The following is a 121,896-nucleotide window of genomic DNA, read 5'->3' on the forward strand; positions in this document are numbered from 1 at the left end:
CATTTCCAAAGTTGCCGCTTCAGTGACACAAATTATGTCCGATGCAGATCCCAATTTTGACTTGTACAGTACTAAGCGTGTGGTGATATTTTTCAGGAGAAGATTTAACTTGTCTTTGAATGTGTTTGTGACTGTTGTCAACGGTGGGGCTGGATACGCTCACCTTTTCGCGAACACCTGGTATCATCACTATTCCAAAGTGATTCATAAACACATACCCCTGATATAGTCGGAATCGCACAATCGACTCTGCTTTCAGCAGAGATTTCTTATGAATATGGAAAAGGGTTTTGCTGTTTTTATTTATATACTATCAACGTTTCTATACTTAGTCTATTGACCTTTTTCATATTTTCATATACTTAAAGATTGACTTACAAACGTATACCATATTATTGACCTATATGTACATGTACCAACGTATACTAAACTACTGACTTGACAACATACATAGAAATTAATAGTCAACAGTGTTTTGGTATCGTAAATATCATATATTAGGAATAAAATGGTAATATTAAAGCCCGAGGCGAGCATTATATATATTATATTTCCTGATCTATAATCTTCACAATACGGAAACACACCAGGGTCACTCGACAATGCGCTTTCCACATTCAAAGATATATCTGCTGAAAGCAGAAGGTTAAGGTATATTTGCATTTGCTAGAGTAACTTTAGAAACCGCATATGATGCAATGATAGAGGTTTACACTTCCCCATTTATTATATCATGCCAAATGATTTGGAGATCATGATAATAATTAAGAATTGCATATCGGGTTGGTGGTATTGTCTCGATAACACCATCAAATATATGGTAGAACATAATATTGCTCTACTAACGTTATCCGCTTGAAGTATGATGTTAATAGCTCCTGTTTTATTGTGCTGTTGATGGTTACTCTTAAATTATGTTGTTGATAGATAATCTTATACATGTACTATGCTGTTGATTCTTCCTCCCAAACCTTGCTGTCGATTCTTCCTCTTATCATCTAAAATTTGCTCCCACGGGGGATATCGTTTGGCTGAGTTCAAGCGATATCTACATATCAAAAGATGATTGTTACTCTCAGACTATGTTGCTGATAGTTCCTCTGATGATAATCCTTTTTATACAATGTTGTTGATAGTTCCTCTTATACTGTACTGCTCATTTTATGCAAATGGTATGATCTTGATAGCTCCGTTTAAACTATGCTGTTGACCCACGAAGGTCCTGGATAGAAGTGGTCTTCAGCAACCCATGCTTTTTGTGTGAAACAACCAACGTGATCGGGTAGTCAGACTCGCTGACTTGGTTGATACATGTTGGATGATGGTTGATGAATTGTGTGGATCGATGCTCATGATGTAAATCACTGGATTGTCTAGTCCAGAACGCCGTCAGTTAGCTGGAATTTTGCCGAGTACAAAAAAAACTATGTTGTTGATTGTACCTATCATACTTTGCTGTTGTTGATCTCAGATTACACAAATAGTATGTTGTTCACAGCTCCTCTTATGCATCGTATGCATTTTGCAAGAGGCGACTATCGAGCTTTGGTGGTAAGGCTCGCTCAGGATGTCAATCACTGGATTTTATGGTCATAAATCGCAGTCATATATTTGGAATGTTTGTTAAACAACAAACAAACAAACAACTATGCTGTTTACTGTTCCTCCCACAGTGATGTTGATAGTTCCTCTTATAATATGCTATTGATAGCTCCTCTAATATTATGTCGTCGATATCTCCTGTTATACAATGCAGTTGATATCTCCTCTTATAATAAAAAATTATGCTATTGATAGCTCCTCTGACAATATGCTGTCGATAGCTCCTCTTATACAATGCTGTTGAAAGGTCCTCTTATAACATGCTGTTGATAGCTCCTCTTACAATATGCTGTTGATAGCTCCTCTTACACAATAATGTTGAATAACTCCTCTTCAACAATGCTGTTGATAGCTCCTCTCATAATATGCTGTTGATAGCTCCTCTTATACTATGCTGTTGATAGCTCCTCTCATAATATACTGTTGATAGCTCCTCTTATAATATGCCGTTGATAGCTCCTTTTTATACAATGCTGTTGATAGTTCCTCTAACACAATGCTGTTGATAGCTCCTCTTATACAATGCTGTTGATAGCTCCTCTTATAATACGTTGTTGATAGCTCCTCTTATACAATGCTGTTGATAGCTCCTCTTATACAATGCTGTTGATAGCTCCTCTTATAATATGCCGTTGATAGCTCCTTTTATACAATGATGTTTGACAACTCCTCTTATAATACGCTGTTGATAGCTCCTCTTATACAATGATGTTTTATAACTCATCTTATAATGTGCCGTTGATAACTCCTCTTATATAATGCTGTTGATAGTTCCTCTTATACAATGCTGTTGATAGCTCCTCCTATACAATGCTGTTGATTGCTCCTCTTATAATATGCTGTTGATAGCTCCTCTTATACAATGCTGTTGGTTGCTCCTCTTACAATATGCTGTTGATAGCTCCTCTTACAATATTCTGCTGATAGCTCCTCTTATACAATGATGTTGATAGCTCCTCTTATGATAATTATGCTGTTGATAGCTCCTCTTATACAATGATGTTTGATAACTCCTTTTATGATATGCCATTGATAGCTTTTCTTATATAATGCTGTTGATAGTTCCTCTTATAATATGCTGATGATTGTTCATCTTACACAATGATGTCAATTTATCCTATGTTTGTTGTTATTTATCTTATATTCTTTGATTCTGTTGATAGTTCATCTGATACAAGGCTGTTGATAGCTCCTCTTTTACTATGATGTTCACAGTAAATACTGTGTTCTGGTTATTGTTTATCTTTTAATATGCTGTTGAAAGCTCCTCTCATACAGTGTTTATTGTTTTTCGTCTTAATATAATTTCCGGATGATTTGTCTTCTATATAGACTAATAGTATATATAGTGTTTGGTGTCACACTTGCAATATGCTGGTGATAGGTCGTCTTAAGTGCGCACTTTTACGGTAATGTTAAGTGCCCCGGACGTGATATGTTGCTATGCTGTTGGGTATATATACATGTACAGACTATGTTTACTTACCAACATGTTCTCTTGACTTGGAATTCAGCACAGATCATGCTGTTTACCAAAATTTTAATGTTTGTTCTTTGTTTGTCTAACGCCGCACTCACCAATGTTCCAACTACATGAGGGATGGTCGGGTAGCCTAGTGGTTAAAGCGTTCGCTCGACACGCCGAATACCCGGGTTCGATTCCCGACATGGGTACAATGTGTGAAGCCCATTTCTGGTGTCCCCGTCGTGATATTGCTGGAATATTCCTAAAAGCGGCGTAAAATCAAACTCACTCACTCACTCCAACTACATGACGACGGTCTGTAAATAGTCTGGGCCAAACATTCCATCATCAAAATCAATCTACGTAGTTCGAATACGATGACATGCAGTCAGTGAGCCTGACCACCCGATACCGTTAGCCTCTTACGACAAGCATGGGTTGCTGAAGATCAATAAATTCTAAACCGGATCTATTTACGGGAGCTTACCAAAGAAGTCATCCAATGCACACCTATTTGAATTTCAAACAAGATTTCCAGCAGTCAGTAGATTGTTTTATAGCATGATTTTAATAGTGATCGCATTGATCTGTCAGACCTAATGTACACATTGCACTCTCATTATTTCTTTTTTTCTGCGTTTACGTGACCTTGGTTTTATATCGTTATTAACTTCAGTCCTTTTTAAATCAGAACTGTCGAGCTGACTTTTACAGTTACGTTATCATTTTCGCTTGGATTCACTGATTAGGTTCTCTGGGGCCAATTTTCGTCATCAGCAACATCAAAAACGTCACAGCTCTGAGGCATTCCTTGCAATTAAGGATTTTATAGAAGGGCAGTGCTTGGCATACAGAGCGCCAGTGTAAAGGGCGCTTAGTGTATGATTGATATCTATTGTCTGGACGTGGCAGTAGACACATGTGTAGCATATTCATATTTCCCGAAAAGTCACCATCGCCAGTGCTTACCCGAATAGTAACTATCTAACTTGATAAAAGATTCATACGAAATGATTTTATCAATTGTCTTGATATTATACTACTACGCGAGTCATGCGTATTTCTACAGTTGTAATCATCCATATATAGTTATATTTATATATATGTAGGGTTGTAGAAGTATGAGTGAGTGAGTAGGGTACGTTTTATGCCGCTTTCAGCGATTGTCTAGTAATATCACGGAAAGGGACACTAGAGTGAGTTGGATGTAACGCTGCTTTTAACATTATTCCAGTTATATCATGGCGTGAGAGCTTAATGTAGGAGGAAAGCCCGAAGTAATGCAGGTCACAGAAGTTTATCACTTCGGTGAAACCCACGAGCACGGGTATGGTGCTGACAAACCAAGAAATATAATCGGGGCGAACTGGGATTCGAACCCACAATCATAGGATTCTGGCGTGCCCAAGGGACGCAACTCTGCACAGCGAATCGCTTCGCCTTAGACAACTGTCAGTAATATAGTGTACGTCGGAAGGTCAATAGACGCATGTGGATTGTGGATTGTGTGAAAAACGTTAGAGTTCATTCGTATTGTATACGATGGTAAATTAATAGTCAGTAGTAAGAACAATAGTATGGTATACGATGGTAGGTCAATAGTATGGTATACGTTGGTAGGTCAATAGTATAGTATACGATGGTAGGTCAATAGTGTAGTATACGATGGTAGGTCAATAGTATAGTATACGTTGGTAGTTTAATAGTATAGTATACGTTGCCCATGTCACAACGTGATCTCCTTCACAACAGGCCAGGCGTCCACTTCTGCGTACCACACAACGTGCTCTCATCTTCGTAAGACACCATGTGCCTTCACATAGACCCATCTCGTATCACTGAAGTAGTACTACGTCAACGGGTACATTGAAGGTCCATTATTGAAATGCCTCCTATCAATATTACAATTGTGTATTTTTTTTTTAAAATGCGACATAAACCCTTTTCATTATCATCAGAAATCTCAGCTAAAAGTCAAATGTTCACACGTGAATATATACATGTATGGTACAAGTCAAAATAGGGAATTGCATCGGACATCATTTAGTAACCAATACCTCAAATTTGGAAATGGCCCCTACATGTCTACCATAAGTGCTTTTCAAAGCTTTACCGAGGCTTTCAATGCCGTAACCCTAATCAAACAACGTACATCTACCATTAAACACTGATATATCATTCAGTATATAATTGATCATAACATTAATTTGAAATTGCGGTTACTTTCCTCGCTTCTTTTTGTGACATATATTTAAGTATGAAGAGCCTTCTGTATCTAAGCATTTTGATGAGCATTTTGTGTCTAATATTCATAAGAGTTTGCTAAATTAGCCAACATAAGAGCTGAATTTAAAAGGAACTATTAATAATACTAATCACAATAATGTTTAATGCGATTGTGAATGTTTCTCTTAATAGCTTGAGGACCCAATCTCTTACATTTCATATTCAACAATACATTATGAATAATAAGTGTTAAATAAAAATTGTTATCATTTAAATACAGCGATGAGTTCATGAGGTGTTCCTGAGATAAAGGATTTGGATTTTTCTTCACCTCATAAATGTTGAAATTACTTCCTGTTAAAAGGAATGAATGAAATAAAAATATTATTTATTGAGAGAAGTTATTTTAAATGTCAATGAATTCAGTCGTAAAATTAGCATCAGCGGATTTAGGGATTTGCCTTAAATCAATGAGGTGTGTGATGGTTTAATTTTCTTTGGCAATTAGATATATAATGTCATGTTGCTTTCATGAGTCCAGTCAAAAACAACGTCACCCACACTATACAACTTTTGAACTTTTTATGAAGAGCAAAACATAAAGTGCCAACTCCTCAAAATTCCGTGAGATCTTTTTGTGTATCAGGTCTGTGTTTTTTTCACTCTAATGAATGCAAATGTTAGAATAATTTACATGTCTGACGTCACGGTTGCAACATTAAAAAAACTATGACGTCAAAGTGTTAACATGATGTTTCATAAACATGTGCAACTGATTTAAGGGAAACATTAGACTGTTATATTGTAATTTCATTGTTCATAGTAGAATGGAGGAATTTACTGAATATGAAACGAGCTTGTCAATATGATGCGCGATGCCATCCTATATTTTCATGGATCGGGTGGTCAGGCCCACTGACGTAGTAAAAAAAATACTTCGTGTGGAGTGTTATCTCCGCAGCGTGAATCATTGTTCAAAATATTAATTGCTTGATATTGTCTGGTCCAGACTCAATTGTTTACAGACCACCAACATGGGGCAGGAAAATTGCTGAGTGCGGCTTTCCTCAACAAACAAACAATCAAAACTTGAATGTTTTTGCGTTTTGCAAACACCTGGTGTCATCACTGATTTGACAGTGATTCATTCACATTTGGTAACCAAATGGAATTTTACAACATTATGCTCTCAACCAATGGAATTATTATTAAGATAATAATGTCCACATATGCGTGGAGGCATAAAATAATCTCAAACCAAAGAAACGGATAGGTCATAACAATATTTAGTCAATTAAATTTCTTGGATGAGTGAGTATGGTCTTACGCCGCTTTTAGCAATATTACAGCAATATCACGGCAGGGGACACCAGAAATGGGCTTTACACATTGTACCCATGTCGGGAATCGAACCCGGGTCTTCAGCGTGACGAGCAAACGCTTTAACCACCAGGCTACCCGACCGGCCCTTTCTTGGATGAAAGGTATTCAAAGTTGAACAGCTACATGAAAATAAAGACTACATATTCTTTTTTACTGATAAAGTGTCATAAAATGGCGTGAAACAGCAGAACAGGTTCGCTACCCCCATGTGCATTCAGCTCGTAGCAGGATACATACTTCAACGTTCACGGCAACACAAACATCTGGTTCACGTCCCATATCTGCGCAGACTGGCCGTAACGGTTTACGAGCTGCCGGACTCCGAGCAAGTAGGACCTACGTACCGGCGTTGTCGTTATTCTACCGCAACGTAATAGACTTCAGCGACATCATCGTTTGCGAAACTTTTGGTTCAGTGGTGAATCCTGATTTCCTTCTTCAAGAAGACTTTGGCGGATCCGTGTGTATCGGCAACGGAATGAGCGTCGGAAGTGTCACGATTCTTGGAGCCCTCTCTTGTTGGCGAACCCAGGCAATGTGTACGTGTACGAGATCTTACGTGCTCACGTTGTCCCGACTCTCCAAGCACCAGAGAGAAAGCTTGTCCCCACACAGCACTAATCTGTGCTGATCTTCTGAGCTCAGAACATAAACGCACTTCCGTGCCCTTCTAGGTCACCGGACTGTGCACAATTGAGCATCTGTGTGATGAGCGGCGCAGACGTTTACGTCAATGTCAACCAGAGTCACAGAATCTGCAGCAATTACGCCAAGCTCGTCAGGACAAATAGGCGGCCATTCCATAAGGTGTCAGCCGCAGGCTTCTTTTGTCCATAGGCAGGTGTCACCCAGGTCAATAATTGATACACACAGTACTACACGCAGTACTACTCACAGTACTGGGCCTAGCGCCTGCCCTGCTTGAGACGTAACCAACACATGCAAGATCTTCACCATTAACGTTCAATGAACTATAATCTTCCAAGCACACATGTTCAACATGTTGCCTCTAATCCTTGTAAAAGTCACAGAATTTATCTCTTATGCGTTTACGTTTGAGGTAAGTATATGATAGATTGAAACGCATATGTCTAGGCATCGTTTGGCATGTATTAGATAATCGTTACGACAGATAGTTTAATTAACATTATGGCGATGTGATCAGGAGGCCTATGACCAATTTCCTTTTACATAGACCATGTGTAAAATTATTATATTTACATGGGACGATTCACGGTACCTCAACCATTGGACACTTGCCTCAGATTTCACATTAATACCTTGCTTTGTTTAATCGGTTCATTACTCTGATATAGACCTTTGTGATGTTAGAAATACCAAAGCTGACGAGGATTAAGAATTAACGGGCTGGTTGACTTTTCAGAACAAACGACGTATGATGTGGTTACAAGCATTTGAGTAAATGCAAATTAGGGAATGAAAAATAGACGAAATCGGCACATATAACAATCCTTAACAAATTGTGTCACAGTTTGAATAGATTTTGAGTACAGTCGTCACAGTTCAATACAATGTAAGCAGGGAGGAAGGCGGCATCTGCATAATAGAAGACATCCATGTCAGAAGTCTGCACCCTGTGCTTAAGTAGATTCAGGATTCTATTAATGTCTGTTTATTTATTTCTTTTGGGGCAATTTTTGAACTCACATCACATACCTGTAGTTGAATTCACTTAACCTCACTTGAGCTTAAACTCAAATAATGTAATCTCTATTTGAATCATTTCTTTCGGAATACAGTTACGATCTTCAACTAAGCCAGTGTTTTAATCCCTTTTAACAACATCACATTGCATGCAGGCAACATCAAAGCACTTTTCACTGTAATGACAAAGGTCGATTACCCGGTAAGACACCGCTTGATGATATCAGATATTATTTCATGTCTACCCAAAATTCAAAAATACGTTCCGCTCTGTGCTATATACATTATTTGAATTTGACAAAGAAAGATTACATTCAGGAAAAGTAAGGAAGTCATTTATCTGATCTATTCTTCGTTAATAAACAGCAAACTGTTATTTATATTTTTATATTTAAATGGTTGTAATTCCGGGATAATACGTTTTGTTAAACAAACAGTATCTGTCGGGAACATATAAAACGTCAAGTTTTGATTTCCAATTATACAGACAGACAGGAACATTAGATTTTCCTTCAAATGATAGACATATTACCAGGCATTTATTATATTATAACATCTCCATTTCAAGTTAATAATAGTAAGTTAAATAAGTCTGGGCATCACTTTAAGACCAGACTTGCATAAATGTTGATATTGTTAACTGCCGGTACCGTCACCAAGGTATATTTTGTAGTTAAAAGATTAGATCATTTAAAGTCACATTTTGTAACAAATATAAGCAAACAAAACAGCATCAAAATAATGTTTGTTTTCACAAATACGCATCTTCCTCAAAGTACTATAGACGTTGTATTACTAGGCCTCATCCTAATCCCGAAGAGAAGGCAATGGCTAACGACAAAGTGACTGTGGCTGTGTACAATTGTGTGCATATTTCGCGCATTACTCTGTTCCTCGCAGCATCAGCCGCAATCAGCTGGCCTTCACCAGCAGCGGTTGAGCTTGGTAGGGACGGAGGACTATAAAAGCTTGGAACTGGTCTCCATCCAGATTAATTTTTCGAGCTCATTACAGAGGGAGCAAATTCTGAGGGATGCCCTTGGTTAAACATGGACTCGCCTCCAACCTAGAACGGTAGAAACGTCTATTACAGAATGGCCCGGCGGTCGATGGGTTTACTTGGCCCACAGTATTGATCTCGCCCAACACTTGTTCAGAATCAATCTCGAATTCCACTGGTATATCCGCCACCTAGCGGCAGCAAGATGAACTACTGGAGAGACGCGGAGCATGCGCGCTTGGGGACACAGTTTTCTCGCAACGTGTGATCTATTTATTTCAAACACATGTTGTAGTGAAATGATAATTGCTCGTACCTCTGCCAAACAATGGCCTTTCTGACGGATTTTTGGGCGATATTTTTCATCGCCTTTCACATTTCTGGGTAAGTACAGCTGATACGTCCCCTCTCATTCATGTAAGGCTCAGTGTTTATGTGTGGCAATACCACAAGGTTTTCGTTGTGATTGCTGTGTATTCTTTATTTCAGAGCGTCCAAAACGGGGGAACGGTTCCAAAATGTCACGGATACAATCAAGGGGCTCCTAGAAGGTTATGACGTTCGTCTTCGACCAAGTTTCGGAGGTAAGGTTTTTCCCTTCTCTCCCATATCCTATATTCTAACCATACTAGCTGTATTTCGGCAGCATCGATCGCTAGAGAGACGGTATTAGGCTCACGGACATTTGATAGCGGCAACCTGTCACTACACTGTTGCGTCTGTACGATTGATAAGTCAGAACATGCAACATTGACACTTGTGTCACAACCAGCCTCCTGTCAAATCATCTAGTACATAATATCAGCACAGTCAAGCTTCTATGAACACCGTTCATTTGTATGTATGTTTACCTTAAGCTAAACGACTGTTACTAACTGTTCTGCATACATTGGTATGTCCTATGTACATATGATTCAATCTGTCAATATTCTGGAATAGTTTGTTTCCTGACTAAAGAAATCATTTAAGTGTAAATGTTTAATATATACGTTCAGTCAGTCAGTTTTGAGGTATACAGAGAGCCGATTAAAAAGAAAATCTGATACTAAATCAAATAATTCAGTTCCATCATAAAATCATGACAGTGAAAACACATTGTCATGTTCCTGAACGAACATTTAGAATGTATATTGTTATATATGAACCTTTAGTGTTTATTCTTTTCTCCAAAATCACCTGGTTTTATTAATAACGAATAGGAGATAAGGCATGCACGATATGCATGTGTCGACATTAGTAAATACAAAGTTATCTTTGTAATGATTGACAATGATAATTGTCATTTACCACAGCATGGGAAAACAGGAACGTGCATTTCTTAAACATTGATTAAACGACATATGAGTGTCTGTCATACCAGAGTCTGTCCAAGATTACAATCAAGACAGTGTCAGTATCGAATCAGTGAAATAACATAACATTGTATTACGTTATCAACGTCTCCTTCATTTAAAATGAGTTCCGCAAACCGACGACTAAGTGTTCCTAAGTGTAAGTTACATTGGAGAATCATTAGCATTACAAAAAGACATTATCAGACCATGGAGACAAGGCATTGAATGGTATCTCCATATATGCTTCTCATTGCTACGCCATAAAATATGACTTTCAAAAATATTCAAATAAACAAATATTTTCTTTTAAATTTCTGAAATGGGTTGTGGTAGCTCGTTCATTTGCATTCGTAATGGGGTTTGGCTCTGTAGCTAATCTATTCACACGCGACGCTGAAATCAAGAGGAATCCACGTTTATTCAATTACAAGGCTATGCTGTTTGAAGCTGTGTGGTATGTCTTGATGGATGGGTATTTGATGCACGTTGATTACCGCTCATTTGAGCAATGTGTTTATACACACTCACAAATAGAGAACTATTCTATAAAGTGACTGCACTAACAAACGGAAACATAGGCAAGAAATTCTAGTACCGCATCATGTTTCTCAACGGTATTGAACAACGCCATCCGTTTCGGAATAACATCTCATTAGCTATTTTTCTGAAGACTTTTTCTGCTTAAGAAACGTACCAATTCAACACGAATATCGTTTCAATCTTGTTTAACTATTTAGATTGACGACGTGGCAATGTGTTTATATAAATATTCTAAAAAGTTCTTCCGTTTTCACGGATATCAAAATTATTTTCAAAATGCACCTTTACAAAAATATGGATATAGAAATAGAAGATAAAGAAATATATCTGAATTCATTTAAGTGGAGATATGAATAAAGTAATATAACATTTCAATCCTTTTCATATTTTATCTTTTATGGCAACTTATTGGATCTATATTTCTCCACTCAGAATGCCATGCTATTGCTTTCTCCGTCACGCTATTATGATTAGCATATCGTCTCATCTGCGTGACTACCATTCGATTTCCAGCATGTAACCTGACATTAATGTTGCCATCCAGCTCTGCAATGCAGTTAGTCTTCAATAAATCCTATGAGAATGACATCGTCTGACTAGCTCAGCTAGTCTCAGTCAGTAAAGACCGATACCTCAAAAGACCCTGTCAACTCCGTCTATCGACATGACTGATCATTCTCCTGAGCTTCTAATACAAGTAACACCAATTGCTCTGAGCTCATCAAAGATCTTTCTCAGTCGCCGACAACTATCTGTGAAATTGACAACTCCGTGTATTGCCCAATTTCAGGAGTAGCATCAGGAATACCTGATATTTACATCATTTCAAATGATTGGCATTATTTATATTGCTTCATATTCTGTCGTTGATAAATCAAAGATGCTGGATGTCACGATGCCCTGTATCAAACGAACATGGTACCGCAGTTAATTGATATGTTGAGTGCATGATAAAGTAGAACTGAGGATGTATATTGACTCGGAGTAAGACTCTGGTAAAGTATTGAACAACTTCAGCTGGAAATCAGTTGAGCCACCATGTTGCATGATGGTCTTCGGAGATTTGATCAATAATGTTGAGATACAAGTGCAATCGTATGTACCATGTACATGCTTACATTTAAAGACACAACGCAAATGAGTGAATCAAGTCTAACGTTTGTTAGATCTGCAAGTATGCAGTTTTAAGAAAGAAAACAGACAATCAGATGAACACACGGTGCCATTTAGAAAGTGATCAGATGTAACAAATGTTCTATTATGGGAACACTTTCTTAGTATAGTACAGATTCTCGTACAACCAGATGTTGTTTGTCATTCTGATACTAACCATCGATGACAGCCATATTTTCAACAAACATGAAAACGTCAAAGACCTGTTAGGGGTCATACTTCAAATAGTCTGTTTGCTTTTACTGAATTTGTGCGGAATCTTTCTAAAAACCTAAAAACCTAAAAATAAACTTGTCAATTTAGATGACGCCAGGTCTTTGAGAAAGTAGCTGCGACATGAGAAATAAGACAAACATTGATATAATGTACCGAGTGAGATAGTGTACATTCAGAAACAACTTTCTTTCACTGAGTGTTGTGATTATTATAAAACACGGCTACCAGTACCTCACTAAATTCATCATCATCAGCAGCATCAGCATCAGCATCATCATCATCATCATCATCATCATGCATGTGCATATTCACAAATCATTTCCATCACTGTATCAAACTCAATGTCTTGATAACTTCATTTGATCACCTGTGCTCAAACATAAGCACTTCAAATATTTACATATTCCCCGCTATGTATTCCATGACACAAGAGACATATCAGAGCGAAATATATTTCTAGCAAAGTAACAAACGTGTGCGAGGTTTTCCTGGCCCAACACTGAAATCAAATTGGTTTCTATTTTTGCTTCCACGGCCCTATACTACAATGTGAATTCCCTGCAAATTATATTATTGATTTTTACAACAGCGAAAATTTCATTAGAACATCGGAGAAATTAGAAACTGGTATTTTTTTCACACTTCTCTGTATTTAAGGAGGAAGTGGTCTCTGCTCTTGACCTTTCGCACCAAAGACGGGGATATCGCCTCAGTGTGACGCATAAACCATTAATTCGTGATTTACTGCTTCGCTACATGACAGCATGGCTTACAGCAAACAGTTTATCTGTTGATAGCAAGACACGATTTTAAGAGACGTTAGCAGACACGTTTTCTGTTGGTTGTGTTACCAAGTAGTAGGATTCAATACGAAATATGTTCCTTAAACAATGGCATTCAGGATACACGCCGACGAGTTATGGGACAGGGTGACTCGCAGTCTGCCATGGTCTGACACTGCCCTGTTAATAAATAAGCTTGTGTCGTGTGCCTTTATGTTTCATGTATTCCCTTCTGAAACCATAGGATATACATTCCCCTCCCACTGACAAAGATAATATCCGACAAGGACATGCATGTATTTCTTTTGACAATGACATGGTCGACCGGAATACACATTTCCTGCAGACTGATGTGAACAGGATTGACAAGATCACTCATTTCCTGACGTGGATGTGGTTCACAGGAACACACATTTCCTTCATACTGACGTGGACACGGTTGACAAGAACACACAATTCCTGCATTTTGATGTGGACAGGGTTGACAGGAACACACATTTCCTGAATACTGACGTGGACAGGGTACACAGGAAAACACATTTCCTTCATATTGACGTGGACAGGGTTGACAAGAACACTCATTTCCTGAATACTGACATGGACAGGGTTCACAGGAACACACAATTCCTGCAATTTGACGTGGACAGGGTTGTTGACAGGAACACACATTTCCTGAATACTGACGTGGACAGGGTTGACAAGAACACTCATTTCATGAATACTTACGTAGACAGGATAACAAGAACACACATTTGCTGAATAATGACTTGGATGTGGTTGACAAGAACACACATTTCCTGAATACTGACATGGACAGAGTTTACAAGAACATCCATTTCCTTCCCACATGCAAGAACAGGACCCATAAGGACACTTCCTTCCTTCATATTACCCGGACATAACTTCATATCACGATTAGGTCCCACAAGGATACACCTCTCTTTTCACTGACAAGGATATGAAAGCAATAAACACATTAACTACTTGATGATAAGGACACACATTCTCTTCCCACTGACAAGAATACGATCTTATCAAGATAAACTTTCACTTCTCACGGACATTGACAAGATCCTATCGGGATTCATTTGAACAAAGCAAACGACAACCAAACTGCAATACTTCAACACAGACGTATGATAATCGTGGTGCAAGTGGGCCCTGATACACATTCCCCTTCCCACCAACAAGGATAATATATCTAACTAGGATACACATTCAACTTCCCACCAACAAGGATAATATATCTTACTAGGATACACATTCAACTTCCCACCAACAAGGATAATATATCTAACTAGGATACACATTCAACTTCCCACCAACAAGGATAATATATCTTACTAGGATACACATTCAACTTCCCACCAACAAGGATAATATATCTTACTAGGATACACATTCAACTTCCCACCAACAAGGATAATATATCTTACTAGGATACACATTCAACTTCCCACCAACAAGGATAATATATCTTACTAGGATACACATTCAACTTCCCACCAACAAGGATAATATATCTTACTAGGATACACATTCAACTTCCCACCAACAAGGATAATATATCTTACTAGGATACACATTCAACTTCCCACCAACGAGGATAATATATCTTACTAGGATACACATTCAACTTCCCACCAACAAGGATAATATATCTTACTAGGATACACATTCAACTTCCCACCAACAAGGATAATATATCTAACTAGGATACACATTCAACTTCCAACCAACAAGGATCATATATCTATCTAGGATACACATTCAACTTCCCACCAACAAGGATAATATATCTTACTAGGATACACATTCAACTTCCCACCAACGAGGATAATATATCTTACTAGGATACACATTCAACTTCCCACCAACAAGGATAATATATCTTACTAGGATACACATTCAACTTCCCACCAACAAGGATAATATATCTAACTAGGATACACATTCAACTTCCAACCAACAAGGATCATATATCTATCTAGGATACACATTCAACTTCCCACCAACAAGGATAATATATCTTACTAGGATACACATTCAACTTCCCACCAACAAGGATAATATATCTAACTAGGATACACATTCAACTTCCCACCAACAAGGATAATATATCTTACTAAGATACACATTCAACTTCCCACCAACAAGGATAATATCTTACTAGGATCTTATCCCCCTTCCCACCAACAAGGGTAATATCTTAATAGGATACACATTCCCCTTCCAACCAACAAGGGTAATATCTTGCTAAGATACACATTCCCCTTCTAACCAACAAGGAAAAGATGTAACCAGGATAAACACCACATTCCCAGCGACAAGGATAATAGCCTTGAAGAATGCACATACACTAGTGAGTCTTCTTCGACCATTAATAAGGGGCGGTGGGGTAGCCTAGTGTTTTAAGCATTCGCTCGTCACGCCAAAGACCCGGGTTCCTTTCCCCACATGGGTACAATGTGTGAAGCCTTTTTCTGGTGTTCCCCGCCGTGATATTACGGGAATATTGCTAAAAGCTGCGAAAAACTTCAATCACTCTACCATTAATAATGGAAGCAAGAATTGGCATTCAATTAATTCACGATTTGTTTGGTTAGATATATATTCTAGATAAGATGATTGTTTCGCTGAACCAGTCCAATATGCCGAATGGCAAAGAATAATATAACCCTTGTGGTGTCTAATTATGTCTGTCAACAACAACACTCAACTTAGCGTATGACCATAATTCCAATCTATATGTGTAATTGTGGAATTAATTCAAATTTCCCACAAACATATTTTCTAGAGCGTGCAAATTCATACAGGGACGGAACAAGGGTTAAATCAAAAGTGTGTTCCATCAGCTGTCACCAGGTTCCGTTATGGAATATATAGGCGCTATTTACTCTGATGTTCGTGCTGATAGTTTGGAATGGATAAACGTAAACGGTAATGAAAAATACGATATGTGAAACACGACACCGTCCATGAGTACAAGTCGATATTAGACACAGCAACGTGGCGATTTTACTGATATCATCTCTATATTGATGACAATGTTGTAGCCTGTCGAGGTGTTTTGTATTACTATTGGCAAGATCATCAAGTGCAACAATCCTTAGAGTGAGTCTGGTTTAACGCCCATTTACACAGTATTTCAGCTGTTATACAACGCTTCAGCTTCATGTGGGAGGAAAGTGATGCAAGACGTTTACCACTTCATTGAAACCCACTAGCACGGATGTGATGCTGACAACCTAGATACATAATCAGGGCGAATGTGGGATTCGAATATTTTTAGAACGACGCATTGCAGCATATAAAATGAATACTTAACTCGAATATATCAATTATTAAACTTAGCTTCATGAAACTGTTGCATTGTATATTTATCAGTTATATGTTAGTTAATACATTATATGCGTCAGTATCAGTGGTCGTTTTAATTAAATTTCGAGAACAATACAATTAGTATATAGTATCAAAAATCGCATTAAATTACAAACATTATTGCATTGGGGATAATCATATTTGCATTTCACAAGATAGTGAGTGTATTGGGTGTAACACCGCTTTCTCTCACTAGGGAAGGAACATGCCGAAATATGTGTATGGTCAAAGCGATAATGACTGAGGGGCAAACCGAATACTTTGTACTCCAAGAAATGAAGAACTCTCACACGTCCGAGGCCACGTCCGAGGCCACGTCCTTCACACATCGCTCTGCCTTCACTGTACTGTGGTGAATGTAGAACAATGTTTACTATACTTAAATGGGTTAATAGGCGTCAGCGACCAGCATCCTACAAAGAGCCTTACAATAAACAGAAGCTTTACCTCTGGATTAGAATGCCAGTGCTATGTTTACAGAACGCAGGCAAGTTATTGTAGGATTCATAATTACTTCTCTACAGTACATCCATGTCCATCTATCATTTTCCCAATGTCTCCAAAGGATACGGACGGACCCACATTTGTATTGATTATGGACTATTTTTTTAGAGGAGCACTCACATGTGAAAACATTATCAAATGAAAAAGTGAATTTTCTCATTTACTTTGCCTACTGGAGAAAATCACATATATTCTGATTTCCTCACGGAATCAGGAAGTGGTCTTATGCCATACCCTCTGAATCTTATGAAGGATGACGCTTAAAATATACGTAACCCTAATTCAAATATATCAAATGGCCCATAAGAAGATTGAGCCATCCTGGAATTTGCCAGATAGCATCGTAAAAATGAATCTTTAATCTTTGGGGGAATATGCTTATAGACCTTTTGGAGGCATTTTATATTCTTTGAGACGACTTAATCCACTATTTAAGTCAGGGAAAATAGCACTGCCATCGCTTCGTGTGGCACACATATCACTGGAAAAGTATCTTAATACTCAAAAGACGAGCTCCCTTTTATTTGCTGCCAAAAATACTCTATATGAAGATCACACCATCAATTCATGTCTACTGAAGTGACAATGACGGGCTTCAAACTATAATTTTCACAAATATCGTGTCCGGTTGACCACTCTTTTCATGGTAGCCATGGATGATTCACGTCGCGGTCATTTACAATGAACAGCAATCAATCACCGTCGAACTCCTCGAAGATATAATGCGCAATGGACAGATGAAAGACTATGATTCATATTCCGTATTACCATTGAGATCCCTCAGAAACAAGATATGGAGAAATCACATCCGTGCCAATGATCAAGTATATATCATATTCCAGGCGTCGAAACTTGCAATAGCTGTGTCGAAGCCGTGTTTTATAGGCTTGTGCAGCCGATGATACATAGATTTAATACATTTAGTAAAGTCTAGATGTATATATACCATAGACTTCAGATATCATATTTTATTGTGTGACGTATTCTAACCTTTTAACAAATGTTTCGATTTTTTCTCTTCTTTGAAAAGGCTTCGTCTTATTTTATTCTCTGAAAAGAAAGTATTTCAGATACTCAACTAAACTGCCAAGCCAAAGAAAGTATGAATCCATGTTTGATGGTGGCTAAAAATGAAACCAACAAGAAATGGTTACTCGATGGTGATGTATTTGATAAAGGTATCAACTGTAAAAGACCCTAAGTTTGCAGTGTTTCAGCCGAGTAACCTTTGTAATGTTTTGGTCAAATCCGATTTTTAAGTCTGTACTTTGTTTTGCCCTGCAGTAAATTAAAAGGTGAAAGACTTGCTCATATCTGAGTCCAATAGAAAGGAAGATGCCAAATCGTCAAAGAACCACGCATTCGAATTGCCAGTATCAACCGCCGTAGACTCATAATGGAATCGACGTTAACAACCCTATACTCACAACTGTGGGGTAAGGTTTACAGTTGGCGTGAAGAAAACCTCTATGGCCGTCGACGTCCAGGAATGTTATTTGAGGATGATACATTTGCGAAGTGTGGCAAGTCTTTAGGTTGAATTGGCAATTATATCCCTGTTACTTTGGTTAAATGTGAATAGCACGCAGATATCCCCCCAGACAGTACTCTTGATCTCTATCGCTTAGACAGAACAAAATCGATGGTTAGGGGTATTCATATTCGTGTATCTGTCACATAAGAATGAGCTGAGCTTCACAAAATGAATGGGATAAATCGAAAAGACTTACAGTCATGAATGATTGTGAATAAAAGGCCAAAGTCTTCAATCACTCTTAGTCAGGCTAGGTGTTTCATACCAACTGGTCATTTCAAAGCCTTTCCATATCTTTTTGTCTCATAAAAATTGTTTGTGGTATCATTTTTCACATTTTGTAAATTGATTGATTTAATACTCTGTTAATAAGGATATGATTACAAATAAGAAAACGAATTCTTACTTTTATGAAGTTATAAGGTTCCAGATAAGTCGAAGATGCTCTAAAATATGTCACTGGATCTCTTATTCTAATATATACTCGCGGGCAAAGGTTGGAAAATGTTATTTGACCAAAACATTACAAACGTTTCAAAATGTTACAAGACTGACAGCAGGCGATGAAACCTGCAAACTTGAGGTCGAACACACAACTATGATACCAAGTACAATTCTATCAAGTACATCGCCATCGAATAACCATTTCTTGTGTGTTTCAGTTTTAGTCACAATCAAACATGGGTGTATACTTTCTTTTGCCCGACAGTTTACTTGTATCAATTCTTACAGACCCCTTATTACCCCGGTACCTACACAGTGCATCCATGGCATGCATTTTACATGTCGATATAATCTCGCCAGGCGGAACGGCATGCAATAGACCTTCGCAAGGAGGTCTTCTGACACAGCCGTTTTTTGCTATTAATTTGGCCACGGTCTCAGGGCTCATCACCTGTCTACTGTATCAAGTATTGATATGTAATTAATCCAATACAGTGATTGGAATAAGGCAATGCCGTGATGATATGTTCCCATGTGGCAAAATGTTTGCGAATATCACATACTTATTTGTTCGTATTACCACGCAACACTATTTCAATTGCATAAAACAAGGTCACAATTGTTTTATATAGAACATGACGAGACGGTCTAATGTTTTTTCATTGTGTGACGGTTTCTCATGGTCGACATTTCTGTTCATTTGCGGCTCCATAAGAAAGAAAGAAATTAATTAAATCAGCTTTTATCGAACAGATTCAACTTTGAAGAAGTCGGTTTTTGCTTTACTGTCGTTATTTTGGAAGACGGTGCAGTGGTACAGACATAATTTGTTTGCCTGTGAGTGTCTGGCACTGAAGGTCATGGGCTCAGGGCTCACCGCTAGCGTATTATACAAGACCCACAAGCGAGAACTACCATGAGATGGGTTGTAGCAATAGATGCCTGGAGCGAGATGGTAGCTGGAATTGTTGATCCCAGCGGGGTTGCAGCTTGATCAAGCCCGAACATTGATTCGCTGACCACTTCGAGATTTCGTACTGCACCCGCTTTGTGAATAACGGTCCCATAGAGGCGGCAGTACATCACATTAACGTTAGGACAACTTAACTGTTCAGTATACTTCACATAAGAAAACAACTTGTTGAAATGCATGCCTACATGGTTTGGGAATTACAAATCAGCTAGAACATTAAGTCATCAAAGTCAATGCCAGCATCAGCAAAAGTATGGCAGCCTAGTTTGTTTGTTGTTTAACACCACACTCAGCAGTATTCCAGCTATAAGACACTTATATAGCAGTGACCCATGTTTGGTAATATGACTATATGGTCTAAAATGACATGAGACACATACGTAGGTAATACTAATGATAACACTACTGTAGGCCTCTGTCATCAGACTGAAGTATATTTTGTTTTTTTAAGACGATAACATTATTACTAATACGAAATGCAGTATGGAAATGTATAGAACTCTGACTTAGAAATATATGCCGCAGACACACTGTACCGAGGCCCTATAATCTGTCCTTGGGCAAAATGTTTGCGTGCCAATGACGTTATCGACAGATAGCGCTTTAATTATTAACTACATCTTGTCTGCTACTCCACCTAATGATGCTATGGTCTGTTTCTGATTTTTAGAGTCATTTTTCTTTGACGGAATATGATACTTTCCGAGAAATACAGAGTACATATCCACAGTCAAAATAATAATTGCATGGAGTATTACAATCTATATATACATTTATCATCCAAAACTTGCCCCCACAGGAGATATCTCTTGGATTAGATCAAGCGATATCTACACTGTAGATATCGCTGCAATGAAATTACGTTACAATGCTTTGTAGACCATTGTGACGTCACAATCAAATGGCATCACTAATGTCTTTGCTACTGAGGCTGTTAGCAGTACTTTTTACACTGAAGCCACTGCTAATTACTGTCTACAGATTTAAAAAGTTGGAGTGAATGATGTTGGATGATAGATAAAATCTCACCCTCGTTGATAAAAGTGGCAAAAATCCTCGGCAAGCCTCGGAATTTTTCCGCTTTTATCAACTCGTGTTGATATATTTGATATCAAAAGACACTCGGGTGAGATTCTCTATGTGTGAGATTATAGGTCGTGGTTGTTATCCGTCGTCGTAAAAGAGACCTGTTTTTCAGGATCGGATATATTGAATTGTCGTGAGATACTGGTGTATGTCGTACAACATCTAGTTTCACATCCGCGGTAGTCACAGCAGTATGAGCGAAGTGCTTGACGCTGAAGTTAATCAGCTTTGTTACACATGCAATGGGATTGTCACTTAATATCTCAGTAAAGCTTTCTTTCAAAACGCTTTTTGGTATACATGTTGAGGTCAATTCTAAATTTGACGCATCAGTGACAAACATGTCCGATGAAACTTCCTATTTTGACTTGTGTCATGTGTTCCCGTGCTGTTTCAGGTAAACGATTGACTTGCCTTTACATGTGTTTGTGACTAGTGCCACCGGTGGGACAGGATTCGCTCACCTTTTCGGGGCCACCTGGTATCATGACTGTCTGAAGGTGATTCATAAGCAATTGCTCATGATATAGTCGGAATCATACAATCGACTCTGCTGTTGGCAGAAATTTCTTATGATTATGGAATGGATTTGACGCTTTAATTTACACATCCCACTGACACAGAAAGAGGCATATAGATATCACAGTCTTTGTTCAGTAGAACGTTAAAAGATGGTACTTTTTGTTACCCTGTCTAGCGCTCGGTATTAAGGGGTTAAAACAAGGACTGGTCAGCTCGGAGTCAGTATTCAGTGTCTGAGTAGGGTATTCATGTTCAACTGCGGCATGGTACCTCAGTGGGCTAGCACTATAAATCGGCATCAGTCCGGACTAATACAAGCAGACACACACACACACACACACACACACACACACACACACGCACGCACGCACACACGCAAGTACGCACGCTATATAAGTGCTATAATCTTGGACGCGACGTTAAACCCCTTTTCACCTCACCTCAACCTATTCAGTAGAAATAAACATCGTCCTACGTCACAGCTGGAGTCTATTATACATTCTGCATGTACAGAAACAGGAAGCCTTACCATCAACAGCTCAGACGGATATATCTACCTCCGTCATACGTTCGGTTCAGCATTCAATGTCATTCCCAAATGCAAATCTACATTCTATTTCTGGCAGCAAGCTATTACACTGTGAGCCTGCATCTTCAAACCTTGTAAAAAGCACCGACTTAATCTATCCCTCTTGGACGCTTGGCTCCGACCGAGACGACCTCATCACTTTCACCCAAAGGTAAACGTAACGCTGAAAGGTTACCTTATACTTGCGACACAATTCATATTTGCTTATGCCGTATCTGAGAGGTTTCATACAATGAGTATGAGTACATGCACATATGATGGTTATGTCCGAATGGGCGAGCCATTAGTGTACATCTGAAGTGGTTCTGAATGAAGGACACAATTAAGGAACTGATGTTAGTTTACCGTTGTGTCGACTAAGTGTGTTAGTGAGGTTTTACAGCGCTTTTAGCAATATTCCAACAATGCCACGGTAGGGGGAGGGGTTGGGATAATGGGCACCCATATTGGGTTTTCGGTGTGACAGGCGAATGCTTAACCAACAAGGATCCACCAGCGCCACCCCTTATTAAACGCGATCAGGGGAGGTCGGGTAGGCTAGTGGTTAACGCGTTCGCTCGTCACGCCGAAGACCCAGGTTTGAATCCCGACATGGGCACAATGTGTGAAGCCCATTTCTGGTGTCCCCCGCCGTGATATTGGTGGCGGTGTAAAACCATACTCGCTCACTCACTCACACTGGGTGTAACCTCATAATGATCTAAGGGTTTGCAAGCATGTACCTCTGCGAGTAACCAGTGTCTACTGCCTGTTTGGCCTATCTGTACAGAAACATGACAGCCGAGTCAGGACTGTAGGAGCCATATGACAGGAAACCCAACATTTATTGTTAAAGGGTTGTAATTCACGGTGTGTCAGTATAATTATGGAGGAAATCCCAACGTGCACTAAGTTGAAAACAAAGATTTCAATACGTAAAAATCAGCGTATCCTGGCACGAATAAGGGCATCAACTCCGCAAAGTAACTTCTGGAGCTTTGGACTTCGGGTGTCATTTCTCTTTTCCTTTTTAAAACCTCATCCCGATGAGAATAATGGTTCTGAATGATAGACTATTCCACATAACGTTAATCTGATAATCGTAACAATTGATGGGATTAGTTCATTTAGGTTCCACTGTATTTCAAGGAAACTAGTATTCTGAAACCAAAGTCGTTTAGATGGCGATGGCATACTGCGAGTAAGACACACGTCTGTAGACAACCTATGGAACTTCTTCCATTAGTTATTGGTCATCTGCATCAGGGGCCATTAAGGATGATAAAGACAAGAAATGATTACAGCACCTCGCCGTCAAATAGCCGTAATGTAAATTCTCCCATTCAGCCTCACACGCAATGTGGCACGTTCATGCAACTGATAACCATATTCAGATGGATAACATTACCCATACTCATACTTACTTGCCGTTATAATTGTGATACTGAGTGTGATCAGTGATATAACAACGTATTGATAACACAAGTGGGTGTCTCCAAATGTACAAGAAGTTGACAAACTTAAATGAAACGTATATCTTATTAATATTCTGTAGTTAAAGTTCAGATCAGTTATATGCACCTGGGTGCCGTTGCACAAAACAAGCTCAACGCTAGGAATGTCATAAGTCTATGTTAAGGTATGGGAGTTTTGATCACCTTAGTGTTATGTTCGTTATGTACAACGGCGCCCTGTAAATAGACGTTAGGAATAACCCTTATTTGTCGTATATTCCCATGTATTCCCACATTTTCATAAATGTCTAACATACCACTCACACCCGATGACACGTTGGCATATGGACATAGGGAACATAATGCTGTTCCAGATGGTGGCAAGGGCTGGCTGTATCCTATGATACGAAGAAGCAGAGGAAGCATTTGAAAGTTAAGTCAAATAACTCTTGTCATGGAATAGTTACAAAACACGTCATCACAAAATTAAGGCTTCTGAATTTCAATAGGTGTATGTCACTTTCTAATCCAAAGCAAATATGTTTCGTGAGAAAAAAATACAGAATGCAATTCTTTAAATGTTATTTCACACATATATACATAGTTAGGGTGCGTGATTATTTTCCAGCTGTATATACAGCTTATTTGAATGTGTCAGCTGGCACGTGTTAGTCATTTGTTCTCGTCAAGGACATAAAACATCTGTTGAAAATTGCCATTATTAACTTATATTGGTGGGCGTTAAAAACGAGCACACGCCCTCCTCTTCTCTGCAAAGTGTTGCATTTCCGTGTGAATACCGATACAGATGGTGCTTGATCTTCAAATATGATATTCATTCCATCGCTGAATAGATATACCCATTGATCCTGCTAAACGCAGTCATTACAAGTCCGACATACAAAGGGCATCACTTTGTCACTGAAGCTCCCAAATCCAATGTCATTAAGAATTAGTTTGGGTCATGGCTACAATAATAGTGTAAGTGTGAGAGGTCCAATTCTGCTGGTGGCAACAGTGAGCGGTTTAAATTACACACCCTCTAACTTGAAAGGATGATTACAGCTCTGGACCACTGTGGTCAAACAATCAATACAAGATCCTAATCTGTTACCCGTACCAGTGACTATGTGAAAACGGTCCCATTCGCACGATGTCACTATTGGTCTGACAACAATTGATTCTGTATCAAGGTCTTGGTACACACTGGTATAACGTGTGCTCGAGCCAAGGCCTCTGCAAGGGTCTTATTTCACATGTGGATGTTGTATTGGTGATTTGTTCTTTGGGGCCATGAACTTGCATGAACCTGGTATTGATGGTGCATTCATCAACATTGACACATGTCTCGGTACATTTAACGGTTGCGCTTGATCAATATATCTTTTGTATCTTCATATAACACACATGTAGGTTCTAATATCGACATTATGTGGTTTATCTAAGCAGATTCCAATTACAAGGAACATTATACAGAGTTGCATTGTACGTCGAGTTTTCCCCGATTGCTGTTCGTGGCACTGTTTTCTATGTTGCAACACGCTGATTTACAAATGAATAGACTTCCCGAGCAGTATTGACATATGTAAATAGTATTTGAAGTGACTGACACTTTTCACCAACTACGGGGACACTTGAGAAGAGGCTTCGCTAATTCAATCTGAACAATTTGGTTACTAAGGACCACCACTGTCCTTTACAGAGACTCCATGTTAAGTGTCCTAACGTGCCAAGAATTCCTATTTTATTGTCAACAAAGGGCACATTCATTGAGTTCTCCTGTCTTGTTCGGCTTTCCAAATAAATCAAAATGTGTTCAACGATTGGGGTTAATAACTGCAGAGAGTATCTTAAGCATTAAGTAGGTGAGTGAATATTGCTGAACGCCAATCTTGCAGCTATTTCTTATATGTCCTGATTTCTTATAGAGATTTCGTAGGATGAATATGGTTCGTAATCACGTCTTCTAGGTGTATATCAATCTTGATATACTTTCCGAAAATTAGCTAGGAGGAATAAATTAAAACATGTTTAAGTAAGATATTTATTTGTATGATTTAAATACAATTTACCCTTTGATCATATCAATGTAAGCACTGTCTCCATATTAAATGCCCTAAAGTAACAGCCTTGTTGTTCTTAACTGATGAGCCCGATCAGTCCCGGTTACTCAGTCTTAATGAAGGGCTTATCCCTTGATGGCTACTCAAAGGCAACCTAAGGGTCAGGAAGATATAGTGCTCCCAAGAACAGACACCAGGAACCAAGCTCTGATTCCTAGACCATCCCTGACTCATTTGCTATCCAGAATCTCGTTAAAGAATATATTCTCATCTTTCAGAAAGCATAGTGTCTTCACACTTGGGATCGGAAAAGCTCCTATTAAGTCATCTAGATCAGAAATGGCAGTACTTGGTAGGGTAGTCATTGATCTAGGGCGGTGCGGTTGTTTACTTCCATAATTACATTGTATAAACGAATCAGACAGCTGTCTGCCTGTTGTAGCAGACATCGGCTAGAGAATTCCTCTTCTGTCAAATCGAGTACAGGCGACTTCTCACTTGAATCACATCTACTAATCACGACATAATTGCACCTTGTTGATGTGACATCATCAAATGGTGGTACAAATAGGGCACTCTTTGAAGAAAGAGAAGAAAGCTTGTGCGTGATTTTTATATTTCGCAAGGGTATCTTAGAGTAGTACGTGAATCTGTGTACAAATTGTGTCATGTTATACAAAGACGCAGTGATGAGTAGGATTAATGAACAACGACAAAGAACCAAGAGTGATTGCACCTCATTCATCAGAGATACGTCCCTCTGTTATCTCTTGTATATCCCAGTCTCCTTTCTGTAACGTGCTGTCTTTCTCTCCATCTGACTTGTTTTTTTCTGCTTGAGATCATAAAGAAATGTTTTGTTTGTTTAGTTCTTAAACACATTTTTAATAAAAGGTTCCTTAAGGAGATGATTACCCTTTTCTATTGTTTCAGAAGTGTTGAATACTGGTAACTATATATTTACATCGTTTTAGTTTCAACAAAATCATTAAATACGTTATCGTGTCACTGATTCTGTGGGGCGGTCGGGTAGCCTAGTGGTTAAATATATATTGCTAAAAGCGGCGTTAAACCGTACTCAATCACTCACTCACTGAATATTCTGGTCCATCACTTGATTGTCTGGTTCGTTTAAAGGCCACCGTGGTGGCATGGCAGGAGTACTGCTGTGCGGCGTCAGGATACAAACAATTATCACCTTATCATTGCCGGATTAACATATCTGCCAGTGCAATACAGACCTACTGCCTTCCTGTAACAAACACTCACTTTGTTTGCACATTGCATGAATTGCGGATGTTACTGGTTGGGCAGGACATGTTTACACATTTAATCGAACACCTGATGTCATCACTCATTGTCAGAGCCATACACATTGTCACCGCTATTTAGCCTTTTACACCCATTGGAATCGGATAATCGAGACTGGTTATTCTCTGGCGATGACGTTTTATATTTACATGTATGTCACACATACATTTTCACATATGTTTATGGAAGAATATTTGTCGTGATAAGACCATCACTGATTTGTTTTTTAAACAGGAATACGTTTTACAAATTACGTAAGCTAGTAAGCTCGCTGGTTTCAGCCTTCGCTCGGCCTACACAAGTCATGGCCTCAATGCCCTTCCACAGAAAAATTGGAATGGTTATTATAATGACGGAAAGTTCAGTTGCTTCACCTTGGATTAATACTTATATTCATCAGCTGACAGCAGAACCATCGTATCCAATCGTTAATGTTCACAAGGGAAACACGTTCTGGAACAGCAGAAAGCTCACGTAAGATACAATTTGGATTACGGGCTAGATTCGAGACAGAAACCATTTCAATGTCACGAGAAATAATTTTCATTGCTCATGATTATTTTTTCATTAAAATAAATGTTTTATCTCGAAGCTGGAAATGTGTCTCTTTATTCACGTCGGATTCTGATAGTCTGAAGCAAAATGTAAATGAATCATACATATTCATTTATCTAGAAATGTCAGCTCCCTCACGATCAGGGTATATTGCTGCAAAGTTGTAATTCTATTATAAGTCAAAAAATATCTTTCATTCCGTAAGTATACTTCGTGCCTTGACAATAACTCTGAAAGCCGGTTCGATAAATTGGTGCACACCATGATAAGGAGAAGGTATTCAAACCAGAATAGACTTAATAAAAGTCCAATAAGGGGATTGTGTCCCTGGCTTTCCCACCTGGGTAGAATCACTCCATTTTCATTTTGCACATAGCTGTTCAACCAGCAGCCTCACTGAAGATGGATGCCCGTCCAAGGTGAAATAATAGTGTATCTCGTACCTCCCTTTATGTGCCAGCGCTGAAAACACAAGGCCTTTCAACGCAGGCGTTTTCACTAAAAACACTATAAAGTCTTTTTATGGAACCCCATTTTCAAGCAATCACGGCAAAAGGACACTTTTAAGAGATATGTTGTGATTGAAAACAGAAGCAATAGGCTCGCATTAGTGCATCTAAATCCGCATGCCAGTAAAATGCAATGCCCTGGTTTCCAAGACCTGCTTGGCAACATTATCTACTGCCGGGAAGGCGCCTCTGTATTGATCCTGTGAGGGTGATATTTTAAATTACAAGGCAAACAAACCCTGCTAAATTAACGATACAATGTAAGGGTTTCAAGCTCATTCAGCTCCTAAACTTCCCCATCACTGAAAGGAAGTTGCGGCCAAGACAAATAAAAGTCAATGTCGTCATAGTAATGGGAAGGTTTTGTTCCCATTTTACAATTGACCGTTTCAATGAACTTTTCCCACCCCGATGTTAATGACGGACAAGCAAAGAGGCTCTTTATTTGATTAAATGTCTGAACTAGCTGCCATCGATGATGATGTAAATACACGTCAGTGGAGACTTGGAAAAGTAAACATATATATACAACCAGGAGCTTGCTTTTAACTTTAGTGGATATGATCATCTTCTTGAAAATTGGCTTTTTTCTCAAGGGAAAGTGGAAACACAAACTGCAGTCACGTGTAGAATTAAAACAAGACGTGATATGGACCCACATGGTTATATATATGGCATACCCAGACAAATATGCAGTTTAAAGTGATATATGCGTGTACTATGTATGCAATAATATCACACGCCAACCTGCTTCATAGCTTGTGCATATCAAAAAATAACAGACACGAATGCAGTTTCTGTAATACAAAGCCTCTCTCCGTATCAATATCAAAGGAATACTATAGATTTATTGTGATAATAAAACCCAATCATATTAATATCACGAAATAAACAACCGCATGTATACTAGTTTTCATTGTCGTTTTTATGTAATGACCATAGCTTTGTGTGTAAATACACGCCTGTGAGCAATATACAAGGTTAATCGCACTGTAAGTCTTTTCCTTACGTTTTCATGTCACTTTCTTGAACTGAAGTAAAACTAGAAAATAGTGTCCCACGGGAGCTCACTGTTTGATCACATAATGTAATAATATCCCGATACTGTTCATCATGTATTTCTTTTGAGCGATGTGGTCTTCACGTGCGTTATGTGAATTTTTTGGTTTTGACTGTTACTTAAGTAAGATAGAGAATACGTCACTCACTAATTCTTTCACTCACTCACTCACTCACTCACTCACTCACTCACTCACACACTCTCCCGATGACGTCACGTGCTAAATATCACAGACGAGCTTAGTGGAGACGACTTTATACATCTTTCACTAACTTCCCTTAGAGACAGTTTTACATTGTACTCTGGACGTGTTGTCATTATGTAAGATTGTTATCAGGGTTTGTAAATAATCGTGAATGGCATTGTGATTGCGAGAAGATATATTTCATCGTATACAGGATCATCCCAAGTTGTTATCAAAACATGTACGTGTCCTGCTTGCATAATGATAATAAAAGCGACAAAACCCATTCCATGACAATAAGAAATCTCTGCTAACAGAGACCATTGTACGATTCCGACTATATCATGAGTATGGGTTTATGAATCACAACCAAATGGTGATGATACCAGGCGTTTGCAAAACGGTGACCGTATCCTTCTCCACCAGTGGCACCCGTCACAAACACATGCAAAGGCAAATCAATTATTCACCTGAAAGGGGAACATTTGTCCAAAAATCTTTTTTGAAGCTTCGCTACGGCCTTAAATGTTCTGACCATGGTCAAACAACTTTGACACTCTTTTAAATGTTCGAAGAAAGAGCATGCTTGATTGTACCTCATTATGGAATATTGCTCGACATAAAGGGAACACTATTGGGTAGTCATCCCCCTTGTCATACAGCCATGTGGATAGTTGTTGGGTTTTTTAAGTGATCACAGCACGACCACTTTTATACCTCTTGTGATATAACGTAGACGTATAGTAGATTTCCTTGTGCAAGTGGACCCTCCCCATGGTTCTAGATAACGTTGTGGCTCCGATGCCAATGTCCCATCCTGACTTATCTACAAAAGACTAATATACCTCTCTCAGACGCCAATCATCAACTGAGAAAAAATCGGAATATTTTATTAAATAAAGACGTTGTCAGATGTCAGCAGTTTTTTCAACTCCAAATAAATTTGAAATAGCGCATCTGTCACTAATGCTCAGCCTATAAAGGTGCGTGTCTTGCGGAAACAAATTGACAGAAAGAAACCAATCTCGTTAACTCCCCTCAGTCTCCCACCCCCATCCATCCCTAAATACCATTACGAGAATAAGACACTCGGTCTCTAGGATGTAGACACCAAAATGTTAAGAGTTCAGAAGTAAAATCCATTCGACACCTACATCTGCAGCACAGTCGTGAACCTACGTTATGTGAGCGGAGTTAGTCGTCGGTCTGGCACCGTTCTGTCCCCAAGAGAACAAGTTGACAGAGACCTGGACTAAAACGGTTGTCTATCATATTGCAAGAAACAGATTCATTTACCTTTAAATGTCTCGCTGTCACATCCGTCTCAAATTGAATGTAAATATACGTATATGTCTAGACGACATTTCAATGATGTCTCTACAGTAGTACCATAGCTTCTGCCACGAAATAAATGAAACAAACGTTAATCCTTTCTAGCAGGTTGGCACTATCAGGAATTGCCCGTTGGCATGGACTGACTAAAGGCTTAGGGGTTCTATAGTAAATGTTCCATGATCCAGACGCATGAACTATGGGCTATCTCATAGAATCAGCCCGCCGCTATGAAACTCTCATGAGGTAGAATTCTTTAATGTACAATATGGTGTTCGGTTATATCGAGGACATGGATATTTTCAAGACACTTCCTTTGGCAAACGAATACTGGCTATCGTTAGCGCTTATATTCAAGATGTAGAATTTAATAGACGCGCCGGTGGAAAAGGTTACACTAAGAATTAAAATGTGAGGAAACAGTCCTGTACTTGTACTGATGGTCGATCTGTCGCTATAGTTCGGATTGATCATCGAATGGCGTGTTTTGAACATTGTCTTAATGTTTTAGGTCGTTGGACGAAAACACAGTTTCCTTGTCGCTGCCATCTAAGCTTGACTGGCTCGACTCGGGAAATTGAACGGGAACTGAGTTTTACAACACCTCTGATTTGGAATTTGAATGAATAATATGCTCTAAGTGCAAAAATGTCGATTTAGATTTGTGTTAACCATCGATTACCTCTTTGATTCCTATAACAACATAAGCGATTTATATTCATTTCATAAACGATTTGATTATTTCATAAGAGAACAGAACGCTTTCTTCATGTTTTGTATCTTTTTTAACGTCAGGCAATTAATGTTTAAGCAAACGTCATTATGGATTCGTGTACAAATGATTAGAAAAGGATATAAAAGACATCACGCCACTGTAGAAGAACCCAGTCCACGGAAACTCGGTGTCATCATTATAATGCTACAATAATACTAGGATTTTTTAAATTTGTCGTTTTTCTTTTTCTTTTTGTCATGGATGTATAGCAGTGATACGATTACGAATATTTCTTCGGCGCTGACTTTAATATTTGTTATTTTAAACAGTATAATATAAATAAACATTACTGTAATCATCAATAAACATCTGCTCTGCGTTCTTTTTTACTAAAAACGTATTTCCTTTACAAATTGCTAAGCAAAATTAAATTGTCATTCAGAGTCTAAATTTGATGAATCTCTATTTCATATACCATATATCTTCATTCAATAGGTTCTGGTTTAATGTTGATTGGAATACTATCGATTCTCACACAGGGATATTACACACTCTCTGACATTTCATCAATTAGCTTCTATAGAACCGTCGTTTTACGTGTTCCAAAACCAAAAATGTCTGAAATTTTAGGAGGGTCTTCGAGAACTGAAGAACCTAAGTGCTGTTCAGAAACCTGAATATCCTCAGAAACCCACAAACATTTTCATTACATTTCCTGACTATGAATGTGCTTAACTATGGTTTGAAAGAACATGTATACGACTTGATGTCTGCTGATGCATTAAAGTCAATCGAAGTTGGTACGTAACGTAACTGGTTGTGTTCTTTTAAAACATGAACAACCTGCTTACAATGCAAAAGTGTATATATATATATACATTGGTTCTTCTAATCATGTACGGGTGGCCCATGTACTAAGTTGCCGCTGTCCGCTGTGCAGAGTTGAGTTACGTTCCTTGGGCACGCCGGAAACCTATGATTGTGGGATCGAATCCCGGTTCGCTATGGTTTGTCAGCACCATACCCGTGCTCGTGGTCTGAGATCACTCCCGGCTTTCCTCCCAAATTAAGCTAGCACGCCGTGATGTAACTGAACCACTGTTAAAATCGACGTTAAACCCAACTCACTCACACACTGCACTGACATTGGCGATGCTGCAGTCTGCATGCATTCTGTGAAATTGTCATCCATGTTATATGTAGGGAAGTCATCGCACAATTGGATAGAAAACAGATGCAAGAGACTCTCAAAATATGCACCAGCATAACAAGCAAAACAATGGACTGGTTTTATACCTACTGCTACATACTATATGATGATTAATACTAACATCTGTCATTTATCTTAGTAACTGGTAGATATATCTCATGATCAAATTAGATTTCGATGTCTATATACATATGTATATGTTTGAAAACGGCTTTATGATGTATGGTGATGCACGAAAACGTATGGCGATGTGCAGCAATGGTTGTCAGTTTATAATAATCTGTGGCAAGGAATACTGACGTATGCCAATGTATAATGCTAAAAGCGGCGTAATACCATACTCACTGAGTTTACTTTATCTTGATAAAACCTCATGTGGAGACTTTCAAAGATCTTAAAGAATATGACATGCGAAGATAGAAAGATTTGTTATGAAAAACATACCAAGTTGATATGACAGATCTGTGACCGGACGCTGGAGCGAATTCTTTCCTTGTGGCAAAAGTGTATAAAAAAGGATTTTCTAAATATTTCTGTCATTGTATTTCCAAGGTTTCCTTCTTAATATGAGCATGTGCGGTGTGCGTCTCATCGATGTTGCCTTTCAATTATAGAGTATGTGTCAGTGGCATTTCTGAACTGTTCTTTTGGAACTACTCTCTGTCGCCCCTAGGTTTGATATGTCACGTCCATATTGTATAACTTGTTTATGTGTGACAGACATACCAATATGAACACATTGCCGTTTAGGGACCGACCATATGATATTATGAAGGGGCCTAGGATTTTGTATTGAGACTAGATATTTTTTCACCTACAGCTGCAAAACCAGGTATTTTGTAATGTAAAACTATGAGCCTTCAATATGTTTTTGAAACAAGAATGTAATTATTTTAGCTATCAATCTTTTTTCTATGGTCTGAAGAATACATTTTTTAAGCAAAAAATGGGACAGTTTATTTTTTCGACAAAATACCAGCCGCCCCATCCCCACATACACCCCGCACACCGATATCAAATGGTCGGTGCCTTACAAATAAACGATAAATCCTGAGTATTTGCATAAATATGCTTAATGTTTCTATATCTTTATTTTATTTCAGAATCACCTCTTATCATAGGAATAGCAGTAATTATAGCCAGTTTTGACAGTATTTCAGAAGTCAACATGGTAAGTCCACATTTTGTGTATTCATTTATTTCAAAGTCTAATGCAACAAAATAGTGTATATGAATATTGAGCCCAGATAGCCCCTGCATTAAAAGTGCCAAACACTTGTGCGGGTGTCTGAGGAGAACGTTATACGTTCAGCGCATTATCTCATAACAGCTACATTTCAATTACTTATCAGTGTATACGTATAGGGGTCGGGTGTTAAGATTCCCTGAGACGCGTCAATCCGTCGCCTCATTTCAACCTTACCAAAGGGCAGATATATTTCCAAGTCCACAAAAGCAAACTCCATTACGTGAAAATAGTATTGATCTCCTCACAGAATCGTAACGTAAAATAACGTTTACAGCACATCTTGAGCCCCAATAACTTCATTATGCCCGCCGACAACGTCGTATAAACGTTGCTAACTAGGTATAAACGTTGCTGCCAGTTTTCACCGATCGTCTCCAACATAGCTGGTAGCTGTGAGGGAGCGGTGTCTGGTGGAGTTATCAATCAACACTAGTTCACTGCTCTATATTGATCAATGGCCAAACTGATGCATTCTTGTCTCCAGTCGGACATCAAGAATTCCAAATTGCCAAGAACATTTTTAATTGCCCGTTGGCCATTTTCTGGATATTGGTCAATATTTTGGCCAAAGGCTAAAGAACTACAGTGACCAGTGGCTTTGGCCGAACATTTCTTTCTTCCGTGTTTGGATTTGCCCAGAGGCATGGTGACCATAGATGCGTAGCATAGGTGGATGTTTGTAGGTTAATGAAGATGTACCATTGATTGTAGAGAACGTGCTATGAATATCGACTTCATATATGACATTTGACACAGCCAGTTTTATCAGAATATCACGAGGTTTCACCAACGTCATGGGCTTAATACCCGAAGTCTATGCCCAGAGTACAACCTACCACTAATGATCAGCCAGAAATAAACTCCAAATGGACACTTGCGGATGAAATCCAACGCTTAATCATCATGCTGGTTGATCTGTTGTCATCAGGTCTACAATTTCGTAAGATTAGCATCGTAAGAAGATAAGTTTAAAGAAAATCCCACTTCACGTAATCAATCATTCTAGACTTAACGCTACCGGTGTAAATTACAGTTGAACCCGCCCACATCTTCAGACAGGTAATCGCCTAATATACTACATACACATTCGAATAACGACAAAGGAAAACATATAACAACGTAGGTAAACACAAGGGAAAAGCATAAATATTGACTTGGTATCATCCGACGACTACTTTTTTACTAACAGTTAATACATATGTTTATGTCAATGCTCTGGTCCTGTCACTATACCGGAACCCAGACAGAGACCTATCAACAAAATTGCGTTATCGACCTTCCTCGTTTTGTGGCCCGTCGAGCACGTCTCAAGACCCACAACTTAACCTTTGTCGCGTGATGGTGTTTTCCACAGCTAACAGCATGTTGGCGACCAATATCGGACCTGCCACGACCCCAAAAAATCTTTTTGGGATCAATGTTCTTCAGCGCTTCTAGCCTTCCTTGGATCCAACGTATATCTGTGGAATCAGACAGTTTATGCTCACTGGGTGTCCCTTCGGACGCCGTTTGACGTTATTCCTCCATACAACTCAGTTGTAATTCATGTTGAAACTGTGCCCAGCAAAGGTTGAAGACGTCGATTAGATTTGAAGAACACATGTAGAATTGTTCTGTTCTTACTTATCCCGTTTCTGTGTATACATGTAAAATTTGATAAACATATTTACATTTCTGCTGACAGCTATCTCTCTTGAGACGTTATTGTAGAGTGTATGGCGACTGTGTGTTACGAGAGTGCTGTGATTTGGTTTTGCCGCGCCGACTGGTAGCTTCCAGTAATGATTACACATTGGGAGTATTCATCATCTTACTGGCATAAACTCAGAAGATTTCTGGCTCGAAGAAGGAATTAGGATACGAACAGATGATGGTGCATGAGACACAATTTGGGTAATTACTTCAACCCGTAACATCTTAGTACAGTAAATTTCGAAATAATGATGACGGTTATGGCCTGAAGGCACTTTGTGTCTGAATGTAATTCTCCTTCTTTGAAAGCGCCTTTGCAATGCCATCTGCGATGTACTGGGTGTACCTAGTGGCTGTATATAGGGATACAAGGCTACACATTCTACAAAATCTTTTAAGCCAAGTAGTGACCAAGTCAATATTGGTCTTCTTTGCAATCAGCAATATTACAGCATCCCTATTTGTGTCGTTTCTTACCTTAAGCTGGAGGTACTAAGGACCCATTCTGTTTCTATTATCAACAGAGTTCTGCCAAATGAGGTTTTACCAACCCTCCAGTCCTATTACGGCACCACGAATTGGCTTTACATAATTGACTTACCAATTTGGGAATCAAAACCAGGGCTTCAGCTTGACGAGTCATCACATTAGCTAATTGGCTACTCCGTCGCCTCAATTCATACACGATCATGTACAATGTGATTATGCATTATTGTCTCAAGACAAATTCGTTTATTTCGAAGCTTTTCGAAATATCTTTGCATACAGACTGATTTGGCATTTAAACGGCTTTACTTTGGCTCTAAATGTGATCATAAATTTAATTACAAAGCGAATACGTTATCTTATGAATAATTCACTTATATGTTAAGTCATAGTATTTACATTATAAAATGAGATTACAAAACTTTTAAATCTGCTTTACATCACCAAAAATAGTTGGTAATATCAGTTCACAATTGGCTTTGGTGATTTCAAAACTACATCCGGTTTTGAAGAAAACCCCAGTAACCCATGCTGGAGATCGGATACGAAGGTCAAACTCGGTGACTTAGTTGACTGAATGTCATCGTACACTGTCGCCCTGGGTCGATGCTCATAAGACTGATCACTGGATTGTCTGGTCATACGCCTGGCTAATATTTATGGGCCGCCGTCTTGTAACTTAAATATAACTGTGTGCGGCGTTTAACAAACAATTACTCCGAAATTAACTCCAGTGACAAAAGAAACCAGTACGTCACATGCGGAAGTTGCTAGTATTCAAATGATAGAAAACCTATAATACCCGGACTACTGCTGAGCGGACACCAGCTACTATTTTGCTATTACTTGTCCTATCTCAGGTTGAGAAAAGATGGCTTGGCGTATTTCGCGACTGTAATTTCAATTATTCCAGACATTTTTAAACAAAAGGAAAAGTCTGGCATTAGTTACATACAGTGAAACCCCGTTTATCCGGAAACCTCATCTTTTGGCCGAGTACTGTGGGGACTTCAACTTTAAATTAAAGGGACTTCACTTTATACCTATGATTCTATGTATCTGCCGACAGCATACCGTGTTGATTAACAATATACAAAAAACTCGTGTATTTCCTACGTTCTACTATTTCTGCAAGGGTAGTCAGAATCATCATAGGTTTTGTAGACAATGTTTGTTCGGGCACTCGTTAATGCAAGGGTAGCCACTGAATGTTAGTTCAGGCACTCATTACTGTAAGGGAGCCACTGAATGTTAGTTCAACCACTCATTACTGTAATGGTAGCCACTGAATGTTAGTTCAGGCACTCATTACTGTAAGGGTAGCCACTGAATGTTAGTTCAACCACTCATTACTGTAAGGGTAGCCACTGAATGTTAGTTCAACCACTCATTACTGTAAGGGAGCCACTGAATGTTAGTTCAGGCACCCATTACTGTAAGGGTAGCCACTGAATGTTAGTTCAACCACTCATTACTGTAAGGGAGCCACTGAATGTTAGTTCAACCACTCATTACTGTAAGGGAGCCACTGAATGTTAGTTCAGGCACTCATTACTGTAAGGGTAGCCACTGAATGTTAGTTCAACCACTCATTACTGTAAGGGTAGCCACTGAATATTAGTTCAGGCACTCATTACTGTAAGGGTAGCCTGTGAATGTTAGTTCAACCACTCATTACTGTAAGGGAGCCACTGAATGTTAGTTCAACCACTCATTACTGCAAGGGTAGTCACTATCATCATGAGCTGTGTATATAATGTTTGTTCAGCCACACATTACTGCCGGGGTAGCCACTACCATCATGAACTATGTAGACAATGTTTATTCAGCCACTAATAACTGCAAGGGTAGCCACTATCATCATGAGATGTGGAGACAATGTTAGTTCAACCACTCATTACTGCCAGGGTTGCCACTATCACCATGAGTTGTGTAGACACTGTTAGTTCAGCCACACATTACCGCAAGGGTAGCCACTATCATCATCAACTGAAGAAACACTGTTAGTTCAGCCACACATTACCGCCAGGGTTGCCACTATCATCATGAGTTGTGTAGATACTGTTTGTTCAACCACTCATTATTGCAAGGGTTGCCACTATCATCATGAGTTGTGTAGACAATGTTTGTTCAGCCACCCATTGACAGGATAACATAATAGTTCCTCACGATAAGGTTGCCATTGTTCAAAGAACTGTGGTTTGTTTTGAAGTATCTGGTGATAATGATTTATTTCAACATCTCGTGGAGCGAGATAAATCGAAAGTGATGTGTATCACAGCTCTCGGTAAAACCATTGAAAGGTCAACATTGATAAACCTCCCTCACACTACAGGGATTTGCAAACAGTGGAGATCTAATGTTCTCATAACCATGCCACGATACAGAATTAATGTCTGTGCAGCCATCTCATATCCGCTGAGATTTCAGAGCAAAATAGGCCCACAGTACCCTACACTTGATGCAAGAGACGTCGGAGTTCGCGTGGTTACAATGCGCGACCTGGTTGATTGTGTCATCATGACCCGACTGAGTGGGTCGTTTGCAAATTCTATTGTGCACAGGACTGTATGCTCCAGACTGTTTTATGTACAAGATTTTATTATATGGCAGTAATACCTGCAACATAAGACAACATCTTCTCTCTCACCATCTTTCATCAAACCATTCTTAGCTTCACTCTCTCACTCAGTAAGAGTACAATACAGTTCTTGCATTCTAAAGACAAATATTCCTTCTTAGTAATAAAATGATGTAAATAAAATATGGCAGTTTTGATAACAATAAGATCATTTCGTTCAGATTACATTATTCGTAACCATTGGTTCAAGTTTTATTTATGTTGGTAAAATGTCTCTATCCTACAGTAAAGGTGTTTGCCCAGTTTATCATCTCTATGCAGGCGCATGTTTAATGCATGTTCGCCTGATTCGTGTTCGCTATTCTCGTTGTCAGTCATGTATTCTCATGGTGACTGATGTGGGCGTATCAAGCATGCATCGTTGATGAAGGCAAAGACTAGGCCACTGACCTTACGCGTAATGCGGAGGTGCCATGACCTCATCCCACAGCATTTACATCCACGTTCTGCAGCCAGAATTACGTGTTTGTTCAGCTAATAGTAGCAATTACCCAACAATAGTCTTGGAATTTGATCCCAAATGGTAGAAAAATATCCACTTTTAGAACATTCTAATTACTATTCCTTTCTTCCTATCAAATTGGCTAAAGGTTTGGCAGCTCTACTGATTTGGTACAAACTGTTGGAGACCTTAAGGACTCAGTGGGCATATGAACACAGGATCAACATTTTCCGCACACATGCAAAGGTTCGTGTCGGGTGAGAAGTAGGTCTTGAGAGACTGTCACCGAGCCCCTCACATCCCATGAAGGGCAATGGCCGTAGATGGGAGAAGTCCCTATTTGATTTCGTTAATTCAAGCCCGGTCTGTAGAGCTGAATCTAATATCAGATATCGCCCAGGACAATTTACAGAATAGGGCAAGACAATTATATTTGTGCAGTAGTGTTGTAATGCACCAGTCGCTTCCCGTCTAGACTTCTGGGTATTATTGAGAGAAAACATGGCACGCATGAGAGTATCCCAATGAAGATGGCGTTGCATATCTAGTGTTGTCTTGTTAGGTCTTTCCGGAAGTCGACCGAAAACGGGCGTCGGTTGTCATGACAGTGGATGCTTATTTTACACCCATTGGCTAGGGTTCTGATGTGAATATCAGTTTCTGGATGGGTGAGACAAGGATCTGTACCATGTGCACAAATCTGACTTAATCTGATTTAGTTATTATTGGCGAATATCAGTTGACTGATATCCTGATGATTGCTTGGACAAAGACATACTATTTCTTCCTCATTATCTCCAACCGGTGAACACACACAGTAAAAATACCGTTGCGAGGTTACCTTAATACTAAAACTGACGTATGCTGCTAATAATGGGTTGAACGGGTTTTGTGCGTGTTTGCTTGTATTTATTCTTTTATAACGAAATCATGTGTCGATATCGGTATGTGTGGCATATATGATCTTCGTTATTATTTAATATGGAACAGGTTGTAAAGTGGTTTGGAGTTGGTTCCTCACAACGATGAACTTCCCCTAAAGGATGCCAGCTAAAAAGCTTCATCAACATTTTATTCCTCTAGTACGTCGGGACCGCCTTCATGTTCTAGTGCTAGAGCGTCCGCCCGGGGTTCGATTCCCGGCCGCCTTCTGCCAAAAGACGTTAAAAGATGGTACTTGTTGCTCGGCATAACGGGGTTAAAACAAGGACTCGTCGGACTAGTATATGTATAAGTGCAATAATCTTTGACGCGACGTTAAACCCCATTTCACCTCTCCTCACCTCACCTCTAGTACGTCGGCATAATCACGTACTCACTCAGCATTTATATATATATATATATATATATATATATATATATATATATATATATATATATATATACACACACACACTCACACATAAACAGGCTTATTTCTAGGTTTATATATAAGCATTTACAAACATGCACCTTCATAAATAATACAAAAGAATATCAGACTTGATTGTGAAATAATTTTCCAATTAGGGTTATTTGTCAATGATGATTCGTAACGAACGATGACAAGGTGATTAAGACGTCAGTCAACTTAACCGGAAGCTTCAGACCATAAAGACATTATAATAGTTCTATTCACAGCAAGCAATCAATACCTTATCAAACATAATCCATTCCACGTGTTCCAGGGTTACGTATAGACCACATTTATCACAAGGATAAGTACAAATTACCGCGGATGACCACTTTTATCCTGAAAATCACGATGACCCAGAGACTTGTGGAGTATCAACCATCCGTGTCTCGCATAGCCGCCTCGAGGGACGAAAGGAATCTGATTGATCCATATATATGTTCTAAGGAAGGGCTGCCTGGAGCTACTAATTATCCCATCCCGTCGGTGGACTACCGAATCGATGGACCCTTGACCACTGGTCAGTGTTCATTTACAAGATATCGAAGACAATCTCGGAGTTAGGATCAGGAGATTTTCTCAAATTATTTTGTTCATCTCTCTGAGACGATGTAACCTTATGTAGTAAATGCGGATATGCTTGCTCCCTAACGCGGTATCGTGAAGGCGAAAATAGTTGCTTAAGCTCCCACAACGGTCATAAATCCCGTCTCCCTTGTTGACAAAAAGAGTTCATTCAGACGTTAGCACATTCCAGTGTTATTGGTAGACCACTAAATCAGGCAACGAGTGTTTAATCTGAGAGGTTTGATGGCAAACCAATCTTGCATTCTTGGGACTCGCATATTCTCAGAAGTGTCTGGAAATTGATTCAAATTGACATGGCAAATTTAAACATGTATGGAATGTAAACTGCTTGTGAAAAGGTTTGAGGTTTCTTAATATTCTTATAGTTTGTTAAAAGATGCATTCGATTATGAGAAAAAACTGTTTGTTGGTAGCAGTTTGAGAACAAGCTTTATTGGAAATGCCCAGAAAACGGATGTCAGGGGCATTTAACCATTCGTCCCAACATAGTCGTTACCGCGTCCACACAAGTGCCGTCCTCAGCTCTATACAACTTTATTACAGTTATCAACCTCAGGCATATAACGCCCAGACACATATATCATATTTATTAATAGTTCACCATCAATCTTGGATAAAAAAATAATAATGCACTGCGGTATACGTACGTTTATCGTTGGCGTCGTACTGTTATCTGTTGCAATCAATTTGGCTCAAGCAGACCATTTTCAAATCAGTCACTGAGTGTAGTTTTAATCCGCTTTTAGCAATGTTCCAGCCATAACGCGGTAGGGTCACCACGAATGTGCTTTACACATTATGTTTTTGTGGGGAATGGAACCTTGTTTTCGGTGTGATGAGCTAAGGCTTTTACCATTGCTCTACCCCATCGCCACAACTTAGAATAACAGGTGAGGTGAAGTGAAATAGTGTTTAACGTCACGTCGTAGGTATTTATACAGGCAGTTATATAGCGATATTCGTGCACGTGTGTATTTGTGGCTGCTTGTTTTAGTCCGGACTAATTTTATAGTGCTAGCTCACTGAGATACCATGCCGCAGTTTAACATGAATACCCCACGCAGACACAGTATACTGACTCCGATCCGACCAGTCCTTGGTTTAGCCCCTTAATACCGAGCGCAAAACAGGGTAACGACATCTCTAAACGTCTTTTAGTATGACGCGGCCGGGGATCGAAAACCGGACCTTGCGCTCTCCGGGCAGACGCTCTACCACTAGACCACGGAAGCGTCTTTAGAATAAAAAATACTATTGATGAACTTAAAGGTATGAATGCGCATAATACGATTTGTTGTGTAATTGACATGGTTATGATGTTACATGTTTTCCAACAGAGAAGCGAGATCGTGGGAGGGGGAGGGTGGTATTAGGGGGAATGCTGGAAAAACATCTTCCGGTTTCACTCCACAAAATCGTTCAAGCGCTGCAAAACTTTTTGCAAGGATATCACAGCACACCTACCGTCCCAGCCCTACCTCCTCGAAATATGAAACGGTCGGCCCGTGCCTTTTGTTTTGTTTTTTATTTTGTTTTACGCCGCACTCAGCAATATTCCAGCTACATAACGGCGTTCTGAAAATAATCTAGTCTGGACCAGACACTCCAGTGTTTGGTATCATGAGCATCGATCCACGCAATTGGGATACGATTACATGCCTAAACGACGTCAGCGAGCCTGACCACCCGATCCCGGCCCGTAAGTGGTAGATTTGATTGATGTAAGGTGTGGAGATTATCATTGCCAACTGTAATATGACTGTCACCCCGTATCCCTTTGTCACTCTTTTCTTCTATACGCCAAGGAAATAAAATGTTTACCATTTAAAATATTGTTTGTTATCATTTCTGGAAAAGTGCCTGCCCATGTTAGCAACATGACACATCTCCGAGGGAACCCCGCCTATGAATGATTGACGCCGCGATGGTCACAAACAGGTGACAAGATAGTTTTTTTTATAATTGTGTATGATGTCTTTTCACGTATCTAATTTCAGAAATAACAAAATTAATTAGTAGCGCTTAAAACTTTTATATACGGCACTGCTGAATCTTATAGTAAGGAACGATAGATGTGGAAAAACCTTGGAAGGTAACATCGTTGTTTTTACTGAGTATGAGACATGGATAAATGCCCTCTTCCATCATCGGGGTCCCAGGTCGATGTCAGGACCACGTAATCTATTCCCAGAGCCCGAAAAAGCACGTCTCTCAAAGATTTGATTCCGACGATGCATCAACGGGAATCCATATAGATATAAAAATTCAAATGAGAATGTAGCCAGCTGCACCATCTGAAGGCTGGGATATAAAGAAATCCATCTATTTCCTGTTTCAAAGAAACAGAACTCCCTGATCTTGAACACCGCGGTTCAAGTTGTTTCCATAAGAACGCCATGCCCTTCGAGAGGTCTGTCAGAAAACTTTATCCTAGGAAAACCTCAAAACTTGGGGAAATGAGTGATAGGCAATGTTTGTGACTTACCATACCTTGTCGTGGATGTCCCAGCTCGGGATAATGTGATCAACCCGCTTCATCGAAGAGATGATGAATATTCTACAAGAGTCAAATCTATTAGTCACAATTGAGGCCATGGCTCGGAGAAGAGCCACATTTGCATCCGTGTTTAAATTTCATTTGGCAGAGTGGATGGGGACCTTGTAAGGGGCATGTAGCGGTGCCAATGATGAAAATAATGTCAACTAGCTGTCTCTGAAATGTTGTTAGGTAGATGTAGCATCTGGAATGGTTTGGGGTCTTCTTAAACAAAATGTTTCTGGTAAAGAGACGGAGCTTTGCGACGACGTTCCTGTAGCAATTTAAACGTCAAGGTTTGCACTCGGGCCTCAGTAAGTGGGTGAGTGAGTTGGGTTTAACGCTTTTTACGGTATTCCAGTTATATCATGGTGTTTCAGCTAAAGTGGTAGGAAAGCCCGAAGTGATGCAAGCCTCAGACGTTTACCACTTCGGTGAAACCCACGAGCACGGGTATGGTGCTTACAAAACCTAGAAACATAATCGGGATGAACCGGGATTCGAACCCATAAATCATAGGTTTCTGGCGTGCCCAAGGAACACAACCTTAGACGACTTGCAGGCCTCAATAAAGCTTTCAAGAGGTTTTATGTTGGCCATCTGGATGACATTTCCAAAATTTGACGCATCAGTGACAAAACTTATGTCCGACTCGATTCCCTATTTTTGTCTTGTACCACATGTTCCCGTGTTTTCTCAGGTGAACAGTTGACTTGTCTTGCATGTTTGTGACAGGCGACCATCGGAAGTACAGGATACGCCCACCTTTTATCGCGTACACCCAGTATCACCACCATTTGATAGTGATTCATTAACACATGCTTACGATACAATCGGACTTTTAATGGACTCCGTTTAGGCAGAAATTTCTTATGAATACGGAAAGGTTTTGTCGCTTTATTATTATTCTACAAGTGGGACAAGTACATGTGCTTAAAACCTCTTTGGATGATCCATGTCGCGTCTGTCTTTGATATTGTCGCATTTCAATACTTAAGGGAGATTTTCATAGCCGTTAAAGCCAATAAGATCTTGAACATTTTCTTCTGTGGTAGTTCATGTTTTCTTTGGATGTTGAAATCAAATTATTTGGATGTCAGTAATGCGCGTCATGTTGGCATGCTATTCCCGTGTCAAATCACATCACATCAGTAGTTAAGCGTATCATACTTCTCATGGGGTTTAATAGCCATCGACGAGGAGAAATCGAAAAAAACATCTGAACCTCAATTATGATTCATTGTTTAAACTGAATGACTACCGTATTTTAGGAAATTGACAATACCACGACAGCTATGGATAACCTTTCTTTTATCTTGCATCAAATCAAGTGCGATTTCTGGCAGCATCTATTTACTGTCTACAATCTGCATAAGTTGGTAACTTGACATTCATCAAAGAAACGATCATGCCATACCTTGACAGCCCAATTTCACGTTTCCATAATCCATGGTCAAAAAGAAACTATTCGATGATGGATTCTGCTTTTGATGGGTTCTTTGGTGCAACCAACCGAAGGCAAGTCATATGTTGAATTGAGAAACAAGCACCCAGGTCAGTAACTGTCCTGACCCAGAAAATCTGGAACCTCTATTCTGGTGGTGACTTTGCCCCATCCAACCCCCTGACTGTTCAATAAAACAATATCGATGTGAAAGATGGCTTCGCTAATCATTTTCGATGTTATCAACACCCTTCCACGTTCGGGAAATCCCACATTTGAATGTCCAATTGCTTAAATTATCAGTTGAGGATAACGGAATGGAATATTCTGTATTGATCATTATGGCCGCGTGGTATGTGATGAATGCTTCTTGACGGATGTTATCTCACGATAAACAGTTATAATCGAACAGTGCAGTGAAGACATTGTTGACAGCTCTGTCTTGGTTGCTTGATAGAAATACCAGCACCTTTAACATCACATTTAAAGAACACAAATTTGAAATCCACAAGTCAACAATATAACAATCTTTAATTACACAACACTCTTCAAAGAAAGTATACCCGCACCTAACTGGGTTTCTAAATTGAAAGCGATATTAGTTTCTCGAAGTAGTTGTATGATAATAATGAACGAATTAGGAACACATTTCAACCTTTCGTGAAGATGTTATGACCGCCAACAATACTGAAGGACGATCGGGTAAGGTTGGTTCTTTGAAAGTTGACGTTTTTGGATCGGTAGTGCGTAATACAAAACTTCCTTCACTCGACGAGGCATACTGCTGATGAGTCTCCCAATGGCGGTTTTGGGAGTCTATCCCACTCCTCTTGCAACGCCTGGCCAAGTTCAGCCAACGTGGTCGGCGGCCTACGACGTTGGCGCACGCGTCTCCCTGACGCGTTAAGGGAAAGGTTTGGGCTCATTGCTGGCCATGGTATTCCATGAATGGTGTACTGGATGAGTTTAGCCTTGACGATTCGTGCACGGAAAGACATAACGTCGACCAACACGCCTTGCAAAGAGTTTCAGTATGTTGTCCCGAGAGTACTGACCAATCCTTGCACAGTATTGAGTGAGATAGTGATAGCACCCACTAACATAACCAATCCACCGCCAAATCTGTCATTAGCTCTCGGGTAGACATTTGCTTGACGTTCATTTTCACGTCGCCAGACACGACCACGCCCATCAACGAAGTGTACTGTGAATCAGAACTCATCTGAAAACATGACACATTGTCTGAACCGTAACTGGGATTATATGGCAAAAAATAAATCGTCCCAGAACATTGTTGAAAGAATAATTGTACTTTAAACTGTTGGAAAAAAGAAAATTGTCTGTCTCAAAAAATGCAAGGTTTCAAGGTCTTTTTCTTGAACATTATTCCGGCTTATTCTTGAACATTATTCCGGCTTATTTAATTAAAAAGCTATCTGGTTTTGCAGCTGTGGGTGAAAACATCTCAAGACGAAAATCCACACGTGAGGAAACAATCAATGCTCAGTCGTGTGGATCATTGCTAATACTGTAAACACCATATCCAATGTAATGGTCCAGATAGGTCACATATATACTAGCCATTGAGGCGAAAGTCAGTTCCCAGAAGACATCACTTGTTAATACCGAAACAGACCATATGTTATGGACCAGATAGGTCACGTATATTCTTCCCATGAAGGCAATAGTCAGTGCCCTGAAGACGTCAACTGCTAATATGTGAAGAACTTCCAGACAGATCAACGTTCACGTCAATGTAAGCGGTTCATTCGAACGTAAGCTATGTGACATTAGGTTCCTATAAATATTAATTAATAAAATCAAGAAAAATAATTTAGTATGGTGCTTGTATGGTTAAAGATTTAGATAAGCTCGTACGTGACTTTAATATATGAATACACAATGCCGTTTAGATCGCTGACTCAGTGTGCTGGCAATCACGTGTCTCACTCGGAATGTGTGGGTTCCAATCCTCCATGGGATTCAAACCCCAAAAGTACTAGAATTTGTACTTAACTAAGAAAGAGTAATCTCAAATAGAACACTTGTTATCTTCACATTGGAGTGAGAAGTATGTTAACCGTGATGTTGGAAGGATATTCACATGGTGTGGTAATATCGGGATACACAAAGTGATGCTTTCAATGATGGTATTGTAGCAGAGTATGTCAGCACCAGGCGCAATGAAGACAGAGAACCAGCATACTTCATTGCCTGATGCATGCAGTGATGTCTGCATACTCATCATTCAGCGATTTCAAATAACGTTCTCATCCATGCCTATGCTGTTGTTATTGAGAATATGGCTCAGTTTCGATTGGTTGATCACAGTTCCGCATGACTTGGTTTCTGCTAAACCAGTACTCAAAACATATTTATTGATTATTTGGTCTACACTAATTACTTTGATAAATTGGTCGCAATATTGCTAAGATATTGCCGTTGCTACGTTAAATATTAACTCACTTACTGATAAATAGGCCAAACAAAGTATAATAGTTAATGAAGCTATACCAAGAATATTTTAGGACAATAATACTATTTACATATACATTTAATTACTAATACAATCGACCGCCTCCGTAGTCTTGTGGAAGAGCATCCGCCCAGAGAGCGGGGGTTCGATCCCCAGCCGCGTAATACCAAAAGACGTTAAAAGATAGTACTTGTTGTGACCCTGTCTCGTGCTCGGCATTATGGGGCTAAAACAAGGACTGGTCGTCTCGATGTCAGTATACTGTGTCTGAGTGGGGTATTTATGTTAAACTGCGGCATGGTATCTCAGTTAGCTAGCAATATAAATCGGCATCAGTCCGGACTAGTACAAGCAGCCACACACCTGCATGCACGTGGCTATATAAGAGCAATAATCGTTAAACCCCATTTCACCTCACCTAACTAATACAATCTGTATAATCTGTTGCCATGACTGTCAATTCTATTCAATTATTGCAAATTGAATCATATCCTCTTTTGATCTGTTGACAGGATTACACCATCACCATGTACTTAAACCAATACTGGCGAGATGACCGTCTCCAGTTCTCGGGCGGCAACGAGAGTATGACGCTCACGGGAGAATTTGCCGAGAGGATATGGGTACCTGACACGTTTCTGGCCAATGACAAAAACTCATATCTTCATGATGTCACAGAAAAAAATAAAATGATTCGTCTCTATGCCAACGGATCAATCGTTTATGGAATGAGGTGAGTTTTTGAGCAAACTCTGAAATGCATTCCAGCCTATATTCATTAAATAAAACTCCATCGTCAAAATTGCATTCCTCGAAACTAATGAATTTGAAAGTGGTAGCATTATCAATTTTCTAAATCTGAAGGAATACAATCCAAGACATCAGTTGTGTCTTATCAAGCACGTTGGAAAATCGCAAATGAAATGCTCTAAAATGGAATACTTTGTGTTAACCGTTTTCTTATTCAAGGTGTATATCATTAATTTGTCCAATTCTGTAAATACGTTCAGAACGGCTTACCTTAAACACTGTATCTGCATTTTAAAGATTATTACACTAATCAACAACCGCGTACAATTCTCCAATTGTCGTTAAGATCTATCTACTAAAGACTAATGTTTCAAGGTTTACCAAAGTATCGTAGAGAGGTCACGAGGAACTATCTCTAACGATGATTCCTTCCGTTTACAGGAGTTGTCAATCTAATCAATATGAAACCTCTTTTCTAACACGAAAAGCTACGATTGCTTTATTCAGTCTCAAATGTTTTCTTTGATGTTAAATCACGTTTAAGTGGATGCTTGAAAAATGCATTGATTTCTCGCTAAAGATCCTGAAAGTTTGCAAAGTCCCCAACTCAATCCGTTTGAATCAAGAGGCCACTGCTTGTTTGAGGTCACAAAAGACATTTGCAAAGGAAACCATATTTCTGTTGGTTTATGTGACCTTGTAAGATCTTACAGACGTCCTTAGTATGGTATAATAGCTGATATTTAGCATTTACATTTGCTTTATTCATAACGTGCATCACAATGGCATGACAGAGCTGAAGAAATATCATTTAAAGTTGACATATGTTTGGACAAGTGAAATTACATTTGCCTTATACTTATGCAAAGCAGACCATGTCACATGAAAGGTCACCTAGTGCAAACTCTTATCGATGTGACAGAGCAGACATGTCACATGAAAGGTCACCTAGTGACAGCTAAAATATATGTGCCAGAGTCGCCGACGTTACATGAATGGTCAGCGGGGTACAGCTCATATCGATGAGACAACAGTTCTGTCTATAGTCTAACTGGAACATTTCTGATGCGGCGTAAAATGATATTCGTTCATTCTAACACATGTGTAAAATGGAGGTTTTCAATTGAATTTTCAGCTACACAAATTAACGCTTTTTCAATCAAATTTGACAACATAGCTTTACAAATTGATATTTTGTTTAGGAAATGTATAATCTAACAATCCTTTTTTTAGGAATTCATTCAGAGTAACACACCAAACTCTGATTAAACACACAATATCTGTTAGCAATTGAGTTGTCTTTTCTCAGCGGAGACTTTTTTCTGTTCTATTTCGAAAACCAATTCCAAACTTGTTTCGTGAATTGCAGGATGCCGTGGTTGATTCTTGTATCTTTAATTGTTTCCAGGTTCACGACAACCCTGGCATGTATGATGGATTTACATAATTATCCCCTCGACCAGCAAAAGTGTTCAGTTGAGATTGAAAGTTGTAAGTACAACCATACTGACAGTTGAAATAGATTCGATTTAATCAAGACTCTTGCTTCTCAACCATGATGCTGGAAACAGAAAAATATTCATTGCGACATGCCTCACCTACACTAGTACGTGTTGGGAGAAACCTAACGTTCAAGAAAACATTTTTTCGTGTTATTTTCATAGAACTCTACATTTTCTTTGATCTTCTCGTCCTGTTTTTGTACGTCTGGGGTGCGTTTCCTACAACGGCTACTTTGAAACTGAATTTGTTTTTAGCAGTAAACACATTTCCTTGCTCAGTGTGTTATATCTTCATGCCGAGGATTTTTCTCTGTTTTGATTACCTCCCAAAGGAACAAATGCCATCGGGATATTGAATCTTTGTGGCACGTTCGTGGATATATGTGTTAATATATATTGGGATATTAGTACGAGCAATGTTTCTGCAGAAATAGGTGTCCATACTTTAATTGGGTATAAATGAGTATACCCAATTACATCCAATTTTTCATTTCATGTCATTTGTTTATAGTTATCTTATTTCAATACATGAATATATTTTTAAACAAGGACTATTCTTTTTTCTAAAAATATGCTAAATGTTGACAATGAACTTAATGTGTTGTACAAACAAGTTGAATATATACATTGAGACTTTCCTGAGTAAACATGTGATTACAGGGAAACTCACAATCTCGAGATATCGGTCTACATTTTAACCCCGAATCCTTATCGTTACAATATTCCAATATTGTCTGGAGTTACAAATGACGGCGGTAGTCTGTGGGATTTCGACTTAAAGAGTGTCACTGATTTGTCTTCTTGATATTGACAAGCATGTTGACAAGTAGGTCCACAACAGAATGAACTATTTTAGTTTAACCATGCTCAGGTGTTTTTCTTCACCAAGAGAATCTCATTATTGAAAACATTCAGACATGCCTAGACAGTTATTTTGTGGAATGGGTATGCGAAACCTAATCTCAAAACAAACATTATGCGCTGATGTAGCTGATGAAAATACAAAAATACATTCTTTCCTTGAAATACTGCTAATTGCACAGTGATTTGTTACTGCAATGTATTCTCTTTCTTTTCCAATATTTGCTATGATTCCACAAATTATGCACAATATAATGAAACATGAAAAATTGTATGTCAGTTTAGAAGAAAAAAATATTACATAACCTTTTCTTCATTTTTTGTGAAATGAGAACATGCGATTAATGCTAAAAACATCGTTTTAAAAAAGTTGGATTAACAACATTTGAGTTGATGGTTCGTTTTTTAAAGTCAATATTTACGACAATGGTTTCTTATACAACGGGCCGTCTTGTCATGACGTAAAAACACATAAACTGCAATGTTATTAAGCATGTCAGTGACAGGGCAATTTCTGGAATGTCATCTCCCAAATAGATAGCACCATGTGAATGACGTGTAGTGATTGGCTTGCCGTACGATGTCTGTTTCAACTCGATTGATCAGCAAGATTAGATGTACAATAAAAAGCCAGATCATTATCCCAGCCATCCCCACAACGGTAGCAACTTCTTTACAATCAGCCCATAAACCCTCTGAAAGAACATATGCAATATTTGCTGTAAAGCGCTAAAACATGCATGCACTATGTGGAGATCATGTCTAAGTGTTCCTGCCGTAATGGAACGGGTCATGGTGAGACACCTCGCTCACATACCAAATGTTGCATATTATTCCAGTTGTGCCTAAAAAACAGGACGTCCCCGGAATACCTTGTCCATGATATGTGTATTTAGTTAAGAGGTTCTAAGACCAGCTCAAAACAGACAGAGGACATTATGTGGTTATATTAATAAATTGCTGTTTATTAAATGATGAGTGTTTTAGTCTCGTACTTACAAATAAGTAATAAAAAAGTCAGATTAAAAGATATATGAATTCAGACAATACATAACAAAACATTTGTTGATACTTCCTCGATGGTTCGACAAAATAAGTTGGCACGTGATAGTCATGGCCAGCAAGAAATTCGTCTTATCTGTACATAGGCTTCCTCGACTTCTTGTTATGTGGGGTGGGATATATATATGAAGTCACCTAAATCGTGTGAGGCATCCATGTAATAATTCGTGTTATTGTATCCAAGTCCACAGTAAACACAGACAATCGGTACACAGACAATTGTGATCCCTGTTCCATTCCGTTAGTGGATAAGATCCACACACCTATTTCAGGACAACCACCTGAATATTACAAGCACCAAGACTGATCACGTGTACACAACTATCTCATATATCGAGAGCATGTACTTTGTGATTATATGATATCAATGTATCAACATGCAATAAAAGACCACGAGATTTTTAGTGACTGTGCTTGTAGGACGATATCGTAGAAAAACCTGCCTCAATGACATCATTTTCAAATTTGAAATTGCAAACGCAAGTCCTTCATCAAAAACATCTAATAATAATCGCAACTACTTTCATCAAATCCACTAAAGTAGATCCAGCAAATATGTAATTGAAATTCTTTTTGCAAAAATGCAAGTATATTACTTGTACAATTCAAACAGTCTCTACGAAAGTAGTCTTGCATGGCGTCTTTTTGATTGAAATTCTACAGCATCAGAAATGAAATGTATACATATAATTCTATAAATCAAATTTATGTGCCCTCTAGATAAGTAATTGCTAGAGTCATTCACTGTGGTTCACATTTGTAAGAGACAGATTCGATTTTAAACCCTTTCCGAAAGTGGTTTCGCTTGAGCATTGATTTTCCTTTCCCGGGGACGTGTCTCTCAGTATAGATTTCCTTTTCCAAAAATGATATTAACATCAAAATTACACACACTCTACTGTGCATCGATAAATCAAACAGCAGAAATGTCATATCAGACCGACATAAAATCACATCTTCCTCAAAAAATCATTTTAATTGCGTTCGATCGCATGTATTGACATCCAGGAGTTAGGCCAATTAGGAGGCATATCGCACAGATCTCAAATCATGGAATGGCTTTTTTCTAAGTGTAGTTTTGTTGCTATGGTTAAATATGTATGGGCATTTTCAATGATAAGATGGATGGATTTTTTGTACCTCGAATCGGTCTCGATATAAATCTATTGCTAAACATAGAATGCTGAGCATTTTACCACTGCGTGGTTTCTCTTCTGAGAGTTCGCGAGAATGTGTGTTTCCATTATATTCATCGTATTCTCGGTGGGTCTGATCAAGAGCAGTTTGTTTTGAAACCATGTAGCTCCTGGTTAATATGACATTATCTTTTGATATTACCCACTGTTCAAATATTAATGTAAAGTCGAGAAATAGATGACATGTTTTCTTCCTGACCATCAATTTTTAAGATCTTAACACGTCTGGCGTCGTTGATAGGATATTTTCCCATTCGTGTTACATTTAGATACATCGGTGTCATAGATATGTTTATATACGCATGATGTTTTACAGCTTCGTGTTGATTTAATCATCCAACTGTCTTTAGACGGCGACTATGAAACGATAACAAAGTTTAGATCTTGTTTCGTTGGATGGACACAAATCTATGTTCTGAATTATCAATATGAACAAGTTTTCCATGACCTGATATTATATTTTTTTCAAACTCATTTTTGCCAAGCTGTGTGACATCCGATAAGAGAACAAAGAAAGCATGTTCAATAACATAAACTTTTATTTTGCCATTCACCGTAGATCAGAATTCACCTCCAAGCATCAAATTGAATAAACTTTTTTTGTTATAAGTGCAAGGCGTTAGAGGTATCGTTTTACAGTAAATTGTGGTATTAAAAAAAGTCCCTATTGATCAACTGCTGCGGAAACCTAACCTCATATGGTTGATTTTTTGCCAACCAATACTTGGATTTGATAACAAATACTCAACGTCTTCAACAAAACATTCAATGATAGGCAGTTTTATTGATTCCGTCTCATCGATTTTGTTGAAGTTCACACGATAAGCAGCGACGTTTTATTTACTTGGTAACGTTTTTGTCATCTCAGTCGTCAAGGATTTCAGTAAAAGCTATCAATAACTTTGAAAATGTTCGGTTTTGCTCTTGAAACACTGAGAATGGGAGGTGCATGTAATAAATGGATATGTCTGACCAAGATCCATCTAGGGTAGAGTGGTAGACGCAAAGAAAAACACGTAGTTTTATAACGAGCAAATCCTTGGAACTTTGAAAGTTATTTGTACAATCCTTAGTGTTTGACAAAGATACAAATATTTATTTTAAATCTACGTAGCGTTTTTCCTTCGCTTTTGAAAACACTGAGGATGTGATTGATTTCTGGATTTCTCCAGGCATGGTGATTCATCGATTGAAAAAACAAAATCGTAAAAACGTTGCGGAAGGTTTCGTAGACAAAACTGTTCACGTTGAGTCTAAGTGGCAAATATACTCGCCAGCAGCGTTCAGCGTCTGGAGCAGTATTGCAACGCTTTTTCATAAGTCATTCATGTATATCCAGTCTACGATACGGATCTGATGAAATGTTTCAAATGATTGAAGAGACGAGGAAACTGTCATGATGTTGTTGAAACTATAAGCAATTTGATCAGCCGTGATGCCAAAATGAATACATTCAATCCATAGGTATACGACACCATGGCTCCCTCCTTCGACCCACGATGACATTGTAAACAAATGAGAGCGTCTGATAAACCTTTTACCAGTCATTTTGAAGTCTCATCAATAATCGTACAGTGACTACCTTTACAGCCAGATTATTAGCTTAATGTCACATCAGTCATTTCTAACATAGATAAAAAGGATTCTTTTAACGACAGTAAACAAAATATCACTCTCAGTTTTCATTTGGTCATGTTGCTGTAATACGTTCCAAGCTGATGGTAATTATATTCTCCAAGACTTCTTGTTAACATGGTTTGGGTTTGTCATCCTGGTAACATGATTCGCATTACTCATGTTGTCACCGTGTTCAAGATTTGAAAAGTTGTTTACATGTCAAGATATTGGTCAGGTTAATATATTTAGGATAAGTCAAGTTGTTCACATATTCCAGATTGATTAATGATATGATATTCCATATTGATTCCCATGTTCAATATTGGTCATTTTGTTAACATGAACGGATTAGTCAAGTTGTTAACATGTTCAATACGTCATAGTTGTTCACATGTTCAATACTGGTTATTTTGTTAATATGAACGGATTAGTGATGTTAACATATTTAAGCTGGTCATTTTGTTGACATGAATGCATATATTTAGTTAGTAACATGTTCAAGACGGGTCAGAGTTGTGAACATATTCAAGACTGATCATTTTGTCAACATGAACCAGATGACACACTTTAACATGTTTTGGATTAGTTGTATTGTTAACTAGTTAAATAAATAATTAATTGTTTAGAAATTACATCAGCTGAGCTAAGAATTTAAAAACTGATTTCCATGAATCTCAAAGAACACGTCGTACTAACAACACATCCATTGGACGTTTGATATGTCTATATTGTCTGTTGATTTAAGCTATACGACCCGGAACTGCAACATCAAGACTCCAAAAAGACATGAGCATGGCTGAAACGATATCAGCGGGTTCTAAAATTGATGATTTTATTTTCTTGTGATGTAATTGGATCCGCCAACTCTACTGTGACGTTAAGATGGATTTATATTGAATACTGGACAATGGGGATAGATTTTGATATCATTATGAAATAACTGAAACAAAGAATAGTTCTATCATTTCAACACATATGAACACTATGCGCTTATAGGGAAAAACGTGACTAAAAGCTTCATTGAAATTATCTAATCAATCAAGATCTCATATAAATATACTATCTGTTTTGGGGCTTTTTGGTTTTTCAAGAGATTAGGTCGGTTTCTTGCCAAAGTTTTCTTATAATTCTGGCGACTTGCAGATCGTCCTTTCATGCGTGTGACTAATTTGAGAGAAAGATATAGAAACGTTCCACGTCAGATGTAATCAATAGCATTCAACATCCCATTTGCTGGCTCTTCTGTATTACTTGTCCATTCCCTATCTAACGATGTCAGACGAATGTTGATGTCAAAACACCTTAATTCATTGCTACAAACGAAATACGTTTGTCGTTCGTGGTTTGATTACGATCTCCGGATTGACTGCATTTCTGTGTTTGATGGCTTTCGCTGTAACGGATCACAAATTAGAGTTCTGTGGGGATCGCGACATATCTTTTAGTTAGCATCTTCAAAAGACCCCCATGTTTACACTTCAAACCGGCAGTTTTCTAAGCCGCATTTTTCTTACAACCGTTTTTCAAGTGAAGAATTACCCTACAGCTGGTGCTGGAGCAAGGACGGTAACCTTTCTGAAATACTTTGAACATCTGTAATCTCTTTGCTCTTACCAATCGTGAAAGAATGATCCGAGAATGAGATCTTCATTGATGTGCACTATTTGCAAGCGTTTCTTTCAACAAGTATAAATTCGAAATATGGAGTTATAATGAACACTAAAAAACAACTTAGGGAAGAACTATGCTTCTTCTGCCCGATCTCGTGTCTGTTACCCCTGTTCTGACCTGTATTGGGTCTGGTTCCCTTCTCGGTTCCCTTCTCTCAGCACTTCCCTGTTATGGTTCCCTTATCTCAGCATTTCCATGTCTCGGTTCCCTTCTCTCAGCACTTCCCCGTCATGGTTCCCTTATCTCAGCACTTCCCTGTCATGGCTCCCTTATCTCGGTACTTCCGTGTCTTGGTTCCCTTATCTCAGCACTTCCCTGTCATGGCTCCCTTATCTCGGTACTTCCCTGTCATGGCTCCCTTATCGCGGCACTTCCCTGTCATTCTTCCCTTATCTCAGGACTTCCCGGTCATGGTCCCCTTCTCTGGGCACTTCCATGTCTTGGTTCCCTTATCTCGATACTTATCTCGATACTTCCCTTATCTGAGGACTTCCCTGTCATTGTTCCCTTATCGCGGCACTTCCCTGTCATTGTTCCCTTATCTCAGCACTTCCCTGTCATGGTTCCCTTATCTCAGTACTTCCCTGTCTTGGTTCCCTTATCTCAGCACTTCCCTGTCATGGTTCCCTTATCTTGGCACTTCCCTGTCATGGTCCCCTTCTCTCGGCACTTCCATGTCTTGGTTCCCTTATCTCGATACTTATCTCGATACTTCCCTTATCTCAGGACTTCCCTGTCATTGTTCCCTTATCTCAATACTTCCCTGTCTTGGCTCCCTAATCTCAGCACTTCCCTGTCATGGTTCCCTAATCTCAGCACTTCCCTGTCATGGCTCCCTTATCTCGGCACTTCCATGTCATGGCTCCCTAATCTCAGCACTTCCCTGTCATGGCTCCCTAATCTCAGCACTTCCGTGTCTCGGTTCCCTTATCTCAGCACTTCCCTGTCATGGTTCCCTTATCTCGGCACTTCCCTGTCATGGTTCCCTTATCTCCGCACTTCCATGTCATGGTTCCCTTATCTCAGTACTTCCCTGTCATGGTTCCCTTATCTCCGCACTTCCATGTCATGGTTCCCTTATCTCAGCACTTCCCTGTCATGGTTCCCTTATCTCGGCACTTCCCTGTCATTGTTCCCTTATCTCAGCACTTCCCTGTCATGGTTCCCTTATCTCAGTACTTCCCTGTCTTGGTTCCCTTATCTCAGCACTTCCCTGTCATGGTTCCCTTATCTTGGCACTTCCCTGTCATGGTCCCCTTCTCTCGGCACTTCCATGTCTTAGTTCCCTTATCTCGATACTTATCTCGATACTTCCCTTATCTCAGGACTTCCCTGTCATTGTTCCCTTATCTCAATACTTCCCTGTCTTGGCTCCCTAATCTCAGCACTTCCTTGTCATGGTTCCCTAATCTCAGCACTTCCCTGTCATGGCTCCCTTATCTCGGCACTTCCATGTCATGGCTCCCTAATCTCAGCACTTCCCTGTCATGGCTCCCTAATCTCAGCACTTCCGTGTCTCGGTTCCCTTATCTCAGCACTTCCCTGTCATGGTTCCCTTATCTCGGCACTTCCCTGTCATGGTTCCCTTATCTCCGCACTTCCATGTCATGGTTCCCTTATCTCAGTACTTCCCTGTCATGGTTCCCTTATCTCCGCACTTCCATGTCATGGTTCCCTTATCTCAGCACTTCCCTGTCATGGTTCCCTTATCTCGGCACTTCCCTGTCATGGTTCCCTTATCTCCGCACTTCCATGTCATGGTTCCCTTATCTCAGTACTTCCCTGTCATGGTTCCCTTATCTCAGTACTTCCATGTCATGGTTCCCTTATCTCAGTACTTCCGTGTCTTGGTTCCCTTATCTCAGTACTTCCATGTCTTAGTTCCCTTATCTCCGCACTTCCATGTCATGGTTCCCTTATCTCAGTACTTCCATGTCATGGTTCCCTTATCTCAGTACTTCCATGTCATGGTTCCCTTATCTCAGTACTTCCGTGTCTTGCTTCCCTTATCTCAGCACTTCCCTGTCATGGTTCCCTTATCTCAGCACTTCCCTGTCATGGTTCCCTTATCTCAGTACTTCCATGTCATGGATCCCTTATCTCAGTACTTCCATGTCATGGTTCCCTTATCTCAGTACTTCCGTGTCTTGGTTCCCTTATCTCAGGACTTCCCTGTCATGGTTCCCTTATCTCAGCACTTCCCTGTCATCGTTCCCTTATCGCGGTACTTCCCTGTTATGGTTCCCTTATCTCGGCACTTTCCCGTTTTAGTTCCCTTATCTCGGTACTGTCTTGGTTCCTTTAACTCGGCACTTCCCTGTCTTGTTTCCCTTATCTCAGTACTTCCCTGTCTTGGTTCTCTTATCTCAGTACTTTCCTGTCTTGGTTCCTTTAACTTGGCACTTCCCTGTCATGGTTCCTTATCTCGGCCTTTCCCTGACATGGCTCCCTTATCTCGGCACTTTAACGTTTTAGTTCCCTTATCTCAGCACTTCCCTGTCTTGGTTCCCTTATCTCAGCACTTCCCTGTCTTGGCTCCCTTATCTCAGCACTTCCCTGTCATGGTTCCCTTATCGCGGTACTTCCCTGTCATGGTTCCCTTATCTCGGTACTTCCCTGTCATGGTTCCCTTATCTCGGCACTTTCCCGTTTTAGTTCCCTTATCTCGGTACTGTCTTGGTTCCTTTATCTCGGCACTTTCCTGTCTTGGTTCCCTTATCTCGGTACTTCCCTGTCTTGGGTCTGTTTCCGCGGAACTTCTCTGTCTTGAATCCGTTTTCCTTGTACTTCACTATCTGGAGTTTGATTTTAAGCGGGTCCTTGTTCGCGGTTCGATCATGTTAACTATTTCATGTCTTCACAGCAAATGCGAAACAAAGGATGAACTGAGCTAGATTAATGCCTGGCGTTAAAGGCAGCTGGCTTTAAGCGCATCAGCAGTAATACATAAATGATCTGTAAGTCTGTTGTCTGTAAATAATCGCGTCTGTGCCAGACAATCCAGTCATTGACATCATAAGCATCGATCCACGCAATTGGGACACGATGCCATGCATCAACCAAGTCAGCGAGCCTGACCACCCGATCCCGTTAGTCGCCTCTTACGACAAGCATAGTCGCCTTGTACGGCAAACGGGTTGCTGAAGACCTATTCTACCCCGGATCTTCACGGGTCGGATAGCCTTGTGGTTAAAACGTTCGCTCGTCACACCAATAGCCCCCGGTTAACATGGGCACAATTGTTAAACCCATTTCTGGTATCCTCGGCTCAAATGATATCAATGGAATATTGCTACGCGGCGTAAAACCATATTCACTCACTCAGTAGTCTGTTTCGCATCTCAGCCCTATTCAAACTGTGCTGTAATCGTAACAGCCCCGTGGCTATTTTAAGTCTTCTGTTACGTAAACATGAGGGCAATAGAGACCGACCCTGCTCCAGCATCCCCACCTGTGAGCAAGAAACGATGACAGATCCAAAGCCACATTCACGCACAAACACACGAAGACTAAACTCCGTTGATATTAACTTAATTGATATGTCAACCATGTATGAATTAAAAGAAAAAATGCAATAATCCCGAATTTAATCAAATCTTAAGCAACCGTTCATCCGCACCAACTTTTAAAGAATCCCGTATTTTTTGTTTATTTTCAATTTCATTCTTGTGATCAATATCTCCAACGTACGTGGAAGCCATGTCTAAGTGACTCCATTGGTGAAGGATGTAAATAGGTGCAAGTCAAATCAGAAAAGACGAAACGGGTCGGAATATATACAAAAGTTTCAAAGAAATAATTCTTGGGGCTTTGTATCTCCAAATACCTTTAGCCAACGGTAACTATGTCAGGGAAGGATTAAATCGTTAAATGCCATGTGAACTTAAAACGGGTTCTTTTCTCGACATCTCAACCCCCATGAGGATTTCAGGCCCAAGTCTTCAGTGCCCCGTTCGCCTCGAAATATTCGTCTGAATTGTGCATAAGTGTCCCGCCAGAATGGATCGTTGTCCATGTTGTCAACAACGTGAATGCTTGATCTAAAGTCGATTATTAAAGTCGGCAGTTATTTAGCAGTCATAGTTCTGACTACGTAAAATGTCCTACCCAAAATACCCATAATGACACACTTACTGCATAAGTGTGTTATCTTAACATGGCGAAATGGTTTGTCAGGCCTTAAGCTGACGGAATGGGCCGAGACACGGACTTTCATTAATAGTTTGTCTTGCCTTACACTGAGTGAGTCGGTACCTAGACAAGCGTTACTGGTTTGTCTGACCTGAACATGAAGGAATTGGAAAATATCTCTGACCGTACCCTGACGGAATGGGTCGACATTCGGACTATATTCACTGCTTTGTCTGACTGTACCCTGACGGAATGGTTTGACACTCAGACTATATTCACTGCTTTGTCTGACCGTATCCTGATGGAATGAGTCGACACTCAGACTATTTTCACTGGTTTGTCTGTCCTTACCCTAAAGGAATTGGTCCACGGCCAGATTATATTCACTGGTTTGTCTGACCTCACCCTAACGGAATGGTTTGACACTCAGACTATATTCACAGCTTTGTCTCGCCTCACCCTAACGGAATGGGTCGACACTCATACTATATTCACTGCTTTGTCTGACCGTACCCTGGCGGAATTGGTCCACAGCCAGATTATATTCACTGGTTTGTCTTACCGTACCCTGATGGAATGAGTCGACACTCAGACTATTTTCACTGGTTTGTCTGTCCTTACCCTAACGGAATTGGTCCACAGTCAGATTATATTCACTGGTTTGTCTGACCTCACCCTAACGGAATGGTTTGACACTCAGACTATATTCACTGCTTTGTCTGGCCTCACCATAACGGAATGGGTCGACACTCAGACTATATTCACTGGTTTGTCTGACCGTACCATGGCGGAATTGGTCCACAGCCAGATTATATTCACTGGTTTGTCTTACCGTACCCTGACGAAATTGGTCGACACCAAAACTATATTCACTGGTTTGTCTGACCTCATCCTCATGGAATGGGTCGACACCCAGACTATATTCACTGCTTTGTGTGCTCTTACCCTGATGAAGTGGGTCATTACCAAAACTATATTCTCTGGTTTGTCTGACCCAGTGATGATGACATTCTCTTGCAGACTGTCGTGATATTGATGAAAAATCACTGTCTGGGCATAAAGTGCACTTTCCCTCACTCAACCCTAAGTGACCATGTTGATCGTGGTCAGACTACAGTAATCCTGGAGAAATCCTTGGAGAAGAATGATAGCACTGTCGGGCATAATGAGTAGATACGACCTAACTGGTGCATACTGAGCGCTGGGTTGTGTTGTGTGCTTTGGTCTTTGGGGCGATGTTGATACTGTCAGCATCCAGTGACGTTTTTCTTTACATGCAACCTTTATTTTATTTCCATTGCTTTGTACAGCCTTCCTTTCATTGGATTTGTATTTACGTTGCGCAGAATACATTATTATATTGTACAGAGTAATAAATATTGGCCGAATAAGTGCATTTTCAACACACTGATTAATGCCCAGCCAAGGGTATGTAATAATCTATGCTTGAATTGTTTTAGAAATAGTTTTGAAGCACCATTTCAAGCACTATATTGTTATATTTTCTAATTAATCACAGTTATTTTCTGCCTCAAGGCTCCCTGCAGCACATATCAAACTCTAAAGGGGCATTCAAACTCATCTTTGTCACACAATGCGCAGACAGAAAACCATGGAAACCTTCTCTGAAGAATCTTCATCCTTTGAAATTATTCTCAAAGTGTTTTAACACTCATGGCTCACTCGTTATTTTGTCCAAAAACATATGTTTTCAGGTAAATTCCATCATATATTTTGCAGTCCTTTTATTGGGTTTCAATGGAAATATTGTGTTAAAATAAAGTATGAGCAGAAACAGCATGACTCGCAACGAGACTGTCTCTTCATATTTACATCACCATAATAAAAGTTATGATCAAAATCAAAATCATAATCACAATAATACAGTTATTTCTACAGCGCAAAGTTCCACATCACTGTGGGACATGCTCAGTCCATAGCACAGCGTGTATAAATATATACATACATACATCAGAGAGTGGATAGTAAGATAATATAAATATACACACAGAGAAGACATAAAGAGAGCTGGAAATAAACAGGGCTTGTGTGGATTAATTTGGATAAGGTAATACGATCTGTGCTGTGATTGTTGGCCGCTGTAACCACACATTTCACAAAATCCCGAGAACAACTGATTGTATTCCTATCTGATTCAGACGGTAAAAAAATGTTTACTAGTGTTGTCTCTTTTGTGACCTTTGCAACTCATGACAATACCTGTACGACAGAACATGTCCACCCGTGAACACCTGTGCCACCTTGGAAACATGAGCAGCAAGGTTTCCACTATTGAAATAAGGTGCCAAACATGGTTCTGTTTCACAACACAGTTTATTGAGGACATGTGCAGCATGTTCAGTGAACAATTAAATTTGAGTGTACAACCTGATGAAAAAATGCTTTTGCACTTTGCACTAGTGAGTGAGTTGAGTTTCGCGCCGCTTTTAACAGTATTCCAGTTATGTCACGGCGTGTCAGCTTATTGTGGAAGGAAAGCCCGAAGTGATGAAGGCCTCAGACGTTTATCAGTTCGGTGAAACCCACGAGCACGGGTATGGTGCTGACAAACCTAGAAACTTAATCAGGGCGAACCGGGACTCGAACCCACAATCATAGTTTTCTTGCGTGCCCAAGGGACGCACCTCTGCACAGCGAATCTCGGGGCCTTAGACGACTGGGCCACCCGTGCCCCCTGCACTTTGAGCTAAGTTTGGAGTGTACGTTCTCGAATTTGTCGTTTCCATTTAAACTACCTGGCAAAAGAAAGGACTCACTTGAAAATTGAATTTGACCAAAATATTACTAACGTTACGAGACAGAAAAATAGTCACCTAAACAATGGAAACTTATGGTCCAACACATAGCTATGATACCCGTATCAAATACATCACCGTCGAATAACAATTCTCGTTTGTATCATTTTTAGTCACCATCTAACGTGGGTGCATACTTTAGTTGGACATTTTGTTTTTCATGCCAGGAACGATTGCATTTTTGTGTTAGTCATATGCCTTTTATCAATCGTTATGCCAGATATGCCAATCTTTGAAAATCGTTTGACGTATTATTTCCTGCTTACAGACGGCTATGCAGAGGCTGATGTAGATCTCAGATGGCTGAACGAGAGGGATGCTGTCTCAGGTGTTGATAACGTTGATCTTCCTCAGTTCTCCATCGTGGATTATTCCACAGTGGTGTGGGTCGAGAGACTGCTAACTGGTAAGTGTTCCCATCACAGGAAATATTGATAGAGTTGTCACAAGTCTTTATCCGTAATCAGTCCACATTAGGACAGACGTTTACATTGCTGGAACATTGTCACGGGGCTTTAGCACTGATCCGTCCACAATTAGATAGACAGAGAACCTGATGGTTCAGACTTTACATGGACAAGGAGGACCAAGATGCAAATTTGGATTACTAGGAATAAGCCGTGCTCGGTAAGTGTGTGGTATTTGCAGTGCTGTGGAAATGTAACTGCAAACACTCCGTTTGTAAATAACGGTGTAATCTGATGAGTTGAATTTGCCCAGCCTTCGTGAACAAATGCAGAGCATTGACGTTTCGGTCAAGTTCCTATATATATATATATATATATGTATATATATAATAGTGATCTGAGTTGGTATGTGACATTTTGCATGAGGTATCTTTAGAAAAATAATGCATTTCATATTTCAAATTTGCTAGAGACAATACCTTGGCTGTTTCTCTTTATGTGTGGGGGCATGGGTGGCACAGTCGCCTAAGGCGCCGCGATTCTCTGTGCAGAGCTGCGTCCCTTGGGCACGCAAGAAACCTATGATTGTGGGTTCGAATCCTGGTTCGCCCCGATTATGTTTCTAGGTTTGTCAGCACCATACCCGTGCTCCTGGGTTTTTACTGAAGTGGTAAACGTCTGAGACCTGCTTCACTTCGGGCTTTCCTCCCACATTAAGCTGACACGCCGTGATATGACTGGAATAGTGTTCAAAGCGGCGTTAAACCCAACTCACTCACTCTCTTTATGTGTTGAAATATGCATTTGAATGCGTGTTGAATCAGAATTTTGGGGATCACCGTTCTATATTCCGCGCGTCATGGCTTCTGTTGTTTTGTATGGTCTCACCAAGCAATTCTTCAAAATAATGCAAATGTCAACTGCGACAATCTGGTAGTGTGTTTTGATCCGGCGCTGAAGCTGAATGAGTGGATTAAGAAACATTATGTTTTGTTGTCTGATGTGTAACGCCACACTAAGCAATAGTCCTGTATATGTCCAGACAATCCAGTGAACATGTACATCATGAGCATCGTTCTACCCTATTGGGATACGATGACATGCATAACGGGTGCGATCGGAATGTGATGAGAAACATTTATCCCGTGTAGAGGGAATTTTTTTCCAAGTAAGATACAACTTTTGTTCAACATGCTTAACTCGGTTAGCTTCCGCCCGGACAGCGGAAGGTCCGGGGTTCGATCCCCGGCCGCGTCATACCAAAAGACGTTAAAAGATGGTACTTCTTGTTACCCTGTCTGGCAGACGGCATTAAGGGGCTAAAACAAGGACTGGTCGGCTCGGAGTCAGTATGCTGTGTCTGAGTGGGGTATTCATGTTTTACTGCGGCATGGTATCTCAGTGAGCTAGCACTATAAATCGACATCAGTCCGGATTAGTACAAGCAGTCACACACACACACACAAACACACACACACACACACACACACACACACACACACACACACACACACACACACACACACACACACACACACACACACAAACACACACACACGTGTATGCAATAATCGAGGACGCGACGTTAAACCCAAATTTCACCTCAACTTAACCCAGATAATACCTAACGTAAGGAGAGGCTGACATTTCTGAGCAGGAATGCCCGACCTTATGGTGCCATCAATGTTTTGCGTTTTACGCCCAATGGAATCTGTTTCGATGGATAATTGAGGCTGTTTTATTTAGATTTTGAAATTTAAATATTTAGATGCATTATTTTCCTTTTACAGCTGGTCCATAAGTTTAAATGCGCGAGGGAAACTTGTGTCCTTGTTGTCACTATCATTTACCATTCGAAACACATAGGCTATGTTAAACAAGGACCACAAGCAAGATGTTCTGGAATTGCATACAACAATTAATGGTAAAAGGATATATCGTAATGAATTATGCGTATTATCTTGTTGAATATTTCAAGGGTTAATATATAATGCATACCCATATACGTGTTCACATGTGTTAAACTCATGACTGAGAGGTCTTTGCTGATTTGACGCTGAACGGGGTAGCCTTGTGGTTAAAGCGCTTGCTCATCACGTCGATGACCGGGTTTGATTCGCTGAATCCAATTCTTGATATCTCCCGCGTAATATACTGTAATGATTGAACACAAGGCGATTTAATGATAATGTGAATGAAATTATTATCTCGGGATTTAAAAAGCTGACAGTGCAATATAGACGCATCAAACGAACACTTACTTTTCACGTAATTTGTGTGACTGGTGGGGTGCTACCGGTAGAGCAGGACATGTTTACGCTTTACGCAAACACTGATTTCAGTGATCTATTCATATCTGTTTCATTGATTATTTTGCCTTTTACACCCAATGAATCTGTTTCGGCCGATACTCTAGACTGGTACTTCTCTGGTGTTGACGTTTTATATTTACATAATGGTTTATATACAGATTCATAAGATTTTCGACCGCCTCTGTGGTCTAGTGGTAGAGCGTCCGCCCGGAGAGCCGGGGTTCGATCCCCAGCCGGGTCATACCAAAAGACGTTAAAAAATGGTACTTGTTGTGACCCTGTCTGGCGCTCGGCATAAAGGGGCTAAAACAAGCACGGGTCGGCTCGGAGTCAGTATACTGTGTCTGAGTGGGGTATTCATGTTAAACTGCGGCATGGTATCTCAGTGAGTTAGCACTATAAATCGGCATTAGTCCTGACTAGTACAAGCAGCCACACACACGTGCATGCACGTCGCTATATAAGTGCAATAATCGTGGACGCGATGTTAAACCCAATTTCACCTCACCTCACCATAAGATTTTCAGTTGATGATGTCAATGATGTGACTGACCAGAGCTGCGATTATGTGTTTTGATAGTTATAGAAATACAAACGACGACTATCAACAGATACTGTCACTTTTATGTGTACATAGTGTCAAGATTCTTGTTTTGAAACTGTTTTTACGAAGTGCTCTAATACAGACAAAAGTGCGAGAAATTCTTAACTTTCCGAATGTAGTTACTGATGTTGGTTTGTTTTTTTAGCGCCGCACTCATCAATATTCCAGCTATATGACGGTGGTTTGTAAGTCATCGAGTCTCGACCAGACAATCCAGTGATTAATATCATGAGCATCGATCCACGCAATTGGGATCGATGACATGCATCAACCAAGTCAGAGAGCCTGACCACCCGATCCCGTTAGTCGCCTCTTACGACAAGCACAGTCGCCTTTTACGGCAAGCATGGGTTGCTGATAACCTATTCTATCCCGGATCTTCATAATTACTGATGTAATAGTGCCAACAGGCAGTGTACCAACAGGGAGGGTTAATATGTTATAGCTTTGTTATCTCAATTTTTTACATTTTTCGCCCTTGACATATGCCATTAATTCTAGTTAGCTAGAAGAGAAGTGTTGATGCATTTCTTTGAATAAATGTTCTTTTGCATTCGGGAGATCTTTCTCTACCTGTCTAGATTTCTGTACTTGGAGAGAGAGAGAGAGCGAGTAAACGTTTCGTCTTCTTTTAGCAATATTAAAACCATATTGCTTCACACATTGCATCTACGAGGAGACTCGAACCCGGGTTATCGGCGTGAGGAGAAAAATGCTTCAACTACAAAGCTACCCCGTCACGAACGCCTCTTTATATTCTGGTGTTTCGTGGCAGTTTCAATCTGACTAAGGTATGCTGGTGGTATTGGCGATTCTTTGACGATTTGGAACTATTCCTCTTTTAAACGGATTTTAAGAGAGGACTATAATTTCAGACAATGCGGCGAGGAAAACGTGTTCAGTGTTCCTTAAAAACAGCCATTGCCAAATCGATCTTCCGTAAGATTTCCAGAAAGATGTGTCCTTGATTACAATAAATCTCACAATTTTGAGAAGAACGTGGGTTGAAATCAAAACAGTTTTCCATTTTGGAACATACTTGCAGGGAACAGAGTCGGTCAATACTATTTAAAGGAGCTCGGCCGGCAAGTTTCTTCTAACTCAGGTGCCCTCTGCAGCGTGAGAACAACGAAAATGCAATTAGGGCCAATGGATGTTCTTCTTGGGGAGATGCTGTCATCATTCGATATTCTCTCCACTGAGTATAATGCGGAGCTTTGTTACGGGGATTCTTGGAAATATTGACATTCGCAAACAATTCTTTAAGCAGGTCACCTTTTTACCCCCATACTTCCTCCACTAATGTTGATCTTTTCAATTGCTATCCCCTTAGTTTTCCGAGAGACTAATTTCACATTTGCTTGTTTTATATTGATTATCGATTCCAGAAAAATCTTGTTACAGTTTTAGAGACCGCATTTACACATCTCGTGGATGAGGTATACAATGCGTGTCCTCCTCTGAAGATTCCTGTTCTTGAAAGCATTCATCAACAATGGCAACAACACTGCCTTGGCCTCTGTGATACTTTTATGGAGGTTTTAGCACAACGTTGCTTTTGATTGGATACAATGTTGTAATGATAGGTCGGCATCTCTAAACGTTGAGCTCCTCCTATCTCAACAGCCCGAAAACCCATTTCACAAAGCTTCAGGCAGGTTTCTGTTAAAGGGGGAATCGATTCTGGCTCTAACCTAGGGTCGGTGTTGTTCCGTTTACGCAACTATTTTGGTTACAGCGAGTCCCAAACGAATGTTTGATCTATTCTATAGCAATATTGATAAATTTCCTTAGCCTAAATTAACCCCCACGGCGGACCCTCAGAAGGGGATGCAATTTGATTGAGCATCAGTTGTAAGCATAGACATTATGTCATAAGTGGACAAGAAGTTAACAATTTCTAAACTTGCCATGTAAAGTGCCAACGTGCTCATACGGACATATTACCGCATAAATCCTTTAATATCTCAGAACAGCTTTCTCTTATTCATGATCTTGTCATGATGATAAGATACAGATTAAATAGTGTCATTAGCATTTTGAGAGCTTCCTGTCTTCCATGATGTGGAAACAACTAAGGGGCAGCAACTCGTTGCGCAGGATTGCGTCCCTTTGCTGTGTGAGTATCTGCAGATCGTGGGTTCGAATCCCAGAAGCGCCCAGAATGATGTTTGTATGTCCACACCTCATACCACTGCGCATATGTTTCATTTTTAAAACGTCTACGACCTTGATAACGTTAGGATTTTCTCCCACATTAAGCTTGGACGTCGGGAAAAACGGACGTGCCTTTAAAAACTTCCATTCATTATCGACTGGTGATAACTGCACTGGTTTTTTTTGGCTTTTTCTGTAAGTACACGTTGTTATTGATACAATGCGCGTACGTTTTTATATCAGTCTATAACGATGGCTACTTACATGCTTACCCGTACATTTCTTTACACGTTGAGTGTTATTCTGGCATTCCGTTTTTATTACATTGGCAAAGTTAAGGAACTTTTGAGATTCTGTGTACATGGCACTGATAACATTATTCGGTTTTTACACCATTTTACATAAACAGAGGAGACAGGGTTTTGCATAATTCTTTCTTAAACAAGTTTTTCGAATGATAAAGTGCGTACGTAAATGTTATTCATGACTAAGAATGTGGATATTAGGCAGGGTGTCTGTGATTGTCTATCACGTAATGTAAAGCAGAAATATTCTAATATAGTTGGATGTTTATTAACCACCAAACCAGAAATATGATATACTACTCAAAAGCAGTTAAGGACCACCCGATTCTTCATATTACTGTGGTTAATCTGTCATGGTATGATAAACCACAGTAATATGAAAGTATATGGTTCTTAACTCTTTTGAATAGTATACAAATTATTGGAATAAAACCCTTCTTTAGAGTCAAATAGATGATTGAATGATGATAAAACTAAGGGTTGGAAACAGAAGCATGACGCCTTTATCAATAGTCAAGCCATATCAGGGCGGGGGACATCAAGAGTGGGCTTTACCCATTCTACCAATGTATTAAATTTAATCCGGGTCTTCGGCGTGACAATTTACCACTAGGCGACCCCAAGTTTACCCTATACGTGAACACATTGTGGCATCATCGATTTGCAGTGATCATTCCTAAACGTTTCCTTGCTACTTTGCCTTTCACGCCCAGTAGCGTCTGTTTTGGAGACGTTATTCTCTGGCTTGACGTTTTATATATATGAAGTATTATTGATTAGTCAAGGACAGATGGAGAGTGATATATTCCAATCGCGACAGGAGTGACAAGTGTAAAGAAATGGTTGAAAGCTAATTTCAAACTGTGGGAAGCGATTAGTTTTAAATTTGTTTTATCATGCAAGATGTTATAGCTTTTCTTAAGTGATAAGTTTTGTATGTATTTTTATCCTTTTGGCACTTTGATAGCTTATTTCAACTGCTGTAAAGCAATGAGATGTTTTTTCCTTTGGGCACATTAATAGTTATCACATGAAGTTGAGTACTACGATTATCCTTTGTTCATTGGTATCGTCTATTTCGAATCTATCCTGTATCTATAGTACTTAAACGTAGTTAAGCACACGGGATTATTTCATATCACTTACAGTTAATCTGTTGTAGGGGCGGTCGTGTAGCCCTGGGGTTAAAGCGTTCGCTCGTCACGCCGAAGAGCCGGGTTCGATTCACGACATGGGTACAATGTGTGAAGCCCATTTCTGGTGTTCACCGCCATGATATTGCTGGAATATTGCTAAAAGCGGCGAAAAGCCATACTCACTCACTCATTAATCTGTGTAGGAGTGCTCTTTAACTTCGTTGAGTAGTATATTTATCAGGAAATAATTTTAATAGTTCTTGTCGAGATTTGTTATGTGATGCATTCCTTAATCTGTTTTGGGTTTTTTTGTTTTGCATTCTGATAGTATATATCAAGTTCAGTGATATTATATGTGTATATCATATCAATGTATTTGACTTTGGGTGTCGATACAATCATGTGGAAACACAATATCCCGTGAAGATCTGGGTTAGAATTGGTCTTCAGCATACCTTGCTTGTCGCAAGAGGATCGGAAGGTCAGGCTCGCTGACTTGGTTGATGTATGTCATCGTATAGCGTAGAGCGATCGATGTTCATGATGTCAATCACTTGATTGTCCAGAGGAGACATAGATCGCTGTCACATATCTGGAAAATTGGTTTGTGCGGCCTTGACAAATAAACAAGTACACACACCACATTGTAGTACACTCCTTGGGATGCTTGGGATAGGATATTATATTGACCAATGCATAATAAAACACCAGTTTACTCCACAAACCAACATTTTATCCTTCGACTTGAGATTTACCATCACTATACACGATGGAAATACGAGAACATTTCTATACTTAACGTCATAGCACGCTATTAAAGATTACTTTATTACTATCGGATTATGGAGTAAATTGTTTTTTTATTATCCCCAGGGTATAGTTATGTCGTATCGCAATCGGTGTGCTGTTGATTTGCATTGTTTTCATCCATTGGAATTGTCATTATCTCTTGTAAATTGATGCGTTGTATTGTATATCAAAGTTAATGTTTTTGTCTTTTTTAACATTGTCATGATCTTTTGTGATATGACACGCCGTATATGACAAAGGGTATTGTTAAACTCTATATGAAGGCGGTCTGTACATAATCGAGTCTTGATCAGACAATCCAGTGATTGACACCATTAGCATCGATCTACTTATTTGAGATGTGATGACATGCATCAAACCATGTCAGCGGGCCTGACAACGCGATCTCATCAGTCGCCTCTTACTTTCAACTCCTGAATACCTTAAGTCGTGTGATAGGTGATGTTGTATAACAAGGTCTTTATCATTGCAGGTAACTACACTCGACTTTCCTTGCACTTCAATCTCCAGCGAAACATCGCGATCTCATCAGTCGCCTCTTACTTTCAACTCCTGAATACCTTAAGTCGTGTGATAGGTGATGTTGTATAACAAGGTCTTTATCATTGCAGGTAACTACACTCGACTTTCCTTGCACTTCAATCTCCAGCGAAACATCGGATACTTCATCTTCCAGACATATCTTCCATCCATCCTGATCGTCATGTTGTCATGGGTGTCCTTCTGGATAAACCACGAGGCAACATCGGCCAGAGTAGCCTTAGGTAAAACCCCAATGTCTAAATACCCTACAAAACCATTTCCATGTACGTAGTATGATTCCGACTATATCATAAGCATGTGTTTATGAATCAAATAGTGATGGTACCAGGATAAAAGCCCAGGAACATATTGTAAAATTTGACAGTGCATTGGACACCTGTTTGGTCAAATTTGGAAATGACATCCATATACCCACGATTAAACGTTTTGAAAGCTTTAATAAGGCCTTGAATGTTGTGAAGTTGATGGAACAAGTTTAGAGTAAGACGACCATACACATGTCGACTTCATGAATAAGAAAGTGAGTTCTATGTTTACACCATTGTGCAACCGATGGAAAGATGACATTACACATGACTTTTTGTATTTTGTATTTCAGTTAGGAAAAGATTAAACAGCTGTAAAATGGACATATGTTGAACGGGGTTTCGTTACCGTTGTCTTCTTGAAGCAAAAATATCAAGTCATCAGTTTCAGGCAACCATTATGAGTATATATTACAAATTACAAATAACGTTTAATCGACATTTCTATAACATTACATTACAGTCATCAGAAAAAGCCCCCTGGCGTATTACTGTTTGTCTGCAAAATTGTTTGCATTAAGATCTCCTAACTTAAACACATGAACGATGTGCGGCTATTGGAAGACTTGGAATTGCTGAGGAATTTATACAGCATCGATCTGATTGTATTAACATTTGGTTCTATCATATTGATACCGGGGCCTCTATTTTTGAAATTTATCAATGTCACAGTTATCAGGAAACTTATGTAGGTGCGTGAGTATGTGGTTTTATGCCGGAATAGTAACCAATTTGTGGTAACTGGCGAACCCTTAACTATCAAAGAAACGTTGACTGAAGTTATTATTCTCTTTGTAAGTAGTTAACGTTTTGACCAACTGCTGGAATTGTAACCGATTTGTGAAAACTGGCGGACCATATATTATTAAAGTAACATTATCTGAAGTAATAATCTACTGTCAGTAGTTTTAGTTTTGCACCAATTGTGCTCCCCTTCTTGCTGATCTGTTTCTTTTTGACGTGAGAAGGAATTTTGAATGGGTTGACAAAATGTCAAATCAAGGTAATTTGGCCAAGAAGTGTAACTGAAGCTTCAGGTATGTCAATGATCAGATTTCGTTCAATAACCTTCAAATAGCCAATTCACTTCCACTGATTTACCTGAACTGGAAATATAGGAGACCAGTGAGACCGCCTCATCTGGTTCATATATATGCACAAAGATTCAGAGTGACAAAACACTCTCCACATGACTGACAAGAGGGATGACTTCACTTTATATCGAGCAATATCCCTGCAGCTCCTGTATTTTTTGTTTACATTTGATAATTTCACAATCGAGCATGCTCTTTCTACCAAGATTTCAAAGCTCGTCGTAAGACTCTTGTTCAGCAGTTGTTTTATCAAGTATCAAGGTTACAACATTCAAGGCGTCAGTTAAGCTTTCAAAAGGTTTTATGGTAGACATTTGGAGGACATTTTCAAATCTGACACATCAGTGACAAAAAATGTGTCCGATGCAAATCCCACTTTTGACTTGTATCATGTGTTCCCGTGGGTTTTTTTAGATGAACAGGTTATCATTATTATTATTATCAAGATACCACCGTTTCCTTGATTTTAAAACGTGAAAGCCTCACCCTTGTCCTCTAATTACTATACAGTCTCATGTTTTAGGGCCATTTGTTGTTATTCAAATATTTTCCTTCATAATCTTGTGACCAGATGCGTGTTGATGCTTTGAGCACTGAAATACCCAGTTGAATTGTACATCATTGGAAGCTAGTATTTCGAATATGTTTCTTATGATTCGACACGTCCTAGCTTACGGCTGTGCATGATTAAGGGTATTTGTAAGGGAGAGGCATGCTCCTCTAATCCTTAAAATTTCCTGTTTCGTAAATGACAACAAAAGCGTGCTCCACCTACATTCCCTTAAGCGGAAACGTTAACACGATTTTCTGGACAAAAACTAACATTTTTCTTCAAGTCTATGGCGGAACGCGTTAAATTAACAATTATTTGGATTAAATTACGTGTTTGGCGTGATAAATGAACACCTGATTCCTAGCTGCGAGCGATGGACTACCTTTTTTCAAAATCGTAATTATATAACAATGTTTATAAGAACTATCAATGAAAACTGATCATTTCGATAAGATTATCACTCTTACAAAGTGCGCATGAGTCAGGGCGCTGACGTGAATGGATATAGATTTTGTTTCGAATTTACACCCAGAGACATCTCTAAATCCTTTTCATTTTTTGACATTTTTAAAACATGTTTCTTGTCGAGTCTCAGAATAATTGTTTTCGTTGTCTTTGTTCCTATTTGATGTAAATTCCTCCTTGACAATACACACGCGGGGATAGCATGGGCATCCGCTTTATATATTGATGACTCGTATGGTTAAAGTGCTTGCGCATCTTCTCTCAAGTTTCATTTATATTTTATTTTTAATTTACACTTATAAGAGCGTGTAAACGGTATAATAACTATAATAAATATTTCTTCACACACACAATCAAATACATAAAAGTTATTTATTGATGTAGACATGTGTATAGAATTACGTACCTTAATTGCTGTTCTTGATATTATTTTAACATATCTTCCCTTGTCGCGAACACCTGGTATTTTCACTATTTGACAGTGATTCATAATAACATGCTTATGATATAGTTGGAATCAAACAGTTGACTCTGCTTGTGATTGTGGAATGAATTGGTCGATGTAAAGATGATTGGTATTGGTGAGACCAGTTTGCCCAGATCACGTGGCAGTTGTATGGTCGAATGTATAACCGTTTGTTATGACGACTTTCTGAATAAAAAGATGAGTTAAGAAAAAGCAAAGAGATGAATCGATGTTGTATAACTGAACTAATGTTCATTAGTATGAACTAAAGCACTCACTATAACAAACCAAAAACACAAACATCTTTCTGATCTTGCCGGTGTAGGATTTTCAGATACAACCAAGGATATACGACCAGCCGCGTCTTACCAAAACATGTTAAAAGATGGCACTTGTTGTTACCCTGTCTGGCAGATGGCTCGGAGTCAGTATACTGTGTCTGAGTGGAGTATTCATGTTAAACCGTGGCATGGTATCTCAGTGTGCTAGCAATATAAGTCGGCATTAGTCCGAACTAGTACAAGCAGCCACACACACGTGCATGCACGTTGCTGTATAAGTGCAATTATTGGACACGACGTTCAAACCGATTTCACCTCACCTAACCAAGGATATACAGTAAATGTTAGTAAAAGGTCTTATACACCAATATTTCATGTGTGGGGTTTGAACAGGTTACATTTGTCGTATAAATCCCTGTACTGAGTATGTGTATATTGTTTTGCGCTATAGTCATAAATGTTCATCAATGTTCATCAATGTTCATCAATGTTCATCAAAGTTCTACATGCTCACTGCTCTTGGTTGCAGGTATCACAACTGTACTCACCATGACAACCATAAATAACGGTGTGAGATCCTCCCTTCCACGTATCTCGTATGTCAAGGCTATTGACATCTACCTGGTGATGTGTTTCGTGTTTGTGTTCGCGGCCCTCCTGGAGTACGCCGCCGTCAACTACACGTACTGGGGGGCCCGCGCCAAGAGGAAAGCCAAGCGGCTGAGGGAACGCTCCTTCAGACAGAAGACGGACGGGGAAGTCATGGTAAGGACGCCATTTCGTTACCCAGCAGTTATAACACACCGAGTATACTTTAAACAACTTTTTGAATTTTCGTGATACAGTAAACCTATTACGTTTTTATCCGAAAGCTCACGATTTCCATATACTTTGTTTGTATCAAACGTTGAGTGATATTCTAGTATGACCCTGACAATTATTTTGGGACGGCCATTTTACCATTTTTTTGTAGTTTTTATATGAGGTTGACATTGTTTAATCGCCAAAAGTGGATTCGATACCGAGAATGTAAATCTTACCTGAAATACGTTTGTTTGTGTGTATGTTGTTTGATGCCGCACTCAGCAATATCCATGCAGTATCACGGCGGTGTGAATAACCCATACCTTGCAAATTTTTGTCGGTAGAGACGTGGATTAATATTTAACAATACCTATAGTCATGTTTTAATTTGATTTCTCGGTTGACTCTAGTTTCATCAGTCGTAGTCAGTTTATAGTCTGGTTTATTACATATGACTGATATTTTAGTGATAGCCGTAAACGCGTCTTCGCTGGATTGTTTATGTTTATAGTGTATGAACATTTGTTGTCGCCCCTAAGAGCTGCGACCTAGCTGATGCGGCATTATGCAATATTCATTCACTTATCGGATGAATTCTTTTATTGACGGGCGCAAACAGTATTCACTGAAATATATGAATATTGTCGAAATATTACCATTTTTATTAATATCGGAAAACTTAAATCCGTTACGTAATTTGTCTCATTCTCTGAAACTGACATCTTGGTGCATGTATTTCTAAAATGACATCACTGCAATTTTCTTTTCGGTCACTCCTCCTGATATGTTTTATCGTCTTGATAAAGGGGACAACGCCAAATTCTCGTTTTCCAGAACGTGTCAGCCCTAAAACATTTTTCGTTAATTATGTGTTTGTTTATAATGTAATTATTGTTGATAATGTTTTTTGCATTATTCATTTCAAGGGTTTTAGTGGTAACAAACCTGACATGAACGCGGGAACGTGTTTGCATTTTTCATTTTTATTGGCACAGTGAGAAACAGGTCAGGCCAGGATTATATTATGTAACGGCACTAAAAAGTTAATAGCCATACATTGTAATTGTAATTGTAGTTATTTACCAAAACCACCGACACATATATGATCAGTTAGGTAGAGCAAGGGTAGGGTGATTGTTGGTTTACTTATATAAGCATACATTTAACTAATTGGGTTTTGTCAATCGAAGATATTATATAAATGCAGTCGACAGTGACTTTACCGATTCTGAATCGGGAATCATAGTGGTACTCCTGTGATGAAAGCTATTCAGAACATGTTTCCAAATGCTAAAATGTCTAAAAGTGTCGAATACTTGGGATTTCATTTCCAGGAACTGTCTGGAAATGATGCTTAAAAGCAGGTTCGGTAAATCAATGGATTATTCCAAGGACCTATAACTTTTTCTCTGAACACTGTGACCAATGTTGTTGATTTATGACGTTTTAAGTGGATCTCCTATCGAATAATCTTGGGATTGCTACAGGGATATCTCAGTCAATCAATTACCAGGTCCTTTGGCGAAAATCCATCATGCCTAGCATAGAAGAGTTATCAAATATCAAACGAACAATTAATCTGCACCATAGGCAGTGTGTGTATCAATCGTAAATTTTAGGCAGCTCTTCCTAAACAATCTGTAAGATCTCAAATTGTAAAACAAATAACGCAAACACATAAACCGATCAGACACCACGCAGGAATTCCTGACTTGTGGTCTTTGAAAGGACATATATTTTGTTCCTGTAAAGCAGTTATCTCCCCCTGAACGCTATTTCGGTATGAGCTGACTGGGAGACGTAATTCTGCGTTATGCTGGCAGCACATTACTTGGTCGTCAACACAACCAATAAAATGCCAAGGGAATTTATATGAGTAAGCATTCGTTTTTGCATCATCAACTTCATCTTTGATTTAGCCTGCGGCCTCGTCTGTACCCTGGAGTCAAACGCCGCCTTTGTTGAGAAATTTAGCTTGTTTTTTAAATTGAAAACAAATAGCATTTCAAAGAAATTAAATGGATGTCTTTTCTCACTTGTGGAGAAACCAGCTAGACGATTTCTGGAAGAGTAAACACTGATAGTTAATCCTAGTTTTAACGTTTCGTTTCTCGGTTAGAGAATATTGAGCATGAAATACGAGATGATTTTACAGCAATGAGCTAGTACATTTGTCAGTAATTTCCACTTTAATTGTAACCTTACCAGCCCGCAATCTCGAACGTTTTAATGAATGACAAATTATTTCTTTTCGAACTGAATGCGAAAACTAATTATAGCTCACATACAACCCGTGGAGTGGTTTACTTCAGCGCCGATCACGTGACCATATTACATCGGACTACTTGACGGCCATTTTGAAATTATTCTCAACGAAATTCGCCACTTTTTTTACTCTTTGTCGAGCATGAATAAATTCTGTGTCACTCAAGCTCTCAAGCGAGAGTGTTTTTGAAAAAGTTTGCTTCCATGCTGTCGTTTTCACACATAAATCAGGTCCCTGGCACCGGTGGGAGGCAAACCAACGCTCTGGTTTGATCCAATCAGCCATATTTCACTCGGTTATCTTCATTCAAAGCCATGGTGCTTTTACAAAAATTCCTCAGATCATGTTGGGATTTCGTTTTTGCCTGATTTATCGTGTGCTTTAAAAGATGAAATCTTATTTAAACAAGTTTCAAGAATTCAATATAAGAGGCTTCATGACGTTTTTGCAATGACTTGGAAGAGCAGTCATTTTTTATTCCTGAGCTTTACGATGTTTTTATACCGACGTAATATCGTCTATAAATGCATAAAACGTTTATCAGGAGTTTGAACTCCTGTTCAGAAATGTACCAAGAGATGTTGTGTCAGCAAATTAACGCCAATGTAACAATGTATATAATCGGAGCGCAAAGGTGACGGCAACCCATATCTTCCACCACCCCGCAACAGTTTTGCTAATCGCAGTGCTAAGTGGACGATAAGCTGTGTATTCCACCATGCTGCAACAATTTTCTAATCGCAGCTCTAAGGTGATGGTACCAACACCTCAATGCACCAACACATCAAAGCATTTAGCAGACAGTTATCCATCTATTTCACAATACAGTCAAACATTACACGATGGTAATCCCTACGCTTACAATAGCACCCGCCCTAGCGCTAAGATCGCGTTCATCGCTACGCTTACAATAGTACTAGCCCTAGCGCTAGGGTCGCGTTCATCTCTACGCTTACAATAGCACCCACACTAGCACTAAGGTCGCGTTCATCCCCCCGCTTACAATAGTACTAGCCCTAGCCCTAAGATCGCGTTCATCCCTACGCGTTCGCTCGTCACGCCGAAGACCCGGGTTCGATTCCCGACATGGGTACATGTGTGAAGCCCATTTCTGGTGTCCCCCGCCGTGATATTGCTGGAATATTGCTGAAAGCGGCGTAAAACCATACTCACTCACTCACTCATCCCTACGCTTACAATAAGTACAAGCCCTAGCTCTAAGATCGCGTTCATCCCCAACGCTTACAATAGTACCAGTCCCAGCACCAAGGTCGGGTTCATCCCCGCGCTTACAATAGTACTGGCCCTAGCACTAAGGTCGCGTTCATCCCTACGCTTACAATTGAACTAGTCCTAGCGCGAAGGTCCCGTTCACTCCTACGCTTACAATAGTGCCCGCCCTAGCACCAAGGTCGCGTTCATCCCCACGCTTACAATAGTACCAGTCCCAGCACCAAGGTCGGGTTCACCCCCGCGCTTAAAATAGTACTGACCCAAGCACCAAGGTCGCGTTCATCCCCGCGCTTACAATAGTACTGACCCTAGAGCTGAGGTCACGTTCATCCCCGCGCTTACACTAGTACTGGCCCTAGCACAAAGGTCGCGTTCATCCCTACGCTTACAATTAAACTAGTCCTAGCGCGAAGGTCGCGTTCACTCCTACGCTTACAATAGTACTGACCCAAGCACTTAGGTCGCGTTCATCCCCGCGCTTACAATAGTACCAGTCCCAGCGCTAAGGTCACGTTAATCCCTACGCTTACAATAGTACTGACCCAAGCACTTAGGTCGCGTTCATCCCTACGCTTACAATAGTACCTGTCCCAGTGCTGAGGTCACGTTAATCCCTACGCTTACAATAGTACTAGCCCAAACACTAAGGTCGTGTTCATCCCTACGTTTACAATAGTACCTGTCCCAGCACCAAGGTCGGGTTCACCCCCGCGCTTACAATAGTACTGACCCTAGCACCAAGGTCGCGTTCATCCCCGCGCTTACAATAGTACTGACCCTAGAGCTGAGGTCGCGTTCATCCCCGCGCTTACAATAGTACTGGCCCTAGCACAAAGGTCGCGTTCATCCCTACGCTTACAATAGTACTAGCCCCAGCGCTGAGGTCGTGTTCACTCCTACGCTTACAATAGTACTGACCCTAGCACCAAGGTCGCGTTCATCCCCGCGCTTACAATAGTACTGACCCTAGAGCTGAGGTCGCGTTCATCCCCACGCTTACAATAGTACTGGCCCTAGCACAAAGGTCGCGTTCATCCCTACGCTTACAATAGTACTAGCCCCAGCGCTGAGGTCGCGTTCATCCCTACGCTTACAATAGTACTAGCCCCAGCGCTGAGGTCACGTTCATCCCTACGCTTACACAAGCTCTAGCAGTAACGTAAATTAATCCCTTTGTTCTAATATACACTTTCACTCGGTCTAATGTTTCGCCTGTACTGTACCACACAGACCTCATGTAGTATTAACCGCAGCGCTTAGATCCCTTTGATCGGGATCAGTTCTGTTACACCTGTAACTTGTTTAACACCTACTGCCATGTACTAATTACCCGTGGTGCAGCTGCATACAGCAACCATCACTCCCACATGTCACACTATCAGTGTTCTTGAAAGCGGACTTAGATACAAACGTAATCAGTACGTGTTTGTTTCAGAACAACACTTATGACGCTATGGAACTGAAGGAGATCCGGATGTCCCCAGTCATGGGGATCAGAAACAACCAAACCTTCACCGCAGACGTCGAGGCGGAGGGAGCAGAACCTCCAAATCTTCGCATGGCACCTTCAATTCCCAGAACGTATGTTTCCCATGGTTACCTGCCTAGCAACCTTGTGCGCAGAAGAAATAGCAACTCCCAGCCAAAGAAGAGACGCCTCTTTTCAAATTTCAAGCAAAAGGCAAAGTCCATCAAAGTGAAAATCCCCAGAGTACAAGACGTGAACACGATTGACAAATACTCCAGGCTTATGTTCCCGTTGCTGTTTTTAGCTTTCAACGGCACCTACTGGGTAGTTTACCTCTTTGTGTGACAATTTACATGATTCTGATGATGGTCAGTTTCTGAAGGCGAGTTGTTCATGGTGATTGTTCGTGATACTTTCGCACTGAAAGTACCAATGAAAGCTTAGGAATGACTTATGTTTGAAGGGTTATGATTGTCTTGTGGACCATTAAGCACCAACACTCGAAGGGAACTTCAACTAATGTACACTGTTTGCTGACGTTCACCTCGATGTTTGAGAAATGGTGATGGAATAATGTCAGCCATTGTAGTCAATGAAAGCAAAGAAGAACCGACACAAAGGAAGAATCGTCTATTGGCGGTAATGGACTGTCAACAAACACGAGCCTGCCCAAACACAAGGAAAGTCGAGCCGTACAAAGGAGCAACGATGCTGATCTAAATCCAAACATCGGCAACCAGTGCAAACTCGTGAATAGCTATCGGTTGCATGTGCATCTTGTTGAATTTATTAGCAAGAACGATTCATGATGGGAGGTCTGTATCATAATAGTTTCAAAGACGTTTCCGATTACATGTCGGCGATTTTTATCAAATTGTGTGACTATAAGATCAATAAACATTGTAAAGGTGTTACAATTTCTCTGATCAGCGAAACATTTTGTACATAATTGCACCATTGAATGACACAACTCAGAACAGTTCTGCTTATTAACTTTGTTTAACCTCAAAAAAATATTTATGATTTTGGGTGCAGTAAATTGTTGAACAACCATACTCACATCATTCACATTTATAAAGGAGCGGTGGGGTAGCTTGCTGGATAAAGCGTACGCTCGTCACGCCGAGGTCCCGGGTTCGATTCCCCACATGGGTACAATGTGTGAAGCCCATTTCTGGTGTCACCGCCGTGATATTGCTGGAATATTCCTAAAAGCGGTGTAAAACCATATTCACTCACTCACAGTAATAATATCCCTTTATGTTTAATGATGACACAGTCTGTGGTGTTAATATACTTTCTATAATGTATGTCATTGTTACTCATCAATGTACATACTTCATAGTCATGGCGTATCGTACCTTTTATTTCTGTCAACAACGATGAAGCTGTTACCACGAAACTATTTCAATATGTATACACGTGAAATTGGAATATCACAACGTCTGTGAGACTAGGAATTAGTTGTTCATATAGTAGAGATTTCATGTAAATACCAGTGTTAGTCCGGTAGGACTTAGAACTATACTGGATTTTACTTCACTTAGAAGAAGTCACTTTCCATTATGCAACATTCTAAATATGTACATTTAATAATAAGCACGTGTGCACGAGGTATATTATTCTTCAGCTTACTGATTGACAGGTGTACATATACCACGCTGCTCATTGCACATGTATATTGACATATGCTCATTGCTGTACATTTCAGTAAGGACTCACTGTCTTTGTAAACGCAAAACTCCAGTTTATCGGTGATATCACATTTCATATATTACCTTTGATTTTTAAGACTGTTTCAGAATGCATATAAGTCCTTGGCTTGGTTTGTTTGAAAATATCAACAGAAAAGGTGTAAACTGCTAAGAATTCAAAATGCATGTCATATTTTAAAACCGTCTTGCTGTATTATAGTGCATGGCTGTGTCTTTGAAGTATAAGAAGAATAAGATAGGTCTTATTGTAGGCATTTAATTGTATTCAAATTCGAAAGATCGAATAAATATTTTTATGCAAAAATGTTTTTTCGTTGAAATATATGACATTGTGAAAACTAGAAAAAAACAGATCCGAAATCACGCTGAATTGGTATTTATTTGGCTGGTTGGTTGCAGCTGGCTGGTTGGTTGGTTGTTTTACGCCGAAATCAGCACTATTCCAGCTATATGACGGCGGTCTGTAAATAGTCTGGACTACACAATCCAGTGGTTGACATCATGAGTATCGATTCACTCAATTGGGATCGATGACATGCTTCAACCAAGTCAGCGATTCTGACCACCCGATCCCGTTAGTCGTCTCTTACGACAAGCATAAGCGCCTTTTCTGGCAAGCATTGGTTGCTGAAGACCTATTCCACCCCGGATCTTCACAGGTCGGTATTTATTTGGGTTTACGCCGCAATATACCATTGCGTGTGGGAGGAAACCCTAGAGTAATGTTTTTTTCATGTGATAGATACGTAAACACCACGAGAACAGCTTTAGTGCTGACAGACCAAGGGTCATGACTGAAGCGAATTGGGCATTCGAATTCACAATCGCTGGATCCTGTCAGAGAATTAGACGAAACTCCGGCACCTTAGACCCCTTGGAGAGTGGAGGGATGTTTAAGATGAAGTGTTGGTGGTTGTGAAACGTTAAAAGTACATGCTTTCCAGCTTTTACCTATGGTGGTTGTACGAACATGTACGATGACCCTCGTGGATTCTGTTTTAAGCTGAAGCAAACTGGATGTGCTATAAGCTCACCTGGTTGCTGAAGGTCCACGTGCGCTTATGTCCATCTTCCCAAGGCAAGGGTTTTAACTGACTACGCTGGAAGTTACAGGCTCGATCGTAGCGCCATCATCTGCTATTTAGAGTTATGTCCCTTCTATGTCCCTCCTATTGACCAATCAGATTCCATCTGTCATATCACTAATTGCTCATCAAGATCTATTTTATTGTAATACAACGGGCATTACCCTACGAAGTTCATCCAGTCACTTGATTAAAAACATGAAACTATTTGCAAAATATCTGTCAACGCCCAGTTGACGGTGCACATGTTTTGCAAATCCTGCAGTCGAATGAAATCTGCATTTTGACAGGACTGTGCATAAACTCGTTAGTCCAGCCAAAATGTAACTCCGGATTCGGCAGGGGTGGATGGAAACTGGTCAGTCCAATCCCTTGCCTGGGGAAGACGGCTCATACCATGGTGGGTACGTCTGTCTTCTATAAGTCCGCTGTAAGTCATAAAACCTAATAAAACTAGCAATGGTGTCATGATAATGTCGTGTATAGATGGATATAAGGTTATATACACGTTTATATAATTCAGCTGTCGTGTACTATGAAGTTAACAGAAAATAAATCCTTTCATAGGCGAGCTCTTGTATGTAAGTATGTGTTTGTATGTAAGTATGTGTGTGTATGTATGTATGTATGTATGTATGTATGTATGTATGTATGTATGTATGTATGTATGTATGTATGTATGTATGTATGTATGTGTGGGAGGAGGGATGCGTACGTACGTACGTGCGATAGTGATGGTGATGCTCCAGGCGAACGCTCCATTCACTACATGATATAAACTGACGAGCAAAGAAAACATTACCAACCTGATTTTTTATACGTTGGGTCCCACCTCCGAATAGTGTTACAAAATGGTTGAGAATCAATCGCTCAAACACAACCAAAATAAGCTGAGTAATGTACGTGCTACAGTACCTAGATCTGTAGCAATTCAGTTTGAAGTGAAATGCCGCTGGATAGTGTCCATGAGGCTGTGTCGATACAATATCAGAGTTTACAGATCACTTTACAAGGCGTAACGCTGACTCAGGAACACCGTCGTCGAGTACATCGATGGGCTCGAACGCCGCGACACCGGCAGTACAGAAACTGGCAAAGAGTCACGTTCACAGACGTGAGCAGATGGAGGAGTTTGTGTCGACCACCAACGAAGAGAACGAACGTCACGTTGTTGCGTTCAAGACGTCGAGCCGTTTGGAGATGGCGGCATTATGGTTTGAGGAGGCATATGTGGCCAAGCTAAGACAGATGTGGTGATTTGGGAAGGAAATATGACTTGTTAGCGTCACCTTGACCATGTTCTCTACCTTGTTGTACTACTGTTATTGCAACAGAACCCACGGATCCAGATTGAGCCAGATAACGCAAGGCCCCATAGAGAACGTCTTGTAAAAGAGTTCGGGTTTGCCACTTACATGGGGGCTTTGTCTTGGTCAGTACTAGACTTATCACATATAGAACAAGTTATGGGATCGCCTTGACCGTCAAATCTAAGCACAACTCGCTCCTTCTTGCAAGCATCAATGAGCACAGGCCCTCTGAGACGAATGGAGTCAAATCCCTTTTCTTATATTGGACTTCCTCATTGATAACATCTACGTAAAATTTGACATTTTGGCAAGGAGTAGGCATCCCCATAGGCACCAATTGTGATCCCCTTCTTGCGGATCTGTTTCTTTATGCATATGATTCGGAATTTTTGTTCGGATTGGCAAAGTCAAAACAAGGTAATTTGGCCAAGAAGTTTAACTAAAGCTTCAGGTATGTCGGTAATCTGATATCGTTTAATAACAATCAAATAGCCAACTCCCTTCCACTGGTTTAATCACCTGAAGCCTCATCTGTTTCATATTTAGATCCATGCATAAAAATTCAGAGTGACAAAACACTCTCCACAAGACTGTATGACAAGAGGGATGACTTCAACTTTTCAATAGTCAGCTTTCCCTTCATGTCGAACAATAGTCCAGCAGCTCCAGCCTTTGGTGTTTACATTCCACAACTTTTGAGATACAATCGAGCATGCTCTTTCTACCAAGATTTCAAAGAGCGCCATACACCTCATGCTCAGAAGTTGTTTGATCAAGGTTACAACATTCAATGCCTCATTAAAGCTTTCAAAAAGGTTTTTGGTAGACATGTGGAGGACATTTCCAAATTTGACGCATCAGTGATAAAAATGATGTCCGATGCAATTCCCTATTTTGACTTGTACCATATGTTTCCATGGTTTTTTTCAGGTGAACAATTGACTTGCCTTATTTGTGACGGGTGACCTTCATACGTGCCACAATACCTTCATTTTCGTTCTCATTCACGGTATAACTCGTAAGCTTTATAACCATCGTTTTTAAGATACAGGTGGCAAGATACTAAATCCGTACGTCACACCTGTGTCGTACAAGGTTGACCTCGTTTATTTTGATTAGATAACTGTGACCTCTGTCACACCGGAACTACTTTTTTTCATTCATTAAAAGGTCGCGAGACGTCATTCATTTTGCAACTACGAGGCAGAACTGAAGCAATCTCATGAGAGCGAGAGATATGTACAAACACTTTATTAAACCGCTTTCGCTCAGTCAGATACCATAGAAAGTCCACTCTGGTATCTCACTATTATTATTAGTATCTTCCTTTATGATGGCCCTGCTATGTTTTAGGTTGGTAACGTTTCTTTTGTTCGTCAGTTTATGTGGTCATTATAAAATTAACCTCACTTCAAGGTTACGCGGCACTGAACTATTTCAATGCAAGTTCGAACCCAGACCATAGACTTACAAACTAAGTAGTTCAGCCCTCAAAAGAAGTGCTGTAGACACACTTATATTATCTTCACAGTATATACATACTGTATGGGTGTTCGTTGCATTTTGAAATAAACTATATGTATAAATCATATAATAAACTCTGTTCAGACTCTGTGTAATAAACTCTGTATTTACTCTATGTGAAATAACTGTATTAATACTATATATCTCGCCCTCGTCTAGACTACGTATTAATATTTTGACATTTCATAAAACCGTTTTTGACGGGAGCCAGCCACTGGGGTGTAGTGCGGAAATCTCCTGATGGGTTATCGTTTAGCAGATAGTGCATGGGTATGCAGACAGACAACATCTCTTGCAGCTCTGAGGCCCTCAGTGACTGTGACTGCAACATTCCCAAAGCTGGATATACCTGTTCTCCAAGAAGTGCCACCGTCTTGGCTTGAATTCCTCAAAGAAATCATTCAAAACTAATCTGACATCAAATCGTATTATATTTCGCAGTCTATCGTCGGTTCTAAGCCAACAGACTATGCGTGTCTATAGATATTGGTCGTTAGTATTCGTAAGGCGTCGTCAATATCCGATTTCAGTGTTGCGTACATAATGTTCATCAATTTATTGCTGTACCCAATTAATGATTAAGGGATTTATCGTTAACGTCCCTTTGATGAACATGACTTCAGTCGGGTTAAAATTGGACAAAAGCCGACTTCAGTGGAACCTATGTGCATGGCTATTGTTCTGATCGTGAGCACGAATTTGGGATTCGAACAGACGATAATCGGATTCTGGCACAACAAAGGGGCGGAACTCTGCACAGCCAATAACAACTACTTTTGACGATTGGGCAGCTGATTTACAGCGCCTTCTACAGTCGGCATTGCTATTGTGCTGACAAGATAAGGATCGCAATGATCCCGATTCTAGGATTAGAACACACCATTATCAGATTCTGATACAACTAAGGGGCGCAACCCTGCACAGCGAATTGTAGTGCCTTTGGATGACTGGGTTCACCCTGTAATATATGATAAAGTTAATGTACAGATATATTTACGTAGTGACCTCTGCTTGTAATATCTTTAATTGAAGCCTCGCTATTTCAAACATCATCAAATCGATATATCCTTTCAGACAGTGTGGCATAACATCGGCACTCTGCTTTTGTCGAACTCTTATCTCATCAGGAGCTGCAACAGGTGTAAAGCCCTTGCACACAGATTGCTGTAGTTATTTAATAACAATCGCACTGTTTTATCTTGTGATAAAGTACGACAGCGAAACTTCAAACTTCCTGCTACACTGAAGCAGAGAGACGCGGGTCTCAATTTCCGCTGAAACAGCTTCCATTGGCAAAAAAACGGTGACAATTGTATGAATGGATCACTAAAACACCGCACTGATTAAATACAATTATGCATGAATATATTATCTCATCTTGTGATAAGCTGCGCTGATGGGACAACGAAAACTTCAGACATGAACAATATTCTTGCAGACATAATATAGAAAAACACGGAAAATTTACAATATGGCATTTAAATGTGGCTATGTGCCCACAGACTATATATACAAGGTGTGGCACAAGTTGTGGGGAGAGAGCGTGGATTATAAATTGATAAATTCCGCCCACATCGCTTAGGTTTATAAGCATCATAGCGCCACATAGTCAGTGTGTCTATTTAACGGGACAATTGCGGCAATAATACTGAATACAAGATAATGTTTTACTGCTTCTACCCGCACGTGAGACGCGAGTCTCTAGTGTCATCGCGTGGCGTCTTTTTGACAAAGCTATCCCTACACAGTGCTACAAAGCATTGGGTAGTATGATTGCATCCGCAGCAGTGTTATCGTTACCCCCAAAACTCTTCGAACCCACGTTGCCGCACAGCAGCCTTTGCATAGTAGGCAACGCTGATCGTCTTTTGACTTTCTAAGTAATCAACAAGGATCACACCCTTTGCATCTTAGAATACAGTGGCCATAACTTTGTTCACTGATCTTGAAGACTTGAATTTCTTTGGTGCCGGAGAAGTGGAATGGTGCCATTCCATGGACTGACGTTTTGACTTGGGTTCATAGTGGTAGACCCATGTTTCATAACCCGTTACTAATATCTTTTTTAATTTGACGAAATCCTCCTCAATCAGCTCTTAATTTTCTCTGTCAATGTCAGTTCTTTTTTCCTTAATCAGTGAACTATTGTTGGTCCAACTATTTTATTTCCTTTGAACTTTCTTAATGTATTTTAATGTGTGTTGTTTTTCGGAAAACACTGTTTATTGTTTATTACGGGAGTGCTCTACTCGGCGCTAAGGAGTGGTGATATTTGCTGTTTGATTTGATTAAGGTGAGGATATATATGATTCCACTGGGGATGGGGTAAGGGAGTCGCATTTTGTGGTTGGTGTCAGCAGTCGTATTAATTTGGAGACACATTAATGTCAAAATTTACAGTGACTTATTCATCTGTAAATGTTCATGAATAATAGTTTCCTTGGATCCATGGCTTAGACCAGTGTTTTTTCTATCTCCGTGATTGAATTTTCGTTGATGGAAGTTGAGTACTTTTCCAAGTCTTGATGACTGCTCGGTACTCGTTCTTTTACATTTCTGTGTCCATTTGGACCTCTATCACGTTCAACTGTCTGTCACTAATATACAAACGACCTCAACAGACCAAATATACTTGCAATGAACTACTTAAACAATGTACTACATTGACTATTTCACTTTCTTATGGCCCATAGTTGACAGTTAGTAAGGCTAAGAAGTGCTTGACCAACCCTCGTATGATGATTCGAATGAGACCCCATCATCCCGAGGCAAGGTAGTTACCAAGTTCCGTTTCCACCCTTGCCCAACTAGGCTGGAAAAATCACGTTACGATCGTAGCGCCCTTACTTGCTATGACGAGTTATGCCCCTTTCATGTCCTTCCTTTTGACGAGTCAGATTCCACCTCTTAATTGCATTTGAAGCAAACAAAATGGTGGCGCCCAGTCAAGGCGATCTGATCAATAATCAAGATTTATAGTGTTATAAAACGGATCTTACCTCGCGAAGTGCATAAAATCATTTGAGCACCTAAATTAAAAGCACGTCATAGTGATGCCACCCTACTCCATGACCGATCCACCGCCAAATCTCTGATGAGGTCTCAGGTTGACATCGGCTGGACGTCATTCCGACATCGCCAGACACGACCACGCCTATCAAGTAAGTGCAAAGTAAATCGGAACTGAAAACATGACACGTGACCAGCGACGATAACCCCAATTTCGACTTTGTGTACACCAATGACGTCTGTTGGCAATATTACGATTTGTAGAGGCGGTACAACGCGTGGCCGTCGAGCATGAATGTAGACGTTTTCTAATCGTCTGACCCGTAACTTGTATTCCAGTAACGGTGATGAAAGTTTGCAGCAATTTGATTCGCCGCCTGAGCTCGATTTCGTTGAGCCTGATCTCGGATCATTCGATCCTGTACTCTTGTCGTTGACCTGGGACGCCCTGAACGGAGTCGATCGTCAACATGTTGGGTTTGTTGATACCTGTTCCATAGCCTTCTAACCACAGACTGTGAAACATTGAACGTATTGGCCACTGCACGCTGACTTCTACTAGTTTCCAGTGTGCCAATAGCCCGGAGGAACTCAGTGCGTTGCAGACGCCGCATCGATAGTTCATACACAAACAATGAATGAAAGCAAGTAAATCACAGCTGTATGATTAGCAGAATCAGTAAGATTGACAGAAATAATGGTCAACAGACATTGATCGACCTTCTTTGAAAGTGTCAAAATCAGGAATGACACCATACGCATGTGTGTGGCGCTACTGCAAACTATAGAATGTGTTTTGGTGTTAGATTTACAGGAATACACGTTCTTGCTTGTGATATTTGTCGTCAACACTTAACTTTGATCTAATACGTGGTATAAACATTAATATTTCATGATTCCTACGTTTCTTGAAGCGTATATAAATAAAAGCGACAAAGGCTTTTTCCATCATTATCATAAGAACTCTTTACTAGAACCATTGTATGATAACTGTATCATAAGCACGTGTATATGAATCACTTCCAAACAGTGATGATACCAGATGTTAGCAAAACGATGAGCGTTGATTGTTCCAAAGATGGTACACGTTACAACACAAAGTCAAGTAAATTGTCCACCTGTATAAACACGGGAACATATGGTACAAGTCAAAATAGGGAATTGTATCGGACATCATGTTTGTCACTGAAGCGTCAAATTTAGAAATGTACTCCCCCGATGCCGTCCGTCACAAACACATGCAAGGGCAAGGGCAAGGGCAAATGTTCACCTGAAGAAGAAACGGAAACGCAAAGAAGGAAAGGAAACGTCAATTTCCGCTAAGTCATCACATATGACCAACTATTTATGTAGTACAAATTGGTTCTCAGAATGAGAAAACGTTTCAAACGTTGGAGGACTTTAAAGTCAGTACGTATATCTGGGTTTAACGTGAATCGTACACTAGATGTTTGACCAGGGTCTAGACTTTGTAAAGTTTCTCTGGGACGAAATAAAGTCAACAACCGAATCGAACAATGTCGATAGTAATTTAGCTGTAACGATGTTTTGGCTAGTCTGGTATGGATCCCTTCCTAACACTAATCATGATAACTGAATATCGATCTCCGATAGCTCGATATTTAGGCTTTTCTTTGTAAACAATTGAACATTCAAATTCCACATGACCTTCACACGTAAACAAATTAAACGCTTGTGGGGGTCTTTAAGCATTGAAATCGTTCATAAATAGACGGCAAATGTTCCTTTACATAAACGAGAAAAGCGTGTGTTTGCGTTTGGATATTTAGTTTTAGAATCATTCGGTGATCATTTTAAATTGAACTTTACAGCAGATAAGGTTTGTTTGTAAACTCAATCTGTATAACAACGACTTGCCACTGGGGGTGTCCGTATTCATTCTGTTACTGTCATTGCCGAATCTCCTTGGATTATAAATAGTGGGCAGAGTACTACTCTATACACATTTCACCAAGCGATTAACCTGCGACATATAGCGTCATAACTCTTTCCATGATCATATGAATTATCTGCCAAAAGCAGTGTCCGCTGCACGATTCCGATGACATCACCGGTATGGGTGTACGAGCACTATCAAATAATCATGATGGTTGGCACCTGTCACAAACACATGCAAAGGCAAGACAATTGTTAAGAACAAAACATGGGAACATACATGTATGGCAGAAGTCAAAATAGGCAATTGCATCGGACACAATTGTTATCACTGATGCTTTAAATTTAGAAAAGTTCTCCACATGTCTACAATTAAACATTTTGTCAACTTCTAATAACTAAGGCCTTGAATGCTGTAACCCTGATCAAGCAACTTTTGAGACAGATTTATCCCGCGAGCATATTTTCTGTAATGTCAATGGGTGGTTCGTTTGTAAAGATATTTGTTTTGTTTTTAATCGATTTCTTAAAGAACATTTTAAAATGTGCTAAAACTTAAAATGTTAGGAAATACTTTTAAAAAACTTTGAATGACTTTATCGGTTATGTGTACATGCATTCGACTAAATATTCGGACGCTTTGCCCTTCATTCTTACTGATAACCTGACCTAGTAATGGAGCTATGATCACTCACGATAACAATATACCATGCCTACTTTGAACTCATTAAGCAATAATCACTACACCCATACATACAAACTTGGTTAAGCAATAATCACTACACCCATACATACAAACTTGATAAGCAATAATCACTACGCCTATACAAACTTATCCTGTCCAATTGGCTTCAGACCGCCTCCGTTGTCTAGTGGTAGAGCGTCTGCCCGGAGAGCGGAAGGTACGGCGTTCGATTCCGACTGACGTTCGGCATTAAGGGGCTAAAAAAAGGATTGGTCGGCTCGGAGTCAGTATACTGTGTCAGTATACACTCAGACACAGTATACTGACTCCGAGCGGGGTATTCATGTTAAACTGCGGCATGGTATCTCAGTGAGTTAGCACTGTAACTCGGCATTAGTCCGTACTAGCACACACACACACACACACACACACACACACACACACACACACACACACACACACACCACACACACACACACACACACACACACACACACACCACACACACACACACGTGCATGCACGTCGCTATATAAGTGCAATAATCTTGGACGCGAGTTTAAACCCAATTTCACCTCACCTCACCTCACCTCACCTCACCTCACCTCACCTCACCTAATTGGCTTCATGTCCCATTGGCTTCCATCTATGTGTTCTCTGTCCGTCATGTTTTAACAATATTATCCTTCTGTTGCCATTACTTACTCATGTTATCCCACTCATGTATGCTATTGTTGTTACTGTTAATTGTCTACTGTTAATCCTCCACCTACTATGCATATTCTGTACTATGTACCTCATTCAGTCTTGCTTGACAACGGTATAAGGATCTTTTCCGAAATGTCGCCTTTCCAGTAATAAAGAAGTTGTTATCCATAAATTGTGTCTACTTTAACAATATACCAACCAAGAGAATGATTTTACAATATCAATTCATTAGGGAGTCATACCTTCTTGAGTTGTGGTCTCAAGGATGAAATTTACAGTGGTTTCATTGATAGAATCGGCATCCCAAGAGGGATGAATCCTGAAATCCGGCACACGTTCGCAGTGTTCTATGCAGTATATGCACTGTATGATGCAACTGTAGTCTCCGACGAGGCTTATTGAAACAGGAGCTGCGATGTCTTCAGCAGTGATATCTGGTTGGAGACAAAACTACCAACCAACATGTTCGAATAATTTGCACTGTCCTGTCTTCGTAGATCGGCCATGCCAGTGCTATTGGTTCGAAACCAATACTTGTACGCTTGATCTGTAGGCACAATGGCCATGCTCGTGGATTTCACTAAGGGTTTCACTGTGGATTTCACAAGAGCGCAAAACGTCCAATCCACTCACTCACTCACTGTACCCGTAAAGATCCGGGGTAGAATAGATCTTCAGAAACCCATGCTTGCCGTAAAAGGCGACTATACTTGTCGTAAGAAGCGATTTACGGGATCGTTTGGTCAGGCTCGTCAGGTTGATGCATGTCATAGTATCCCAATTGCGTGGATCGATGCTCAAGATGTCAATCACTGAATTGTCAGATCCAGACTCGATTGCTGAGTGCGGCGTTAAACAACACTTACTCATGGAGTGTTTGAACAAGATATACAATATTCAAAATTACGCCGAGCGCATTGGTTGGTATTCACACAGTAGAGGTATCCACACATAATTATAAAACCGTCTTTTTTACAAGATTATAAGTCCATTCCTGCTTCAAGGTGATGTGAGTGTGTCAAAATCACCATGTCCGACTCAATATCCATTCTACTTTATGTATTGTTTGAGAATCCGCTCACGGATTGCGCAGTGAGTATTACATCAGCGCGAGTGTCATATGTATTCAAGGGAAATAGTGTAACAATTCCGTGCAGTCCGTAGCATCCATAGTGTACACACGCAAATAGATCATCCCTGTCGGTATATATTAACATTACCATGTAATACTTACATACTGACTGTCGTTGGGAATATTATGTGTCCATGCTTTGGGAAGAACAAGAAATGAAAGATCAGTTCTCATTTTGCATGTGTCATTTCAAAAATTATTTCCAGATTCCATTGGATAGCATTGACTTGTCATGGAAATATAGAGCTTTTGTTTTCCATATTGTGACTGCATAACATATGGCAAAGAATGTTTGGTGCATGTTTCAGAATGACAAAATATAACCAATATATAGATATAGCTTTGTTTGGAACGTAATTCTGGATTCGAAAGGTTGGAAAGTTTCAGAAAGTTTTGGAATAAAAGCGACAAAACCCTTTCCATATTCATAGGAACCTATGACCTATGAGTCGCTTGTTCTAAATCGACTATTTGTATATCATAAACATGTGTTTATGAATCACTAGCGATTATACCAGGTGTTCGCGAATGCATGATTTATTGCCCAGTGTATAATTTTTTAACACACACATATATGTAAATGGGATGAGAACTTCATCACGTTGAAGGGCGTATGTTAACTATATATGGAACTGATATACATCCATACGCATTGCTCTTTATCTGCTGTAACAATTACCACAACGCGACGTTAAAACTTCAGTAGAACTGGCAAATACTATAAGAAGAAAACGATTGAATGTACATGTGATGTTGACCAGCCACATTATAATTGCTGGATTCTCTTCTGTCAATCGATATCAAACAGGACTGTAATCACTTTAGTGTACAAATATATGTGAGAATTATTCTGAAGAAATATTTCAAACGGTTTACCACAATTCAAACTAGAAAATAAAACAAGACGTATTAATATTGGGTTCACAAAGATTTTCGAAATGCATGTTTCATTTTAAATACATGACTTATTTTTTTTGACGGGGATGAGCAAAGTAGTATTTACGAAACAAATCAATAAAAGACACTATCTTGGAAGCTAAGTTCCGTTCTCTTTGTGGAACAGTATCCAACTCTTAACACAAACGTAAATGTTGTTGTTTATGTATGGTACTTGCCGACAAACGCCATTTGTGTATTGTATGGTGCACTGCAATACATTGTGCAGAGTTAAAAAGACACTCAGAAAAGCAATCTGCTAAATATTTAGAGTAGAATTGCTTTCGGACTTGTCTTTCACAGAAATGTTCCCTGCAGCAATGGTATCCTCATCAACAGTACACCAACACATACGACTGAGAAGGATGTACAGACTTTCTTGAACAACCATCTGTGCATGATCCAAAGTTAAGCAGCCTTCACGTCTGTCCTGATATTCATTGCAATTCGAAAAAGCCACTTCAAGAGTTCACAGTCTTTAATTTCAGAACTGGATTCCTTCTGATGACTTTGCTGTTCCGGATTTTCAAATGAGAGGTTTTTTTGCATTGAGGATCAAATCTGTGGAACTTCTGGTGACTTTGTTCTTCCGGATTTTCAAATGATAGTTTTTTTGCATTGAGGATCAAATCTGTTGAAAATTCTGGTGACATTGTTTTGGATTTTCAGATGAGAGTTTTATTGAATGGAGGGTCAAATCTGTTGAAAATTCAGGTGACTTTGTTCCGGATTTTCGAATGAGAGTATTTTTGCATGGAGGATCAAATCTGTGTGTTGGAACAGATGGAAATAATAACATTGGTGCAGTTTTGTTGAGTGGATGTATAAATGAAACTTCACCTCCAAGATATGAATCTGTTTCTGTGGTATACATCTGACTCACTGGACAACTCTGTTAGCCGATCACAGCACCTCTTGCCAGATATTGTAAGGCGCTGAATATTGTATATGCCAAACTAGTTGAATATTCCCCGCAGAAAATTTCTTCATCGATATTTCATACGATCTTGTGATATGTGACCAGTCTATGTAACTATTGAGATTTGGCCTAGCACAAGGGCACTTTGCCCTTCGTTTGACCTGGTAGCTAGATCATTTAGACCACTCAATGTGACGCTCAATGCTCCACTCACATTGTATTCTAGAAATCCGTTCCCTACATTTCCTAGAATAAAATTAATATTCCGTTTTCACAGTTTGTTGCATGAAATATAAATATTTTTGGGGAATTGTTTAATATTTTCATTTTCAAACACACATCCATCTAAAATATCAATCAGAAAAATATAGAACAATTATCTTTATAATATATGTCTGATACTTGTATTAGTTTGAGTATTTTTTTTAAATTATTAAAGTGTAAATATATTTGCGTATATTTTTTAAAATCATTTTCTTGAGAACAAATAGCTTCGAAAGAAAAAACAATTCCATAATTCCTTTTTTGCAAAATACCGATGTCAATAATAATAGAACATTTTTAATGTAAGCAGAAAATTATTCAGGATGAAATGTTTATGGGTGATATTGAAAGTTTGAATGAAAATATCAAACTGTGTCTTTTTGTTAGCTACAAAACGTTCTGTAGCCCTTTTCCTTGCAATAAGAAAAATTGATAACATTAAAATTATTAACATACAAACATTTCTTTCAAGAGATAAAATAGATTTCAAATATTGATCAACAGACGACTCTGTCACAAAAATTAGCTGGAGGTATACGATGTGACTGCAGTGAGTGTGTATGAGGCCCTTTCAAGGATGTTTGATATGTGATCTACATTCATCTAACCATGACCTGGTACAATAATCATATCTTATCGATTCTTTCGATAAACAGAAGAACAACATACTAAGTTTCAGTGAGAAGATGGATTAGTGAAAAGTTTCAGTTTTACACAACCCATACAGAACCTCAGATTTTCAGTGATCCATTCATATAATTTTCACCGTTATTGTGCCTTTTACGCCCTTTTACTGGTTATTATCTCGTGCTGGCGTTTTATATGAAACATGCATTAGTGTTAAGCAATAGGACACACAAGTGTTACCACATATTACTCATGATGTGCAGTATTTCCTTTGGCAATTGTAACATATGAACATTAAACGTAGGTTTTATTTCCATTACTGTATGATTTCCAATGACAAATACATGTCATACACAAGTTGAACAATCCATCTTGAATGTTACAATAAACTTTGACCATTTTATCAAAATTCATGATGCTGATGCGGAATCCACATTGTAAAAGCCCATTATGGCATGTTGTGTCTGTGAACTATCTCCTTGTGTTTACTTTTCCAGAAGGTGAAGGTCAGAAGAGGAGATAACTCCTATCTGGTAATATTGCCGCACAACGTTTCACAGTCAAAATGGGATCTACAGAGCATCAGCCAACACACTTTGTTGTTGTTGTGGTGGTGGTGATGTTGTTGGGTAAAAAAGTATGGCTTTGACCAGCTGTCAACATATTCTTTATTAATGATAATGATATAAGGATAATTTTCCTCCATATTGGAACATTCTACACTTAAAGTTTAAATGAAAATTACCATCTGGTCCTGTCTCCCAGACTATTTGACATTGTAGACAGCAATAAGGAATCAGTGACATCGTTCAGCGATAAACACAAGCCCCGCACAGTCTATTTTCTGCCAGTCAGGTAAAATCAGTCCGTTAGCAGGCGTGACCTCCTATTAATTTTCGGTTTAAATCTACAGGCAAAACAGAATGGTCATTTTAACGCCAAGAAATCTTTTGTAATTTTTTCATTTGGTTTTAATCCTGTTTTTTTCACGAATATAATCCTTGGTTTGTCAGTAACATATCCGTGAAGCTGAAACCTGATTACTGCCGGTAACATACCTGTCTATACTATAAGGTTACGTTAAACAAAAGCGACAAAACCCTTTCCATAATCATCAGAAAATGTCCTCTTAAAGCAGAGTTCCTACAGTAATCTACGTTTATAACGAACACGCTTATAACGAACTGACGGATATAACGAACTTACTTTTTGGTCCCGACTATTTGCTGTAGTTATGCTGTAAATATGCTTTAAACGAACTACGGTTATAACGAACTAAAACTGGTGGTCCCTTTGAGTTCGTTATAACCGTAGTTTACTGTATAGCGTAAGCATGTGTTTATGAAATCTCTATCAAATAGCGATGATACCAGGGGTAAGACCTCCCTCACCATTTAATGTATTCCCAGTCAGACACTTTCATCTTTATTTTAATGTGATGCCATCAATTCTAATTTCCTACATTCTCTTTCCTCTGCTGTGAAGTTCAGTTATCGAACTTTAAAAAGAACTTATGAGGTTTCATGTACACTCTAGAAAACTTAACAAAGTTCCTAAAGTTTGTTTTTGTACAGACCAATATAATCCTACTTAATCCCAATACAGCTGAAGATGCAAGCATTCTTTCGAAGTAGCTCCGAGGTAGATGATCATGATAGATTACCTAACAAGTAGGTACGGCGAGGCCAGAGACATATCTGTCACTATAGCTGCTGTGGGCGCCAGACATCCTTGGAGCCAAAGACTGCTTCCGCTATTGAAAAGCTGCGTCAGATTAAGTCAATTAAGGCCAATCTTAGACAGGTTCCTAATCCTCTGTTTGTTGAATGCCATCGTGTCTGGGTTTTTAACCTCGACACTGTCCTAGTGGCTTCTTAATGAACGTGTCAAGGCATGGAGTGCTGTAAATAAAAGCGACAAATCCCTTTCAATGATCGAAAGACATCTCTGCTAAAAGCAGAGTCCATTGTACGATTCCGCCTATATCGTGGACAGTTTATGTACTAAATCGACGTCCTACAATGGTATTCCATGCGTTTCAGAAAAATCATTTTAACCCAGTGCATACCTTAATGATGGTATGTTCCACAATAACGCATCTGTATGCTATGCTATGCTATGCTATGCTATGCTATGCTATGCTATGCTATGCTATGCTATGCTATGCTCCGAGACACGTGTGGTTCTGAAGAGGCGCATCCGAGATGTCTGCCTTAACCGAGCCAGGATCCATATTCGTGGTTTTGAATACCAAATTCTCCCTCATTTATGATCCTTGGTTCGAAGGTAGTGAATATTTTCAAACGTATATTTATGCAAAAAGTACATTTATTTAAAAAGAAACACAAAAGCGTCTGCAAGAAATTGTTCCTCATTTTGTTTTACTCCGCACTCAGCAATATTCCAGGAAAGTGATGACGGCTTGTACATAATCGAGTATGCATCAGACAAAGCAATGACTGTTTAAAGCTTAGTTTCCCCTCGAGTCATGCCAGATGCAACAAATCAAGTCATCAATATGCAGCATGGCTCCGGGATACATTATATATCCTGTGACCGATGGCATATAAAATACACCAGCACGCGGTAAGAAAGTCATCCCCAGCTAGGATGGTGGGCAAACCTAGTGGTCAAAGTTTTAGCTCGTCACGTCGAAAACCCGGGTTCGACTCCCAACATGGGACAAGTTTTGGTATCCCTCGCCGTGATATTGCTGGAATATCGCTAAACGCGGCGTAAAACTATATTTACTCACTCACTCACTCACTCTCCAGCTGTGCCTAGAATATCCGAGTTGACGAGCATTCCACATGCGGAAGGCACAGAAGGAAATTTCTCATGACTACAGTTGTAAGGGGGTGGGGGTGTATAGACAATCAACTTGATGACTTCCAATAATGTGTTTCATATCTTGTTCGTTTTCTCATTTTCAGCCGTGTTGAATCTGAATTTGTTAACTGCAGGGTATTAACAAAGTTCAAGAAGAGTTGGACCGCCACCATGGTCTTAGAGGTAGAGCGTTAGCCCATAGAGCGGAAGGTCGGGGATTCGATCCCCGGCATCGTCATACCAAAAAGACGTTAAAAGATGGTACTTGTTGTTACCCTGCCTGACGCTCGGTATTAAGGGTCTAAAACAAGGGCTGGTCGGTTCGGAGTCAGTATACTGCGTCTGAGTAGGATATTCATGTTAAACTGCGGCATAGGTTGGACTCACACTATAAAATCGGCATTAGCTATGACTACTACACGCAACCACACACACACACACACACACACACACACACACACACACACACACACACACACACACACACACACGCACAATGTAAAATGTGTGAAAGCACATTTCTGGTGTCCCCCGCCGTGATATTGCTAAAAGCGTCGTAAAACCATATTTATTCACTCATCCCACCCTAGATAGTTGAACCAAGAGTTGTCCCATCTAGTTAAGGTGGCATACACGTGTTGCAGGAGGGTAGTTATTGATGTAGGTATTGGGCAGAGCAACAATTTAACTGTCTACCTGATTTCCCCAGAATTTCCCCAGAATTAATTTAAATTTAGGCAGAAGAAAAACTTTTGTTATTTCCTGGCTGATCTTCGGGCTTGATTCTGCGGAAAACATCAAGGATGTGCTATTGTAGTCTAAACACGTTTCCATGGCACAGCGATGTGTATTTTCGGGCAAATGAACGTTTATTTGCATACTATGAATAACTTGGGAGCTAACATTTTTTCTGCTGTTTCACTCTGCACTTCAAGCATGTTTGGCCCTGCTTGGAGGGCACAGCTAGTGAAATTAACGCTAAACTATATTCATTCTGAGGACAAGTCAATTACTTTACATTGACTCAAAAACTTAAGCCACATTCCAGATGGATTTATCGGCCCATCAGCTGAGTCAGTGACAAATCAACACTTATGATATGATATACACTGGAACTTAATTAAATCGATATTACCTTGAGTTAAATTACATCGATTTAGACGATGAATATGTATGACTCAGCAAGAATCCTTTGGGTATTTTGTTTTTCTGTTTGTGTCGGGTGCCTCCCGTAGGGGAGGAAAAGTTCTATAAACCACTATTTCAAAGTGATCACAAACACAAGCTTATAGCCCGAATCTTGCTTTATGGAAATATCTCTTTTGTTTATGGTTGGTTGGTTGGTTTGTTGTTTAACGCCGCTCTCAGCAATATTCCAGCTATATGACGGAGGTCTGTAAATAATCGAGTCTTGACCAGACAATCCAGTGATTAATATCATGAGCATCGACCCACGCAATTGGAATCGATGACATGTATCAACCAAGTCAGCGAGCCTGACCACCCGATCCCGTTAGTCGCCTTTTACGACAAGCATAGTCGCCTTTTACGGCAAGCATGGGTTGCTGAAGACCCATTCTACCCCAGAATCTTCACGGGTCTTTGTTTATGGAAAGAGCTTTGTCGCTTTTATTTAATTGTCTCAAATAATTCAATGTCTATATTATCTGTATGTAACACGGGTAACCATACATACGTAGCTTGATCTCGATTCAACAAGCGTTATCACAGACAGTTTTATTGCTGTTTGTTTGAACCTTACTTTGATAGCGTCCTCACAGGAGGCTTACAGAGAGCCAGGTTCGACTAAATTAGCAACCCTGGAAAATTGTATTCATGTCCTAAAAAAACTCTTTTATTCTCATCTCCTTCATATGCTATGAAGGCGGTCGGGTAGCCTAGTGGTTAAAGCGTTCGCTCCTCACGCCGAAGACCCGGGTTCGATTCCCGACATGGGTACAATGCGTGAAGCCCATTTCTTATGTCCCCTGCCGTGATATTGCTAAAAGCGGCGTAAAAAACATACTCACACACTCACTCATATGCTATGATGAAGATATTCCTGGCAGTAAATGATTTCTTTAATCACACAGACACCGTGTCATATTTTGTACAGGGCACCAATGACTAAGCCGTGGAGCAACACACACACACACACACACATACACACACACACACACACACCCACACACACACACGCACGCACGCACGCACACACACCGCCGAGCATTGACGTTCTAAGTTCAATAAATGACCTTCACTACTTTTCGAAGATGTTTCGAAAACACAAACTTAAAATGTAGTTCTTGAGATCTGACCTCCATTAGGAGGTCGCGAAACAGAAACGGTCGCATGTTATCAATGTTCCTGAATCAAGAACTATGCTTCGTCAATAAGGCTTCATCTGCGAGTGAACTGACCGAATGATTATTGCTGTGCGCGGTACCATCAATCTGGCAGCCATTAGCAGTGAGAGGCACAGAAATAACCCTCATCAATATTTCCTCCCATTGAAAACCATAAGGGTTGACAAAGAACATTAAAATGTTGCCACCGTCAACTATCTGTCAAGTAGGATGTGTAACAACGAGATGAATGGGGGTCAGTGTATACTTAGCCTTGGTCCTAACGTCTGAATCTACTTTGGACCTTGCGGCAAGTCAATTCATGGCAAATTAATTCACAGCTAATTCAAAGTACGTTAATTCACGGCAAGTTACGGTACCGGTGTCACGTGTTAATCCATTTCCTGTTTCCCAAATTCCGGAAGGTCCATTGAAGCATTCCTCACCAGATTAACTTCCGCTGCAAAGCCGTTGGACGCTTATGAATTGGAGCGATACAAAATGATCTTTTTCTCTCTCTGCCGCAAGTTGATGCTCTGGTGTAAAGGAATGCAGGGTCGATTATTGAATTTCTGCTTCTACTCTATATTGCATGGATGCATCAGCTGACTGGTCGATACGAGTTCAATGTGTGTTAATATATTCACGTTTAGTCTCTCATTTAATCGTTTCTGATAATGTAATGATGAGAATTTAGACCATGAGGTGAGCCATAGTTACGTCAAAACCCAACACTTCCTTTTTTTAATTAGCTGACAGGAGAAATTCAGAAACGATTCATCACTGTGCAATGTTTTAATCATTTCATAATTAACGTTCTGGAAACAAGATCCTATGAAGACTAATTGTAAATATTATTTATATGTGACCCTGCTTCGTTTGTTTTCTCACTGGCATGAGAATGGTTTAAGTGTTGACACATATCAGTCGAATTTACACTCAAGAAATCATGCAAATTTTATTACTTGTAATTTGTATTAGTCCCGACCATTTGTTATCTCCACTGTCAAAGCGAATGTGTGGTTATGTAGTCGTCAAGAGTTGCTTTTGGAATCATAAAGGGGTTACCGTGTAATGGATCATTTGAATACAAAGATCTGACAAGGTCAACGAGTACACAAAGTTGCCATTATTTGTGGTTCACATTTTCATGCGTAATTGTTCAAAATAAGACCAATTCTCCAGCAATGCTTGCTTCGCGTTTCTACCAACTCCTGACGACGAGGGACCCGTTCCACAAAGCAAGCATTAGGCTGAGGGATACTGTTACGACATTCACTGCGTTGAGACAGCTTTGTGAAACGAGCCCAACCTCATCCTACTACGAAAGGAAATATGAATTACGACTATGGCATATATAGCTATCATTTTGTTGATCAGTTAAGGGTCGTTTACGGTAACATTGAGTGGGTGAGTGAGTGGGTGAGTTGGGTTTAACAGTTTTCCAGTTATATCACGGCGTGTCAGCTTAATGTGGAAGGAAAGCCCGAAGTGATGCAGGTCTCAGACGTTTACCACTTCGGTGAAACCAACAGGTATGGTGCTGACAAATCTAGAAACATAATAGAGGCGAACCGGGATTCGAACCCGAAATCATAGGTTTCTGGCGTGCCCAAGGGACGCAAATCTGCACGGCGAATCGCGGCGCCTTAGACGACTGGGCCACCCGTGCCACTCCTACCTCCATCCCCCTTTCCTACGAATGATGAAGCTGCCCTTAAAGTACTTTTTAAACCGTAAGCGTTTCTTCAGGATGTCAATGTTGTCAATTGCGAAATAGATAAATTATAGATAATGCGCTGTAGCCAAATGGACAGGACTCAGTTACATACGGTTCCTATATACTTGGGCAATAAAATATCCCGCACCTGAATAGAGAACCTGAACAATCATTCAGTATCGTTGGCAACAGTAAGGTATACATGCTCGCTGGATAAGTGAGCATATGCTCTCGTCACTGACGTTTCGTGAACAACTAGTGTCATCGCATATTTTCATTAGTTTCTTCATATAGTTTTTCATTGATGTTTTACTTTTTCGTCCAGTGGAGTATGTTTCGGCGGATGCGTTTATAGTGAATCGGCAGCAATTACAGTTCGTGTCTCTATGAATTCGCCATCAATTGTGTTTGGGGTCTTTTGAATTTAAGACTGAAGTCAACGACTCGTGGTCGCTGTTTATCGTACAATGTGTGTTTATCGTACACTGCGGGGAGAATAAAGGGGCGCTGGTGGTTCAGATTGGTATTTCCCGTTTATTCTCACAATCCTCACGTCGATTATCTGTACTTTTCTCCTGATTCCGATTGTCATATTTCTCCCACTTTTGGATGCGGCCTTTCGGCCACTGCGTTTATCCGCGTAATCCAGCTAAATCTGTGGACAAAAGTCACGAGACACTTCACTCTCACGTCGTCCGGTCTATGACGTCATCAAGTTGCGAGCGCTTATTCGAATTTCCAGAAATGACGTCCTGATGGAACAATGCTTTATCGTGAAATAAACCATTCTTTTTTGCTATTTATCGCGTAGCTATCTTATATATATTCTTACACATGTATGAACATCCGAAGAATTTTACGATTAAATCCAACCGGCGAAACCAATTGTTAATAGTCGATGATATTTTTTAAAGTATTTATGCTAATCACACGTATATACTATTTGTTGATGGCATACTGAATAGTTTTACATTTTAATCATTGCATAATCTTATTAAAAGTTATTTACGAAACCCTCGCTCTCACTCGTAAAATACAAAAATTCGAACATTAGTTTCGTAAAATCATTATGACACCCATGCTCGTATAATAATCTCTATATATACGTTAGAGATTTACCACATACTTTTTTTATACAAACGTTATGTTCGTCAGCTAGTGACAATGAAATTTGTTCTTTTTTTCATATTGAGTTAACGTTGTGATCTTCCGTGCACTTGTACACGTTGATCTTTCCAGGGCGTGAAGTTCAGCAACGCTGTTGAGGCATGGTTGGGGTGTGGAAGACAACGCTCCACTCCTGAACATGTCTGGGGGTCGGCCCTGTTCACATATGGCAACATATACAGTGTCTCTATAGGGACGTGGCCGTGTTGTAGATGTCTCCGTGGTCACAGAGCAGTGATTCTGTTTCAGGGTGAGATGGTAATGTAAAAGCGGCCTAATGGGCCTTCCATGCTGTTTGTGTCGCGTATACTCCGCAGGGAGCTGCGAATACAACTTTTCATATTCAGTCTGGTGACTGTGAAAATCATATGGCATATGCTTGACGCTGTAAGTGTAGAAACGAATTCTCTATACATGTGAAGTATCAGTTGCATGATTTAAGAAAGAATTTTATGATTTTTTCATTCATTTTTCATTTCGATACGCAGAGGACCCGGTTCGATTCCCCACACTGTGTAAAGCCCACACACTCACTCACTCACTCACCCACCCACTCACTCACTCCACTCACTAGTGAAGTGATAAAAAATGTTTCATCACTACCTTGAATCCCACTCCAGTTGGTGAACGGAAATAAAAACGACACAAAGAGTCAATCAACATGAAGGATCGAACCAGGGTCTCCGTGTTTAGACGAATACATCAACCATTAAGCTACCCTTTGCCCGTTAATGACAGAGCACTGGTTCCGTGATCAAACTGACTGCAAAGATCAAAAGACGCGTTTTTTTTACAATACCATAACCACCATTGATGCCAAACTAACCCCAGTGCCAAATGCGTGAAGAGCTTTTCTGGGTGTCTATCAGGGCCACTATCAACCCAAGAGAGCAGTTCCAATAGCTGATCGATCCAAATTTGATCAAATGTCAAAGTTTACGCCGTGGGGTGAAATCGACATGACATTGACAACATCAAAAGCTGTTTGAGTGGGCTTGAGGATGCTGCAACAACAGTAATTGAATAGCGAAGAACATCAACTCAATTGCCGTTGATGGGAGCCATCTACAAAAGCAACCCTACCTTACAGCACAGCAAGAATTGGGTTAGTGGCTCTCTCAAAGGTTTATCCTGCCTGGGAACACGGTCAATGTGTAACCTGTTGCCCTTGTATTTTTTATACACTTATATTTACTTAGGGTGTTTGAATACAGAGATTAACTCAATGTAAACCAAAGGTGTGTGGCTATGGAGACGTGTGGAGTTATTGTGAGACGCAATACGTTAATGTTATCACCAATGACGTCAGACATGTAAACCGCAAATCTAGTTTATGTTTCTATACATAGGAGAGTTTTTGTAGCAGCGGCTGACGCATGAGTTTAGTTATGTAACGATGGTTACCTAAATGCTGTATCAAGTGGTATATTCGTTACGCTAGGGAATAAACACAAACTAACACACACGCATGTAAGCAGCCCGTTAAAAGAACGTATACACCCATGCTTGATGGTTATTCGATGGTTATTTGATGCGGATATCATAGTTGTGTTTTGAACCTTGAGTATGCATTGTTTTTGCGACTGTTTAAATCCTACTAACGTTTTGATAACGTTTGTAATTTTCTGGTCAAATCTAATTTTCAAGTGTATATTTTCTTTTGTTCGGCAGTTAAGTAGATCAATTCGAATTTCTGCTATTTCCCTTAGTGTGGAGTTGTGATTTTCCTTTCTAAGGTTACAAAACATTCTGATTGACCAAATCCTGTCATAAAATGATTGATTGGTCACTTAATATGAGAGTATTTCATACGGGATATAAAGACTGTTGAGAGAAGTTGCTGATGCGAGATTATGTAATACGATGTAATGAGTCGTAGTTTACTCGATAATTGTTCCCTATCTGCTTAGCATCCTACAGTTGTTTCGAAAAGGAAATTACATTTCCAGCTACTTTGCCGCACTGGAGGCCGACCATTACATATGCTGAAAGTCTAGAAGTTTTCAGAGAAAGAATTTTCTGGCCAGTCACTGATTCAAGACATAAAGTCTTTTTTTACTGTTGAGGCGGCGCCGGACAACTTATGTTTCACAACACATTGTTTTCAGGACTTTTTTACTCCAGTAGTTTCTGAGAGAATTCTTTTTTTTCAAACTTTTAAATTTCCCTTCGACACCCTCCACTAACTCCACCTCCACCCCTACCTTAACCCCCACTGCCACTGCCACCACAACCCTCGAATATTAATGGTTGAAGCTTTACTGGTGTTCGGTAATCTCCTCGCTCCAGGGATTGCAAATCCTATTATCATTCTTTTGTAGTTAATACAAATTTTGTCCCCAAATCCAAGATAAACTTGCGCAAATTGTGTATTTACAACAGTGTGGCATCTACCGGTCAAGACGGCGTGTTTCAAGACGTAAGGTACATTTGGTAGGTGTAAGCCAGTAGTATACAATATAACATAGTGTCATTGTACTGAAGGAGGAGGGAGTTAATGTTGTTTACATTCCAGCTATATCATGTACATATTAAAATGCGTGTCAGGCATGCCAGTGGTATCAACCTTTATTATTATATTGCGAATTGCAGAATCAAGTGGCAGAGAGCGACATCCAATCTTTCAATAGTTCAGAATCAGACGAAAGAAACAACATCCAGTCTCTGAAAAGTTAAAAATCAGATGAAAGAAGCAACATCCAGTCTCTGAATAGTTCAGAAAGACGAAAGAAAAACCATCCAATCACTGAATAGTTCAGAAACAGACGACAGAAACAACATCCAGTCACTGAATACTTCAGAAACAGACGACAGAAACAACATCCAGTCACTGAATACTTCAGAAACAGACGACTGAAACAACATCCAGTCACTGAATACCTCAGAAACAGACGACAGAAACAACATCCAGTCACTGAATACTTCAGAAACAGACGACAGACACAACATCCAGTCACTGAAAAGTTCAGAAACAGACGACAGAAACAACATTCAGTCACTGAATACTTCAGAAACAGACGAAAGAGCAACATCCAGTCACTGAATACTTCAGAAACAGACGAAAGAAACAACATCCAGTCACTAAATACTTCAGAAACAGGCGAAAGAAACATCATCTAGTAACTCTCAGGTTCAGAAATTGGCGACAGAAAGCAACATCCATTCACGCCCTGGTTTCGAAACAGGCGATAAAAGGCGACATCCATTTACTGAATGGTTCAGAAACAGAAGATGAAAAAATATCAAGTCAGATGAAAGAAGCAACATCCAGTCTCTGAATAGTTCAGAAAGACGAAAGAAAAACCATCCAATCACTGAATAGTTCAGAAACAGACGACAGAAACAACATCCAGTCACTGAATACTTCAGAAACAGACAAAGGAAACAACATCCAGTCACTGAAAAGTTCAGAAACAGACGACAGAAACAACATCCAGTCACTAAATACCTCAGAAACAGACAAAGGAAACAACATCCAGTCACTGAATACTTCAGAAACAGACGACAGAAACAACATCCAGTCACTGAATACTTCAGAAACAGACGACAGACACAACATCCAGTCACTGAATACTTCAGAAACAGACGACAGAAACAACATCCAGTCACTGAATACTTCAGAAACAGACGAAAGAAACAACATCCAGTCACTGAATACTTCAGAAACAGACGACAGAAACAACATCCAGTCACTGAATACTTCAGAAACAGACAAAGGAAACAACATCCAGTCACTGAATACTTCAGAAACAGACGACAGAAACAACATCCAGTCACTGAATACTTCAGGAACAGACAAAGGAAACAACATCCAGTCACTGAAAAGTTCAGAAACAGACGACAGAAACAACATCCAGTTACTGAATACTTCAGAAACAGACGACAGAAACAACATCCAGTCACTGAATACTTCAGAAACAGACAAAGGAAACAGCATCCAGTCACTGAATACTTCAGAAACAGACAAAGGAAACAACATCCAGTCACTGAATACTTCAGAAACAGACAAAGGAAACAACATCCAGTCACTGGAAAGTTCAGAAACAGACGACAGAAACAACATCCAGTCACTGAATACCTCAGAAACAGACGACAGAAACAACATCCAGTCACTGAATACTTCAGAAACAGACGACAGAAACAACATCCAGTCACTGAATACTTCAGAAACAGACGACAGAAACAACATCCAGTCACAGAATACTTCAGAAACAGACGACAGAAACAACATCCAGTCACTGAATACTTCAGAAACAGACGACAGAAACAACATCCAGTCACTGAATACTTCAGAAACAGACGACTGAAACAACATCCAGTCACTGAATACCTCAGAAACAGACGACAGAAACAACATCCAGTCACTGAATACTTCAGAAACAGACGACAGAAACAACATCCAGTCACTGAAAAGTTCAGAAACAGACGACAGAAACAACATTCAGTCACTGAATACTTCAGAAACAGACGAAAGAGCAACATCCAGTCACTGAATACTTCAGAAACAGACGAAAGAAACAACATCCAGTCACTGAATACTTCAGAAACAGGCGAAAGAAACATCATCTAGTAACTCTCAGGTTCAGAAATTGGCGACAGAAAGCAACATCCATTCACGCCCTGGTTTCGAAACAGGCGATAAAAGGCGACATCCATTTACTGAATGGTTCAGAAACAGAAGATGAAAAAATATCAAGTCTCTGAAAAGTTCAGAAACAGAAACAGAAAGCGACATCCAGCCATTCACCAGTTTAGAAGTTCAAAAAACAGGCGACAGAAGGCTGCATCCAGGCACTGACTATTTCATACACGGACGACATAAAAAAATTAAATCACTCACAAGTTCATTATCGACATCCAGGCACTCACGTTCCAGAATCAGAATCTTAAAGAGATTCATCTACAGCTAGAAGGAGTTAGCAGTACATGTAGATCAACAATACAGATATGAGTTACATATATTCCAACATCGGCTTAGCAATTTTGATGCACTTGGATGAGTAGTGTTGTCTGTTGTTGTGTAGTGTTGTCCGTTTAAATTACCTAAAAACCAATTGGTCACATAAATGCATAAATCATTCGCGTTTGTCGGTTGTTGCAAAACAAACTAGCGATAAATTGTCTAAAAAATCATTGGTCACGTGAGTGCAAAGGATATGAGTTACATATATTCCAACATCGGCTTAGCAATCTTGATGCACTTGGATGAGTAGTGTTGTCTGTTGTTGTGTAGTGTTGTCCGTTTTAATTACCTAAAAACCAATTGGTCACATAAATGCATAAATCATTCGCGTTTGTCGGTTGTTGCAAAACAAACTAGCGATAAATTGTCTAAAAAATCATTGGTCACGTGAGTGCAAAGGATATGCGTTACATATATTCCAACATCGGCTTAGCAATTTTGATGCACTTGGATGAGTAGTGTTGTCTGTTGTTGTGTAGTGTTGTCCGTAAATTACCTAAAAACCAATTGGTCACATAAATGCATAAATCATTCGCGTTTGTCGGTTGTTGCAAAACAAACTAGCGATAAATTGTCTAAAAAATCATTGGTCACGTGAGTGCAAAGGATATGAGTTACATATATTCCAACATCGGCTTAGCAATTTTGATGCACTTGGATGAGTAGTGTTGTCTGTTGTTGTGTAGTGTTGTCCGTTTTAATTACCTAAAAACCAATTGGTCACATAAATGCATAAATCATTCGCGTTTGTCGGTTGTTGCAAAACAAACTAGCGATAAATTGTCTAAAAAATCATTGGTCACGTGAGTGCAAAGGATATGAGTTACATATATTCCAACATCGGCTTAGCAATTTTGATGCACTTGGATGAGTAGTGTTGTCTGTTGTTGTGTAGTGTTGTCCGTTTTAATTACCTAAAAACCAATTGGTCACATAAATGCATAAATCATTCGCGTTTGTCGGTTGTTGCAAAACAAACTAGCGATAAATTGTCTAAAAAATCATTGGTCACGTGAGTGCAAAGGATATGAGTTACATATATTCCAACATCGGCTTAGCAATTTTGATGCACTTAGATGAGTAGTGTTGTCTGTTGTTGTGTAGTGTTGTCCGTAAATTACCTAAAATCCAATTGGTCACATAAATGCATAAATCATTCGCGTTTGTCGGTTGTTGCAAACTAGCGATAAATTGTCTAAAAAATCATTGGTCACGTGAGTGCAAAGGACATTCACGCTTGCCATTCGAGTGTTTAGCGCCATGGTTTCTCTGGTCGGAATGTCATCGACAAATATAGCCGTGAAACGAATTACCAATGTACAAGTGTTCATGTAGGTCACAAAAGGGCAGGAAACATGGCCAAAGGTTACATTTTCTCACGATGCTAACTGACTGAGGAGGTCACTAGAGTGCAACTTAATCTGTGATGGCATCATTTATACATACGCCCAAAGGGCACGGGTCTTTCAAGAACATCAGGAAACGCCCGTTGTAACAGCACAATTCCATGCCAAATTAGAATATTTTGTTATTCTTATCAAAAGTTTCTGGGACGGAACTTGCTTAGTTATGCTGGCACTAACCACCTCGTTGAATAGAAGCGAAAAGAAACTTTCCATTACGACCATATCATAAGAATGTGTTTAGGAACCACTGTCAAATAGAGCTTCATGACATACCAGGTGTTCGCGAAAAGGTAAAACTGGGTATGCTACAAAAAGAATGAAACAAATTAACGTAAATTTATCCGAGAACGCAGTGCTGATTGTTCTGTGCCGTTGATGTTGTTGTATTTTATATAGAAAACAATAAAACATGAATCACAATTTAACAATTGTTATCAACTTTATTTTGTATATAAATGTATTATAATCTTTATTTCCTCATCGTTAAAGCCACGCACAGTGACACAAAATGCACCCCCAGAAATTTGACAATTTGGGGGTAAGGACTCCGTAGGGTATCCGGGCCGGAGTGAGTGAGTGAGTATGGTTTAACGCCGCTTTTAGCAATATTACAGCAATATCATAGCGGGGGACACCAGAAATGGGCTTCACACATTGCACCCATGTCGGGAATCGAACCCGGGTCTTCGGCGTGAGGAGCGAACGCTTTAACCAGTAGGCTACCCGACCGCCCCCGGGGCGGATTCTAAGTGGGAAGGCATACCGAAGGTTTCCGGAAGTAACAAGAAACACTTTTTTTGCTGTGTGATATCTTTAATTTGAGTTTCAAGCAGGGAGCAGACATTAAACATGAGATAGTGTAGTGAATAAGCATTCAGCTTGGATGACATATCGCATTAATATATATTCCAACCTGTATATGTTAATGAGTCAATGTGTAAAATGAGTTAAATTTTCACCAAGCAATTTACAAAACGCCAAAATATTACACTCATTTTACAATTATTTTCCCTTCAGATTGACTAAAAGTTATCAGAAGTTCGAAAGGACTTAACACACCACTATAAAATAATTATGCTCGGATTAGAAGCCAGAAAAATAAAATAATAAAAATTGACATTCGTTTTCTTTAATCACTGGGTGATGAAATAGATTATAACATTATTTGAGATCATGATATAATAAATGCAAAAATTATTGTAAGATAATGGCATTGTGTAAATTGCCTTAGTGAAAATTTCAGTTATTTTACACATTGTCTATGACACATAAACATTAACATTGTTATCTATTACAAGTTAAAATATGGTTTTCCTACTCGAAATATTGTTCTGCAACGTCGCCTGGATCACCTGTTGTCTCCTAGTTTAGACAATGTCTAGTTGAGCACTTCAGGCCTAATGCTTTTTATTAGTATGTTGAAGGATGAGAGGGTGAATATTGTTTTCCACCGCAGACAGCAATGTTCCCGGCGGTCTCCTCCCATTAGTAAGACAGACCAGTTGTGAGATACCTTAAAACAACAATGTCATACCTGGTTGCACATGTTAATCAGGTAATTAACCCCTATCATGAAAATGGACTTGTCTTATTATAGACAAAAGAAATGACTCAAGATGCTGGATACCCTCTTTTACTTTATTTCATTCAACATTTTAATTCATCCATCCATTAAATCCATTGTTTTAACATATTCGCCACTTAGAGTTCAGTTAAAGTTCATATCACAGTTCACATCACAGTTCACATCGAGGTTGTCACACTGACACAACCTTAATCCATCTTCAGAAGTTTGCCAACAGCATCCAAAAACTGGAGTGATGTCTTGACACCCTGGGATAGATGATCCTTCAGTCTGGAAAGTCGATTGTCAATTTCTTACAAAATTTCCAACTGTTGTACATTTGCCAATGCGGGTCTTAACGGTACATCGCCAATGAGTACCAGTTTGTCTTACTTTGTTCTTGTAGTGGAGATATCCCTGAAAGAGGACCTGGAGAGTACCTCTTTGACTGGTAAAGAACTCAACCTGCTGCAAACCTGCCATCATTGTGCATGAAATTTATATGTGTAATAAGTAAGTTTTAACAAAACATACATCTCAACTTTTTGAGTAAGCTCCTAATAGCTCCTAACTCATTTATGTCCTGAGAATATTCAAACAGAATTACTGGCCTACTCTTATTCATTAATCGACTAATCATGGGCTGTGACCATTGTTAAGGGGGTAGGCTGGCTGTGTTTGTTTAATTAATCCACCCTACTCCACTTTCTTACAAAGGGTGTCTCACTAATGGGATGTCTTTTCTTTGTTTCTAAATGACTTAGAATGTCCAAAGACTGTCCAGGTCTGTTAATTAACTCAGAAATAACACATTCCATGCTGGATTTATCTATTAAATTGTTTGCTCTTTTATATGCCGATGACACTGTCCTTCTCGCTTCTTCAAAAACGAATCTCCAAAAAGCTATCAAGCATTTTCAATCATATTGCAAAATTCGGAAATTAACTATCAATATTGATAAAACTAAAATACTAATATCTGGTGGTAATAAAAATGATATGAGTAAAGATATTTATCTCCATGGTGTTCCTTTAGAATATGTCACTGAATGCAAATATCTTGGTATTATATTTGATAAAAAGTGTTCTTTTAAAGCATCCATTGCTAATCTATGTCAACAGGCCACAAAATCCATTTATTTCGTACTACGTAAAAGCCGAAACCTTAATTTATCAATTCAATGCCAATTATATCTTTTTGACACAATGTTAAAACCAATCTTATTATATGGTTGTGAATTATGGGGTTTCGTTAATCTAAAACAATTTGAAAATGTACATATTTGTTTCATGAGAAAATTATTACCTGTTAAAAAGAGTACCCCTCTATGCATGTTTTACGGTGAACTAGGTAGAGTTCTGTTATCTGTTGATGTTAAAACCCGTATGTTAACCTTTTGGTGGAAATTACTTAAAGATAAATCCAGCAAAATATCTTCAATCATTTACTCCATTGTATATTGTATCCATAATACAGGTGTTTACAACTATGACTGGATTTCATGTATTCAAAATGTTCTAGACAATATTGGTTTAAGTCATGTATGGTTGCCACAGTCTCCTGTTTCATCTTCCTGGCTCAAAGCAACAGCTCACTCTATTTTAACTGATCATGCTAAACAAACCTGGAGCTCTGAGGTGGAAAATTCCAAAACAAGTGTAGTCTATTCTCTCTTGAAACCACAATTTGAATTAGAAAATTATCTGACGTCCCTACCCATAAATAAAGCTATCCCTCTACTTTTATTTCGTACTTCATGCCACCACTTACTAATTGAAAAAGGAAGATGGAATGGGATACCTATCTGTGAAAGAAAATGTAAACTGTGTTTTAAATGATGATATTGGAGATGAATTTCACTATATTTTTAAATGTCCATATTTTACTAAAGAAAGAATTTTGTATATCCCACCTACATATTCTAAAAGACCTAATATGATCAAATTTCAAAGACTTTTCACTTGTAAAGAGATATCTGTATTAAAAAACCTTAGTAAATTCTGTAAATATGTAATGCAAATTGTAAAATCTTCCGGCTAACCACATATCCGCTATTATAATGTGTATTTTGCTGTCATTTTGTACCTCATATGCCGAGGATCTCGGCCTGAACGTAATAAAGTTCTGTTCTGTTCTGTACTAATGGGATGTAACCTTCCCGGCATATCACGGGGGGAGGATTTTGATTATCGGCGTATCATCGTAACCCGATGGCGTGGATCGTTATTCAGATTTTCACTGTCACTGGAATTTCTCTTACTGTGGTGTGGTCAACATTCACTCACCCGGGGTATGCTCTATTTATCATTTTATGACTTTCCCTAACAGCACTAGAGGAACACGATGTCAGCCATCAGTTGAATATCTATACCTTTACCTGGAAATACATGGACGTTCAGGTTAGTGGATATGGTTAGTCACATCGAGCTGGTCTGAAATTTATGAAGGACATAACCTTATCGGGTTCATAAAAAGGTATACATTTTATGAACAACACGCTGAGTAAGATTGCTGACGCTTATGATGACAGACGCTATTAACTTACTTTCTCCTCTGAAACTAACTTTACATTTACTGTAGCTGAACCCATATAGTTCACAGCAACTGTCCAAAGTTTATCCAAAAAAAAGTTCTTGAAATAACAAGTGACAGTTTTCTCGTCCGGACACTTTCGGTGATCATGAACACTTTTAACTACGTTGTGTGACCGACGGCATAATGGTGCATCTATGTTACAAGATGTAAAACATCAACGCCAAAGAGAAACCAGTCTCGATTATCCCCCGAAACAGATTCCTAAAAGGCAAAATAGCGGTGAAAGTTATATGAAGGCACTACTGAAAAGAAGCGATGACACCAGGGTCCAATTGCATAAAGCGATCTTAGCGCTAAGACTATTGTAAGCCTATGTTAAAGTATGGGAGTTACGATCATCTTAGCGCTAAGATCGCTTTGTGCAAGTGGGCCCAGGTGTTCGCGAAAAGGATAAGCATGACCTGCTCTGGCGGTAGCACCGCCACACACCTTGTTATGAACATCGTTGTGACCCCACTCACCACGGTTGCTATCGTTAAGGATACAAGTTTTGGGTCTGTTTGCTATGACATGTACGTCTAATGTCTTGGGGGGTGTTTTTGTTTTGTCATTTGTTGGGTTGTTTCTTCTTCTTATCTTCTTGTTTGTGGGATGCTGTTTTGTTTTGTTTTGTTTTGTTTTGTTTACAGTATAGATGTATATACGTCTTTGGTTGAAATTATTTAGGTACGTTTTCTGTATAGTTATTCCACAGATAAAATCTTACCACAGTAGTAGTTATGACATCTGTTTTAAAAGAAGCAACATTTGTTCATAGTTTCACTTGATAATCATACTTATCGGCGATTGTGTCTCGTTCACATGTTCACTTAATTTCTGCTAATGTCAATACTCTGTGATCAGCTGATATTTGCAGAATGATGGTAATTCGTGTAATTTTGGTGGAGAAAATTGTGTGAAAAGTATGTGGAGGGCCCATCCCAGAAACAGAACCACGATACTCACTCATTACAGAAACGTACAGTAACATCTGGTGGGGCAGCGAAAGCTAGAATTGACAATGTATCGGATGCCATGTGGTCTCACTATAAACTGGTACTTGATATATTCTAAATTGTGACTAGACTGGGGTCTAGTTTAATTTGGCACCACTATTACGTCGTAATCTAAGGGGGATAACATTTTGCTCGAAACACGAAGGCCTCATAACGGCATATCATTTTCATACTTTGAACTTCCTACTTTTAATGTGAGAAAAATGAGTATATATTTTCAAACATTGATATCAACTGATTCCAAAATTTTGTTTTGTTTCAAATAAGAAAGAAAGTTATTTTTGTGTGTACACTTCCAGATTAATAAAATTAATTGTGAAATATTAGTTTAGAAACAATGAGAACACCTTGACAACGACACCCGTTTGGTCAATGACATTTTGATATTGTCCTCGTGCAATGGTGACGTTATTGCCCAATTGAAAAAAGAGGGGTTTTTTTGCATTTGTCAGTGAGACTATGTTATTTCACTAGATAACCTAGGCAATTCACAACCAAGTTAGAATCAACAGGTACACCAACACAATTTACTCTTTTTGACGAACAAGAAGCAAACAATAATTAGATCTTGTCTAACAAGGCCAACGGGCAAGGAAGCACGGACATCTATTGCAGCCAAATGACGTCCATTACAGCTTGTGACAGTCCGGTTGACTGCGGTGCTCCTTACGTGCTAATAGAATGATTGGAGATATTTCTACTCAATAATTGCCAGTCAAGCATATAGACAATTCTATTATCAGCCTGTCTAGATGTTACGTGACTCCGAGTTGCTCTTACGCCAAATCTTAGTCTCTGTCGAGGAATCGTGGTGATCTTGGGAAAATGTTGTAATATACTAAATTATTTCTGTATTTCCTCTGTGCTTCCAATACGTGAATATGGATAAGGTAATCTACCCATTATCTGGGGACAAGGCATGGTCCACTTTATGTGCAAATTCTAAGCATGTTCTGAAGAAAATATAAAACGTCAACGCGAGAGAAGAACCAGTCACCATTATCCGACGAAACAGATTCCATTGAGCGTAAGGGCGACATGCCATTTGTTTCTTGAGACGTCCACAAATCATGAAGGGACAACGTCTGATATTGTATAGAAATTTGATGGTCTGTAGTTGTTAGTAAAAATATAAGTTACAACCTTCATATCAAGAGAGCTGTCTGACGTCGAGACGACGACGTCATAGGCGCGTTTGGCCAACCAACGTTGGCGCAGCATCAAACAGATGTTGACAACACATGCCAGTTTTTCTTTTGCACATAACAAGAAAATATTGATTTTAATGTTGAGGCTTTTTAATTCTTCACCACGGTTGAATTGTTTGACAGGCATTACTTAGAAGTTGACGGGTGACAAAGTAAGCACGATTTATGGATAACAACTTCTGTAATACTGTACAATCCTGCTTGACGATGGTATAAGAATCTATACCGAAACGTCGACTTTACAATATTAAAGAAGTTGTTATCCATAAATTGTGTCTACTTTCTTCATCACGGTGTTGGTTTCAACGATGATTGACAGGTTCCACAATTTACTTGAAATCGGAACGTTCGCCATAATTGCGTCCATCGTATACTCGGTCTACTGGTTTTGCCAACCATTACAAATCGTCGTAACGTTGGTCTTGGAACAGTCACTTCAAATTATCTTATACTTAACAATAATCCAGTTATATGACGTCGACTGCATAGACATATGTTGTGGATTATTTGAAACTGTTGTGCAAACGTCTATACTTTTGTAATTACATTAATCATTTAAGATTTAACAGTTACAAAATTCAGTAATGTTATTGAGGATGCCAAAACAAGCCTTTGATTAAAAATAGTAAATCAATTGTTGTGAAAATTCTTAACTTATTAATTAAATGTGTTGTTCGTGACCAACTCCTCATTTAAGCTGGAGCAGAAATGTTGGCCATATTATTGCCAAAAATAATGCGGTTCCTAATGTGTGGTTGCTGCCTAACGAATGTATACTATTAGCTAGATCCTATTTACATGATCCAAACCAAACTTGTCATCATTTATTCATTTGAAAATCCTATATCCCATCCTGTATGGAAGTACAAAGCACTAACCTGTAAAAGCAGCAATTCTAAAATAAAAACAAAATACAGTAAACTACGGTTATAACGAATACGCGTATAACGAACTGACCGATATAACGAACTTATTTTTTAGTCCCGGCCATTTGATGTATATATGCTGTATATATGTTTATAACGAACTACGGTTATAACTAACTAACATTAGTGGTCCCTTTGAGTTCGTTATAACAGTACTTTACTGTATATCAAGAAGTTGTAATACAAGTTGTAATACAATATGCTGCATATTATAAGTACATGACTGAGTTGATTCTAAAACATTATAACGATGATATCTTGTGTAATGTGATAGCAGTAATTTGATTTTGTGAAATGAAATACAAAATGAAATCCTTACCACGTCATATAATAAGTGAAATGTTCCATCATTTCAAATCCTTTTCTAAGTATCTCAAGTGTTACTGTATTGATTGGAGGCTAATTAAAATATATGTTGACCGAAGTTAAATTCAGAACTCTATCCTTGTAGACACATTAGTTTCAGCTTACACCTGCGGTGGTTGAGGGCGGAAAAAGACGCAATGAATAGATGCTTTAGTTATTTGTAGAATGCACTTGTTACAGAAATAAACAAATGCATTTACTTATGTTTGGCATTATTGGGATAAACGAGCTATTATCAGAATGAATATGTTTAACAAACAAAATGATTGTGACATAATATTTCGGGAAACTGTAGCCCATAAAATTATATGTATGTTTTTCATTGAGCTTATAATAAGCCGATTAAAGAATACTTGTACATGATTTGTTTTGGAAAAGTATGCATGTCTTGTGTTTGTAGCAGTGTATGCATTCTATCGAATACACATTAAGAGCATCGATCTACCTAATTGTGATACAATGACATGCATGAACCAAGTCAGCGAGCCTGACCACCCGATCCAGCAAGCATGGTTTGCTTAAGACCTATTCTACCCTGGATCTTCACGGGTCTCGCGGAGTGTCAGTTTGATGTGGGAAGAAAACCCGAAGTAATGTAGGGCTTAGACGTTTACCACTTTCGTGAAACCCACCTGTGCGGATCAAGTGCTGACAAACCAAGAAACATAACCGGGATTCGAACTTTCTGGCACAGCGAATTAGACGACTGGGCCCCCGTACCCCCCGCAGTGTGGTAGCTTCGACGGCGGCATAAAATAACACTCACTCACACACTCACAATGACAACGTAATTATATCATTTAGAGTGTCTCGTATGTTTGGATTGTGCGACTGACGAACAGAGACATCTGACCTAATTTTGAAGCGAGTTCTATTGAGGTCGATACAAATACGCGGTAGGGTCAAACCGACCTAACGTCGACCCAGGGTTCAATAAAACGAACTTAGGCTGCTAACTAAACACACTATTATTGCCTTCGTAAATATAGTGCCGGTTTTGCTAATACATGACGTCATTGTGATATAATTGCAAACTGAAACATGGAGTATTTGTACTCACAACAATTCTCGCTGCACATTTAATTCAATAATTCTCAAAATGTTCATGACTTCATGCATGTATTGTAGCAAATGTGAGAACATTTTGAAATGACATCATCGGTTATATCTGCCTTTAATTGATAACGTTACGCCATAAGAACACTGGGTTGACTTGATGACGTTATGGCGTTCACTATTTTAAAAAGGCAGTGAGTAATTTATCAGAGAACGGCAAATGCGGCTATGAGTTATCTGCCCCTCGTTCAAGAACAATGTAAATCACTCTCCTAGGGACATGATGCTTACAATATTTATTCCCTAGGGACATGTGTATCTAAATCTTTGCTACAAATTCTAATTTTTGGAAGAACTTACACCAGAATCATTGTTTCCAGGGATTCCGTTCTATAAATTACAAAGTACAAAAAGTCTAAAATTGATACGCGATAGCGAATGACAATCCCCAAAGACATTGTGCAAAGAAACGCTGACACTAGGTAATGTCGGGAAAACATTTTGATAATAATCGCGAATAATCGATTTAATGTGCAATATGAAGAAACAGATCTGGTTTGCGTTCGGCTGATGCAGCTGAGGGAGATTGCATTTAGTTCGTGTAACTTCTTGGTGATTGAATCATGTATTGCCGCATCCATGACCACGTCAGAATTGATGCCAGGTTCGCATCTGAGATAAGCAGGGGGATATGGCGAGACACAGAGAGACACAAACACGGCGACACAGAGAAAGAGAGACAGAGAAAGAGAATGAGAGAGAGAGAGATAGAGACAGAGGCAGCGACAGAGAGACAGAGAGAGAGAGGGAGGGAGGGGGCGAGAGAGAGAGAGAGAGAGAGAGAGAAAAAAAAAAGAGAAAGAGAGAGAGAGTGCCTGTTTTAACCTTGCGCGTGGATTTCTCTAAATTGGATGTCCACGACAACGCAAGTCAGTTACAAACCTTTGAGCGTTGATTTCTACAAACTGGACGTTTACGACTACGTCGGTTAGTAACAAACTCTTGCAAGTTGATTGCTCCAAATAGGACGTCAACGACAACGTCAGTAACAAACCTTTGTCCGTTGATTTCTCCATATTGGACATCTACGACCACGCCAGTCAGTAGAAAACCTTTATTCGTTGTTCTACGACAACGTCAATCAGAAACCAACATCTGCTAGATTTTTGTAACAGGGGGCACGGACACACAGATAGCACAGGCTATGCAGAATTGCGCCCCTGGGTATGCCAGAATCTGATGATCATTGTCTTATGTTCCCTATCCTACTTGCCTGATCATGAGTTTTTGTTTTGTCAGCACAGCAGCCATGTTACTGGGTTTCAGGAAAGTAGTGAACGCCCAGATCATGCCTTACGTCGCAGTGATGTAACTAAAGCCAGCATACAGACACATATTTCCATAACCATAAGAAATCTCCACAGAAAGCAGAGTCCATTGTACGATTCCAACTATGTATATCATAAACATGTGTTTATGGATCACTGTCAAGTAGAGATGATACCAGGTGTTCGCGAAAAGGTGGGTGTGTCCTGCCTCACCGGTGGTATCGTCACAAACATTAGTCAATTGTTCACCTGAAAAAATACCGGAACACATGGTACAAGTAAAAAGAGGGAATTGCATCGGACATCATGTTTGTCACTGGTGCGTTACATTTGGAAATATCTACCGTAAAATGTTTTGAAAGCTTTACTCAGGCCTTGAATGTTGTAACCCAGATCAAACAACTTTTGAGCTAGAGTCATATGGCGCTCTTTAAAATCTTCTTGGAAATTGTATGATTGTACTTCAAAAGTTGTGAAATGTAGAGTTGCTGGAATATTGCTTGACAAAAAGAGAAAGTTGACTATTTAAAAGTTGTTTAAAAAACGTCACCGCCAGAGAACAACCAGCCTCGATTATACGATGAAACGGATTCGATTTGGTGCAAAAGTGAAAATTGCGCTGTAAAACACATGAATAAACCACCTAAAATTAGTGATGATACCAGGTGCCCGCAAAGTCATCCTCTTTGAGTTGTGTGAAAAGTTCTTTATTTATAGATCTTAATATGAAACAATCGATTAGGACTCACTGCTCTCCATTATCTCATGTTCAGATGGGTAAATCAGAAAGATGGCATACATGTATACGTTCACAATGGTGTAATGAAGTTGTATAAAGTCTGATGGCAGGTCATAGGTATTTCGCGGAACGAGTTTCAAGTATTCCGGGATTGGACATATGACTTGCAAATAATTCTATATTTTGGTACATTTCAGGTCAGTTGTTATTGTGTTCCAGGGCTTACAACTGAGAAGGGTCGTTCTGGTACCTTGGTGTTGATGTACGTGCATAGGTCAGTGCATAGGTCAGTGCATAGGTAAGTGCATAGGTCAGTGCATAGGTC

The 121,896-nt window shown here is 39.5% G+C and overlaps 2 protein-coding genes across 2 annotated transcripts; both read left to right on the forward strand.

Moving 5' to 3' along the window:
• Positions 1-9,365: 9,365 nt before the first annotated feature.
• On the forward strand, positions 9,366-81,516 carry LOC139449467 (gamma-aminobutyric acid receptor subunit beta-like). The gene is made up of 9 exons (XM_071230885.1): positions 9,366-9,725; positions 9,831-9,925; positions 33,895-33,962; positions 48,251-48,471; positions 49,897-49,979; positions 63,613-63,750; positions 71,687-71,839; positions 75,312-75,547; positions 80,521-81,516. Exons 1-9 carry the CDS (start codon positions 9,670-9,672, stop codon positions 80,896-80,898), a joined length of 1,428 nt encoding a protein of 475 aa, XP_071086986.1. The 5' UTR covers positions 9,366-9,669; the 3' UTR covers positions 80,899-81,516.
• A 2,890-nt stretch (positions 81,517-84,406) lies between these two features.
• On the forward strand, positions 84,407-108,731 carry LOC139450949 (clumping factor A-like). The gene is made up of 2 exons (XM_071232773.1): positions 84,407-84,606; positions 107,747-108,731. The coding sequence occupies exons 1-2, from the start codon at positions 84,407-84,409 to the stop codon at positions 108,729-108,731; spliced, it is 1,185 nt and encodes a 394-aa protein (XP_071088874.1).
• The last annotated feature ends 13,165 nt before the right edge of the window (positions 108,732-121,896 follow it).

Source organism: Haliotis cracherodii, unplaced genomic scaffold, assembly GCF_022045235.1.
Source record: "Haliotis cracherodii isolate W230 unplaced genomic scaffold, xgHalCrac1.p SCAF_8, whole genome shotgun sequence".
Taxonomy (NCBI): Eukaryota; Metazoa; Mollusca; class Gastropoda; order Lepetellida; family Haliotidae; genus Haliotis; species Haliotis cracherodii.

Excerpts from the sequence above, each read along its gene's own strand:
- LOC139449467 (XM_071230885.1), top strand. The coding sequence starts at position 9,670 with ATGGCCTTTCTGACGGATTTTTGGGCGATATTTTTCATCGCCTTTCAC. Across the intron at positions 9,726-9,830 it reads ATCGCCTTTCACATTTCTGG|AGCGTCCAAAACGGGGGAAC; the intron begins GTAAGTACAGCT and ends TCTTTATTTCAG. Across the intron at positions 71,840-75,311 it reads ATCGGCCAGAGTAGCCTTAG|GTATCACAACTGTACTCACC; the intron begins GTAAAACCCCAA and ends TCTTGGTTGCAG.
- LOC139450949 (XM_071232773.1), top strand. The coding sequence starts at position 84,407 with ATGGGCTCGAACGCCGCGACACCGGCAGTACAGAAACTGGCAAAGAGT. Across the intron at positions 84,607-107,746 it reads GCCAAGCTAAGACAGATGTG|TTCAGAAACAGACGACAGAA; the intron begins GTGATTTGGGAA and ends ATCACTGAATAG.